The sequence below is a fragment of the Oncorhynchus keta genome, chromosome 29 (assembly GCF_023373465.1).
Source record: "Oncorhynchus keta strain PuntledgeMale-10-30-2019 chromosome 29, Oket_V2, whole genome shotgun sequence".
Taxonomy (NCBI): domain Eukaryota; kingdom Metazoa; phylum Chordata; class Actinopteri; order Salmoniformes; family Salmonidae; genus Oncorhynchus; species Oncorhynchus keta.
This window is the reverse complement of record NC_068449.1, coordinates 29,151,506-29,272,879: the sequence shown is the minus strand read 5'-3', so window position 1 is coordinate 29,272,879 and position 121,374 is coordinate 29,151,506. Positions and strand designations below refer to the sequence as shown.

Genomic DNA, 121,374 nt, shown 5'->3' with positions numbered 1-121,374 from the left:
AATTATCCTCATATCACTTCAAATTCATATTTCCCCTCATGGGTTCTTCTCCCTCCAATTAAACAGTACACGATCGGACTATCAAATCATTTCAAAACACAATCGATGAATAACAAGTCAACAACATTATACGTTACAAGCTCGACCCAGTGGATTAGTGGTGAGTTTTGTTTTCTAATCAGGATGCAAAGATCTCAAATTAGGTAGCTAGTTCCACTGGCCTGGGGTCATTTTCACCCCTGAGTCTTCTCTAATGAGGACCTGGGGTGGGTAGGAACGGGATGGAGGGAGGGAGGGAGGGAACAGGGGAGGTAGGGGGAGGTTAGATGGATGGATGGTTGGATGGATTGATGGAGGGTGAGGGAGGGAGGGAGGGATGGAGGACGGATGTATGAGCACAGGAAGGACAGGGAGAGTAGAGGGCAGTGGGCCATGCCATGTCTCAATGCCTGCAGGCCCCTTTACCTCTGCCCCATGGTGGGCAGAACCACTCACCCCCACCCCCACCTCCACCTCCTTCCATGAATCTTTTATGCGCCTATCTGCCTCTGAAGCAATTATGCGTGTTTGAGTGACCGAGCCTCAAACCTAGGGAGAGAGAGGCAGGTAGGGTGTGGAGGTCGGATGCATCCCTCAGTCCTCCCGCACTAACCCAACCGACCACACGCCTGGCCATGCACCCTGAATGGTGATATTCATAAAAACAGATGTGTATTTAGTTCATAGACCTTTATAACTGGAGCATCAGTATTAAGTCATATAGGTACAATAAGCAGAACATTGTTCACTCACTGCTGTTCTACACAGTAGGATATTTGTGTTGCTGATTGTGATTTTGTGTGTGTTCTGTCCTCCTCGTCTGGGTTTTTTGAGCAATATGTTTCCTGGGTTTTTTGAGCAATATGTTTCCTGGGTTTTTTGAGCAATATGTTTCCTGGGTTTTTTGAGCAAGATGTTTCCTGGGTTTTTTTTTTCTTCAGATCAAAGCGGAGATAGATATAGATATCATTCCCTTCTTTGATATGCTCGCGCTCTCACACATGTACAGCAATTACATGTACTGATAGGGGGATTGAATCTCTATGGAGCATCATGTTTTAAGTCACCAGGCTTGACTTTGATTGACTTCAATTTCAACAGCGGTTGGAGAGAGAGACTGGAACAGATTGGAACGGATTGGATTGCAACATGTGATTTCCTCCCCAACACCTATTCATATTTGTATTCCATTCATGGATGGGATGAGTTTTTGTATGATACTGTGAGATGGGTTTTACAACGTCACTATCGGAGATATTGACCATTGTGTCTTGGGTGGGGGATGAGAGATAGTCTGAGAGAGAGATAAGACGGTGAGCAGCACAGTTTAATGCCCTCACATCGTTATCCCTTTAATGATCTTGCTCTGCCTCCTTAACAAAGACTCCTGACATTGGAGATGTGTAGCTGGCTACCCTTCATAGAGAACCCCCGCAGCTCACTGGTTAGGACCTCAGCCTGATTTCCCTGCCACGTAGAATCACCTGAGGAACAACCGATGGTATTGTCTCGTCTAAAGCGTGGGGAACGTCAAATATTACTCGAACACAATTACAATGGTTGTTTAGATTGATTTACACGAAGATAGTCACCGACAGTGTGGCAGTTGCAGTAGTACAATACGTTGCCTGTTGGAGCTCGTCAGCTTTCTACCCGAGGGGAGGTCAGTCAGTGTGAGCTGTGTTGTCATTGCCATGTATTGCGTGTGTTTTGGGTATGGTCCTCTGTGTGTACTGGGTCTGGTCCTCTGTGTGTACTGGGTCTGGTCCTCTGTGTGTACTGGGTCTGGTCCTCTGTGTGTACTGGGTCTGGTTCTCTGTGTGTACTGGGTCTGGTCCTCTGTGTGTACTGGGTCTGGTCCTCTGTGTGTACTGGGTCTGGTCCTCTGTGTGTACTGGGTCTGGTCCTCTGTGTGTACTGGGTCTGGTCCTCTGTGTGTACTGGGTCTGGTCCTCTGTGTGTACTGGGTCTGGTCCTCTGTGTGTACTGGGTCTGGTCCTCTGTGTGTACTGGGTCTGGTCCTCTGTGTGTACTGGGTCTGGTCCTCTGTGTGTCCTGGGTCTGGTCCTCTGTGTGTACTGGGTCTGGTCCTCTGTGTACTGGGTCTAGTCCTCTGTGTGTCCTGGGTCTGGTCCTCTGTGTGTACTGGGTCTGGTCCTCTGTGTGTACTGGGTCTGGTGTGTACTGGGTCTGGTCCTCTGTGTTTACTGGGTCTAGTCCTCTGTGTGTCCTGGGTCTGTCTGTACTGGGTCTGGTCTTCTGGGTCTGTCCTCTGTCCTGGGTCTGGTCTTCTGTGTGTCCTGGGTCTGGTCTTCTGTGTGTCCTGGGTCTGGTCCTCTGTGTGTACTGGGTCTGGTCCTCTGTGTACTGGGTCTAGTCCTCTGTGTGTCCTGGGTCTGGTCCTCTGTGTGTACTGGGTCTGGTCCTCTGTGTGTACTGGGTCTCGTCCTCTGTGTGTACTGGGTCTGGTTCTCTGTGTGTACTGGGTCTGGTCCTCTGTGTGTACTGGGTCTGGTCCTCTGTGTGTACTGGGTCTAGTCCTCTGTGTGTCCTGGGTCTGGTCCTCTGTGTGTACTGGGTCTGGTCCTCTGTGTGTACTGGGTCTGGTCTTCTGTGTGTACTGGGTCTGGTCCTCTGTGTGTACTGGGTCTGGCCCTCTGTGTGTACTGGGTCTGGTCCTCTGTGTGTACTGGGTCTGGTCCTATGTGTGTACTGGGTCTAGTCCTCTGTGTGTACTGGGTCTGGTCCTCTGTCTGTACTGGGTCTGGTCCTCTGTGTGTACTGGGTCTGACCCTCTGTGTGTACTGGGTCTGACCCTCTGTGTGTACTGGGTCTGGTTCTCTGTGTGTACTGGGTCTGGTCCTCTGTGTGTACTGGGTCTGTCTTCTGTGTGTACTGGGTCTGGTTCTCTGTGTGTACTGGGTCTGGTCCTCTGTGTGTACTGGGTCTGGTCCTCTGTGTGTACTGGGTCTAGTCCTCTGTGTGTCCTGGGTCTGGTCCTCTGTGTGTACTGGGTCTGGTCCTCTGTGTGTACTGGGTCTGGTCTTCTGTGTGTACTGGGTCTGGCCCTCTGTGTGTACTGGGTCTGGCCCTCTGTGTGTACTGGGTCTGGTCCTCTGTGTGTACTGGGTCTGGTCCTATGTGTGTACTGGGTCTAGTCCTCTGTGTGTACTGGGTCTGGTCCTCTGTCTGTACTGGGTCTGGCCCTCTGTGTGTACTGGGTCTGACCCTCTGTGTGTACTGGGTCTGGTCCTCTGTACTGGGTCTGGACCTCTGTGTGTTCTGGGTCTGGTCCTCTGTTTATAGTGGGTCTGGTCCTCTGTGTGTACTGGGTCTGGCCCTCTGTGTGTACTGGGTCTGGTGCTCTGTCTGTACTGGCTCTGGCCCTCTGTGTGTACTGGGTCTGGCCCTCTGTCTGTACTGGGTCTGGCCCTCTGTCCGTACTGGGTCTGGCCCTCTGTCTGTACTGGGTCTGGCCCTCTGTGTGTACTGGGTCTGACCCTCTGTGTGTACTGGGTCTGGTCCTCTGTACTGGGTCTGGACCTCTGTGTGTTCTGGGTCTGGCCCTCTGTCTGTACTGGATCTGGCCCTCTGTCTGTACTGGATCTGGCCCTCTGTCTGTACTGGGTCTGGTCCTCTGTGTGTACTGGGTCTGGTCCTCTGTGTGTACTGGGTCTGGTCCTCTGTGTGTACTGGGTCTGGCCCTCTGTCTGTACTGGATCTGGCCCTCTGTCTGTACTGGGTCTGGTCCTCTGTGTGTACTGGGTCTGGTCCTCTGTGTGTACTGGGTATGGTCCTCTGTGTGTACTGGGTCTGGTTCTCTGTGTGTACTGGGTCTGGTCTTCTGTATGTACTGGGTCTGGTTCTCTGTGTGTACTGGGTCTGGTCCTCTGTCTGTACTGGGTCTGGTTCTCTGTGTGTACTGGGTCTGGTCTTCTGTATGTACTGGGTCTGGTCCTCTGTGTGTACTGGGTCTGGCCCTCTGTGTGTACTGGGTCTGGTTCTCTGTGTGTACTGGGTCTGGTCCTCTGTGTGTACTGGGTCTGGTCCTCTGTGTGTACTGGGTCTGGTCCTCTGTGTGTACTGGGTCTGGTCCTCTGTGTGTACTGGGTCTGGTCCTCTGTGTGTACTGGGTATGGTTCTCTGTGTGTACTGGGTCTGGTCCTCTGTGTGTACTGGGTCTCGTCCTCTGTGTGTACTGGGTCTGGTCCTCTGTGTGTACTGGGTCTGGTCCTCTGTGTGTACTGGGTCTGGTCCTCTGTGTGTACTGGGTCTGGCCCTCTGTGTACTGGTCTGGTCCTCTGTCTGTACTGGGTCTGGTCCTCTGTGTGTACTGGGTCTGGTCCTCTGTGTACTGGGTCTAGTCCTCTGTGTGTCCTGGGTCTGGTCCTCTGTGTGTACTGGGTATGGTCCTCTGTGTGTACTGGGTCTGGTCCTCTGTGTACTGGGTCTAGTCCTCTGTGTGTCCTGGGTCTGGTCCTCTGTGTGTACTGGGTCTGGTCCTCTGTGTGTACTGGGTCTGGACCTCTGTGTGTACTGGGTCTGGTCTTCTGTCTGTACTGGATCTGGTTCTCTGTCTGTACTGGATCTGGCCCTCTGTCTGTACTGGGTCTGGTCCTCTGTGTGTACTGGGTCTGGTCCTCTGTGTGTACTGGGTCTGGTCCTCTGTGTGTACTGGGTCTGGCCCTCTGTCTGTACTGGATCTGGCCCTCTGTCTGTACTGGGTCTGGTCCTCTGTGTGTACTGGGTCTGGTCCTCTGTGTGTACTGGGTCTGGTCCTCTGTGTGTACTGGGTCTGGTCCTCTGTGTGTACTGGGTCTGGTCTTCTGTGTACTGGGTCTGGTCTCTGTGTGTACTGGGTCTGGTCCTCTGTCTGTACTGGGTCTGGTTCTCTGTGTGTACTGGGTCTGGTCTTCTGTATGTACTGGGTCTGGTCCTCTGTGTGTACTGGGTCTGGTCCTCTGTGTGTACTGGGTCTGGTTCTTTGTGTGTACTGGGTCTGGTCCTCTGTGTGTACTGGGTCTGGTTCTCTGTGTGTACTGGGTCTGGTCCTCTGTGTGTACTGGGTCTGGTCCTCTGTGTGTACTGGGTCTGGTCCTCTGTGTGTACTGGGTATGGTCCTCTGTGTGTACTGGGTATGGTTCTCTGTGTGTACTGGGTCTGGTCCTCTGTGTGTACTGGGTCTGGTCCTCTGTGTGTACTGGGTCTGGTCCTCTGTGTGTACTGGGTCTGGTCCTCTGTGTACTGGGTCTGGTCCTCTGTGTGTCCTGGGTCTGGTCCTCTGTGTGTACTGGGTCTGGTCCTCTGTGTGTACTGGGTCTGGTCCTCTGTGTGTACTGGGTCTGGTCCTCTGTGTGTACTGGGTCTGGTCCTCTGTGTGTACTGGGTCTGGTTCTCTGTGTGTACTGGGTCTGGTCTTCTGTATGTACTTGGCCTCTGGGGACACCAGGTAAACAGAAGCCAGGTCCTGCCACTGTCACCCCTGCCCTTGTCCCTCCCAGGCAGTCCACACACGCACACAAACACACACACACACACACCCTGCCCTTGTCCCAGCGGCCCCAGGGCACACGGCCCTCTGCTCCCGGCAGCTTCATTTAGCTCCCCCACAGCCAGGCCAGTGCTTTATGCATTTTTATTTCCTAATTATTATTTGTTAGGAGAGCTGGTTTCCTCAAGGTGACACCCCCTCTCTGTCAGGGTGGTTATTGTGCCAGACACACAGTGTGTAATTAAGCAAATCAAGGCTGTCATATTGGAATGAAGCCCTCTGGAGTCCTCTGCCATGCTTAACGTTTAATGCTACATAACTCACCTACACACGGGGATAGAGAGCGGGGAGGGGGCGGGGGGGTTGCTTTGTGGTCATATGTGTACTGTTTTTTGTGTGGTCTATTTGTCAATGCATTCGTTTCATGCCTTGAATTGCCATGCCCCTGCTACTGTACCTACCAGGCTGCTTTCAGCCTGCCCACCAGTTGTTTGTTAACAGGGACACCTTGTTTTAGCCCTAAGTCGTAGCAAGTTAATGAAATCAGAGCGAGAGAGCTCATTCTTAATTCATAATAACTATAAGTCCTGAAATAAAAGCATGGAGGCGTTCATCAGAGACAAATAACCTTGAGGGGAAAGCAGATGGGGAAAAGAGCATTGTGTCATTTTGTTACTTTTATCTGATGGGACTTAATTAAATTTGCACCTCCAGAATAATTGGCACTGCACTGTTTTCAGACAGACCTCCTCTCCCTCCCTACCTGGCCATTTTGTGTTAACCAGGAATGAATTCATCACAAAGTGACCCCAACCTTTCAGCAACACATTTGTTTGCCTTTGTTTAATTAAATGTCCTGAATAGGCTTCTATTCATTTTGTTTTAATTTGGTTTCCAGTAGATTTAGCATTGTCTATACATTATTAGCATTGTCTATACATTATTAGCATTGTCTACACATTATTAGCATTGTCTATACATTATTAGCATTGTCTATACATTATTAGCAATGTCTAAACATTATTAGCATTGGCAGAATGTTTTCTTTCTACTGCTATGTTTATCTTGTGCATCATTACATTCATAGTCTCTTGTGACAAGACTAGACTGGCCAGCGGACACGTGATTTGCATTCCCGATAGTGTAGTCTACTTCAGAGAGAAGCCGCAGTTACTCACTGGTGTCTCCTCTGACCTTGACTGTCCTGTCCTCCCCCTAAATCCTCCTGGCCAACTCCTCTTCCTTCTGTCCTCCTCCCCACCGCCACATGTCATCCTTCCCACCTCTTCCTCCTCTTCCTCCTCCTGTCCTTCTCTTGTCCCTACTCCCCATCTTCCTTCTCCTGTCCGACTTCCCACCTCCTCATATCTTCCTCCCTCCCCTGTCCTCCTCTTCCTCCCCACTCCTTCTTTGACTTCCTGGTCTGGTCCCCTCTTCAACCCTGGTACAACCCTCCTCATATTTATCATCACAGAGCAGCACTAGTCCTGGTCTCCTCCCCATCAGAGAGGATCCACATACAGCAGATAGCAGCCAGCCAGGGTGACAGGCATCAGGGAGGAATTTTTCAAAGCTGTCATAACTAAACCGTGTGCTGGTGTCCATGACTGTGAAATATGGCCGGCCAACGCCCTCCGATATGATTAAGTGCTGTATAATCTTTTAATGGATTCAAACAAACTGAACTGGAATGCAGACACCTCAGTGTGAAGAGATATGCATTAGATGGAGGAGTGGAGGAGTCGGGGCACAGAGGGCAGTTGGTCGTGCCTTTGTATAGAATATTATTGTAGCTGTCAGGTTTTTTCAACTATTGTTCTCTGATATTTACCCACTTTAATGGAAGGTAGGTGTGGGTTTGTGGAGAAATTGCTTTTGACTCTGATGGCTCCTATTAGTCATAATGCCAGAACAAAGCTGTGTGTTTGTGTGTGTGTGTGTGTTACTCAGTTGACTTGCCTCCAAAGTGTTGTGTGTGATTTTTGTTGGTTCCTTCAGAGCCCACCTATATCACGATGGCGCCCCCTACCTGTCAGTCATTAGAGAACTGCTCCCTGTCAGAGAAGGACTGCTTATACGGATTCCGACAGAACCTGAACAGCTGTCGCACCTGCCACTGCAAGACACGTGAGTACTGGGCCATATTCATTAGGGTACACAGCGGAATACTTTTTAAAACATTTTCCAATGTAAAATGAAAATGTGCGTTTCTTATGACACAAATCCAGGGTGTGTCCTTGTTTCAGTCCATTTCCTTCCTTTTGGTTCACGACGTGGTTTGGTCTGACGTCTCGGTCAGTGAAGCCTGTTTTGCAATATGTCTATTATTTCCTCTCACCGGATTGGTTTACACAGAGGACAGAACTCGCCCTGGGCCAATGACATTGAGACATTGTTCTCTGGTGCTCTCTCTCTCCTTCCTGACTGTCTGACTGTTTCTATGACTATACCAGTCTGGGACATTATCAGACATGGACTAAAGGAACACTGAGGGTAGACTCAGACATCTTGAAAGGGCTTTTAAAAACAAAGATGCACAATGTTTTGTATCCCTGCCTGTCAGAAAAGAGCATTATCATAAGTCATGACTTCTGAGTTTCAGTAACAATTCCTCATTTTGAGTATCTCTCAATGAAGACATATTGACTTTTAGAACTATTAAATGACTGTTAGGTGTTTGGCTATAAACTGATGTCTGATGTGTTTCCGTCTGTGTTTTCCCTACAGGAGAAGAGCTGTGCAGTGCCCTGACCTCTGACTGTACCCTGAAGTGTCCATTCGGCCTGCAGACAGATGCCCACGGCTGTGACGTATGTCAGTGTCGCCCCAGACCCAAGAAGTGTAAGGCTGTGGTTTGTGACAAGGCCTGCCCCTTCGGATTCATGTAAGACAGCACTTCTCTCGCTCCCTCCTTCTCTCCCTTCCTTCCCTCCCTCCATTCATCCATCCCTACCCCTTCATCCCCCTCATTCCCTCCTTCTCTCCCTTCCTTCCCTCCCTCCATTCATCCATACCCCTTCATCCCCCTCACCCCTCCATCATCATCCCCTCATTCCCTCCTTCTCTCCCTTCCTTCCCTCCCTCCATTCATCCATCCCTACCCCCATTCATCCCCCTCATTCCCTCCTCATCATTCCCTCCCTTCCTTCCCCTCCCTCCATTCATCCATCCATCCCTCAGCCCCCTCATTCCCTCCTTCCTTCTCTCGCTCCCTCCTTCTCTCCCTTCCTTCCCTCCCTCCATTCATCCATCATCATCCCCCTCATTCCCTCCTTCTCTCCCTTCCTTCCCTCCCTCCATTCATCCATCCCTACCCTTCATCCCCTCATTCCCCCTTCCTTCTTCCCTCCTTCTCTCCCTTCCTTCCCTCCCTCCATTCATCCATCCCATTCATCCCCCCATTCCCTCCTTCTCTCCCTTCCTTCCCTCCCTCCATTCATCCATCCCTACCCCATCATCCCCCTCATTCCCTCCTTCTCTCCCTTCCTTCCCTCCCTCCATTCATCCATCCCTACCCCTTCATCCCCCTCATTCCCTCCTTCTCTCCCTTCCTTCCTTCCCTCCCTCCCTCTCTCTACCTCCGTCCTTCTTCCTCTCCCGCTGTCTTTACCGACACTCTACCCACTCAGACACACTTAATAACAAACATGCTGATTCCCCGCTCTCACACAATTATCATATAGTTTTCATTCCAGCACCCCCACGCTTTGAAATATGAAGCGGTTCAAAATTGGCGTCGTTTCAGAGTCAATTATGCCTACATTTGCCAGTCACTTTCAGCCGTTATAAAGCAGTAGATCTTCACAGAGCTAGACAGACTGACAGATGGTCAATTGCAATTGAAACCGCGGCTCCTTCACACGTATGTCACAAATGACCCTGGTTACATGCTTTGCCTGTTATGCTTAAGTGAGTTGTACTCCTAAACGGACAAAATGATAACTTTTTCCTTCTCCACAACTCATTTTGGCTGAACCGGCATCGCGTGTGGAGTTGACAGCTTCACCCAGGTTACTGATTGGGTTTTCTGTGTTGCTGTTGCACACCGTAAAGGATAGCCTCTGATAGTGAAACTGAAGGGCTAATCTTCGAACAGGATGTTCTTTTAGCTCCTCCAAATGCACCTGGCCCCTAGTACCGTGCATGTAGGCTCACCGCACCGAATACACAGATTTCCATTTACTCAGAAGTACATCAGCTCCACACACACACACACACACACACACACACACACACACACACACACACACACACACACACACACACGCTCATACCCCCTATGCTTGCTGTGCATAAAACTCACGTGTAGAGCTATAAAACAGAAGCTTTCATATACAGCACTGTGTAAAAATGGACAATTTACAGCCCATGCCCAACAGCCATACCACCTTCTGATTTAAATTAGTTTGGAAAATAACTCAAATATTACAATATGACTCAATCTCAGTCTCCATTTGATGAGCTTGTTAATAGATAATCCCCCCCCCTACATCAGCTCTACTGATTTATTACATTACCATAGTTAGAGAAGCAGATTATGTGTGTCAGCGGTTCAGAATGGTTCCGGATACATGTCTAACTCACTACTGGACAGCTACGGCTCCTTCACTCCTAGCCAAGTTAAAAGGTACAATCTGCAATAGTTACTGATGTTAAATGATCATTTTAATGAATGATGTATTGACTATTGAAGAATGTAACTTATAATTGCCTCACAGCTGTCTTACTCCATCAGAGGCCAAAATATAAAGTTGTTTCCCGGGAATAGATTTACAGCGGGGCTATAAATGACAGTTTGTGGTTTTAAAAGGACAATCTGCAGTTAATACGATCTAAATGATGTAAATGTATTTTTGGACAAAAGAATAATGATACATACCCATTTGATTCTTGAAGAATATAACTTGATGAGCTTAGATAACACTGTCATACCCCATCAAAACCCCCAGACATAAGATTTCTTTACTCCAATGTTTGGAAACAAAGTAAATTGTATGACCGGATGACTTCTTTTTTTCAACTGCAGATTGCTCGTTTAAAGACCGCTTCTCCCTTGTAGTAATAGTAGTACACCTTCTCTTTCATAACATATTGTCTAGTGGGCAGCTAGCAGCTTTTCTATAATGCCCCGGGGAGGCCGGTCCACCTGCACTATAATCCATCTGCCCTGTATCTTAACTGTGTTGTGGACCAACCAGCCAGCTGGCCTGCTAGGAATCATTATGACAGAATAGTTATGGATATGACAGAGAGTAAAACGCTTAGGTGGCAGGCAGTGTCCTGTCCACACATTTACCTTCCTATCATAAACTAAACTCTCCCTCAACAATGGTCTGTCACATACAGTAAAGGTGTTACTCGGCTGGTCTGTGCCTGCATTGAACCAATCGTTTCTCTCTCTCTCTCTCTCTCTCTCTCTCTCTCTCTCTCTCTCTCGCTCTCTCTCGCTCTCTCTCTCGCTCTCTCTCTCGCTCTCTCTCTCGCTCTCTCTCGCTCTCTCTCTCTCGTTCTGTCTCTCATCTCCCTTCCTCTCTTCCTCTCTCCCCCTCTCGCTCCCTTCTTCTCTCTCCCCTATCTTTCGCTCTCTCATTCCTTTCTCATGAATGAGTGTGCACGGCGTGAATGCTTGCATCTAAGATTCTAATTTTAGATATCTATTTATGCGCCGTCAAAGTTATAGCTTACACCCTATGTTCGAGCAGCAAAGTGTTTCGTTTGAATAATTCAACGGGCCGCCGTCTCCAATCCGTACAGACTCTATTGATATTCCCCACAACTGAAATGGCCCTTGATAGCTCCTTATCACCAAACCAAATGTGGATTGTACATGGCTGTTCCTCCTCAATCTTATTATTCATGAGATAAGAGAGTGGGCAGGAGAGGGAGAAGAGGGAGGATAGGAGGAGGGGCGGGAGGGAGGGATGAAGAGGGGGAGGATGGAGGGATAGAGGAGGGCCTGGATGGGACAGGGGGGATTTGAAACGTGAATTTTGATTTAGGAAAGGAAAGGTGCTCTGCTCTGTCTGGTCAGAGCAGCGAGCCACAGAGCGAAGCGTTTGTTTGATACGTCCCCATGGTCAGTCATTTGTGCCATCTGTTGACACGCGTGTCAACACACACAATGCCTCTTTCTCTCTCTCTCACACACACACACACACACACACACACACACACACACACACACACACACACACACACACACACACACACACACACACACACACACACACACACACACACACACACACACACACACACACACACACACACACACACACACTCTCTTATCTCTGTCCTTGTTTTAACTGATGACATTGGTGCTGCTTGTCATTGGCACCTAGCTGGAACGTACACACTGCCTGTCTCTGATATGCAAATATGTGTGTGACTGTTTGCTATGTGTTTACCTCTCCATGCAATGACAAAAACCATGTCACACTAATGACACAGATACCACGGCAAACCAACTTTTTCTGCTGTAAATTAAAGCATGTCACACAAACAAACACAATGGCAAACTAAAAGTTGCCGGGCGTCATCTGTAATCGGTGTTGTTGTTTTATTGAGGTGAGAGTTGAAACCATCACAGCTTAATATTATCACGTTCACTATAGACTACTGGAGCGTGCACAGTCTTATTTTAGCACAGTTTTCTGTCATTCATGTTTTTTTATGTCAATTTAATGGCACAGTATTTTGGCTATTTATTCAACTGGAATTGATGTGTGATTACAGTTCTACTATGTGATTTGGTATATTGTTTTTCCATAAGCTGAAATACAAGCAATGTTGTAAGCTGCTGCGTAAAAATACATGTCAAATATGATGAGGGTTTGCCAGTTAGTTTGGTTTTGGCACCAAACATTTTGTTTGCGGCTCAAATCAAATTGTATTTGTCACATGCATGGTAAACAACAGCTGCAGACTAACAGTGAAATTCTCCTTTTCCAACAATGCAAAGTTAAGATAAAAAATTTAAAAAATGCAATAGAAAAGAGAAATAGTGACACGAGGAATATATACACAGGGAATTTCTGGGGGGCCTTACTCTGCCTGGAGTAGAGGTCTTGGATGGCAGGGAGCTCGGCCCCAGTGATGTACTGGGCCGTACTCACTATCCTCTGTAGCATCTTGTGGTCGGGTGCCTTTGTAGTTGCCGTACCAGGCGGTGATGCAGCCAGTCAAGATGCTCTCAATGGTGCAGCTGTGTAACTTTTTTTCAGCCTCCTGAGGGGGAAGAGGCTCTGACGTATCCTCTTCAGAAGTGTGTGGGTGGGTGTGGACCGTGTTAATTCGTTAGTGATGTGGACACCGAGGAACTTGAAGATCTCGACCCTCGCCTCTACAGCCCCATCGATGTGGAAGGGGGCCCTCTGTTTCCTGTAGTCCACTTCCAGCTCATTTGCCTTGCTAGCATTGAGGGAGAGGTTGTTGCCCTGGTCTCTGACCTCCTCCCTATAGGCTGTCTCAATTGTCGTCGTTGATCAGTCCTACCACTGTTGTGTCGTCAGCAAACTTGATGATAGTGTTGGAGTCGTGCGTGGCCATGCAGTCCTGGAAAACAGGGAGCACAGGAGGGGACACCCTTTAAAAAATATATATATTTTACCTTTATTTAACGAGGCAAGTCAGTTAAGAACAAATTCTTATTGACAGCCTAGGAACAGTGGGTTAACTGCCTGTTCGGGGGCAGAATGACAGATTTGCACCTTGTCAGCTCGGGGATTCAAACTTGTAACCTTTTGGTTACCGGTCCAACGCTCTAACCACTAGGCTACCTGCCACCCCAGTTTCTACCCTTGAGGGGGTAGAAACTGTTCAGGGTCCTGTTGATGGTCGGCATGACGGATGTGTTGTTGCCTACTTGTTGCCTACTTGTTGCCTACTTGTTGCCTACGCCTGGGGGCAGCCCGTCAGGAAGGCCAGGATCAGGTTGCAGAGGGAGGTGTTTAGTCCCAGGCTCCTAAGCTTGGTGATGAGCTTGGAGGGGAAAACGGTGTTGAATACTGAGCTGCCGTTTGTTGACTAAAAGTATAACTACAAAGTGATCACTAATGATCCTTAACAATAAAGTTAAACTGAAGAAATGTAAATGCTTACTTTATTTGTCCTCGTAGGCTAATTGTACAGGGGACTTTCATGTTTCCTGGTCGGAGATTCCGACAGGCAAACAGAAGGGTGTTCAAGAGCTCAACTGTGTTGTGGTTCATGCAAACATGTTGATTTTCCCGGGGGAGGAGTGAAGTGTGAAATGGTAAAATATGTTCCATGATGAAATGCATTGTGGGTACAATGTATTCTTCAACCTTTCATATCCTGTGTTGGAGGGAGTCAGACTATACTGTAGGCCTACTTGCCGCAGCTCATGCAAATTGCTCTCAGGCATTATTGAGGCTTGGGTTAGGTCAGTGCAGTGACTTATGTTGCTCTTCTTCCTATTGTTGCTCTTTGTACATATGTTAAGCACTTTTGGCGCCTATTTATTGTCAACATTGCCTATAAAAGCCCAAACCTTTGGCAGAAAAACTGATGTCCTTTCTGCCTCCTCACTGCAACACCCACCGTGATGGCCATTTTGGCCACCCTCACGGTTGTGATCTATAACCAGTGATGCTTCGCATAGCCACGCTAGCTTCATCCAGAGTGGCTCGTCATGTGGTTGCTAGCAAGCCAACAGCATGCTAGGCAGTGCTAGGTATCAACAGCCAATCTAGCAGGGGCTAGAAGCCATAGCGAGCTTCGATCGGTGTATTGCGCCGAGTATTTGAGTATTTGCATAAAATTCCGCTTTTAGCCCTGTTCACGCTCCCTCGCCATTTTCGCATCGTCTAACGTCCCCCCAGACACTTCGCTTCTCATCGCTTTTCTTCCAGTGAAAATGAATGGCCTTTGTTGTTATATCTATCACCTGACACCATCCCTAGTGGATATGGGCCGTCCCACTCAGCAAAGGTGGATTTTATAGGCGCTCCGTTTCAGATACTGTAGAATATACTATTATAAATTAGGACCTATATTTTCCAACCTTGTGAATAAGTGATGTTAACCTCTCTCTCCTCTACTCCCATCAGAAAGAACAAGCATGGTTGTGACATCTGCCGCTGTAAGAAGTGTCCAGAGTTACCTTGTGACAAACCCTGTCCAATGGGCTTCCAGCAGGACGAGTTGGGCTGCCTGAAGTGCCAGTGCAGAGGTGAGTGCCATCTATTGATAACCTCTGATACTTTTGCGTTCATCATTTAGATGCTGCTAATAAAATACAAAAGTTCTCCAAACTCTCTCCTCTCTTTCCCCTGTCAGACTTGGAGAACCACTACCAGTACCGAAACTTTATAACTATTCTGCTGTCAGTGTTTTCTTCTTTCACATATTACGCCCATAGAGAGTTGTCTGGAGTAGTCTCCTGCTGCCAGTCAGGCCATCTGGTTATTATTTTTGTTTGCATCATAGACAGCACCTTCACCAACCAAACTTTTGTTGTGATGGATGTTGAGGATATAGAATATTACTAAGGATGTGTCATGAAAGGCACCCTATTCCCTTAATAGTATACTACTTTTGATGGCCTGTGGTCAAAAGTAATACACTCTATAGGGAATAGGGTGCCATTTGAGACATACAGTATTGTTACATCTTTGGTGTGACCAGATGGCAGGCTGGGGGTCATCTCCTCCACACAGATCTATTATTGATACTTCTCTTGTGTTCTGCTGTGATTTGCACTAAATAATGAACTCCCTGTCAAATATTAATGAATGAGGGTTCAAAACATATCTCTTTTAATGAGAAAAACATTTAGATCTGTCTTTTTTTTTGAGCCATCCGTCCCTGTATGGCTCAGAATCTCAGACAGGATTTTAATCAAGGTGTTTTTTTTCTCTCCCTGATAATGATTTGTTCCTGGTTGGCGACTGATCCTGTAAACCAGTCAGTGATTGGTCCGCCTAACACTGTACACTCTTAGAAAACAGGGAATCATAAAAGGTTCTTCAAAGGGTTCTCCCATGGGGACAGGTTCTAGATAGCACCTTTTTTCTAAGAATGTACTTTACAGTGTTAGGGTTAGGGTTGTGCTGGTAGTTGTATCTCTAAAACATGTCCTCTTCCAGACCAGAGCTCCTCATCAGTCGCCCCATCAGTGAAAAAGGGCTCATGTCTGTCCATGGATGGAAGACGGCACGAGAATGGGGAGAACTGGCACGATGGCTGCCGGGACTGTTACTGCCACAGTGGCAGGGAGATGTGTACCCTCATCTCGTGCCCCGTGCCAGCCTGCGACAGCCCTGCCATACGGACTGGACAGTGCTGCCCATCCTGCCCAGGTAAGGAAACCTAAAACAACCTAATGAAATAAGGAAACAACTGTGCACAAAAATATTGCCGATTTTTCCATCTTCTTCATTGTTTCATGGTGATACTGTTGATAATACAGTACATACTAATGAAAAAGCTGTTTCACCTTTGACCATGTGCTCACTCTTCCGTTCCCCTCCCTCAGATGAGCCTAGCTCCCACAAGCCAGACCTGGGGGACTCGTCAGTGTGCCTGGCCCCGGGGGGAGAGTACTTTGTGGAGGGGGAGACGTGGAACATCGACGCCTGCACCCAGTGCACCTGTCACAGTGGGCGTGTCCTGTGTGAGACAGAGGTGTGCCCGCCCTTGCTCTGCCAGAGCCCAATCAGAACGCAAGACTCCTGCTGCCCTCACTGCCCAGGTGAATTTTAGTAGCCGCTGGTTATTCAAGTTGGCTTCTAAATACTTTGGGTCTTTCTATATACAGTATCTGAGTCTGTGGGGCAACTATAATATTATGTTATAACGGCAGCCTTATCTTCATGCTTAAACACAGCCTAAGACCTAAGCCGTATATATATATATATATATATATATATATAAGGTAGAGATGAATGTGAAGGGGGATAGTGTCTCAAGATAGTCTTAACTGAGCTGAGGTCCTAAAGTAAATTATAGCTGCAAAGACCTGGCATTGAGAGAGATGCTATTGTAATGTTTACTATTTGCCTTGGCTCTATTTCCAATACAACAATATGGCTTGTTGAGGGGGACACAGGGGGGAGAGAGAGAGAGAGAGAGGGGAGAGATAGAGGGGGGAGAGAGAGAGGGGAGAGAGAGGAGAGAGGAGAGAGAGAGAGAGGAGAGAGAGAGAGAGAGAGAGAGAGAGAGAGAGAGAGAGAGAGAGAGAGAGAGAGAGAGAGAGAGAGAGAGAGAGAGAGAGAGAGAGAGAGAGAGAGAGAGAGAGAGAGAGAGAATAGTCCAGAATCAAACTGTAGAGAGAGCGAATGAAAAGAATGTGCATAATGCATAAGTTATGGAGCTCGAGACATGAATAGTGCATGAGAAAATGGAGACTTAGCAAACCAAACATGAAACAGACAGGGGTGCTTTGGGCCTTGTTAGAGTAAAACAGTGTAACAGCACAGAGATGCCTGGAAGGCCACCAACTCAACTCTCACATGGATATTTTTGTTTGTTTCCATCTCTTAAAGATGTACTATGCAGAAATCGCTCCGTATTTTCTGGTTGCTAAGATTCTAATACTTCACCTAATTTCAGTTTGCGACAAAACAAGCAAGTATAGTGTAGAGAATCATTGTACCATCTAAACTGCTGGGAATGATATTTTCCATAACCACAAATATTCTAGTATAGAAAAAGTGCACATAGAACAGATCTATAGAGACTGACAGATCTATAACTCACATTTCTATGTGAATTTGGTCGGGTCGCCCAAAAAGTTACATATTGCATCTTTAAGCTGTTTGTTTGAGATGTTTTAGCTGAATATACCAAAGACGCAAAGATTCTACCATTTGAATGTCATCAATATTTTAAGCCCTGGAATCCAACCCATGTATTCTTGTCAGATGAACCAGTTCTGTTGGCTTCCAAGAGCTACAGTCACATCTAAAGAACACATCTTTGAAAGTATACCTGACTGAGTGCAGTCAGTTGATCCTGACTGTGTGTTTTTCCTTCTCTCCTCTATAGACGAGCCCATCACTCCCCAATCTCCCAGTAATGACAGCATGCCCAGCTACTGCAGGAACGAGGAGGGAGACATCTTCCTGGCCGCAGAGTCCTGGAAGCCCAACACCTGCTCCAGCTGTGTGTGTCTGGACGGTCAAATCAGCTGCTTCTCAGAGTCCTGCCCACCTGTTGGCTGTGCCAGGCCCGTGCTACGCAAAGGACAGTGCTGCCCCTATTGCCTCGGTATGCTGCACACAGACATGCAGGGACACACACACAGATAATTGGTCCTACCTGTACTATAGACAATGTGGGGAGATAAGCAGAGTAAGCAGATTTTACTATCCTTGTGGGGACCAGAAGTCATCACAAGGAAAAGTCTGACAAGTGGGGCATTTCGCAGGTACCCACAAGGGAAAAGGCTATTTTAGTGGTTAGGTTTAGGGTTATGGTTACAATTAGAGTTAGGAGTTAGGCGTTAGGGTTAGGTTAAAGGTTAGGGTTTTAATAGGATTTTAAATGGGAACAAATTGTTTGGCCCCCACAAGGATGGTAAAATGAACGTGTGTGCTGGCGTGCATGTATGTGTGCATGTCTGTGTGTGTATGTGTGTCTGTGTTTGCGTGAATACTGAATGAGTATCTTCCATATGTTTACCTGTCCCCAAGGTTGATCCTATTTGATCTTCTCACGTGTCTCCTGACAGATGCCACACCGCGAGCCGTGTGCCACTTCAATGGGAAGACATATGCAGACGAGGAGCGCTGGGACATAGACAGCTGTACACACTGCTACTGCCTTCAGGGACAGACCCTCTGCTCTACTGTCAGCTGCCCCGCCCTGCCTTGCCACCAACCCACCATAGTGGAGGGCAGCTGCTGCCCCATGTGTTCAGGTGTGTGTGTGTGTGTGTGTGTGTGTGCACGCGCATGCATGCGTGCGTGTGTATTTGTTGCCATTCACTCTCATTGCCTCTAATGAATTCCTTCCCCCTCAAACATACAGTACACACACACACACACACACACACACACACACACACACACACACACACACACACACACACACACACACACACACACACACACACACACACACACACGTGTTCACACTCCCTTGCAAAATTATGAATTGTCTGGTCATCAGTATTACTTAAGCAATAAGGCACGGGAAGGTGTGGTATATTTGCCATATACCACAAACCCCCAAGGTGCCTTATTGTTATTATGAACTGGTTACCAACGTAATTAGAGCAGTAAAAATAAATGTTTCCTCATGCCTGTGGTATACGGTCTGATATACCACAGCTTTCAGACAATCAGCATTCAGGGCTCGAACCACACCGTTTATAATGCTATTAATATCATAGCATTGTTGAATACTCATTTCTGATTGGCTTGAAAGGCATTCTAGAGCATGCATTATTTCCCTACAACACACGGTATCAGCACAGCAGAATTCAAAGGCTATAGTTCATTCTTACATGTTCTATATTTGAGCTGCTTTTGAAAGCAAAAGTCTAAGTGAAAACATTATTGGCATTGTTAGATAATAGCAAGCTAGGACTGAAGATTCGGTGAGCTAAACGAGCAACGTCTGATTGGTTACCAAGGCACCCACTATCGCTATCTAGTAAACTTGCTAGCTACTTCAGTGGATGTTGAACACATTTCTACCTGCAAATGAAAACATTTCTAGCAGTAAATGTGTTAAATTATACCCATGGTATAAAAGGGATTATCAACTAGGGGCTCTGTGCTTTCTCTGGAAAATAATACAACTCTGTGGAAGGTTAGATCCACTCTGCTAGAAGGCATAGCACCTCGTTGATTTCCCCTTATGCATATTCCCTTCACTACTTTGAAAGAAGGACTATAAAAGAGTGCAGATGTCCTCCCATTGATGTTGCTATGTATTCACACCATGTTCCTCAAATATTTATTTGGTTGACTGTTAAGTAATGAGTTGAGTAATTGAGGAGGACAACCACAGCAAACACACCTTCACTGATATTAATAGTTGAATGGAGGGATTAGGGTTTTACTGGGCTGTGTGGTGAATTAACATGCATTGCCATGGCTAGAAAATAGCATTGATCATAGCTCCCTCTCTGTTCTCTATGTCACTGCTCGGCCCTGGATCGATGAGATGCAGCAGTAGTGTAATTATAAAACTCACAGCAGAGCTCTGAGGAGAACGCCACTGCCCGTAATTCACACCAGCTGGGTTCAAATGCTATTATAAATCATTTCAAATGATTTATCTAATCTTGATTGAGCTTGGCTGACTTAAATGGAACCAATAGAGTAGTGACACGTGGGGACATTAGATGTGATTGGGTGGAGATGAAATGCATAACATCCCCTCTTTTCTCAGAATCAGGCTCAATTAATAAAAAGCCAAAGGTCCCTCACTCACCGCAGCTCACTCACCACTCACTGTTCAATACCTCTTCTCGTTATTATTCCTCTCTCTCTCTCTCTTTCGCTCTCTCTCTCTCTCTCTCTCTCTCTCGTCTTTACCTAACCACGTGTTTCCATATTATGTTACCTCATAGAGATGTACGCACCAGCACCCACCAACGTGCCCATCGAGAAGACAGACCAGCATGGAGACAGGAACCAGCCTGCCTGGCCCACACGCAGTGAAAATGACATCATGCCCCAGTTCAGAGGTCAGAGTTCAAATCAAACACTTCCTGGTCTGTCATGCTGCTAAATAAAGCTCCCCTACTCCCCAACTCACACACCAAACAATTGATTCCCATTCAAAATTGTATTTTCCCTAACCCTTAACTTAACCCAAACATTAACCCTAACACCTAACCCTAAACCTAACCTGTGATCCTAAATCTAATTGTAACCCTAACTCTAAACCTAACTCCTAAGCCTAAAATAGCCCTTTTCCTTGTGGGGACCGGCGAAATGTCCCACCTCTCCCCCACCAAATATGAGGATTTTTGTTCCACACAAGGATAGTAAACCCAAACACACACACCCAAACACTTGACACATCCCCATCATTAGCAGGTGCAGTGGGGGAGAGGAATCTAGAGTGTCTGTCTCCTTGGTGCTGCTGTAGCTGCTAAATGTTTTTGCAGACGGCCATATGAAACTCTTCATTCAGGAGCAGAGTCTGCTCTTTCCTTTTAACTGCAATCTAGGGACTGATTCAATTCTCCATAACTCTGCTATGCCAAAGCATGTCTAGTGCTGTTGGTGTGTTGCTGGGAGGATGCCACACTATTGTTTAGTTTCTAGAACACTTACGTTGTGAATTGATACACATACCACTTGAGGTTACAGCAGCCGTTTTTTAAGACATAAAAAAGTATTTTCTGAAATCCTGCACCTACCAACGGTATGAGGATTATATATAAACATGCCAACATCTCATGATAAAGAAAGGTTTGAGTCCCCTAATGTTTGTGTGTTCCCTTTGTCACAGGGGACTTTGGTAGTCTCCAAATGCCCTATCTGGATGGGAAGACCCCAGTTCCCAGTGAGGACACCAAACTGCACTCTGTGGCTTGGGTGGCACTGCCCATCGTCATGATGCTCTTCACCATCACAGCTCTGCTCTACGTCAACCAGAAGAAGCAGTGGATCCCTGTGCTCTGCTATCGCACCCCCACTAAGGTAAGGGGAGACATTACCCATATTTACAGTACATTCGGAAAGTTTATTTTTTAACTTGCAGCCTTATTCTAAAATGGATTAAATATAAATGTATTTTTTCCCTCATCAATCTACACATAATACCCCATAATGACAAAGCAAAAACAGGTTTTTAGACATTTTAGCAAATAGAAAATTGAAATATCTTAATTCATATATCTTTACCCCTACAAATCAGCTGGGCAGACAATCTGGACCCTCTCTTTCTAAAATTATCCGCCGCAATTGTTGCAACCCCTATTACTAGCCTGTTCAACCTCTCTTTCTTATCATCTGAGATCCCTAAAGATTGGAAAAGCTCTAGACCCAAACTGTTACAGACCGATATCTATCCTACCCTGCCTTTCTAAAGTCTTCGAAAGCAAACTGAACAAACAGATCACCGACCATTTCGATTGGCACCGTACCTATGCAATCTAGTTTCCGAGCTGGTCATGGGTGCACCTCAGCCACGCTTAAGGTCCTAAACAATAGCGGAGAAGGTATTGATAAAAGACAATACCGCCATTGATAAAAGACAATACTGTGCAGCCATATTCATCAACCTGGCCAAGGCTTTCGACTCTGTCAATCACTGCATTCTTATCGGCAGACTCAACAGCCTTGGTTTCTCAAATGACTGCCTCGCCTGGTTCACCAACTACTTCTCAGATAGAGTTCAGTGTGTCAAATCGAAGGGCCTGTTGTCCGGACCTCTGGCAGTCTCTATGGGGGTGCCACAGGGTTCAATTCTCGGGCCAACGCTTTTCTCCTTATACATAAATGATGTCGCTTTTGCTGCTGGTGATGCTCTGATCCACCTCTATGCAGATGACACCATTCTGTATACTTCTGTCCCTTCTTTGGCACTGCATTAACAAACCTCCAGATGAGCTTCACTGCCATACAACACTCCTTCTGTGGCCTCCAACTGCTCTTAAATGCAAGCAAAACTAAATGCATGCTCTTCAACCGATCGCTGCCTGCACCCGTCCACCTGTCTAGCATCACTGCTCTGGACGGTTCTGACTTAGAATATGTGGAACTACAAATACCTAGGTATCTGGTTAGACTGTAAACTCTCCTTCCGGGCTCACATTAAGCATCTCCAATCCAAAATTAAATCTAGAATCGTCATCCTATTTCGCAACAAAGCATCCTTCACTCATGCTGCCAAATATTCCCTCGTAAAACTGACTATCCTACCGATCCATGACTTTGGCGATGTCATTTACAAAATAGCCTCCGACCCTCTACTCAGCAAATTGGATGTAGTCTATCACAGTGCCATTAATTTTGTCACCAAAGCCCCATATACTACCCACCACTGCAACCTGTATGCTCTCGTTGGCTTCATATTCGTTGCCAAACCAACTATCTCCAGGTCATCTATAAGTCTTTGCTAGGTAAAGTCCTGCCTTATCTCAGCTCACTGGTCACCATAGCAGCACCTACCCGTCGCACGTGCTCCAGCAGGTATATTTCACTGGTCACCCCCAAAGCCAACTACTTGTTTGGCCACCTTTCCTTCCAGTTCTCTGCTGCCAGTGACTGGAATGAATTGCAAAAATCACTGAAGCTGGAGACTTATCTCCCTCACTAACTTTAAGCATCAGCTGTCAGAGCAGCTTACCGATCATTGCACCTGTACATAGTCCATCTGTAAATACCCCACCCAACTACCTCATCCCCATATTGTTATTGTTTTGCTCCTTTGCACCCCAGTATTTCTACTTGAACATTCATCTTCTGCACATCTATCACTCCAGTGTTTAATTGCTAAATTGTAATTATTTCGCCACTACGGCCTATTTATTGCCTTACATCCCTAATCGTACTACATTTGCACATACTGTATATAGACCTTTCTATTGTGACTATTCTCCCAGTCCCTGCCGCTGAAAAACATCCCAACAGCATGCCACTAACATGCTTCACTGTAGGGATGGTGCCAGGTTTCTTCCAGATGTGACGCTTGGCAATCAGGCCAAAGAGTTCAATCTTGGTTTCATCAGACCAGAGAATCTTGTTTCTCATGGTCTGAGTGTCCTTTAGTTGCCTTTTGGAAAACTCCAAGTGGGATGTCATGTGCTTTTTACTGAGAAATGGCTTCCGTCTGGCCACTCTATCATAAAGGTCTGATTGTTGGAGTGCTGCAGAGATGGTTTGTCCTTCTGGAAAGTTCTCCCATCCACAGAGGAACTCTGGAGCTCTGTCAGAGTGGCCATTGGGTTCTTGGTCACCTCACTGAGCAAGGCCCTTCTCCCCCGATTGCTCAGTTTGACCGGGCAGCCAGCTCTAGGAAGAGTCTTGGTGGTTCCAAACTTCTTCCATTTAAGAATTATGTTCTGTGTTCTTGGGGACCTTCAATGCTGTAGAAATGTTTTGGTACCCTTCCCCAGATCTGTGCCTCAACACAATCCTGTCTCTGAGCTCTAATTCCTTCGACCTCATGGATTGTTTTTTTGCTCTGAGATGCACTGTCAGCTGTGGGACCTTATATAAACAGATGTGTGGCTTTCCAAATTATGTCCAATCAATTTAATTTACCACAGGTGGACTATAATCAAGTTGAAAAACATCTCAAGGATGATCAATGGAAACAGGATGCACCTGAGCACAATTTTGAGTCTCATAGCAAAGGGTCTTAATGCTTATGTAAATAAGGTGTTTCTGGTTTTTATTTTGAAAAAATGTGCCAACATTTCTAAAAACCTGTTTTCGCTTTGTCATTATGTGTGTGGATTGATGAGGATTTGTTTTATTTATGTCACGATCGTCGTATGAAGCGGACCAAAATGCAGCGTGGTATGTGTTCATGATGATTTTTTAATAACAGAAAGCACAGAAAGCACTGAACACTGAATACAAACTATACAAAACAATAAACGAATAACGACCGCGAATAACGAAGCTATGATGAGAACTGTGCTGACACAAGCAACTAACATAGACAATCACCCACCAACAAACAGTGAAACCTAAGTACGATTCTCAATCAGAGACAACTAATGACACCTGACTCTGATTGAGAACCATACTAGGCCGAAACATAGAAATCCCCAAATCATAGAAAAACAAACATAGACTGCCCACCCCAACTCGCGCCCTGACCATACTAAATAACGACAAAACAAAGGAAATAAAGGTCAGAACGTGACAATTTAATCAATTTCAGAGGCTGTAACACAACACAATGTTTTTTTTTAAAGTCAAGGGGTCTGAATACTTTCCGAATGCACTGTATGCCTGGTTGGTTTCTGTCCTGCTTTACTGCAGCCTGTGGGTTGTAATATAGTTGACGGTATAAAACGCCAGAGAATATCATATCAGCAGCTTATGGAGAAGGATACATGATCAATGTCTTTACTTTTGAATATAGAACTAATTGAATGTAAAAAAAATATGACTATTACCTAGAATGATTACATTGTCTAGCTATATAGTAATGACATAGTAAATACTCTATGTAATACAGCCTGAGCAGAGCCTTACTGAGAAATATAAAATAGTATGAAAATACAAATAAAATCCATATCTAAGGCTCTGAGCCTAACTAGATTGTTATCTGTGGAGGTAACTAAATGTGTGTGTGTCCTCTATAGCCCACCTGCCTCAACAACCAGCTGGTGTATGTGGACTGCCAGAAAGGTACCAAGGTGCAGGTGGACAGTTCGCAGCGCATGCTCCGGATCGCCGACCCTGATTCTAGGTACAGCGGTTACTACAGCATGCAGAAACAAAACAACTTCAACAACCTGCAGGCCGACAACTTCTACCAGACTCAGTGAGACAGACTGGCCTCGCCTCGCGTCCTGTACTCAGCAGTCAGCAAGCAGCCAAAACCAGAGAGAGAGAGAGAGAGAGAATGAGAGAGCACCTTACCTACAGTACCTTCAGAACAACTATGACTTACCACAGACAGACAAAGACATGTCACCAAACCTATAAGATGACAAGATCACTAGCAAACTAGCAAAGATCACTCCAAACAAAAAAAAAGAACAGACAGACAATTGACAATGTCCTCAAGATTAATAACAAACCAAACAAAATAGAATAGAATTAGGATTATGATGACACAATGGGAGAACCAGAATCTAGACTTTCCCTAGATTATTATTATAAAAAATGATTGTGTGTGTGTGTGTGTGTGTGTGTGTGTGTGTGTGTGTGTGTGTGTGTGTGTGTGTGTGTGTGTGTGTGTGTGTAAAGTTAGATATGAAGCTTTGGGATTAGGACAAACTGGGTATTTTTCAAGCTATGGTATTTTCCTGCATTCCTGCTTCCTTGAAAAAGGCCTTTGAAGAGATAAACCGAATAATCCAAGCTATTGTTTTCTGTTGAACACTGAACTTTTAGAACCAAAGCTCCTCTGACTGTCAAATAAAAATCACACCCTGTGAGAGCGAGGCTAGAGGAACGCTGTGGCCTGTCTGAGCTGAGCTAAGCCATGGCAGGACGGACTGACGACTGCCGGACTTCATGTGGCGACTCAGACGAAAGAGAGTGAACGAAGGAAAGAAAGAGAGGTCAGACACCGTAGACCCCATCACAGACAGACACCTCTCTCAGGTCTGTTCAAGCTGGACTATTCCTCCCTTCTTTCCTTCCTCTTTTCCTCCCCTCCTTTGAAAACGTCAAAATTGGCTAGTTGTCTTTTCTTTTCCTGTGGAACGTTACCTGTTGGAAAGGAAGTGGACAGAAAGAAAGAAGCGCCACTCGCTCCGTCACCAGGCGGTTGTTCTCCCTGGTCAGTCGTTTGGATTTCTAATATCTGTTTATTTTCCTTGGATGTTCTCATTTTCCTTGTCATTTTCAAATCTCCGTCATAATTTGGCTAAATGTATTTAACATCAAAGGAAAAGTTGACTTTCACTCACTCCAAACAATGGTGTCTTTTATTTTGGATAAAGAATAAAGGGGTTCCGGTTGATAAAGGCAGGATGAAGCGAGTGTATTTCTCGAGGACTTGCGCATATGCTTTATAAGTGCTGCTTTGCTTCTGTAAGTCTGTTTTCCACTGAGTCACACACACATAGAGATACTCTTTGGCTCCTTTAGGAAACACTGAGAATACAAGGAGACATAGTGTCATCGAATATGTTCAAATGTCTTTTCTCTTGGGGTCTCTGAAGACGAGCTACGGTAAAAGTAGCTCTTTGATATTTTTCCTCCTTCCTTTTGTTTTGTTTTACTGGCTGTGCGACTAACAAGTCTCCTCTTCTGGAGGCTGTTGCATCACCTCGTTTTACCCAAGCACCTTTGTTATTTTAGTCTTTGCAACAAACAAACAAAAAATGGTTTCAAACATTATAGGAACACTTATGTACATATTACTGCAACAGATGAAAATATTGTGTGACTATATATGTATGTATGTTGTGTATGCATGTATGTACGTGTGTCAACACACATTCATACATACAAGGTTTGTTTTCTTCACATATACATTTCTCCATTCATTTCCTATTGAATGTATTTATGATTGAGAAAAGAGATGTGATGTAATAATGGCACACCTGATGAGAACTAGCATTCCATTTGCCTTGCTTGTTTGAAAAAAAGTCAAAAAGAGGAGTGATAGAGACAGGACGGAAAAAAGACGAACATCAATCTTTTTTTCTCATTTATTTGATGTCAATTTTTTTTTTAACCCATTGTATGTCCATGAGGGCTTTGTTTGATTGGTCTGTGAGTTCCCTATCTATTTGTGTCAATATGCTTCCCTGAATGAAGCAATGTCCAAAATGCCAACCATATAATGACAAGTGAGTTCTGGGCTGAGCAGTACCAGGCTCTCTCAATCTTTTATTCTTCTCTTTCATTTGCTTCTGATGTCAAAACTACTGGAAAGTGGGTGGACATAAGCTCTGGGAGAGAGGGTGGGATGGAGGGATGGAGGAAGGGAGGGGTAGTAGTCGACTTGTGATAGTTTGTCTTGGGTGTATCTTAATCTGTCTGACAAAAATGTACGTAGAATCATACATCTTGGCACTTTTATATAGAAAATAACCTCTTGGTGTTTTTTTTATTTTATTTTTGTTTTTACAAATACTTTTCTTTGAAATAGGTGCCCTTAGTTTTTTTTCTGAGCCCTGTGGGATCCAGTGTTACAAATTAGGTTCCAGCTGCTTCTGAAAATTTGATCTGCAAAACCACAACTTAAAACTCTGCATAATAGTGTGTTTAATGTAGAACTGTAAAATTGGAATGTGTTACAAGACAAGGCAACTGTGTGCTTTAGGACCATGCGGATACCACCGAGCCGTCGGGTAGGCTGTTTGGAGTGTTTATCCGACTGGATAAAAAAATACAAAATAAATTATACCCCCCTCTTCTAAAACCAAAGTTGCGCCCCTGATTTCTAATGAGAGGGAGAAATATTTAACTTTCAAAACAGTTATTGCAACTGAAGCTTGCTCTTGTTCTAAGTTTTCTCCAAACATAGGACAAACATACTCAAATATACTGTATAACCAACAGCTACTGTATGTTTTCAAAGAACAGTTGATTGGTTCGATTCTCCAACCTATTATGCAGCTCTGTCATCTGGACACAAACCACGTTATTCAAACCCCACTTAAAATCCACATAAATTGAGATCGTTGAAGTGATGAATAATAGTGATTGATTTGATTATGTTCTATTGTACACACACGTCACCTTGACTGGCTGGGTTCTTTCTTATATGACTTGGCTGTAGGTTGCAGGACATGGCTCTACAACTCTTGGTTGAGTAAAGTGCTACTACAAGATAAGCATCTTATTCACAATGGGTCTTACAGGGTGAAATCTTTGTATTTTTCAGTGCATCCTCCAAGTATTGTTGTAAATACTTGAGCATCACTTGCCAAATCAAAAATAAACACACAAAAAACATGGTTGGAAAGAAAGAGAGAAAAAATACAATTTAATTTATTGTGTTAAATGACCGAAATAATTTATTAATGAGTAAGGTAATTGAACATGAACATAATAGGAGATGAAATGAAAATGCAGCTGAAATTGTGAAACTGTTTTGGTGTTGTGTTGGTCTCAAAGAGCGTTTAAATAAGTTTGTACTTTAGGCAGGTGGAGAAGTTGGAGGATCACAAGCTTCCTCATCTGTAATCAGGGTTTTTGGACACCTATGGACCTGCCTGATCCCAGGTCTGCTTTGTGCTGTCTTGCCAACTTCTATGGTCATTGTCATTGCACTTTGATTGTCACGCAGTGTGATAACGACCATATGAGTTGGCTAGCTAGACAACACGAACAGATCTGGGATCAGGCCAGATCTGTCTTGTCCACGCACAAAAGCCTGACGCCCTGATGAGCCTGTTCCTCTGTCCCAATAAAGATAGCCCTTTGAGATGGGAGGGATATCTCTTTGTCCCCATTCTTTCCCTTTTACTCTTTTAATTTACACAACTGCCAATCCCCTTTATAGGCTGTATAGTACCGTTGTTTTATGCTTATGTAAAAAATAACATGTTGATATTGATATTGATAATGATGATATTGCAAAAACAAGATCCATAAAGAGTGATAGATAAAAGACGTGGTTCTGAATTTCCCGTAGCAACAGCGGATTCTTTTGCAGGTTCCTGTATTGTTTTTGTTTCTTTCTTTGCAGCACAATAAATCATTTGAAAACAGACGTGTGGCTGTTCAGTACAATCATTATCAGTACTAAAAGTACTGGTGTTGTCATTCTTACCTCTTAGGGAATTTGACCTCCACCTGTCCACCTCCTCTCTGCCCACAGTGATTTCTGCCTCGAGCAGAAAATGTCGAAAAGCTGCGCCTTTCTCTTATTTTCTGCTTGAGGCGGAAATCTCCGTGGGTTCAGATGAAGACTAGAGGATAGATTCAATCAAATACATGTTTTCAAGGGGTACAAAAGCATGATTCCAAATGCAGCACTTTGAAAAGACACCTATAGGTCAAGCCATTTAGCGAGCACTGACTCAGTAAATGGGATGAATGCTACGGCACCAAAACCTTTTATCAGCCCCAGCCAGCCAGCTGAGGCAGATAAATAATGTGCGACCCACTTCCAGTTGTCTGCTAAGTGATACAGTACCTGGCTCGGTATGGCTCAGTAAGTAAGAGGAGTGCAAGGTTGAGGGTTCAACTCCCTCAGGGAAAAGTAAACTGCAGCTATAATAACCTTCGTACTCTATGTAGACTTTCCTCTTCATAGGAATTGTTTCTTAGCTGCTACAACTAAAAATAACACTGAGTGAATAAATTAGATTCCATCTCTCATTTTTAACAGTAACTGGTCATGTAGCTTCTCAGTAATGGACCAAAGTCAATGGCAGTATGTCTGGAGGTGGGTGAATAAGGGACTGGACAACAAGGTTCAATTACTGTCACGTTATCTGGTACTGTGCAGCACATGCGCAAATGACCAGTACAAGCCACTGGGAGGAGACAGAGATCTTTTAGAAAACTACAATGTCACGTCAAATTTAGCTGATAGCCACTTTCCAGTTCCTTCCATCTTCTGCACTACATTCACGTAATACATGTCTGCAGTTATCCCTATAGGATTAGTTTGACTTATATCATTCATTATCTTTTTACTAAATATATGTTCACGTATGCCATATTTGACTGATTAGGCTGTTGACAGTAAAACTAATTCATAACCTCAGTCACATCCAATCAGTGATGATGACGTGGTACAGGTAGATTAACATCCATTCAGTGTTGATGACGTGGTATAGGTAGATTAACATCCATTCAGTGATGATGACGTGGTATAGGTAGATTAACATCCATTCAGTGATGATGATGTGGTATAGGTAGATTAACATCCATTCAGTGATGATGATGTGGTATAGGTAGATTAACATCCATTCAGTGATGATGACGTGGTATAGGTAGATTAACATCCATTCAGTGATGATGATGTGGTATAGGTAGATTAACATCCATTCAGTGATGATGACGTGGTATAGGTAGATTAACATCCATTCAGTGATGATGACGTGGTATAGGTAGATTAACATCCATTCAGTGATGATGATGTGGTATAGGTAGATTAACATCCATTCAGTGATGATGAGGATTAACATCCGTGGTATAGGTAGATTAACATCCATTCAGTGATGATGATGTGGTATAGGTAGATTAACATCCATTCAGTGATGATGACGTGGTATAGGTAGATTAACATCCATTCAGTGATGATGATGTGGTATAGGTAGATTAACATCCATTCAGTGATGATGACGTGGTATAGGTAGATTAACATCCATTCAGTGATGATGACGTGGTATAGGTAGATTAACATCCATTCAGTGATGATGATGTGGTATAGGTAGATTAACATCCATTCAGTGATGATGACGTGGTATAGGTAGATTAACATCCATTCAGTGATGATGATGTGGTATAGGTAGATTAACATCCATTCAGTGATGATGACGTGGTATAGGTAGATTAACATCCATTCAGTGATGATGACGTGGTATAGGTAGATTAACATCCATTCAGTGATGATGACGTGGTATAGGTAGATTAACATCCATTCAGTGATGATGACGTGGTATAGGTAGATTAACATCCATTCAGTGATGATGCGTGGTATAGGTAGATTAACATCCATTCAGTGATGATGATGTGGTATAGGTAGATTAACATCCATTCAGTGAGGTGATGACGTGGTATAGGTAGATTAACATCCATTCAGTGATGATGACGTGGTATAGGTAGATTAACATCCATTCAGTGATGATGACGTGGTATAGGTAGATTAACATCCATTCAGTGATGATGACGTGGTATAGGTAGATTAACATCCATTCAGTGATGATGACGTGGTATAGGTAGATTAACATCCATTCAGTGATGATGACATGGTATAGGTAGATTAACATCCATTCAGTGATGATGACGTGGTATAGGTAGATTAACATCCATTCAGTGATGATGACGTGGTATAGGTAGATTAACATCCATTCAGTGATGATGATGTGGTATAGGTAGATTAACATCCATTCAGTGATGATGACGTGGTATAGGTAGATTAACATCCATTCAGTGATGATGATGTGGTATAGGTAGATTAACATCCATTCAGTGATGATGATGTGGTATAGGTAGATTAACATCCATTCAGTGATGATGATGTGGTATAGGTAGATTAACATCCATTCAGTGATGATGACGTGGTATAGGTAGATTAACATCCATTCAGTGATGATGACGTGATTAACATCCATTCAGTATGAGGTAGTATTAACATCCATTCAGTGATGATGATGTGGTATAGGTAGATTAACATCCATTCAGTGATGATGATTAACATCCATTCGTGGTATAGGTAGATTAACATCCATTCAGTGATGATGATGTGGTATAGGTAGATTAACATCCATTCAGTGATGATGATGTGGTATAGGTAGATTAACATCCATTCAGTGATGAGTGATGTGACGTATAGGTAGATTAACATCCATTCAGTGATGATGACGTGGTATAGGTAGATTAACATCCATTCAGTGATGATGACGTGGTATAGGTAGATTAACATCCATTCAGTGATGATGACGTGGTATAGGTAGATTAACATCCATTCAGTGATGACGTGGTATAGGTAGATTAACATCCATTCGTGGTATAGGTAGATTAACATCCATTCAGTGATGATGATGTGGTATAGGTAGATTAACATCCATTCAGTGATGATGATTCAGTGATGTGGTATAGGTAGATTAACATCCATTCAGTGATGATGATGGTATAGGTAGATTAACATCCATTCAGTGATGTGAGATTAACATCCATTCAGTGATGATGACGTGGTATAGGTAGATTAACATCCATTCAGTGATGATGACGTGGTATAGGTAGATTAACATCCATTCAGTGATGATGACGTGGTATAGGTAGATTAACATCCATTCAGTGATGATGACGTGGTATAGGTAGATTAACATCCATTCAGTGATGATGTGAGGTGATTAACATCCATTCATGACGTGGTATAGGTAGATTAACATCCATTCAGTGATGATGACGTGGTATAGGTAGATTAACATCCATTCAGTGATGATGACGTGGTATAGGTAGATTAACATCCATTCAGTGATGATGACGTGGTATAGGTAGATTAACATCCATTCAGTGATGATGATGTGGTATAGGTAGATTAACATCCATTCAGTGATGATGATGTGATGATTGTGATGTATGGTATAGGTAGATTAACATCCATTCAGTGATGATGATGTGGTATAGGTAGATTAACATCCATTCAGTGATGTGATGAGGTAGATTAACATCCATTCAGTGATGATGGTGGTATAGGTAGATTAACATCCATTCAGTGATGATGACGTGGTATAGGTAGATTAACATCCATTCAGTGATGATGACGTGGTATAGGTAGATTAACATCCATTCAGTGATGATGACGTGGTATAGGTAGATTAACATCCATTCAGTGATGATGATGTGGTATAGGTAGATTAACATCCATTCAGTGATGATGATGTGGTATAGGTAGATTAACATCCATTCAGTGATGATGATTCGTGGTATAGGTAGATTAACATCCATTCAGTGATGATGACGTGGTATAGGTAGATTAACATCCATTCAGTGATGATGATGTGAGGTAGATTAACATCCATTCGTGGTATAGGTAGATTAACATCCATTCAGTGATGATGATGATTAACATCCATTCGTGGTATAGGTAGATTAACATCCATTCAGTGATGATGATGTGGTATAGGTAGATTAACATCCATTCAGTGATGATGACGTGGTATAGGTAGATTAACATCCATTCATTGATGACGACGTGGTATAGGTAGATTAACATCCATTCAGTGATGATGACGTGGTATAGGTAGATTAACATCCATTCAGTGATGACGACGTGGTATAGGTAGATTAACATCCATTCAGTGATGATGACGTGGTATAGGTAGATTAACATCCATTCAGTGATGATGACGTGGTATAGGTAGATTAACATCCATTCAGTGATGACGACGTGGTATAGGTAGATTAACATCCATTCAGTGATGACGACGTGGTATAGGTAGATTAACATCCATTCAGTGATGATGACGTGGTATAGGTAGATTAACATCCATTCAGTGATGATGATGTGGTATAGGTAGATTAACATCCATTCGTGGTATAGGTAGATTAACATCCATTCAGTGATGATGACGTGGTATAGGTAGATTAACATCCATTCAGTGATGATGACGTGGTATAGGTAGATTAACATCCATTCATGATGAGGTAGATTAACATCCATTCGTGGTATAGGTAGATTAACATCCATTCAGTGATGATGATGTGGTATAGGTAGATTAACATCCATTCAGTGATGATGACGTGGTCCATTCAGTGATGTGAGATTAACATCCATTCAGTGATGATGACGTGGTATAGGTAGATTAACATCCATTCAGTGATGATGACGTGGTATAGGTAGATTAACATCCATTCAGTGATGATGACGTGGTATAGGTAGATTAACATCCATTCAGTGATGATGACGTGGTATAGGTAGATTAACATCCATTCAGTGATGATGACGTGGTATAGGTAGATTAACATCCATTCAGTGATGATGACGTGGTATAGGTAGATTAACATCCATTCAGTGATGATGACGTGGTATAGGTAGATTAACATCCATTCAGTGATGATGACGTGGTATAGGTAGATTAACATCCATTCAGTGATGATGATGATGTGGTATAGGTAGATTAACATCCATTCAGTGATGATGACGTGGTATAGGTAGATTAACATCCATTCAGTGATGATCCATTCGTGGTATAGGTAGATTAACATCCATTCAGTGATGATGATTAACATCCATTCGTGGTATAGGTAGATTAACATCCATTCAGTGATGATGACGTGGTATAGGTAGATTAACATCCATTCATTGATGATAGATTCAGTGATGTGGTATAGGTAGATTAACATCCATTCAGTGATGATAGGTAGATTAACATCCATTCGTGGTATAGGTAGATTAACATCCATTCAGTGGTATAGGTAGATTAACATCCATTCAGTGATGATGACGTGGTATAGGTAGATTAACATCCATTCAGTGATGATGACGTGGTATAGGTAGATTAACAGATGTTGCCACGTGGCATGTTTTTAGCTGATATATAATTCTATTATTATTCTTTTATTTGAATATTTTAGATAATCCACTACAAAAAAAAATAATACAATCTTCTCTGTAAATATGCCCAATATTTTCAGTGAGTATTCACTGTGTGTGCACATCTGTGTGTGTGCCTTTGTGTATATATATATACAGTATATATATATATCTGTCTGTCTGCGTATGTGTGAGTAAGGGAGATGTGTAGGGAGGGAGAGTGTAGAGGGGGCGGGGTGTCTGTGACTGTAACGGTTTCTGTATGTGAAGTAGAGGCAGACCAAAATGCGGCATGGTTATTGCGATCCATGTTTAATGAAACAAAGTAAACACGAATCAAATACAAAACAATAAACGTGCCACGAAAACCGAAACAGCCTAATACTGGTGCAAAGTAACACAGAGACAGTAACAAGGACAATCACCCACAAAACCCAACACCAAACAGGCTACCTAAATATGGTTCCCAATGAGAGACAATGACGAACACCTGCCTCTGATTGAGAACCAAACATAGAACTAGACAAACTAGACATGTAACATAGAATGCCCACCCAGCTCACACCCTGACCAACCAAAACATAGAAACATACAAAGCAAACTATGGTCAGGGTGTGACAGTGACAGCATGGCAGCGCTACCTTTTTTACTATTTTCATTTTTCTAATTGACCAGGCATGCCAGAAATGTCCATCAACTAATCCTCTTACTTTTGTCCCTAATGCTGACTCTGTCACAGAAGCCCCTATGTCAGGGATTATAAACTAGATTTTTCTTGAGCGGATGGTTGGTGGGGTCATAGAATCATTACAAATCATTTGTAGACAGTAAATTGACCACAAGAAGCCAAAACAGATATAAGGATTTACTAAAACATAATCATTTCAAACCTTGCTACATGTATATGTGATCTCGTGTCTCTCTGTTGTGCGTGGGAATACTTGGAAAAACATTTCTTCAATAAGAATCACTTGGAGTTGATTTCCTGGTGTTTTTACAGTCTTTTATATTCAACAACAAAAACTCTGCACAAAATTGGGCCACCAGTTGGGGAAACCTGCCCTATGTTAATGTTACAAGCAGCTCAGTCTGGCAGTGAGTTGTGTGTGTGTGTGTGTGTGTGTGTGTGTGTGTGTGTGTGTGTGTGTGTGTGTGTGTGTGTGTGTGTGTGTGTGTGTGTGTGTGTGTGTGTGTGTGTGTGTGTGTGTGTGCGCGCGCTCGTGTGTGTGTGGGTGTGTGCGCGTATGTGTGTGTGTGTGTGCGCGTGCCAGCAATGCTCTCCCTCCAGTATGCACTCGACAAGTGTTGTTCTGTCTGATGATAATACTGTATCTGTGACCTTTGCGGAGAGAGATTATTGGAAATTGCATCTTGTGATTTTCAGTGGCTGTGGTTAAGGATCAGTCCAAGCGGTCAATGGATTGCCTTTCCCAGCCTCGTGAGTTCAAGAGAAGCTTCTTTGAAATCACGTTAAGCAGTTTTACAATGCTAGTCATGGATTATCGGGAAGTGCTAGCTGTCGTCAATAGAAACCACCACACACATACAGTACCATACACACTTTACACACACAGATACACACACATGCACACACATACACACACATACACACACAAAATGTTAATTCATCTCCACAGCATCATACAGTGTTGATTCTGGTGAAGTCCTCAGCAAAAGCTCTGACTGGTGCCTCCTTCCCCCAAATCCTCATCAGCTGACATACCACGCTGTTACTCACACAGTAGTTACCCACTCCCCTCGCCCACTCTCATACACTCTCACATACATGGAGAACTCACGCTACTCACATGAGCTGCTGGGTCCACGTGAGGGATGAAAGGCATTCCATGGTGCACTGGGGCAAGCTGGAAAACACTCCTGTCTAGCGTCCGCTGTTTTGCTTCATAAGAGTCTTATAAAGATGTTATAGATAGCTAACAATATATAACTTTTTTCAAGGAATGGAAATTTGCATTGAATCTCAAAACTGCATTGAATGCCATCAGGTATGTTTGACAGGGGTTATGTAATTAAAATGTGTAATTTTCTCCCTTCTTGTCTTTATAATAACATTTGAACCCTAATCATTTATGAACCTGTCATGTGACCATGGCTGTGACATATGACGATGATGACACAGAATTAAGGTTGGGAGTCAGTCAGTACCCAAGGGTATTCAATCTGCCACTCACCCTCAGTCAGCTTGAAAACCACCAGCCACTGTGCTGCTAGCTACCGTCTAAAGAATAATACATCCCCTCCAACCACAAGACTCCATGCTGCGTCCTATGTGGACCCTATGGGCCCTGGTCAAAGGTAGTTAATTTAGGGGATAGGTTGCCATTTGGGACACGGTCTATGACTCTCTGACCTCTGACTCCCGACTCCTCTGACCTTGGCCCATTGACACATCCTATGACACATATAAGTAGGTATGACGAAGGCGACCAGGGAGGGCATAAATAACCTGCTGTACTTACCTTTTGACCGCAGCCATTCAGAGGTGGCAAATCCTAATTAGAAATGCTTCTCAACACATTCTACATGCATGGCAGTGTGACCAGCAGCGTTGGTTACCTGAAGTCCCCTTGAAAGCCACAATCCTGCATTCGTAGAATCCTTCTTCAGCAAGAAACCATCAAGCTGAGGGATGGGTATTGGAGAAAATGTACTCACTCTCAAATGCATAGATGGAACTATGGTTACAAGGACTGACAGTGAGGTCAACGTGATCACTTCAATTGAAATGACCAATGAGCCACAGTAAATATTGCAGATCGCACATTCGATGATGGTCCCTGGAAAGCATTGGACTGCCGGACTTTCTAGTCACGTAGGCATGGTGGTGCACAGAGAGTATCGAATACTGTATGATATGTGATCAGGATGCCTGTCAAGCCTAAAAGGTCGGATTCAGTCTAACCTGGCGTAGAAATGTTTAGGCAGTGTTTCTATTTACACAACGATACAGTAACTGCCCACTCCTGTGTCTGATTATGTAGTGCCTTGTCTTATTTTAAAAGTGTCTACTTTGAGAAGAGTAGCATGAATCAGATTATTTTACAGATCCTGAAATAACCATTCAGAAATGTATTTTTGACAATGGGAAAACATTTATAGATGATCATGTTTGATTGAAATACTACAATTAACCAAATCTGAAGTTTAATCAAACCATTTCAATGTGCTTGTTTGTACAGTCTGTAGCTAATCACGGAATTGTTCAGATAACCAACAATGGTAAATGTGTTTGATAGAGAGTATACTGCATCATGTCATTCTCCCAATCTTGTGGCAATGTCCTTCTAAGGTTGTATCCTGACCTTTTCTCAACTCTTATTTTTCTAGACATCTTGTCTTTAGATAAGAGGAATATATTAAACACATTCTCCTTGCCTCATAGATAGCTAAATGAGCTGGACAAGACAGAAGAGGTGGATGGTTATATTTGTTGCTCCCACTGCATTTCTCCCTACTGTCACGCCTTGGTCTTAGTATTTTGTGTTTTCTTTATTTGTTTGGTCAGGCCAGGGTGTGACATGGGTTATTGTGGTGTGTTTTTGTCTTAGGGGTTTGTGGGGTGTCTACATAGTCTATGGCTGCCTGAGGCGGGTTCTCAATCAGAGTCAGGTGATTTTCGTTGTCTCTGATTGGGAACCATATTTAGGCAGCCATATTCTGTGAGTGTTTCGTGGGTGATTGTTCCTGTCTTTGTGTTTGCACCAGATAGGGCTGTTTCGGTTTTCGTTATTTCATTTAGTTATTTTTGTAGTTTCTGTATGTATAGTTTTTCCTTCATTAAAATATCATGAATCATCATCACGCTGCATTTTGGTCCGTTCCTTGTTCTACCTCTTCGTCAGAGGAGGAGATAGAAGAGAGCCGTTACAGAATCACCCACCCCACCCGGACCAAGTGGCGTGGTAACAGGCAACAGCGGCAGCAGGAGCAACGCGACAAGAATTTCTGGACTTGGGAGGAAATCCTCGACGGGAGCGGACCCTGGGCTAAACCAGGGGAGTGTAGCCGCACCAAGGTGCAGCGAGAGAGGGACTGGACATGGGAGGACGAACTGGAAGGTGAAGGACCTTGGGCTCAGCCTGGAGAATATCGCCGCCCCAAGGAAGAACTGGAGGCGGAGAAAGCAGCGAGGCGCTGGTATGAGGAGGCAGCACGGCGACGCGGATGGAAGCCTGAGAGTCAGCCCCAAAAATGTATTTATGTGCTTACCGGGGGGCTAGAGAGACCGGGCAGGCACCGTGTTATGCTATGGAGCTATGGAGCGCACGGTGTTTCCAGTGCGGGTGCATAGCCCGGTGCGGTTCATACCAGCTCTTCGTATTGGCCGGGCTAGAGTGGGCATCGAGCCAGGTAAGGTTGGGCAGGCTTGGTGATCAAGAGCTCTAGTGCGCCTGCACGGTCCGGTCTATCCAGAGCCACCTCCACACACCAGTCCTCCAGTGGCAGCTCCCCGCACCAGGCTTCCTGTGCGTGTTCTCTATCCAGTTCCACCAGTGCCAGCACCACGCATCAGGCCTACAGTGCGCCTCGCCTCTCCAGCGCTGCCGGAGTCTCCCGCCTGTTCAGCGCTGTCGGAGCCTTTCTCCTCTCCTGCGCTGCCGGAGTCTCCCGCCTGTTTAGCGCAGCCAGAGCCTTCCTTCTCTCCAGCGCTGCCGGAGTCTCCTGCGTGTTCAGCGCAGCCTGAGCTGCCAAGTTGCATGGAGCAGCCTGAGCTGTCAGACTGCATGGAGCAGCCAGAGCTGCCAGTCTGCATGGAGCAGCCAGAGATGCCAGTCTGCATGGAGCAGCCAGAGCTGCCAGGTTGCATGGAGCAGCCAGAGCTGCCAGTCTGCATAGAGCTGCCAGTCTGCATGGAGCTGCCAGTCTGCATAGAGCAGCCAGAGCTGCCAGTCTGAATGGAGCAGCCAGAGCTGCCAGTCTGCATGGAGCAGCCAGAGCAGCTAGATCCGCCAGTCAGCCAGACTCTTCCAGATCTGCCAGTCAACCAGACTCTTCCAGATCTGCCAGTCAACCAGACTCTTCCAGATCCGCCAGCCAGCCAGAATCTGCCGGAGCCAACTACCTGCCTGAGCTTCCTCTCAGTGCTGAGCTTCCTCTCAGTGCTGAGCTTCCTCTCAGTGCTGGGCTTCCCCTCAGTGCTGGGCTTCCCCTCAGTCCCGAGCTGCCCCTCAGTCCCGAGCTGCCCCTCAGTCCCGAGCTGCCCCTCAGTCCCGAGCTTCCCCTCAGTCCCGAGCTACCCCTCAGTCCCGAGCTGCCTCAGTCCCGAGCTGCCCCTCAGTCACGAGCTGCCCCTCAGTCCAGTGGGGTTCTGGGTGAGGCCATGGTCGGCGGCGAGGGTGGATTATCCCAGGACGCGAAGGGGAGAAACTAAGACATTTATGGAGTGGGGTTCACGTCCCGAGCCGGAGCCGCCACCATGGACAGACGCCCACCCGGACCCTCCCTATGGTTTTGATGTGCGTCCGGGAGTCCGCACCTTAGGGGGGTTCTGTCACGCCTTGGTCTTAGTATTTTGTGTTTTCTTTATTTGTTTGGTCAGGCCAGGGTGTGACATGGGTTATTGTGGTGTGTTTTTGTCTTAGGGGTTTGTGGGGTGTCTACGTAGTCTATGGCTGCCTGAGCCATAGAGGAGGAGATAGAAGAGAGCCGTTACACCTACAGGGTAATCGAAACCAAGGGAATCTACTTTGAAAGAAAGGTATACACCTCACACACATGTTTTTTTTAAAAAGACACTTGTACCGTGTCAGATATACAGTTGAAATGTATTCCATTTTGAGTTTGCGTCCCAACATTACACTTACTAAAACTTTTTTTTTTTAAGTAAGCAAGAGGACAACTGAGCAAGAGGACAAGACTGGCCAATAAAAATAAATATATTAAGATGGGCAAAAGAACACAGACACTGGACAGAGGAACTCTGCCTAGAAAGCCAGCATCCCAGAGTCGCCTCTCCACTGTTGACGTTGAGACTGGTGTTTTGCGGAAACTATTTAATGAAGCTGCCAGTTGAGGACTTGTGAGGAGTCTTTTTCTCAAACTAGACACTCTAATGTACTTGTCCTCTTGCTCAGTTGTGCACCGGGGCCTCACACTCCTCTTTCTATTCTGGTTAATGCCAGTTTGCGCTGTACTGTGAAGGGAGTAGTACACAACATTGTATGAGATCTTCAGTTTCTTGGCAATTTGTCACATGGAATAGCCTTCATTTCTCAGAACCAGAATAGACTGAATAGTTTCAGAAGAAAGGTCTTTGTTTCTGGCCATTTTGACCCTGTAACCGAACCCACAAATTCTGATGCTCCAGATACACAACTAGTCTAAAGAAAGTTGTATTGCTTCTTTAATCAGAACAAGAGTTTTCAGCTATGCTAACATAATTGCAAAGGGTTTTCTAATGATCAATTAGCCTTTTAAAATGATAAACTTGGATTAGCTAACACAATGTGCCATTGGAAACCAGGAATGATGGTTGCTGATAATGGGCCTCTGTACGCCTATGTAGATATTCCATAAAGAATCAGCCGTTTCCAGTTACAATAGTCATTTACAACATTAACAATATCTACACTGTATTTCTGATCAATTTGTTTTTTTAATGGACAAAAAAATGTGCTTTTCTTTCAAAAACAAGGACATTTCTACGTGACCCCAAAGTTTTGAATGGTAGTGTATATATGATGTTTCCACAACCTGTAAACCAGTTAAGAACCTAAAAACAATGTTACTCTGCTGGTTAGGAGGACCTGAATGAACCACAGGGTTTGGAGGGTTATGCAGACATTCCCACAACACACTGACTGATTATATCTGCTTTATAATAAGCAGTACCAGTGGTGGCATTTTATTCAGTTGAAAGAATCAGTGGTGAATACAATCAGGAGACCAGTCATCCGAGTCCAGGTCAGGCATGGGCCAGACAAAGCCCTTGCTCTCTGACATCACATGATGTGCTACCCAGAGAGAGAGAGAGAGAGAGAGAGAGAGAGAGAGAGAGACTTGTTTGTGTTAGTATTTTATTTAACTTATTTGACAACCCAAAAACATACATCGACAACTTATTATTTACATACATTTGCTCAGACCCACATGTTCCATATCTTGTCCACACCCATCCTGCCTGTCTCACAATAACATTTTCTCTCATTTCTCATCCTTTAGATGTTTCCAGTGCTTGTAATACTTTATGCCATATGGCTTCAATTGGTACTATTTTGTTTCACTCTGTATCCCACATTTCTTCAATCTTTCGATAATAATGCGTTTGATAAATCCAATGTCTTAAATCCAATATCTCCTTTCCTCCTTGTACCTTCAGAATGTTGACTTTTGGCATTGAGTTTTCAATATTAGTCAGGTACAGTATATCAAGAGACCATTGCCAAATAAGTTTAGTTTATATTCATGTTTACCAATAATGATATCTGTTATGTTGGGGTCCTGTCTAATTATTTCTGTGAGCGGTTCAATTGCCAGCACAAACAGGAGAGGGGAGTGAGGATATCCCTGTCTTGTGAACCTTTCTAAAGCAATTTTATCAGATAATGTATTATTTGTGTATATTTTTTGCATAAGGATCTTTAAATGTATTATTTTACTATGAAATGTATTATTTTAGCTGGAAAGTTGAAGGCTTCCAAAGTTTTGAAAAGCCTTTTCAGCATCAACAGCCATTATTGATAAATCTACTCGTTTTTTGCATATTGTATTATACTGAACTATAAATAAAATAAATAATATATGCCATTTAGCAGACGCTTTTATCCAAAGCGACTTACAATCATGTGTGCATACATTCTACGTATGGGTGGTCCCGGGAATCGAACCCACTACCCTGGCGTTACAAGCGCCATGCTCTACCAACTGAGCTACAGAACCACTATGTTCTTGTATTTGTTTGTAAGTGTCTATTTTTAATAAACCCGGTTTAATTCATATGTATCAAGTCTGGTAAGACCTTTGCCATTCTGTTGCTTATGAGTTTCGTTATTATTTTATTGTCACAATTTACTAAACTTAATATAACTGAATAACTGTTTGATACATGGAAAGTGGAAGCACTGAATTGAGTGACGTGTGTTGTCATTTGAGTAAATAGGGGCACTATCTTTTCCAAGAATATCTAATGAAATTCGATGGGAAAGCCGTCCATATTTTTCTCCATGCGAATTGGGGGATTTCTATTTTTAGTGACTATACTTTGCCTGCTGATAGTTGCTTCAGGGTTATTGAGTCTAGGAAGTCTGTAGGATCAGTCCAGCTGTTATTTAATTCTGATTAAAATAGATTTTCATAGAAGCTTTTAAAATGGTTGTGTATTGGTTTTGTGAGGGCTCTGAGGTGTTTTCCAGGTTTATTTGTCATTAAATAGTATGCTTTATTTGAGTTTAACCTGCAAATGCTGCAGATGCTGGCTCTCTTTAAAAGTAAAAGACAATATTCCTATTCCTGGTTAAATTCAGAAAATATATTTTGTTCTTTACATTGTAAAGATTTTTTATGAGCTTTTTCTAAGATAGTGATTTATTTTTATTTCATTTAAATGTAACTTTCGTTGAGTATGAGATTATAATTCCCCTAATTCCCCTATGCCTTAAAAGCATTCCAAATTATGTCGGCGTCGGCTTTTCTCTGTCCTTCTCTGTCTACATTTGTAATGGTAAAGGTATTTATTTTTTGGTTTACGTATTTCATCAATTTTGGTTCTTGAAGATTCACTCTGTTCATTCTCCATATTCTGTAGCTACATTTAGTTTCTGTAGGTGTAATTAAGCATGATACAGAATAACTATTTTAGAACCCAGCGTATTGTTGAGGTCATTTTGGAAAATAACATTTTTGTCAATTCTTGAATAGATTGTCTTACTAAAAAAGCAGTAGTATGCTAAATATTTCTAGACATAACATTTTTCAGCCTCTCTGGAAACTTCATGAATGTGCCTTTTTTATTGCTATGTCTGTCTAACTTGTCTATGTTTAATCTAATATAGCTTGAATTGTATCTAAAACATCAGATTTGCCCCTGGGATATATACAATTAACTAAATGTGTATGTTTCACCATGTAATGTACAATTCAAAATTTGACAACTTCCTTCTTGGTCTGTGTGCTTGGATATAGGGGAAAAGGGTGTATTCTTATTTATCAGGATGCCTACACCTCTGCTGTTACTACAGTAGGTGGCAGCATAGGCCTCTCCAAGTGTAAGTGTAAAAGTGTAAAAAAAAACTATTGCAGGAAAACAAATCTGCTAACAATCTCTTTGTTCAAGAACCTTATTCTTTTTTTGTAATCATGATGTTTGTGCACATTCCATATAATAAGTTGGATTTTGTTAGCCGTTACTTGCGTAGAATCAAAGTTAACTTTGTCTATTCAGTCTTTCATTGAATAACCAGATAAAACATTGTTAGCCGACATGTCATATGAGGGTGGGGGACATTCCATGGATATGGATGTCCTCATATGAATACATAGCTACTGTAGACATTATATATATAACATTACATATATAGAACTTGTGAACATGTAGGCTGAGCAAACATTTAACAGAGAGCACAAAAACAACATAATGCAAGTTCTTCTTTGTAATTTGAGGCGCTGTGCCTTCTTAGGGCTTTTAAGCTCCAACTCCTCTCCTAATGTACCAAAGGTTGTCAATACATTGGAGAAGGACTGCTGCTAAAATACTGTGGTCAGTTTGTAATATATTGTGAATTAAATTGCAGTGGCGTGTGGGGCTCTACTTGGGGAGAGTGGGCCCACCGAAAGACCGAAGTGAGATGAGTGGAGCCACCACACACACTTCAGGGAAGTGTCTGATACCCTCCCGGCTTGTCCCAATCTCCTCTCTTTTCCCACACTCCCCTCTTCTTAGACTCATTTACACGCATCCATACATTGACTTGCTCGCCGATTTGCATTGATTCACATATGACAAATACCTTATGCATCCACACACCCATTGTCTCCCGCCCGCCCGCCCGCCCTCCTACCCGTATTCATATTCACCCTCCCTCACATATCCATTCATATACACACACATCCCATGCTGTCCGGACCTCTGGCAGTCTCTATGGGGGTGCCACAGGGTTCAATTCTTGGACCAACTCTCTTTTCTGTATACATCAATGAGGTCGCTCTTGCTGCTGGTGAGTCTCTGATCCACCTCTACGCAGACGACACCATTCTGTATACTTCTGGCCCTTCTTTGGACACTGTGTTAACAACCCTCCAGGCAAGCTTCAATGCCATACAACTCTCCTTCCGTGGCCTCCAATTGCTCTTAAATACAAGTAAAACTAAATGCATGCTCTTCAACCGATCGCTACCTGCACCTGCCCGCCTGTCCAACATCACTACTCTGGACGGCTCTGACTTAGAATACGTGGACAACTACAAATACTTAGGTGTCTGGTTTGACTGTAAACTCTCCTTCCAGACCCATATCAAACATCTCCAATCCAAAGTTAAATCTAGAATTGGCTTCCTATTTCGCAACAAAGCATCCTTCACTCATGCTGCCAAACATACCCTTGTAAAACTGACCATCCTACCAATCCTCGACTTTGGCAATGTCATTTACAAAATAGCCTCCAATACCCTACTCAACAAATTGGATGCAGTCTATCACAGTGCAATCCGTTTTGTCACCAAAGCCCAATATACTACCCACCATTGCGACCTGTATGCTCTCGTTGGCTGGCCCTCGATTCATACTCGTTGCCAAACCCACTGGCTCCATGTCATCTACAAGACCCTGCTAGGTAAAGTCCCCCCTTATCTCAGCTCGCTGGTCACCATAGCATCTCCCACCTGTAGCACACGCTCCAGCAGGTATATCTCTCTAGTCACCCCCAAAACCAATTCTTTCTTTGGCCGCCTCTCCTTCCAGTTCTCTGCTGCCAATGACTGGAACAAACTACAAAAATCTCTGAAACTGGAAACACTTATCTCCCTCACTAGCTTTAAGCACCAACTGTCAGAGCAGCTCACAGATTACTGCACCTGTGCATAGCCCACCTACAATTTAGCCCAAACAACTACCTCTTTCCCTACTGTATTTAATTAATTTATTTATTTTGCTCCTTTGCACCCCATTATTTTTATTTCTACTTTGCACATTCTTCCATTGCAAATCTACCATTCCAGTGTTTTACTTGCTATATTGTATTTACTTTGCCTCCATGGCCTTTTTTTTGCCTTTACCTCCCTTATCTCACCTCATTTGCTCACATCGTCTATAGACTTGTTTATACTGTATTATTGACTGTATGTTTGTTTTGTGTGTAACTCTGTGTCGTTGTATGTGTCGAACTGCTTTGCTTTATCTTGGCCAGGTCGCAATTGTAAATGAGAACTTGTTCTCAACTTGCCTACCTGGTTAAATAAAGGTGAAATAAATAAAAAAAATTAAAATCCCCACACCCACAACCACACATACACACTCTTACACACATACCAATCCGTAGAATCGTTATTGACATATGCTATATTTCCCCCTTTGAATTGGCTTGTCAGTGTCCATGTAGCCCATTGGCATCGGCTACTTCTATGGTTACTTCATAGAAAACAACAGTTACTTGGGGAAAGTAGAATATCGATTGTATTGGGGGGAGGGGAAATAATATTGTCACAACTTAGATAAGGTATGTAGGCATTCAGCATACAGTGCATTCATTGGTTTTTCCCATTCTGTCCCCTTCTCAGAGCAGGGGACTTCCCTCTGTCCGCGGAGGTCTCCATTATGCATAATGTTCGTAGGCCTTCGACTTGAAAGGTTTCTTGCAGCTTGATTAAGGCTTCATCGGCACTTGTGAATTCCATCCTTTGCATTCCCTTCCAGACCCACAACACTGCCGGGAAGCGGAGTTGAGATTTGATCCCATTTTCATCCAGTGAATGTCTGATTCCTTATGTTTCTTTCTCAGTTTAGCAGACGGGTCCTGGATGAATCAAATGGTCTGGCCTTGAATTTGTACCTTCTTTCCCCCTTCTACCTTCAGAATGTTGACTGTGGCCTAATCGTTCCATAATTTGAAGATTACTATGTGTGGGTATTTAGCGTTCTTCTGTTACACTCCGACCCTACGGCATCGTTCCAGATCCTCTGGTGATATACCCACGTCAAGTTCTTCTGATGTCAGTTTGACCACCATCTGGAAAGGTCTTCTTTATCCTCGTCTTCTGGTAAGGACAGGACCTTTCCTTTGTAGGGGCCATGGTCTTTTGGATTTGTGTCGCTGCAACTGTTTTAAAAACGGATTGGTTTTAATCACTCACACTCGCCCAGTTGCTTGGGGATGTGTTGATATGTTGAAGTTCAGAGGCTTGATTTAAACTTTGTTGTCTGGTTTCTGCATTCGACCACATTTCTGTCTGTACAAAACGGAGGTACTCCCCATGTATCCTATCGGTACGCACATGTGCCTCTCAGTGGTGACCACAATCAGGAGGCCAGTCATCCGAGTCTGGGCCAGACAAAGCCCTAGCTCTCTGACATCATGTGATGTGCTACCCAGAGAGAGAGAGAGGAAGAGAGAGAGAGAGAGAGAGAGAGAGAGAGAGAGAGAGAGAGAGAGAGAGAGAGAGAGAGAGAGAGAGAGAGAGAGAGAAAGAGAGAGAAAAAACACACTTACTCCTTTGTGTTTCTGTCGTCTGGCAGTAGCAACACTGGCTGGCAGTGTAGAACTGACCCACCCTACTGCACCAGTCTGTGTGGCTCAGTTGGTATAAGAGTAGCACCAAGGTTGTGGGTTTAATTCCTGTGGGGATCTCTTACATATACTTAAATTGACTTGCTCACTGTAATTTATGTGCCTGCTCGGTGGAATATTGGCCTATATTACCATTTTAGAGCACTCATTTGCCTCATTAGCAGCCCACTCCTTCATAAAACATGGAACACAGAACATAAATTACTTATAAAGGATGCATAGTAGAATGCTTGCTAGGGTGCATGGGGAGTTAAATAATTTAAATATCTTTGTAATATCTTTAAAACAAGGCTAGCCTTGGGTGTAGGTGAGATGTATTTAGGTAAGGCATCTGGCATGATAGTACTCTCGATAAGCAAGATTTAATGCCGCCATGTTTACATTTAGACCAGAGTTTTGTTATTACTGTGTAGCCTATTTCATTGTATTTATTATGTAGCCTACAGTGTATCAAGTATTTTATTTAGTACTCATTGTTAGGGTTTCTTCTGTCTATGGATATTGATAATGTCGATGGTTATTGATATTTGTTACAGGATTCTGTAAATGTTTATTGAGGATCACAAATAATGTAAAGTGTAAATCATTTCTGTAATCATAATACATAAATTACTGTATTATGATACAGTAAACCACTGAAGCTGGAGACATATCTCCCTCACTAACTTCAAGCATCAGCTGTCAGAGCAGCTTACGATCACTGTACCTGTACACAGCCCATTTGTAAATAGCACACCCAACTACCTCATCCCCTTATTGTTATTAATTATTTTGCTCTATTGCACCCCAGTGTCTCTACTTGCACATCATCATCTGCAAATATATCACTCCAGTGTTAATGCTAAATTGTAATTATTTCGCCACTATGGACTTTTTATTGCCGTACCTACCTAATCTTACTACTTTTGCACACACTGTACATATATTTTTCTATTGTGTTATTGACTGTATGTTTGTTTATTCCATGTTTAGCTCTGTGTTGTTGTTTTTGTCGCACTGCTTTGCTTTATCTTGACCAGGTCGCAGTTGTAAATGAGAACTGGTTCTCAACTGGCCTACCTGGTTAAATAAAGGTGTTCTCAACTGGCCTACCTGGTTAAATAAAGGTGTTCTCAACTGGCCTACCTGGTTAAATAAAGGTGTTCTCAACTGGCCTACCTGGTTAAATAAAGGTGTTCTCAACTGGCCTACCTGGTTAAATAAAGGTGTTCTCAACTGGCCTACCTGGTTAAATAAAGGTGTTCTCAACTGGCCTACCTGGTTAAATAAAGGTGTTCTCAACTGGCCTACCTGGTTAAATAAAGGTGAAATATTATTTTTAAACAATGTTGTTCAAATATTTTCAATTGTCACAAAAAATTGAAAAAGTTGCTTAACCCGTGTTACAATAGCCCAAAATAATGTGACTCAATTAATATATAACACTGGGAAACACAAACGTGATTAATTGAACATGAATTAATGTTGGCCTACGAACTTGCATGTCGGCCTACTAATTTGTCAGCCTACTAATTTACGCGCCTCTCGGCAATTATGTTCCGCACCAGGTAGGATGGATGGATAGAGTAGACTAGTAGATACGGTGCATTCGGAAACTACTTTTATTACGTTACAGCCATATTCTAAAACGTATTAAATATTTTTTTCCCACTCATCAATCTACACACAATACCTCATAATGACAAAGCAAAAACTGTTTTTTTAATCATTTTTGTCCATTAAAAATACTTCAATATCACATTTACAAAAGTATTCAGAACTTTTCCTCAGTACTCTTGAAGCACCTTTGGCAGCGATTACAGCTTTCCAGACATCTTGGGTATGACGCTACAAGCTTGGCACACCTGTATTTGGGGAGTTTCTCCCATTATTTTCTGCAGATCCTCTCAAGCTCTGTCAGGTTGGATGGGTAGTGTCGCCGCACAACTATTTTCAGGTCTCTCCAGAGATGTTGGATCGGGTTCAAGTCCGGGCTCTGGCTGGGCCACTCAAGGATATTCAAGGATATTCAGAGACTGTCCGTAAGCCACTCCATGTCTTGGCTGTGTGCTTAGGGTCGTTACCCTGTTGGAAGGTGAACCTCTGCGCAAGTCTGAGGTCCTGAGCGCTATGGAGCAGATTTTCATCAGGGATCTCTCTGTACTTTGCTCCGTTCCTCTTTCCCTCGATCCTGACTATTCTCCCAGTCCCTGACAAAACATCCCCACAGCATGATGCTGCCACCACCATGCTTCCCTGTAGGGATGGTGCCAGGTTTCCTCCAGACATGACGCTTGGCATTCAGGTCAAGAGTTACATTTTGGTTTCATCAGACCAGAGAATCTTGTTTCTTGTTCTTGTTTGCCTTTTGGGAAACTCCAAGCTGGCTGTCATGTGCCTTTTACTGAGGAGTGGCTTCCATCTGGCTACTCTACCATAAAGGCCTGATTGGTGAAGTGCTGCAGAGATGGTTGTCCTTCTGGAAGCTCTGTCAGAGTGATCATCAGGTTCCTGGTCACCCCTCTGACCAAGGCCCTTCTCCCCTGATTGCTCAGTTTGGCCGGGCGTCCAGCTCTATGAAGAGTCTTGGTGGTTTCAAACTTCTTCCATTTTAGAATGATGGAGGCCACCGTGTTCTTGGGGACCTTCAATGCTGCAGAAATGCTTTGGTACCCTTCCCCAGATCTGTGCCTCGACACGATCCTGTCTCGGAGCTCTACAGACAATTCCTTTGACCTCAAGGCTTGGTTTTTGCTCTGACATGCACTGTCAACTGTGGAACATTATATGGACAGGTGTGTGCCTTTCCAAATCATGTTCAATCAATTGAATTTCCTACAGGTGGACTCCAATCAAGTTGTAGAAACATCTCAAGGATGATCAATGGAAACAGGATGCACCTGAGCTCAATTTGGATTCTCATAGCAAAGGGTCTGAATGCTTATGTAAAACAGGTATTATTGTTATTTTTATAATACATTTACAAAAACCTGTTGTCGCTTTGTCATGGAGTATTGTGTGTAGACTCATGAAATAAAATACAAAATCGTTTTTAGAATAAGGCTGTAACGTAACAAAATGTGGAAATGGGGAAGGGGTCTGAATACTTTCCGAATGCACCGTACAGGCAGGCAGCCAGCATGGTGGTACCATGGGGGAGAGAGGTCGTTCGCTGCCGTGTGTCACGTGTCAAGCATCACTCACATGTAGAAGTTGCAGCTGCATGTGGGGGAGTGCGCTCTGTGGTGGGATGAAAGTGTGAGATTAGCTAATATTTTTGCAGAAAATGTTTTCGCCCCCGAGTATTTTTGGGAGTGGGAGACAATATCAAGCAAATGGAACCATATCGGAGAATGACCTATTTTCAACGCCACTAAATCTACCTTATTGTGACACACTGGACACATAAAGGTGCTTTCGGTGGCTTTTGAAGATGCCAACTGGCACAGAGCTTTAGGCTGCTTGACATATTGTGTTATTTTGATAATAAACAGATATGCTTTAGCCTCCTTAGGCCTACATTCTATAATAATGGAACATTTGCAGATTGTGTAGCCTCATTTATTTAAAAAAAAACTACAACAGCATTTTCGCCAGGACAATTCTCACAAGCGGCTTTCAGAGGCACATGCGAGCTGTTCGTTCTGCTGCCTCTGTCGAGGATCTGCCCTTCCGTCATTTCAAACAGGGACGGCATCCTGACCCTTCGGTGTGAAACGATACTCGGGCGATTCCTGCTGTCCGAACAATCTGCGGCACGGCGCTGAGTGGGTCACTATCTGCAGGGAGAGGGAGGAGGACGAGCACGTTGCCCGCTGTCCCCGCATACTGTACAGCCATGGAGCCGTTACCTGAGCAGAACTGCACCATGTCGAAAAAGAGCGTCATAGCTCAAATCTTCAAAGTTCGCAAGAGGAGACAGATGCTTTTCGTTCAAGTCTGTTTTATCTGCAGTATTTTATCTTTGACGTGGTGCATGTCCGCCCTGCTCACAAAAACAGGTGAGTAGGCTACGAGAAGAGACGGAGAGCCGGGGAGGAACGCGTATATAATTACAGGATTATGTGGAACTAAAAATGAATTCAATGTTGTGATTGTGCACATTTGACATGCACCTCGTTGGTGTACAACAAATATCTCGTAACTAATAAATATATGACTCTGCTGTTTAAAATGATGTATGTGAAGGTCTTCTTGCCCGCCTCTGATCAATCCACTAGAAACTCGGCATAGTGGGACGCTGTAATAATACACATGGTTCGGGATGGAGATTGGTATTTGTGGCGTGCGTGTTTTCTTACATTCTCAAAAAAAAAAAAAAAGATGTAGGCGGAACGAGATTACAGCGCTCAGGATTTCAACTGGCCAGGCAGTACACATGTCTATTCTGTTTGGATAATTTGTTTACTCCACCTGCATCTGGGAAACTCAGATGTAGGCAGACAAATAAGGGACGTATAGGCTATAGCCTATATATGGCCTGGCTGACTCACGTGGATAGGTAATCGCAGGGTATGTATGCGTGTATGCGTGTGTGTGTGTGAGTGTTTCGTATGTTCGTGCATGAAGTTTACGGTATGTGCCGCAGTATAGGCCTATGCAAAACGTAGGCAATATGTTCTGGAATATAATGTGAGTCACAGGTCATTCTCAATCACTCGTGATTTACACCAAATATCCACTTCTTTAAGACGCCCAAAACATGTTAGTTTTCGTTTTCTATTGATTTCCTTGACATGTTGCTGTCTCTGTCGCGGTGGCCTAGGGGAGTTGTTGGGGGGCGCTGGAGGTAGACAGTGTTGCGCGCCGGCTGCGTGGATTTGTGGACAACCACGTCGGTTTCAACCAGTACCGCAGCTTGGGTTTGTAGACAACCACTTCGATTTCAACCAGCACAGCCAAAAAAAATGACCTCGCTGTATTAGCGATTATTGATCTGTATTACATCTCTCTCTGAAGACTGAAGAGACAGATAACAACAGCATACGTCAATATCTCAAAACCTGTTCATTTTTTTTTGTACAGAACATGACTGTACGTTTACCAATTTGGTGCCATAAATTATGTGTAAGAGCTGAACAAAAATGACCCATTAAACCTAAATCTATACATTTATGCACCAGGACATATGAACTATGACCAGTCATTGAATTATTGTTTCAGGAGAGGTCACTCAGCTGTCAAAGTGTTACTCTGTTGGTCTTGATCAATGTTACAAAATGACGTAAACAATTGAAAGATAGGGGGAGAGGGGAACGGTCCAGACTGGGGTTTGAATCAGCAATTTATTACAGGACAAGCCAAATAAATCGTTTTCTACCTCCAATATGGAGGAATCACATGTAAACTGGCAATTAGCACCTGGCAACTCCGGACTGCACAAAACGTATGAGGGCTTGTATTTCTGAAACTGTTCATATTTGGTGCTGGCTTGCCTTTGATATGAATTATCCCTCACTACTCCAGACCAGATTAGTTCACAACTGGTATGTGGAGCTTTAATGAACCACACACATACAGTGGACTGAAATATATTAATCTCTGTAATTTTCTCTACACACACATACACTGGACTTCTGAGTCCTGGAATATGTTAATCTCTTTAACTTTCTCTACACACACACACACACACACACACACACACACACACACACACACACACACACACACACACACACACACACACACACACACACACACACACACACACACACACACACACACACACAATAAGTCCCAGGACTGTTTGGTAAATTCTCCCCTAGGCTACCATTTCAGTTTACCCACGTGCCTTTGTCCTCAGCTCTCTGTATCATAAGACCTGCTTATATATCATGCCATTAAAGATGCCTATGTAGCCTGTTGTCCCTGTTTGAACATACCACTCTTTTTTTTCAATCGCTTTGGTGCTATTTTCACAAGTATCTGGTGAATTCTCCAAACTCCAAACTGCTAACACTTGTAATGCAGCAAAAGGCTGACATTCAAAACCTTTTGTTGTGCATTCGTGTTGTTAGGAGACATCTTTCACCACGCAACCATCGATCACAAATATACGTTTACTGTGAAATACCATGAGAACATAGATTTTTTTTTTAACAGAATGATATTTGAACAACCAGTTAATCCAATAGCAACGCAAGATACATGTTTCAAAGTTGTCCTTTGAATGTAATATGTTACATTACTGTAAATTACAGCACATTACACTGTTTTCACATGAGGCAATAAATACCCTTACAATTCTCAGCAACATTTACAGAAAATGTCATTTCCATCACTTCTATCCCATGTGTGATCAAAGGTGTAATCATTGAAGTCATCTTTCACAATCATTGATGCAAAAACAGAAATGTATTAACTAGATATCATTACAACATAGGTGTACTGTAATCAAATGAAACATTCAATTAATTAAAGAAAAATGATGTTTAGCAGGCACAAGTTTGCATCAAGCCTGTCTTGAACATTTGACCATTGGTTCTCATTAACATCGCAGTAAATATCCTCACCTAGTGAAAAACATTTTGGAACGGTGAATTTCAAGCCTGACGTAAAGTAGGTTTGGATTAATGTCCTTACATGCCTCATTCATGGCCTGAAGGAAGGTGGCATGCTCATGGCGATGGTAATGGTACACCTACGACCTGTATTGTAGTCATGTATTGTATTCGACAGTATTGTATTGCCGTGGTCCTGTGTGGCTCAGGTAGTAAGAGCATGGCACAAGCAACACCAGAGTTGAGGGTTTGATTCGCACTGGGGTCACATACCAAGATGTATGGACACACTGTCCATACACACACGGCCACTTTGGATATATTACAGTACTGCATTGGCAAATGTAATTTTAGTAAAGCAGTGTGACCCTTCCCCATCAAAAAGGAACATCATTTTGGATACATGTTTACTGTGTAGGGGACACATGTTGCACACAGTACATCTCTGATCCAATTCTTTCAAAAATACTGTGAAGTAAAATCTAAATAGTTATCATCATAATAGTACATTACAGTATATGTCATACTTTATATGTTTATACTTTACAAACATACATTAGGGCCTAGTTCTCAAAATCTGTTGTAGACAAAAACCCGTTTCAAATCTACAGCTTTACCAAACGGTTAAGTGATTATCGAATAACAGCAGTCGGATTACGGAATAGTAAAATGTATTTTAACAAATGAGAAGACAATCGTATCAAAAGTCATGTGAGTATTGGATTGTGAAAAGCAATTACTTTATATGAACATGTATTGCAATGTGAAGCATGTCTTTTTAGATAAAACACTAATAAGTGTGGTGAAAAAGTGAATTGTGTGTTATACTTATAGTCAATTGAAAATGTACTTAAGACGTTTGAAACAACCGCCTTGTGAAAACTCACCATATACTTGTGAGAATGGCACCCAAGCTTTTGAAAAAAACTTTTAACAGGGCATTATCAATTTGAACATCATCTCTTTGGATAACACATGTCGCAGAGTTCCCTAATTGTATTAGAATAACAAGGAGCTTAAGGAGTTATAACAAACATGATATCACACGTAAACGGATGTAAAACTACGTCACCACAGACGAGCAACTGTTAGGGCTGGAGATAGCACTGTCTGGTCTGTTATAAATCAGGCTTTTTTTAAACTTACAAATGAGTCGCATTATATTCAGTCACATCCGTCTATATACATGTTGATAGGTCTGATACACCACAATAAAATAAATATTATAGACTGCCACCCATATAGCATTGGTTAGTCCTAACTACATTCCAGGCTTTTGACTTCCTGGTCAGACCTAGATTCATTTCCAAGGCTTCTCCCAGTGGAGAGTGGCTGCACCTGAGACGGTCGCTGTCCGCTCTCATGTGGTGCTGAACTTCCACATTTAGATTCCATCACTGTCTTGCTTCAATGGTGCTGAATATCCGGCCGCCGCTTTTACAGCTTGTTGGTTTAATCAACATTGGACCTTGTATTTCTGTGACAGAGTCACCACATGCAAAGACAAATGGCAGCTATATCCGATATGGCTCTGGCCAAAAGTAGTGCACTATCAGCCCTGGTCAAAAGTAGTGCACTATCAGCCCTGGTCAAAAGTAGTTCGCTATATAAGGATTTGAGATGCAAAGCCCAGTGTTTCAATGCATGTTCACTGCCTGTTTCTTTCCTGATGTACTGTTTTATCCAAGCAATATACATTTTGATGTGGAGTGAATGCCGGAGTGGCAGCAATACAGTCACAGCAACAGCCCTAGGAGTGGTCCCTCTTGCTATTGAGACGATACACAAATATTTCCCTAGATAAATGTGTATGTACATTTTGTAAAGATGGTTCCGTTGAAACTGAAGCTCAATGCAGTGCTTTACATGTGGGTTCAACTAAATTAGGGATGATCTTTTTTGTCAGCTGTCCAACCAAAATCAAAATGTTAATGGTCTGATGAAAATAATAAATGATGTGGAATTCTATCAGGTAACAAACATGTAAATGCCTCCGCCAAAGCCTGCCATCTTATCCTCCAACTGAGACGTTTCTATTTAAGTGTCTAATTGTCCTTTTATCCACTGTGCTTTTTTAACGTTTTTGTTTCTACGTACATGTGTACAGATGATGTCATGTGTTATACACTGAGCGTACAAAACATCAAGAACACCCGCTCTTTCCGTGACATAGGTTGACCAGGTGAAAGCTATGAACCCTTACTGAGGTCACTTGTTAAATCCACTTCAAATCAGTGAAGATGAAGCAGAGGAGACAGGTTCAAGAAGGATGTTTTTTTTAGCCTTGAGACAATTGAAACATGGATTGTGTATGCGTGCCATTCAGAGAGTAAATGGGCAAGACTACAGATGTAAGTGTCCCTGTGGAACGCTTTTGACACCTTGCGGAGTCCATGCCACGATGGGGGACGGGGGGGGCTACTCTGTGTTTGACCATTATTGTTTTTAGTGCCTTAAAACTCAATTTGGGTGGTCCACAATGTGGTTGAGAGAAAATCTGTATTTTGTATTATTGTATCATTGTGGAGTGACACTTAAATAAATGTTCCTAACTCTTTTCTAACTCGAACATAGGACATGGTCTGGTCATGGAGCAGGGGCTGGTTGACACAACAAACCGTCTGGGACGCAGGCTGATGGCCGTGGACGGAGACAATGACACACTGGATAAGAACTGCACAGAGCCAGGTAGGTAGTGAATCCTAAACATGTACCCTAAACCTGTACCCTAACCCCACCTTAAACCTACACATAGCTAGGTACTGTAGGTAGTGTACCCTATAGCCGGTACCTTAAACCTGTAACCTAACCCTCCACCCTAAACCTGCACAGAGCCAGGTAGGGTTGTATTGTACCCTAATCAGGCCTAGAGACATGTTGTACCCATTATACAGTACTTTTGCCTGAACCTGTCCAGCCAGCCAGCTCCTGCAGCTTGGGAAGACGTAACAGGAAAGCTGTTCACAGTTTGTTATACAATGGCACAGCCTACATGCTTCCTACAGCCTACACATGCTCTGAGTCAGTCAGAGACAGAACAGCTGGGGTGAGATGGGAAGGGATTGGTTGCCTTGGATGTTTCACTATATCTACTAGCTCTCTAGTTATTATTTTTGTTCTTTATAAGAGCAGCAGTTTTTCCTACTGTAATTTCTGCAGATGAGATTTGCAAATGAGGGCAACCTTGGTGTCCAGGTGGGTGGGTGCAGCCTCCAGCTGGATGACGAATGAGATGAGTTGGTGTTGGAGGCACAGGAACGAACTGTAAAGGTCCACTATGTGGGCGAGAGAGAGCGAGAGAGAGAGGGAGAGGGAGAGGGAGAGAGAGAGAGAGAGAGAGAGAGAGAGAGAGAGAGAGAGAGAGAGAGAGAGAGAGAGAGAGAGAGAGAGAGAGAGAGAGAGAGAGAGAGAGAGAGAGAGAGAGAGAGAGAGAGAGAGAGAGAGAGAGAGAGAGAGAGAGAGCAGAGAACTGAAACCTGACAGCATGCTAACCCAAAATTATGAGCATAACAAATAATAATATCATGGCAGCACTGACTGTGGCATCATGAAATCTTTCCTATTTTCAATGAAGGGTGAAGAGGGTTCTACTGATGGTTTCTTTGGGGGGGGGGTATTGATTTATCATAGTTTTTTGTTGTTGACACACTTATGTGTTGATATTGATTCTATACACAACCTTCAGCATCAGTACAGCCCCCAGAATGGTGCTGATAGTCAGCTTCCTGATAGGACCTTGGATGTGCTGTCTATTAATAGAAGTGGATGTGCTATTTTTACACCACGATACAGTGGTGAACTGATATACAGTATCGACTGGACCGACTGCTTCTCACAATAGCAGGGACAACCACACACCTTAGAGGACCCCGAAACCCACAGACAACACGTACATTGTATTTCTCTGTTTATTTGAAAGGCTGATGTTCAAATGGGATAACATGCAAGTTGTATTTTAGCTGCTCAAATCTGTTCCCACTGCTTAGCCTGTTGACATACACATTGTCATCCTTAGTGTTTTGAACAGCAGGGAACACATTTTTTTTTTAAACTTTACCTTTATTTAACTAGGCAAGTCACTAAATTAAGAACAAATTCTTATTTACAATGACAGCCTAGGAATAGTGGGTTATCTGCCTTGTTCAGGGGAAGAATGACAGATTTTTACCTGCTTGAGGATTTGATCTAGCAACCTTTTGGTTACTTGCCCAACGCTCTAACCACTAGGCTACCTGCCGCCCATATGGTTATGCAGCAGAGGAATTGCAAACATCAAGGCAGAGCACCTAAGCCCTGACTGCTGAGTGAACTCACTGGAAATAGTGGATGGTTTCAGAATAGAGTAAAACACATCTGGCCAGTTCAGTTGATGAAGCAGATACATTCAGAATGCCTTATACTGCAGTAGTTTGCACTGCTGTCACAGTGTGCCCTCCCTCCTAGCTTTCCCTCTTATGTCCATAGTTTTCCCCCATCCCATAGTTCAACCTTGCCTCACTCAGAGTTGGCCCCAACTCCTCTCGACTTTAGTGCTGACAAGCAGAGTCTTTGTGAGAGTAACGCATGCACACACGCACACGCGCACGCTCACACGCACACACACGCAGCTGTCAGACAGTCTGGATCAGCAGTGAACTGTGTGGCCTTGTCAGGACCCAGCAAAGAGCTTCTCCACTGATAGCTCTCAGCAAATCTGAGTGTGTGTGACACATGGACTGGTGTGTATGTCTATGGTATGTGCCAGTGTGGTGGTGAGATCTGTAGTGTACCGTACAGCATGAGGGCGGGGAGGCAAAGAGAGAGGAGAAAGAAAGAAAAAAGGGAGAGATGGAGAGAGAGAGAGAAAGTGGGAGATAGCGAGTGTGGAAGGGAGAAAGAGGAAGGGAGAGACAGATAGAGGGAGAAAGAGAGAGGGAGCTGAAGGCAGCTGACTGAGCTGAAGGTCAACTAGAGGTCATTGTCGCTATCACAGTGCTAGTTTGGAGACGGTTAGAAGTGTGTGAAATCCCTCTTGGGTTTTTGAGTGGTTTTGACTGATAGCGTCTCTGTCCAATACGTTATTCTTCTACTAACTGTAGTCTACTGTACATACTGTGATGACTCTAGTAGATATAAAAATATCTTCTTCAACCTTCTTAATGTAATTAAAATGCCACACTTAGTAAATATGTAATTACAATAACTAGGTGGTCATAATGTGCAGTATGAATCTTGAGGGAATTACTAAACATTAATTGTCCTAATTTCGAAATCAACATCAAAGAATTCCCTTGCTACAGTAAGAAGGAGGGGAAGCATCACTGACTATCATATACTGTAAACCCAAATAAGATAAATAGTTCTCTTCGGTCATCGGTTATCGTCAGGTTATCGTCATGTTATCGTCATGGCCGTGTATTTTCCCCCTCAAGCCGACGGCTCTCAAGGAACTACACTGGACTTTGTGCAAACTAGTAACAGCATATCCTGATGGAGCATTTATTGTAGCTTGGGACTTTAACGTTTTCACACATACCAACACATCGGTGTGATCATTCTACAGTGGTCCCTGTAGCGTACGATCACTATCACATGATAGTTTCCGGATGTGACCATATTAATGACCTTAGTCTCGTATTTCTGTGTGTTATTACATTATAATTAAGTCTATGATTTGATAGAGCAGTCTGACTGAGCAGTGGTAGGCAGCAGTAGGCTCGTAAGCATTCATTCAAACAGCACTTTCGTGCTTTTGCCAGCAGCTCTTCAATGTGCTTCAAGCATTGCGCTGTTATAACTTCAAGCCTATCAACTCCCGAGATTAGGTTGACAATACTAATGTACCTGTTAGAACATCCAATAGTCAAAAGGTATATGAAATACAAATGGTATAGAGAGAAATAGTCCTATAATAACTACAACCTAAAACTTCTTACCTGGGAATATTGAAGACTCATGTTACAAGGAACCACCAGCTTTCATATGTTCTAACTTAAACGTTAGCTTTTTTACATGGCACATATTGCACTTTTACTTTCTTCTCCAACACTTTGTTTTTGCATTATTTAAACCAAATTGAACATGTTTCATCATTTATTTGAGACTAAATAGATTTTATTGATGTATTATATATTAAGTTAAAATTTTAATTCAGTACTGTTGTAATTGTCATTATTACAAATATATATGTATAAATTGGCCGATTAATCGGAATCGCCTTTTTTTGGTCCTCCAATAATCGGTATTGGTATAGAAAAATCATAATCGGTCGACCTCTAGTTTATAGTATGCATGTTGAAGGGGGTGTGTCGTCTCACATCCCACCATTCACTTCCAGAAGTTCCTGAAAAATGGGTGAATCCTTACTCACCTCATTTTGATATAACATCTTTGGTCTGACAGACGATTACATGATACCCGGTATACATTGTATGTCAGCAAACATGACTCCACACATAGTTGAAATTAGCTTAGCGCATCATAATCAGTACACCTTCAAAAAAGTATTTTACACACATAATATGTGCCCATTAAAATCTATGCAAGAATCGGAATGCATGTTTTGTCACCAGTACTTAAAAACATGTGAATAAAGCAGTAAATATATAAATAATTACCACACAAAACATTTTCTAATAGGGATTTATTGATACAAGAGGCGCGTGCTGGCAGTGAATTACGTAACCTCTCACTCACACTCTGAGCCATTCAGTGTTGTTGTTTATGTATGTAGCTAGTGAGATAAGCTGTAGTATTAGCAATGTCTTTCAGAAGGAAACAACTCACAAATGCGGAAATTCTGGAGATTTCTTTTACATTCTGACTATGAGTCTGAGTAAGTCAGGAATAGGATTCTGACAGTGACAGTGAGTAGCTGCCCCCTAACCTTATAGCCATTGAGAACCCTGAATCTGAGGATCCCTTGTCCACTGGAGGTCCCTTTGAAGATGCTGTTGGTGAAGGAGGCAGACCGACAGTGGAAGGCTGCCACCCCTCCTGGCCCTGCTGTTTGCTTTGATGAGTCCCAGTCTGGAGTGCAAATCCCCTTGCCATTTCCATCTGAGGCAGAGTGCTTCAAGTTGTTTCTGACAGAGGAGCTGGTGGGAGACATAGTAGGAGATCAATCACTATGCCTTGGAGCTACAGGAGAAAGAGAGAGCCAGGAGTGGGGGGGGGGACCTCGCTAAATGGGTGATAACCACAATTAGTGAAATGTATACCTTCCTGGTGAATGTCCTTCTTATGGGAATAGTAAAGAAGACCTCCCAAAGAGAATACTGGAGCACAGATCCTATGTTTGCAACTCCCTTCTTTGCCAACCTCTTTTCCTAAGATCGCTTCCTAGTTCTGCTGTGATGCATTTTGTCAACAACGCAACTGCAACCTAAATGACCCGTTATACAAAATAAGAAATGTTCTTACCAGCCTTACATCAGCATTTGGTCGGGTCTTTGTGCCATACAAGGAATTATGCGTTGATGAGTCCCTGATGTTATGGAAAGGTTGGTTCTTTGTCATGTGCGACGTGAAGACAGGATTTGTCCAGGACATTATAGTTTACACAGGGTCCACCACTGACATGCAACATTATGAGGGGCTTGGGGTGTCCAGGTCTGGGTGATGACCATGCTGGCTCCTCATCTCGGCAAGGGACACGCCTTGTACGTGGACAATTCATACAGCAGTCCCACTCTCTTCCAGCATCTGCTCTCCAACAGCACAGGGGCCTGTGGCACAGTCAGGTCGAACAGGAAGGGGATGCTGGCATTCGGAGGCAGGAAGATGCAGAGGGGGGAGGTAGAGTTCCAGGAGAACAGGTAACGGTTGGCAGTAAAGTGGCATGACAAACGAGACGTCCATGTCCTGTCCACTGTCCATAGAGTAATCAGGTCGGCCACAGGGAAGGTGGACCACCTGACGGGAGAGAGAAAAATCTAACCAGACTGTGTGCTTGACTATAACCTCAAAATGGGGGCAGTGGATAAGTCGGTCATGATAAACAGCTTTGTAGAATGTACTCGGAAAACGACCAAGTGGTATAAGAAGATATCTTTACATCTGATCAACACTGTTGCCCTCGATGGCCACATAGTTCACCGCCAACTAACAGGTGAGATGATTACTGAACAAGGTATTTTTGTAACTGGACGTACAATTCACATACAAATCACATACAGTTCCATTATACAATTATAGTGACAATATCTCACCCATCTACCCACTGCCTCATCATCCTCTCCCTTCCCTCATCCTCCCAACTCCCTCATAGGTAAAGTAATGACCTACCAAAAGTACAGAGAGAACCTCATGAGAGAGCTGCTGGAGGAGCACCAAACCTCTCGGCACCCATCCACTGGGTGTCGTCCTGCTGCAGACAATCCCTTACGCCTCACTGCACGGCATTTTCTCTGCAAAGTCCCTCAAACTACTGCTCAAGGTAGTCACACACAGAGGCACTGTAAACTCTGCCTGTCTGGCACCAGGAGAAGTAAGCAGAGGAAGTTGACAAAATAGATGTGTTTAGCTTGTGATACACCTCTATGTATTTCACCATGCTTTGGGGAGTATCATATGCTTAAGCACTATTATTGTGTCGCCCTATGGGACTCCCAATCACAGCCAGTTGTGATACAGCCTGGATTGGAACCAAGGTGTCTGTAGTGACGCCTCTAGCACTGAGATGCATTGCCTTAGACCTCTGTGCCTAAGGCAATGCCTTAGATTGTCATAAGGCCAGAGTAGCTTCAAAAGACAACACAAGCTAATACTTCTCTGACGCGATTAGCATTGTTTTACAGAGCTACAGTGGTTCCTCCTTTAAAAGTTGCAAGCTTCACCGCTGGACTTAGAGGTACCCAGCGTCACGGCTTAATTTCTCCAGTCCACCACAAGGGGGAGCTAGAGCACTCATTATGCATTTTGGTCCCAAGGTTTTTATATGACCAATCATATCGAGTGGTTCCAATGATGAATTTGACGCGTGACTTCAGCAAAGATAGCTGACAAAACATTACGAGGAAGCATATGTATGTAGTTATAACGTCATAACGAGTCAAGCAAAAATTCTACAATTGAGAGGAATATGTTAGTTAATGTAGAGACAAAAGATTGTGCACATTTTTTGGTCATAAAGTTAATTTACAAAAATCGCTATTTAGCAAGTTTTTTTCCAGCCATATCCAATACCAGGTGTATCAAACTCATACATTATAGCAAGCAGGGAGCAGGTTTCGAACCCTCAACATTCTTGCCCAAAGTCCATCACGCTATTGACTGTGCCCAAATTGGGGTTGGGGCTGATTGTGGCTAAAAACACTTTATCAATTGGAATCTTGAACGTAGAAAGTGGGAAAAGTATTATTATTCGTTTTCACAAGCGTAGCAGGATGGGCTATTAGCTGAACAATATACTATTCAACCTTTACGAAATAATTGTCTAATTGCCACGCTAGGTGTGACTCCCCCTCCCCTACCCAACTTGAGCTAGGTGTGAACCCCCCCCCCCAACTTGCAACAAATCATTTTCAGGACTATCTAGTAAAAGCAGTGGAGATGCACAATAGGTTTCTAGGAAGAGGCTATTCTCCACAATGTGTGGATGAAGCTCTTAATTTGGCATTGGGGGAAACATGAGACGAACTGCTACAAAAAAAGACCCACTAAAGCTAAAGAACATTCTGTATATGTTCACCACATATACCTTGAACTCGCGGAAAGTGGGAGATGTGGTCAAGAAACACTGGCATGTTTTATTTACGCAATAAATATGTCCATGGCAACTGCCAGCCACAAAAGAAAATCAAGCCAGGCTCTTTTACGTCCTCTTCCAAATGGTAGCTATAAATGCAGAGGCTGCGCACAGTGCAACAATATGATGTGTTTGAATATTTCTGCCACCCACATGCAGGAAAACGGTTCCAAATAAATGACATTATTACGTGCTCCACCACCCATGTTATCTACATTATTACATGTCCATGTGGGCTGTGCTATGTGGGTAAAACCTCTCATTATCTCAAACAGAGAATCAGTGAACATAACGTTCAATTAGGAGAAAGGACAGGGATTATCCAGTCGCAGTACATTTTAATGATCTACAACATGACATTTCTACCTTTAGATTTTGTGGCATAGAGAAAGTTAAGACATCAGACAGGGGAGGTGATATTAATAATACTCTGAGTAAAAGAGAATGTTTTGGGATTTTCACCCTCCAGACATGATTTCCTAAAGGCCTTAATGATGAAATGCCTGTGTATGTTATGTTGTAAATGTGAACATGAATTATGCCCCTATTTCAGGTTACTCTGACGTTTTTCTTGCGCTGTACCCAATGATTTATGAACACTTGCTTGGTAGGTCGATGTCCTCATTGTGGTTTTACAGACGTGTTTAATATGTTTTATGTACCCACTATTTGAATATTTATGAAATCCATATTATTATATTTGGTAGCTGATGATTACGGGTCTCGTCCCATGTGATAATCATTGTGCGCGTGTGTTATTTATTCAAGGTACTCCTCGCTCTTTTGTTTGGGTTTCAACCCTGTGTTTTTGTTACGTGTTTGTTTGGTCTTTGTCCCCGTGCCTTTACACAGCATGCCGTAATTTGGGCTGAATTTTAAAAACTATTACACATTCCTGCGCCTGTCTCCCGAATCTCTTCATACCAACGTGACAGCAAGGGCCTTTTTGAATTTTGAATTTGACTTTACAAACAACAAGAAGGCTTAATTGGAGTCTATTTCTTCGAAGCCTTCACATAACTTAACTGGCTGAGGTAGGCTATAAGGCTTAACAACCTAATAGAAGTATGATTCTTTTTTTATTAGGCCTACTTACAGTTGCAACTGGTTAAACATGTAGCATCCTACATAAAACAATAATTTAAAGAAAAAAAGTCTGCACAGGTGAAAAGAATGCCCCCTACCCTAGTAAGGGTTAATAAAATAAAATAATGAGAAAAAAAAAAATGACATTCAAATGCACAAGTTTATATTTCACTTAATCTCCATTTGGGTAGTGGTTAGACAAGAATTCGAAAATTAGGGTGCAGAAATGTTATGCTCTTAGTGTAACCTTTATTTAACTAGGCAAGTCAGTTAAGAACAAATTCTTATTTACAAGGACAGCCTACTCCTTCCTCGTAAATAGCCCAGTACTGTACTGCCGACCGTCATGTTTCGTTCCAGCAAGTACTAGTCATTCCAGGATTTTTCTATATTTGTAAGAGTTTTCTACATTGTAGGATAATAGTGAAGACATCACAATTATGAAATAACACATGGAATCAGTTAAGAACAAATTCCTATTTACAAGGAGCAGATATGGCCTGCTCCTCCCTTATGTAAGGAATTAGGCACTTTCCCATGTTTACAGCAGTATGTATTGTAGACTGCACAGTAGCCCAATAAACAAATAAACACAATTAATAAACACATTTCGTTAAGGATGATAAAAAATTAAAAAAAATTAATTAAGCCAAATTTCTTAAAATCAATCCCATATACTATGTTATTACAAAAAAGGTTTTAAATTCTCTGGCAATGCCAATACGGAATACTATCAAATGCTTCTCAAAGATCCCCTCTGGTGGTCAAATTGAAGAATGTAGCTAGCTACATAAGCACGATTGAATATACCACCATAAAGGTTATGAAATTAGTAACTGTACCTCACGCTGCCTAGAAGGCCAGCATCCTGGAGCCGCCTTTCCACTGTTGACATTGAGACGGGTGTTTTGCAGGTACTATTTAATGAAGCTGCCAGTTGAGGACTTGAGGCGTCTGTTTCTCAAACTAGACACTAATGTACTTGTCCTCTTGCTCAGTTGTGCACCAGGGTCTCCCACTCCTCTTTCTATTCTGGTTAGAGCCAGAGCCTCTCCCTCAACAAACCGAAGGAGCTGATCGTGGACTTCAGGAAACAGCAGAGGTGAGCATGCCCCCTATCCATGTATACAGGACCAAAGTGGAGAAGGAAAAAGTTTTAAGTTCCTCGGCGTACACATCACTGACAATCTGAAAATGGTCCACTCACACAGACAGTGTGGTGAAGAAGGCGCCAACAGTGCTTCTTCAACCTCAGGAGGCTGAAGAAATTCCGCTTTGCCCCTAAGACCCGTACAAACTTTTACAGATGCACTAATGAGAGCATCCTGTCGGGCTGTATCACCGCCTGGTATGGTAACGGCACCACCCGCAACCGCAGGGCTCCCCAAGCATCACCGGGGGCACACTGCCTGCCCCCCAGGAAATCTTCAGCACCCAAATGTCACAGTAAGGCCTCAAATATTATCAAAGACATCAACCACCCAAGCCACGGTCTGTTCACCCCGTTATCAGGCAGAAAGCGAGGTCAGTACAAGTGCATCAAAGTTGGGACCAAGAGACTGAAAAACAGCTTCTATCTCAAGGCCATCAGACTGGTAAACAGCCATCACTAGGCAGCTACCACTCGGTGACTCAAACCTGCACCTTAGAGGCTGCTGCCCTATATACATAGACATGGAATCACTGGCCACTTTAGTAATGGAGCACTAGTCACTTTAATAATGTTTATATACTGCTTTACTCATCTTTACAGTGCCTTCTGAAAGTATTCAGATCCCTTGACGTTACAGCCTTATTCTAAAATGGATTAAATGTTGTTTTTTAAAAATCATACAATAATGACAAAGTGAAACCAGGTTTTCCAAATGTACATAAGTATTCAGACCCTTTGCTATGAGACTCGAAATTGAGCTCCATTCCATTGATCATCCTTGAGATATTTCTACAATTTCAAATCAAATCAAATCAAATTGTATTTGTCACATACACATGGTTAGCAGATGTTAATGCGAGTGTAGCGAAATGCTTGTGCTTCTAGTTCCGACAATGCAGTAATAACCAACAAGTAATCAAGCTAACAATTCCAAAACTACTACCTTATAGACACAAGTGTAAGGGGATAAATAATATGTACATAAAGATATATGAGTGAGTGATGGTACAGAGCGGCATAGGCAAGATACAGTAGATGGTATTGAGTCCAGTATATACATATGAGAGGAGTATGTAAACAAAGTGGCATAGTTAAAGTGGCTAATGATACATGTATTACATAAAGATGCAGTAGATGATATAGAATACAGTATATACATATACATATGAGATGAATAATGTAGGGTATGTGAACATTATATTAGGTAGCATTGTTTAAAGTGGCTAGTGATATATTTGACATTTTTTTCCCCCCATCAATTTCCATTATTAAAGTGAGCTGGAGTTGAGTCAGTATGTTGGCAGCAGCCACTCAATGTTAGTGGTGGCTGTTTAACAGTCTGATGGCCTTGAGATAGAAGCTGTTCTTCCGTCTCTCGGTCCCAGCTTTGATGCACCTGTACTGACCTCGCCTTCTGGATGATAGCGGGGTGAACAGGCAGTGGCTCGGGTGGTTGTTGTCCTTGATGATCTTTATGGCCTTCTTGTGACATTGGGTGGTGTAGGTGTCCTGGAGGGCAGGTAGTTTGCCCCCGGTGATGCGTTGTGCAGACATCACTACCCTCTGAGGAGCCTTACGGTTGTGGGCAGAGCAGTTGCCGTACCAGGCGGTGATACAGCCCGACAGGATGCTCTCGATTGTGCATCTGTAGAAGTTTGTGAGTGCTTTTGGTGACAAGCCAAATTTCTTCAGCCTCCTGAGGTTGAAGAGGCGCTGCTGCGCCTTCTTCACGATGCTGTCTGTGTGGGTGGACCAATTCAGTTTGTCTGTGATGTGTACGCCGAGGAACTTAAAACTTACTACCCTCTCCACTACTGTTCCATCGATGTGCATAGGGGGGTGTTCCCTCTGCTGTTTCTTGAAGTCCACAATCATCTCCTTAGTTTTGTTGACGTTGAGTGTGAGGTTATTTTCCTGACACCACACTCCGAGGGCCCTCACCTCCTCCCTGTAGGCCGTCTCGTCGTTGTTGGTAATCAAGCCTACCACTGTTGTGTCGTCCGCAAACTTGATGATTGAGTTGGAGGCGTGCGTGGCCACGCAGTCGTGGGTGAACAGGGAGTACAGGAGAGGGCTCAGAACGCACCCTTGTTGGGCCCCAGTGTTGAGGATCAGCGGGGTGGAAATGTTGTTGCCTACCCTCACCACCTGGGGGCGGCCCGTCAGGAAGTCCAGTACCCAGTTGCACAGGGCGGGGTCGAGACCCAGGGTCTCTATGGTGTTAAATGCCGAGCTGTAGTCGATGTACAGCATTCTCACATAGGTATTCCTCTTATCCAGATGGGTTAGGGCAGTGTGCAGTGTGGTTGAGATTGCATCGTCTGTGGACCTATTTGGACGGTACGCAAATTGGAGTGGGTCTAGGGTGTCAGGTAGGGTGGAGGTGATATGGTCCTTGACTAGTCTCTCAAAGCACTTCATGATGACGGAAGTGAGTGCTACGGGGCAGTGGACGTTTAGCTCAGTTACCTTAGCTTTCTTGGGAACAGGAACAATGGTGGCCCTCTTGAAGCATGTGGGAACAACAGACTGGGATAGGGATTGATTGAATATGTCCGTAAACACACCAGCCAGCTGGTCTGCGCATGCTCTGAGGGCGCGGCTGGGGATGCCATCTGGGCCTGCAGCCTTGCGAGGGTTTACACGTTTAAATGTGTTCCTCACGTCGGCTGCAGTGAAGGAGAGTCCGCATGTTTTAGTTGCGGGCCGTGTCAGTGGCACTGTATTGTCCTCAAAGCGGGCAAAAAAGTTATTTAGTCTGCCTGGGAGCAAGACATCCTTGTCCGTGACTGGGCTGGTTTTCTTTTTGTAATCCGTGATTGACTGTAGACCCTGCCACATACCTCTTGTGTCTGAGCCGTTGAATTGAGATTCTACTTTGTCTCTATACTGACGCTTAGCTTGTTTGATTGCCTTGCGGAGGGAATTTGATTGGAGTCCACCTGTGGTCATTTCAATTGATTGGACATGATTTGGAAAGGCACACACCTGACTATATAAGGTCCTACAGTTGACAGGTCATGTCAGAGCAAAGACCAAGTCATGAGGTCGAAGAAATTGTCCGTAGACCTCTGAGACAGTATTGCGTCGAGGCACAGATCTGGGGAAGGGTACCAAAAAATGTCTGTATCATTGAAGGTCCCCAAGAACACAGTGGCCTCCATCATTCTTAAATGGAAGAAGTTTGGAACCACCAAGACTCTTCCTTGAGATGGCCGCCCGGCCAAACTGAGCAATCGGGGGAGAATGGCCTTGGACAGAGAAGTGACTAAAAAACCAATAGTCACTAACGGAGCTCTAGAGTACCTCTCTAGATGGGAGAACCTTCCAGAAGGTCAACCATCTCAGCAGCAAGCACCACCAATTAGGTCTTAATGGTAGAGTGACCAGACGGAAGCCACTCCTCAGTAAAAGGCTCATGACAGCCCGCTTTGAGTTTGTCAAAAGGCACATAAAGACTCTCAGACCATGAGAAACAAGGTTCTCTGGGAGACTAGTTAGGATCAAGGCAAAGATGGACGGAGCAAAGTACAGAGCGATAGCAGCAGCATACAACTTACCTAAACGTTTGGAAATTCTAAGTTAACTTTCTCATCCGTAGCCTTAAAATGCATATCAACTGCAATTGCACTGTTTAGCTCATATCTGAAGGCTGGGTGGCATTTAGGACGTAATGCGGATCGCAAAAATATCCTAATGATTTACGATCACACTTCCTCAGTTCAAATATTATGGCGACACTATAGGAAATATTGTTTGGAATGGTTTAGAAACTTTGGAACCAAGCTTGAGTTATCAGTGTGGCCCTATCACGTGGACATGTTGAAATACTGTGTCTTCACACATAGAATAGAAAACTTCAGGCTTTTGTCATAACTGTCAATTTATTGGGAAAAAGGAGAGAATTACAGGGGGCCGTTTGAAAATCCCCTCCGAATAATGGCCATTCTGGAGTAATAATTACATAACCAACGTTCTGTAATAATACTAGTCCCGTGCAAATAGGTCTTTGGTCACGTTTATGCAATGCATACACGTGTCACGTAAAGAGAGCAAGGGTTGAGGGAATAGTGAATGTTGTCCCGAAACAAATGAGGGATTTCAGGCAGAAATCCAGGCAGAAATGATGTTTGATGTTCTGTGGTGTCGGTGCAGCAGGGAGGAGAGACAGACAACGGGTGCTAGTCACAGTCACTCGCTGTCTTTCTTTTGTTTAACATAGAGCGGCAAGTCTGAGCCCGGCCTAGAACAATCAAATCAATTATGGTAGGACTCCCTCTAGTCATTTGTGTGTCCTAATTATCTAGTCAAACCATGTCCTTAAAGCATCAGACAAGCTCAGTGAATATAGCTGATTTGATTAAAACGTGTCAATATATGTAAAAATACTCATTTAAAAATTTGGTGTAGACCTTACAGTGAAATGCTTACTTACAAGCCCTTAACCAACAATTCAGCTTTAAGAAAAATAAGTGTTTAGTAAAAAATCTAAAAGTAACAAATAATTAAATAGCAGCAGTAAAATAACAATAGCGAGGCTATGTACAGGGGATGCCGGTACAGAGTCAAGGTGCAGGGGCACCGGTTAGTCAAGGTCATTTTTTAAATGTTATTTATTTATTTCACCTTTATTTAACCAGGTAGGCAAGTTGAGAATAAGTTATCATTTACAATTGCGACCTGGCCAAGATAAAGCAAAGCAGTTCGACACATACATCAACACAGAGTTAACACATGGAGTAAAACAAACATACAGTCAATAATACAGTAGAAAAATAAGTCTATATACAATGTGAGCAAATGAGGTGAGATAAGGGAGGTAAAGGCAAAATAAAAGTCCATGGTGGCGAAGTAAATACAATATAGCAAGTAAAACACTGGAATGGTAGATTTGCAGTGGAAGAAAGTGCAAAGTAGAGATAGAAATAATGGGGTGTAAACGAGCAAAATAAATAAATACAGTAGGGGGAGAGGTAGTTGTTTGGGCTAAATTATAGATGGGCTATGTACATGTGCAGTAATCTCTGAGCTGCTCTGACAGCTGGTGCTTAAAGCTAGTGAGGGAGGTAGTATGAGGTACTTTGAGGTTTTTAATTGAGGTAGTATGTACATGTAGGTAGAGTTAAAGTGACTATACATATATAGTAAATACATCTGAAGTTTCTGCAGGAGTGCTTTGTAAATAAACAAAAGGGAATACTACACTCTTACGTATGGAGAGGCCAAACTCACCTTTTGATACAATGGTGAGTTCAAAAATGATCTAGAGGTTTAAGTGTGGAAGCTGCTGCATGCATGTAGATTATATCCCCATAATCTGAAAAATACCTAAAAGTAGCCTGGACAATTTATTTTCTATTGTCAAAAGATATGCTCTATTTCTGTAACTAATCACATTTTGATCTTCAATTTCTTAACCAGCTCAGTAACGTGTGTTTTAAATGCCAATTTATCATCTAGCCAGATACCAAGATATTTCTAAGAGGCAACTCATTCAATTTGTGTTCCGTTCAGGCTAGTAATTTCAAGGCCACTTAAATCTAAGTTATGGGACCTAAAAAAAAGCACGTGTTTTGTTTTGTTTGCATTAAGTACTAACTTATGATCCAAGAGGGACTTCAGTCATACTTGGAAATCAGACTGCAAATGTGAAAAGGCTTGGTTTACAGGTGGTGCAACAGAGTACAATACTGTATCATCCGCATACACATTTTCTGTATATTACAATTTCACATCTAACCCTGGGGTACCCCCTCTGTCACAATGTAATGAAGATGCAGGGAGTCAGGAAGCAGGTGCATATTGTTAGTTTAATAATAATGGACATGGGGCGCTAGAGAGCGTGCTATGGAGTAGACGTGCTTTGCCAGAGCTCCGCTCCATTTTGAAACAAATTAGTATTTATCTTAACCTCTCACAACCTATAACTTCAAACAAATATAACAAAGGGAAAAGGCACCAATAAAGGGTGCGCTAAACAAGATAATTTGAATGAGATAGACAACGAACCAATTTCAACGTCGCCGACCCACGAGCAGTTAGCTGAAGAGGCTAGCTTCCAAGAGTTCCCCACAGAGCCCACGCTAAGTGACATACTGGCTGCCATAAACTCACTAAGCAAGAAGGTGGACACAAGGTTGGCTGATATCTCAAGGAGTATTGGGACTTTGGCCGAAACTGTGAAGGCAACTCAAGAGAAGGGTGCATGAGGTTGAGCAGACGACAGTCGATCACGAGGCCAGGCTACAGGACATAGAGAAACAGTGCGCAACGTTCAAAAATGACAACGAAACCCTGAAAGCCCGACTGGAAATGCTCGAGTCGCATTCAAGACGCCAGAACATCCGAATATGTGGCATCCAGGAGGACACTGAGAAAGGGAAACCCACTGAATTTGGCTCGGAGCTGATACAGGCATTGCTGGGGAGTGAAAACTTCAAAACGGCCATCCTGATCGACCGCGCACACAGATCTCAGGCAACGAAGCCGGCCAAGGGCGGGCCACCAAGGCCATTCATTGTACGGCTGCACTATCCCCAGACCAGGGATCTCATCCTCAAGCTGGCTAGTCAAAAGTTCCCCGTTAACTTCAACGGAGCCAGGGTGGCTTTCTACCCAGATCTTACCTTGGAGGTGAGGAACCAACGGAAAGAGTATGATGAGGTACGCAACAAATGCAGGGCGGCCAACATCCGATATGGATTCCGCTTCCCAGCCCGGTTGAAGGTGACAGTCGAAGGATCAACACTTACGTTTGACAACCCAAAAGAGGCCGATCTGTTCTTGACAAGCAAGCTCCCTGGCTGAGGATACAGAACGGCTGTGTCAACCGGCTAAATGACCAAATACAGGCAGATCTGTTCTTGACAAGCAAGCTCCCTGGCTGAGGATACAGAACGGCTGTGTCAGCCAGCTAAATGACCAAATACAGGCCAGGAATGGGTTTGGATTTCCGGACTATGGCTTTTCGATTAGAAGATCAGAATTTGGGACTTATGATTGGTGAGATGTTGTGGCTAATATATCATTGTTTGGCACATCATGTTTTAGCGCCACTCACCCCTAACGTGAGAGTTAAGTGTTAAGTGTTAAGTGTTATTTAATATTAGCGTATATGCGGAGCATCTATAGACGACGCGTTAGTTCAAGCTGTATGTCTAGACACCCTAAGGTTTGTGTGTTAGCCAAGGAGTGCTTCGTTTGGGGAAGTCACTCAGTAAAGGGACGGGAGGGGGGATGGGGTATGTTTTTTATGTTCACGTTTATTATTAGTACAGGTGGCATGACAAGCTCCCGCACGGGGGACGTTTTTCCTCTGAGTTTTGTATGACAACAAAAATGTGCAAATGCCACATAGTGACAGAGCACAGAGTAGACCAGGTGGAATAAAGATAGTCAGCTGGAACTGTAATGGCTTAGGGCATGTGGTGAAACGAGCTAAGGTTTTTTGTCATCTTAAATCACTGGGTGCTGACATAGTGCTTCTTCAAGAAACTCATATTAAACGCTCCTTTCAGGCCAAGCTACGAGTCGGCTGGATCGGTCAGATATACCAGTCTAACTTTGATGTAAAAGCGAGAGGGGTAGCAATCCTAATAAGGAAAAACATTCAGTTTGTTTACTCATCCTCGATTTCAGATCCTAATGGGGTCGGTATATTGTTGTGGCTGGTACACTGAATTCGAAACCAGTAACCTTGGTCAATTTATATGGACCCAACTTCGATGATCCATTATTTTTTGAAAGGGTATTTAAGGACATACCAAATATCTCGGATACAAGTGTTATTGTTGGAGGGGTCTTTAACTGTACGTTAGATCCTCTTTTAGATAAACAGCTATCAAGGTCACTTCAACAATCAAATGCCAGTGTCTGTCTAAATACATTGATGACAAACCTTAACATTGTCGATATTTGGAGACTGACACACCCAACAGACAGGAATTGACTATTTTTTGTTGGACTCCAAACTAATTTCAGCAGATGAGTCGGTTACCTATCACCCTATTCTAATTACGGACCACTCTCCTGTGTCCATGGCGCTGAAACTTGACAATATGTCGACAGGTCGGCGACCGTGGCGCTTAGACGCATACCTGCTGAAAGATGAGGCTTTTTGTCAGTATTTGAAGGAGCAGATTGCCTTTTTCCTCGGAACTAACGTCACGGGGATGTTGACGACTCCACCCTTTGGGAATCTCTAAAGGCTGTGATTAGAGGTTACATTATTTCTTATACATCAGAGAGGAAGAAACGCGCCAATACTAGGCTGAGAGATATTGAAAGAGTTAGGGGAACAGGCGAACGTTTTTAGGACGAATTCCTCGCATACAGTCCTTGAGAAGATCACAAAGTTAAAATATGAATACAATACCATCCTTTCGAAATGGGTGGGCTCTTTACTTGCTAGAACGCAACAAAGTTATTTTGAACTGGGTGACAAACCACATAAATTATTAGCAAGACAGCTAAGGCATGTACAGGCATCTAGAGCTATTCACAAAATAAAAGAGAAGAAGGGTAAAATAGTAACAGATCCGCAGGATATTAATAAATGCTTTGCACAGTTTTACTCAGAGCTATACCAATCAAAATGCGATGCTACTGATCCACAAACTATGGAACGCTTTCTCGCTGAATGTGAACTTCCTAAACTAGACAGGGGGGCAGCTTCTGCACTCGATGCAGGGATAACTTTAGAGGAAATTAACACAGCGATAGCACAATCTCCAAACAGCAAGGCCCCTGGGCCGGATGGATATGTAAGAGAATTCTATAAGAAGTACTGTGCCAGTCTATCTCCACTTATGTTGCAAATGTTTAAACAATCCAAAGAAAATGCCAAACACCTGCAAACACTGTATGAGGCTACAATAGCACTGATGTTGAAAAAAGATAGAGATTCCATGGAGATGTCGTCTTATCCGCCCCGTGTCGTTACTCCCCATAGAAAACAAGGTGTTGGCAAAGATATTGGCAAACCGATTGAAAACATACATTTCCGACATCATACACCCTGACCAGACAGGTTTTATCCCGGGCCGACATATATATATATACTACAAATTGAGATGCCTTTTCAACGTAATGTATCACGATCATAAGGTTGAAGAAGTGCTAATAGCTCTTGATGCAGAGAAGGCGTTTGATCGGATTGAGTGGAAGTATATGATGTCGGTTCTGGAGCACTTCGGGTTCGGAAAGGAATGTATTAATTGGATAATAATTATTTATGCACACCCAATGGTGGTAACCAATCAAGAAATGTTGCAGTCATTCCGCTTGTTCAAGGGGTGCCGACAGGGGTGCCCTATTTCGCCTGCTCTCTTCGCTATAGCCATGGAACCCCTTGCTACTCGCATTCGGGCATGTGCCGATATAGCTTCTGTTAAAATAAAGGACACACAGCAGAACATTTCCCTATATGCAGACGATGTTCTTTTGTTTTTGTCCAAGCCTAAAACTTCTATTCCACCCTTACTTAACTTGATAAACACATTTGGCTCCTTCTCTGGCTACAAGATAAACTGGCAAAAAAGTGAGTTGATGCCAATATCACGGCCTGTGGATATGCAATTTCTGCAATCTACCCCGTTTGGAACAGTGATGGACAAGTTCACAAGCCTTGGCATTGTAGTGACAAGAGACCTTGATCAGCTATTGAAAGCAAATTGGGACATGAAAATATATCAGCTTAAACAAAATATAGATTTTTGGAAAACTCTGCCTATCTCCTTGGTTGGTCGTATAAACGCTATTAAAATGGTTGTCCTACCCAGGTTTCTTTACCTCTTCCAATGTCTACCCAATTTCATCCCATAAAGCTATTTTAAGAAACTGGATTCAATAGTAACTCCATTTTTATGGCAGCCAGAATTTCAAAGAAGAATTTATGCAAGGACAAAATAGACGGGGGCTTTGGCCTTCCTCACTTTAAACTGTATTATTGGGCTGCTAATCTGAACATTGTGTCTTTCTGGAGGGAAAGGATATGCCTGCATGGCTTTTGATTGAGCAGGCCTCCTGTCAACGTTCCTCACTCCCTGCACTTGTTAATAACCCATCATATGTGAAAAAATCCACTTATGACTCTAACCCAGTCATTTGTCATACTTTTAGGATCTGGAAACAGATTAGGGATTTTCTTAACATACCCGCTGAATACATTGACAGCCCGATTTGCCTGAATCATGCTTTTCACCCCGCATTGGATGATGTGGTGTTTTCACAGTGGAGGGAGAAGGGGCTCACAGCAATTGGTCATCTATACATATATGGTCCGTTAGCTGCATTTCAACAATTACAAGGGAAAGTTCAACATGCCAACAACACATTTTTTCAGATACCTCCAAATCAGGAATTTCGTAAGGACACATATCCCACAGTATGGCATGAAGCCAAATAATCCTACATTAGATAGCTTGATACTAGTCAAACCCCATTCAAAAGGGTCGGTCTCTAGACTGTATGATGTGCTACAGGCCCACATAGAGGTATCCACAGACACCATTAAAAGGGCTTGGGAACAAGAACTTGGGTCAGAAATCTCAGATGACGACTGGGTAGAAGCTCTCAGGAATATACAGTAAACCACAGTTCAGTGAATGCCGGCTGTCTCCAGCGATGGCGCTCAGCCACGGAGAGGTGCGTGGCCCCCACCTCCATGGGTTCAGGCTCTGCCTCAGGACAGCCAAAGGAGGGAGGCGAGTGGCGAGGTGGACACCGACTCTCCCGGATAAGGTTATCCAGATGGATGGCCATCGAGATGAGAGCGTCCAAGAATAGGTTGTCATCTCAACATGCCAACTTCGTCTAGACCGCCTTGCGCAGTCCACTGCGGAATAGAGTGCAGAGCACCAGCTCATTCCATCCGCTGGAGGCTGCCACAGCCCGAAAGGTGAGGGCGTACACTGCAGCGGTCTGGCCACCCTGCTGGAGTTGAAAAAGTCACTCACCCCCCTCTCTGTCCTCTGGAGGATGGTAGATGCCGGCGCTGAACAGAGCCATAAACCTCTCATAGGAACCCAACTCATTCTCTCCTCTCTCCCAGATGGCCGTAGCCCACTCCAACGCCCGTCCGGTCAGCAGGAAAATGACTGTGGCAACCTTGAAACCTCTCGGTGGAGGGGGTCTCCCTTCTGATAGGTGAAATAGAGGCAGCACTGGGGTAGAATGCCATGGCATTTCAATGGAGTCCTGTCATTCTTCTCCGGAAGGGAAAGTCGGGCATCGCTGACCTGGGCGGATGGCTGGGGGACTGGCTCAATGTGACTGGCTCACGACCCATGGGGGACTGGCTCATGGGGGACTGGCTGGGGGACTGGCTCCCGACCCATGGTAGGAGGCCCTCCGTTAGCTGGTTGTGGTGTTTTTGGAGTAGATGACCCTGTTCCTCAACCATCTGGAAGATGGTGTAATCATCTGCTGCTTCAATAATTTCTGAAGCAGTAGTCTGTAACTAAGAAGCAGGGTGTCAGGAAGCAGGTGTTGTGTTTAATAATTACAAACATGGTGCGTTACAAAACGAGAAGCGTCTGGAGATGAAAAGAGAACCAATACTGCCTGAAGAGTGATGCTAGGGAGTGCTAGATAAAGGGGAAGTAATCATGGTAGTGATGGGGAGCGGGAGTAGACGTGACACACATTGCGATAGTTCTGAAACCACATACTGGCGTCAGTGACCAGGCCTTTTGAGGACAACTTACTCAATAAAATAGAATGACCAACTTTGTCAAACGCCATTGTCTACAAGCAAGGCAGCACAATTTATTTTAGCATCAAAAGCATTCACAATATTATTTAGAAATAATGTTGTTGCAGTAATATTACTGTGCCCTGTTCTAAACACTGAATACGTTCAAAATACAATTCTCAGATAAAAAGGAACAAAGTTATACATTTACCAAAGATTCAAGAATCTTAGCTCGACAAGATAATTATCAAGAACACTAGTGTCCCCACCCTTATGGAGCACAGCACATAAGCAGCCTTCCATACTGTACTTTTGGAATATTGAGCCAGCGATGAGGTGCGTTGCGCATTTAAGCAGAGCCAGATCCAGCTTTCTGGCCCCTGTGGACTTCTAATGTCTATAGCTACAGTTGCAAGGCATCAAGGACTTATTTTTCTGTAAAATGCAGAAAAGAAAACTACAATTTTCCAAATCATTATGCAAATTTCCCCTATGCTCATTAATCCCAATCTCAGAGAGTAGGCATATTAATTATTTCAAAGATATAGCCATCTGAAATAAAATGGCAATTAAATGCACCAATGATAGACTCTGGCCTCATTACGGACAACAATGCTAAGTCAATTTGTGGGGGCAGAGAAGGGGAGGTACTACCAATCAGAGATTTGACAGTTTTCCAGAACATAGCTGGATTCCCCTTATAATTAGACAGTGTTTACATAGTACTCAGCCATGGCCTTTCTAATCAGTATTGCCTAAAAGACTGCCAATCTGGGCCTAAGTCTGTTTTTCTGGCCCCAAGCAACATCGCTCGTGTGTATAACTTCAGATAAATCAGGAGTGAACCAAGCGTTAGATCTATTTTTAACTCTGTTGTTTTGAAGGGGGGCATGTTTATCTGTGATAGTATTTGAAGACATTTGCAAAATAGCTGAAATGTAATTTGGTTTCTGGAATAGCTAAGATATGTTCATGGTCACTCAAATGAAGATCATTCCCTCTTAGTGATGACACAGGGATTAGATTTATGCAAGTTCACATCTCTTAATACAGAACATTGGGCAATGGTCACTAATATCCAGAGAGAAAACTACTTGCAGCATATTTCTCTGGTGTATTAATCAGAATAATATCAATTAGGGTTGATTTCACTGGATCTTTTGGATTTGGCCATGTGGGCTTGGTTATCAGCTGGGTCAAATTTAGCTCAGTACAAATATCTTTCAGCCTGTCTGACACTGGTGTCATCCAATTCAGATTCAAATTGGCCATTATTAATAGTTCAGATTTAGCATATTTAGATAGCAAGTCAAGAGCACATGGGGAAGGTGACACCCCTACCTCTGTCAACTCTATCAGATTTATAAACATTATACCCAGTCAGAGGCACATCAGTATCGTCACAGTCTTTTTTAACCAAGTTTCAGATATTGCTAGAATGTTAATAGGTTTGAGAACAATTTCAATAATATACATGTACATTTTCTAAATAAAAAATCTGGCATTAACATCAATCAGTCCAGTGCCGCAGCTGATGGATTTCAGATTAGACTGAGTCTCTAATACAAGCATACTGGAAATACCATAGGGATGGACTGAATTGATATAGATACAAGATTGTCTACAACTGTACCATTGGGCCAGTGCCTCGAGTGAGGAAGTGGGTTAAAACAAGAGTCAATGATGGTTACTTATTGTGGGGCTGCAGTATGATTATAATGCTGATAATGTATGGTTGGGTATTACCTGAGTGGGACATGGGGTTTTGATAAGTCAATGTCTCAGCTAGGGCTGGGCGATATGACGATATGTATCGTGTGACGATAGAAAACGTCTTATCGTTTCATATTATGCTCTATTGTTTATTTCGTTGTCGCAAATCACACTCTTTACGGCAATATTTTTTTGTCAATTGGACGACGCTTTGCGTTCCGTGTGGAAGGAAATTTGCAACACAAACAAACATGGAGTAGAGTGAACGTGACACAGAGCACGGAGACATGGAGCGTGTACCTAAAAGAGGGGCTACTTCGGTCGCATGGACGGTGTTTCGGTATGAAAAGTCTGACACGGACCAGAAAAACATCCTCTGCAAAATATGCCGCAGGCTGGTCCCGACAACAGGCTCTAACACCACTAACCTCTTTTACCACCTACGCAAGAATCATGTGAAACAGTACGGAGAGAGTCTACAGATGAGACCCAAGAAAGTACAGTCGAGTGCTCAAAACAAACCGGACTCAGACATGGCAAAGAGGCTTTTGCCCGTGGCACACCATATGGTGCAGAATCACGAAGATGGAGGGAGATAACAGCTGCCGTTACAATTTACATCTGCAAAGACATGGACCCAATTTACACGGTCCAGAAATTAGGGTTTCATGAGTTGGTACTAACACTCGACCCATGGTACCAAATGCAAATTGATGTGTGACACGTATTAATGCCAAAATAAAATGCAAAACAGGCAAGCCCTGAAAAAAAAAATATATATATACAGTGGGGGGGAAAGTATTTAGTCAGCCACCAATTGTGCAAGTTCTCGCACTTAAAAAGATGAGAGGCCTGCATTTTCATCATAGGTACACTTCAACTATGACAGAGTAAATGAGAGAGAAAAAATCCAGAAAATCACATTGTAGGTTTTCTAATGAATTTATTTGCAAATTATGGTGGAAAATAAGTATTTGGTCAATAACAAAAGTTTCTCAATACTTTGTTATATACCCTTTGTTGGCAATGACAGAGGTTAAACGTTTTCTGTAAGTCTTCACAAGGTTTTCACACACTGTTGCTGGTATTTTGGCACATTCCTCCATGCAGATCTCCTCTAGAGCAGTGATTTTTTTGGGGCTGTTGCTGGGCAACACGGACTTTCACCTCCCTGCAAAGATTTTCTATGGGGTTGAGATCTGGAGACTGGCTAGGCCACTCCAGGACCTTGAAATGCTTCTTACGAAGCCACTCCTTCGTTACCCGGGTGGTGTGTTTGGGATCATTGTCATGCTGAAAGACCCAGCCATGTTTCATCTTCAATGCCCTTGCTGATGGAAGGAGGTTTTCACTCAAAATCTCACGATACATGGCCCCATTCATTCTTTCTTTTACACGGATCAGTCGTCCTGGTCTCTTTGCAGAAAAACAGCCCCAAAGCATGATGTTTCCACCCCCATGCTTCACAGTAGGTATGGTGTTCATTGGATGCAACTCAGAATTCTTTGTCCTCCAAACACGACGAGTTGAGTTTTTACCAAAAAGTTATATTTTGGTTTAATCTGACCATATGACATTCTCCCAATCTTCTTCTGGATCATCCAAATGCTCTCTAGCAAAGGCCTGGACATGTACTGGCTTAAGCAGGGGGACACGTCTGGCACTGCAGGATTTGAGTCCCTGACGGCGTAGTGTGTTACTGATGGTAGGCTTTGTTACTTTGGTCCCAGCTCTCTGCAGGTCATTCACTAGGTCCCCCCGTGTGGTTCTGAGATTTTTGCTCACCGTTCTTGTGATCATTTTGACCCCACGGGGTGAGATCTTGCGTGGAGCCCCAGATCGAGATTATCAGTGGTCTTGTATGTCTTCCATTTCCTAATATTTGCTCCCACAGTTGATTTCTTCAAACCAAGCTGCTTACCTATTGCAGATTCAGTCTTCCCAGCCTGGTGCAGATCTGTAATTTTGTTTCTGGTGTCCTTTGACAGCTCTTTGGTCTTGGCCATAGTGGAGTTTGGAGTGTGACTGTTTGAGGTTGTGGACAGGTGTCTTGTATACTGATAACAAGTTCAAACAGGTGCCATTATTACAGGTAACGAGTGGAGGGCAGAGGAGCCTCTTGAAGAAGAAGTTACAGGTCTGTGAGAGCCAGGAATCTTGCTTGTTTGTAGGTGACCAAATACTTATTTTCCACCATAATTTGCAAATAAGTTCATTAAAAATCCTACAATGTGATTTTCTGGATTTTTTTTCTAATTTTGTCTGTCATAGTTGAAGTGTACATATGATGAAAATTATAGGCCTCTCTCATATTTTTAAGTGGGAGAACTTGCACAATTGGTGGCTGACTAAATACTTTTTTGCCACACTGTATATATATATTTTATGCCTATATTTATTTTGTTTGCAGCTCTAGTTGAAGTGTTTTATATTTACCTTTTTAGATTTATATATTAATATTTTGTTACATGTTCAATTGATAATTTGCACCAAGGTTCTAAATAAAAGGAGAAATAATCAAATATGAGTAAGTACCTTTTTATTTGTTTTGTATAATTCAAAATGTAATAAGAAATAGACCTTTATATGTGGTCATTTTATATAAACTATTTATTCATTGAATTTACAGAAATTGTGCTATATTGTGATATGTATCGTTATCGGGATATGAAATGACCTATATCGGGATATGAGATTTTGGTCATATCGCCCAGCCCTAGTCTCAGCGCAGCCTTGAAATATTAGGACAGGGTCCATGCACCAACATTATTTGGATGGACCCCATCCTCTCTCTACAGCATCTTCTGTTTCCAGAACGTGTCAAAGTTATCCACAAAAGTTACTCCAACAGAGCTACAGTAGACTCGTAGCCTGTCATGTAGTGCCAGCAACCTACTGAATCTTTCGCTGCCACAACTCGGTGATGGCACTGGGCACGAATACAGTATATGAGACCGACTGACTCGATTCGGTCTCATGTTGCAATTTTTTGTGTGTTTTTTACATAGAATAAAAGTAGAGACTCAGAGCTAGAAAATGGTGTATTATTCACTACAGTTGAGGAACAATGGGAAAGTAATTCTGCTTTGAAAGTTGACAAACTTGTAACCTCACTTTTGAGAAAATGGCCCTTTAATGTTTTGGTGCCTACTGGAGAGCTCTTCTTTGTCTACCTCCATTCAGCATTGTTTACACCCTTTTAAACTTTAGCCCCTCCCATCTCTTTAAGGATTCACGTGTGAGGATATGTACTAAACAACCAAAGATTTCAAGACTAAAGGCTGGTTTAAACTACGAATGTCACGCCTTGGTCTTAGTATTTTGTGTTTTCTTTAATTATTTGTTCAGGCCAGGGTGTGACATGGGTTTATTGTGTTGTCGTATTGTTTTTTTTTGTAGGCATTGGGATTGTGGCTGATTAGGGGTGTGTCTAGCATAGGCTTGGCTGCCTGAGGCGGTTCTCAATCAGAGTCAGGTGATTCTCGTTGTCTCTGATTGGGAACCATATTTAGGTAGCCTGGGTTTCACTGTGTATTTTGTGGGTGATTGTTCCTGTCTCTGTGTAGTGTTCACCAGATAGGCTGTAATAGGTTTTCGCGTTTCGTTTGTTGTATTTGTATATATTTAGTTATTTAATGTATCACTATTCTTCATTAAAGAACATGAGTAACCACCACGCTGCATTTTGGTCCGACTCTCCTTCAACAGACGAACGCCGTTACAACGAATTGAATCTGGAGTGCCAGAGTGTTCGTAAATTCAAAGCGTTTCGCTCTCGGAGAGTTCAGAGAGCACACTGGACGCTCTGGCCGAATAGTAGGGTTGATCCGAGCATTCTGACCTAAAAGCAGTCAAGCACCCAAGCCAACTGGCTAATGTTACCTAGCCTGCTAGCTACTTCCAGACACACATGAGAGAACAGCTCAATCTGACCATTTTACTCGCCCTAGCAGCGCTGGTTAGGCTGTTTTTATGTTATCCAGAGCGTTGGTGACTGCAACTATGCTGCTAGCAACAATTTAGTTACAATTTAGGGCCATATTCAATGGGTGTTGAGTGTTCGTAGATTCGTCAGATATTCTGCACTCTGGCACAGACGAGAGTGCTCTGAAATCAGAGTAGATAGCCAGAGTGAATTTACCAACTACGTCTATCAACAGTTGTCGCAGTGACATCATAAACATTCTATTGAAATAGTTGTTTAGACATGTAATGTTAGCTAGCTAACCAATGAACCATAATCCCAATTCATAATGTTACTACCCTGATTGTATCTGTAGGTAGCTAACCAAACTGGTTCAATAACAAGCAATCCAAATGGCTCTGAGATATGAATAATATTACCTCACAGATCATACATGTTATGTTAGCTAGCTAGCTAACAGTACACTTTAACTTGAAATGAAAACAACTTTCTGACAAAATTAGAGACGTCTAATATCTGAAAATGTAGCTAGCTAGACTCTCTTACCCGTATACATGGATGAACGCTTCTCCTTCTCTGTCACGGATGCCATGGTTGCCCTTAGTTTGAAGATGTAATCCGGAGACAGGTGTTTTATACAACAGCCTTCTGTGTGTTCTCTTCTCGACTCAGTCTGGATATTTTCAATCAAACACCAGAATTTTCTCCATCTCCTTAGCTATCAAACTCTAATTCCACTGATTTCAAAACTCGGTCCTCCAGAAAGTTGAGAGCAACACTTATGCAGTTCTACTATGTGATATCTTTCAAAAAAGCAGAGTTATAAAGGATTGCGCATACTGAACAGCTCATATCAGCCAATCATGGCTAGCGGGAAGATTCCTGTATTTTTCCATGCCTAAACCAACGTAATTTAACAATTTTACTCGTATTTACAGATGGATGGCATACAAGTTTGTTATTAAGGCACATGAAAGTTCATATGTTCCAAAAGGCATTTCTGCCCAAATATGCAAGTTCAAACGGTGCTCCTGTGAAGTAGTGACGCACGACATACGCCTAGTTTCCTGAAATGAGTCACCTATGGATCTGGGTTTTATCATGGCCAGTTTTGTTGTTTTGATTAGAGTGGCTTAAGATGACCCAGTGACTGCACATGAACTGTCAAATAAACCTCATAAAGTACAGTAGCTGTGCCATAATGTACCTACCGGCTGTTCTTGGGGTGTGAGTTCAAAGGTGAATGTAATGGACTTTGACCCCGTTCGAAATAACACTGGTAATTAATTATCACTGTGATGTCACTTCTGGAGTGGTGTTGAGAAGTGCCCAGTGGTACTGTGCAAAGCTGGTCTGTCTGGAGCAAAAGGCCAAAAGGAGATGTTGCATGGTTGTTGGTTAAAATGTTAAATGTGCTGTGTGTCTGTGATTGGTCTCATTCCCACCACCCTACTCTACACCCGATATCCACTCAATCTGTCTTGCCTTCGTTTAATTTCCTTTCAATAAACCCAAACAATATGAAAGAAGGGTGGAGAGCCTAACAAAGTACTAGTGTTCTTAGACTGTCAACAATGTACACTATCTCCACGTTAGTAGCTGTAGTGTAGGCTATCTTCAAGACAAAAGCATATCTGAGGTACAACGCAACTAATTATGAGCTTTGAGTTAATTATGAGCTTCTCATCTGAGATAATTAGATGTATTTTCATTAATGATTTACTATGCCATTAAAAAGATACAAAGCAGTTATATAATTACGATGCATTCTCAATACAAAAACAGCATCATCCTTTTCAGTAAAGCACCAACATCACTTTCATCCGTCAGCTTGAATTTCCAACCATCATTACGCACCAGGAGTCATATTTAGACAAATTTACATTTTTGGAAATAATAAACGTAATGTATTTCAACAGGCTTTGATATTCCAAACAAACGTTTATCTTGGTCTTCAAAATGAAATGATGTCGCAAAATATGGTTCTCTCATTAGACTTGTTTAGTTCAGAGAGACACTGTAGCTCACAGTGCAATCATAACAATCCACTTTCCTTTCTTCTCCTCTGTGTTTGTAGTGTTCCGACAGGGTAGAATACGCCTCTGAAATACCTCTAGCTTCCTTAAGGAAGAGAGCGCTCTGGATTTAGTCATTATTCCTCTGATTTAGAGTGAGAGTGAGGAAGGGGGGAGGGAGTGAGTGAGTGAGTGAGTGAGAGAATGCGAAAGAAAGAAAGATGGATGGAGGGGAGAGAGAGGGGAGGGAGGACGAGAAAAACAAGACACGTTGTTAGTAGTAGTTTCTTGCATAAGCATTGCAGTCAGGTGCCCTAGCAGAGTCAGCCAGGGAGTTATTTTTAGGATGTTGAGCTTATCTAGCTGAGATGAGGGAGTGCTAACTGAGAACACTACAAAACCAACAAACATGACAGTAGGGGGGGACAAGGAGGAAATGGTTGTAAGCCATTTGGTTGTTGTCCTAAATCTACCAATGTACTCTACCTACTAGGCCTATACACAAAGTAGTAGCAGTCCTTTAGAGAGCAATAGTAATGGAGTATTTTTGTAGGCACTAACCAAGCCTAACTCCACCATGGCTTGTTGGCCAAAGCCTATGGGGAAATTAATGGGGGTTGTGGAGTGGTATGTGGTAAACACAGGCTTAGGAGATCTGACACATTTTGTTCTATGACCTCATCTTAGTTAACATCACTTTTTGTTAATTTTGAAGCATTTATGTAATCAAAATAAGTAAAACGCTAACGGTGTTCTGACATGTAGAAAATAAAACTGCACCTCAGGTCACATGGCTTTGACATAACCAAAGCTACGGGAAATTGACAGTCATTGACTGGCTGAGATGATCTACCAGTGATTTAGTAAGTTATATCTTTGGCTTCCCCAAATTGTTTGGTTAGTTGTAAAGGGGACAAAGAGGAGGGAGATGCCATGCTAGCTAGCTAGCAAACCTAACTAACATAGCTCACCTTATCAGACGGACCTAAAGACTCCTCATGGACAACATAATTTGGGAACCAATAAAACAAGCACCTTCCCGCTGAAGAGATATAGTTGTAGCCTGGAGCAAAACAATATACCATCCCTCGAGCTGGGAAGCAGAAAGCTGACTAACTTGTTTAGCTAAAAACCACACCCTTAACCCTTTTCCTAACCCTAAACCTTACTCTAGCCCTAACCTAAACCCTTACCCTAACTCTAAACCTAACCCTAACCGTAACCTTAGCAAGCAGTTGCTTATCAACAGATAGTTTGCTGATTGTATAACCATCTGTAGAGGATCTACAGATGGACTATCGGACTATCCAAATAAGGTGTGACCAAAAAAATGCACGCTTGCTAACTATAACGTAAATCCTATTAGAAAAGACCATAACTTAATTACAAAAACCTATAATTGGAATATAACAAACAACCTGAACAATAAAGATAAATGCCAACAATACGATAGCAAATAGACTAAAATATGTACAACCAACAACGAGTAAAATGTAAATACAAAGATATTTGCGTGTGTGTGTGCATGCCTGCCTGTGTGCATGTGTGGCAGCCATGGCTGTCGCTCACTGGCTGTCGCTCACTGGGTGTCGCTCACTGGGTGTCGCTCACTGACTCATGATTTCACAGTCAGTGCGGCCATGATAATATCATGTGATATGCTCATAATTTTGGGTGTGCATGCTGAATTGGGACGGTAATTACGCTTGCTTTTGCTGTCAGGCTTCAGTCCTCTCTCTCTCCCTCTCTGCCTAGTTATTTGTTATAGAAATGAGAGGGACATTTAGCTACAATCAACTTTACCCTCAGGGTCATTTCCATGACTCCGCTGGTGGCTAGCGACAGCTGTTTGCTTAAATGAAAAAATGATTATGTCCAGGGCTATTGGGGGAAGTTGATTCAGTACACTCCTTATGGACAGAGATAATGTCTGATTACTCATCTTCCAAACACACAGACACATAGCACTCAGAGACACACACGTACAGTAACCTCCAAAATGATTGCCACCCATAAAGATGAGTAATAAAAAGAAATGTCACTAAGATAGGTGTCAAAATTATTGGCAAACTCAAAACAACGTTAAATTTACATTACAAAATCGACTTTCCCTCTCAGCATAAAGAACTGTATTGTGACTTTCCATGGCTTCCTGTTTCACTGGGGTATAAAAATGAGGCCAACATGTAAAATCCATTGTCATTCAGAATTCACAAACGAAAATAGATAAATGCCCTTTGACCTTCATAAATCAGCCAATGGGTGCAAAAACATACAGTAGCTACAGTAGCTGTAAATATATATACCACTTACCACTATTAAGGCAATAATATTTTTGGTACTAAACAGTCTCCTTATATACTTACATGATTTTTTTCAACTGGTACCAGGGAACCTTCAGACTGGTCTTGTGAGGCCTGTGGTCATAGAACAAAACAAAAAAGGTTTTAAACAAATCAAAATATATTTTAGATTTTAGATTCTTCAAAGTAAATCAATCCAAGATGGCAGCATGTCAAGTCGTTTGTCTGTGACAAGTACATTTTAACCTACTAATAACCTATTTATTTATGGTTGAGTAATTTCCTTGTTGTGTTTGTGCAAACTATTTTGTTTTTGCTGGTGTAAAGATCACGGGTCCTCCTCAACTCGGCACTTCATTACTTGAAGTTTACCAAAGTAACCCTGTCTCTCGCTGGCCTGAGTTCCTTCTTCGTCCGCGGAGCGACTCGTCCAAGCTGCTCCTTTTTGCTTTTCGCCTGGCTGTCAGTGGCAGCTCAACAATCCCCAACCCGTTCTCTCAATCGACGTCAACACCCAATCTACTGAATGGTTTTAATACAGACTCATACATACACACTGTCCCTTCTCTGGGAACCTTCCTTGGCCTCTAATTTCTTACATTTCTCAGAGAAAATGACGGTTTTCATGGTATTGCTTTGTGCACTGACTTTACTGAACTCTGGAGAAAACGAACACTGTCGCTGGGTGAGTACATCTGACAATGTGCTCTCCCGTCCATTAGACATTTTGTCTGCAGGAACTCGCTCTTTCTCACTCTGTCCACTCGGCCAAGTGCCGTTGCATTTGTGGAATGATGTGAACGGTACGAATTTCTGTCACTACCAAAGTATAATGGTTTTAAATGACTGTTTTGTATTGTCTGGGAAACTCACTTGTATAATTTTCTTGCAGTAGGTCTCTTAAAAAAGAGAAGCCGGGAAAGGTTATTAAACAGAGGTGCCTAGTTATTCTTCTTTTGTTGATATCAGGTAACGTGCAACCTAACTCTGGCCCCGATATTCAATGTCTCCAAACCCCCTCTGATTTTACATCTATTTTAAATCTATCTATCTGGTTTTGGTATTTTTCATTTAAATGTACGCAGCCTATTGTCAAAAATGGATGGGGTTAGGATTTGGGCAAAGTTAACTGATGCTGATGTGATTGTGTTTTCTGAAACCTGGCTGTTTTCTGAAACCAGCAAGTCTGTTTTTGATAAAGATATTTGTATAAGTGGTTACAATGTTTATCGAACTGATCGAGTTAAGAAAGGTGGGGGTGTGGCTATATATGTAAAAACTAAATTCCCTGTAAGTGTGGCAAAGTCTGAAACTATTTGTAAACAGTTGGCATTTCTTGCTTTGAATATTGAGGTTTCAAAGGGCCTCTCTATAACTGCGATTGGCTGTTATAGACACCCCTCTGCTCTCTATAACTGTGATTGGCTGTTACAGACCCCCTCTGCTCTCTATAACTGTAATTGGCTGTTATAGACACCCCTCTGCTCTCGGTGATGCATTTTCTTCTCCGACGCACCTTATGTCTAAACTTCTTTACAGTGAAATGATCTTGATTGGTGATATCAACTGGTGTTGGTTAAAGCCGGTGTCTGATGATTTAAAAATGTTTTGTAATTCTATGAATCTTACCCAGTTGATTAACTCACCCACTCGCCCAAATCTCAAATGTCCAGATAAATCTACCCTGATTGATTTGATATTGACAAATGTTCCACATCAATATTCTGCGGTTGGTGTTTTTTGTAACGATTTAAGTGACCATTGTTCTGTTGTGCTGTTAGAAATATTAAGGTTCCTAAGACAAACCCACGTTTTATTCGTAAGAGAAATTTACAAAGTTTTAATGAGCAGGCTTTCTTTCTTTCATGATTTGTTTTATTTTGACTGGAGCAAGATTGATCTTATCCCTGATGTGGAAATTGCCTGGAAATTCTTTCATGTTTTTTTCCAAATATTAAACAAACATGCCCCATTCCTCAGGTTCAGGGTTAAAGGGCAGGATAATCCATGATTTTCTTCTGAGCTGTCTTGTATTATTCAAGAACGTAATCTAGCCTGGGCTAAAGCAAGGAAATCATGTTCTGATGCTGATTGGCTTCTTTTTAGGCAGTGTTCTTTTCTTCTCAGGAAGGCCAAGTCTGAATATTTTATGTCTGTTACCACTGATAACCTGAATGACCCTAGAAAGTTGTGGAAGGCTATTAAGTCTATGTCTGGTAACAGTAGTGTTAATGAATTACCGTCATGTGTATTGAAGGACTTTGTTGCTGTATATGACAAAACTGAAATGCTGAATTGTTTCTATGAGCACTTTGTATCATCTGGTAGGCTGTTTGATTCAGTGTCCTCTGTCTCTGTACAACCCTGTGTGGTTGAACCAGTGAGAGCTGGTCAAACTGTTAGCTTTTTGCCATTCTCAGTGCAGGTGGTACATAAAGCCCTGAAATCCTTAGATCAGGTTCTGATCTTCTGGATCCCTGCTTTTTAAATCTGGCAGCTGATTTGATAGCTGAACCACCCTTTGCCTTGATGACAACTTTGCACACTCTTGGCATCCTCTCATCCAGCTTCACCTAGAATGCTTTTCCAACAATCTTGAAAGAGTTTCCAAATATGCTGAGCACTGGTTGTTTGCTTTTCCTTCCCTCATCCCAAACCATCTCAATTGGGTTGAGGTCATGTGATTGTGGAGACAGGTCATCTGATGCAGCACTCCATCACTCTCCCTCTTGGTCAAATAGCTCTTACACAGCCTGGAGGTGTTGGGTCATTGTCCTGTTGAAAAACAAATGATAGCCGCTCTAAACTCAAACCAGATTGGATGGCGTATTGCTGCAGAATGCTGTGGTAGCCATCCTGGTTAAGTGTGCCTTGAATTTCACCAGCACAGCACCTTTACACCATCACACCTGCTCCATGCTTCATGGTGGGAACCACACATGCGGAGATCATCCGTTCACCTACTCTGCATCTCACAAAGAAAGCAGTTGTAACCAAAAATCTCACATTTGGACTCACCAGACCAAAGGGCAGATTTCCACTGGTCCACCGCTCGTGTTTCTTGGCCCAAGCAAGTCTCTTCTTATTATTGGTGTCCTTTTTAGTAGTGGTTTCTTTGCAGCAATTCAACCGTGAAGGCCTGAAGGCCTGGCCTCTGAACAGTTGATGTTGAGAAGTGTCTGTTACTTTAACTCTGTGAAGCATTTATTTGGGCTGCAATCTGAGGTGCAGTTAACTCGAATGAACTTATCCTTTGCAGCAGAGGTAACTCTGGGGCTTCCATTCTTGTGGCAGTCCTCATGAGAGCCAGTTTCATCATAGCGCTTCATGTTTTTTTGTGACTGCAGTTGAAGAAACTTTGAAAGTTCTTGAAATTTTCCAGATTGACTGACTTTCATGTCTTAAAGTAATGATTGACTGTCATTTCGCTTCGCTTATTTGTGCTGCTCTTGCCATAAAATGGACTTGGACGTTTACCAAATAGGGCTATCTTCTGTATACCACCCCTACCTTGTTACAACATAATTGATTGGCTCCAACACATAAGGGGAAGAAATTCCGCAAATTAACTTTTAACAAGGCACACCTGTTAATTGAAATGCATTTCAGGTGACTACCTCGTGAAGCTGGTTGAGAGAATGACGAGAATGTGCAAAGCTGTCATAAAGGCAAAGGGTGGCTATTTTGAAGAATCTCAATGATAAAATATATTTTGATTTGTTGAACACCTTTTTGGTTACTACATAATTGCATATGTGTTATTTAATAGTTTTTTATGTCTTCACTATTATTCTACATTGTAGAAAATATTCAAATGAAGATAAAACTCTTGAACGTGTAGGTGTGTCCAAACTTTTGACTGGTTCTGTACATGTTCGCGAGAGGCTCACTTTATATTAGTGTGTAGCCCAAACTGTTCGGACGCTACAGACAGAAGTTGGCAGATTGGCTGTACAGACTTCAGGCAAGTCTCAAGATGCTTGTTGGGGTTGTAGATCAAAACGGAGAACACCACTGTTTGTGAGAGGCTCATCCTTCAATAGAGGGATCATAATAAACTGTTCGGATGCTACAGATGATTTTGTGAGAAGAGCGATTTAGGGATGTGTTATGGTCTGACAAACACCGCTCCAGCTCTGTCACCTAAAGGGGTTAAACCCACTGGAACAGTGACAAACTTGCCTGGTAAAGGATGCAAATGTATTTTGTCAACACCTACAGTCAGAAAGGTGGTTTGAAAGGCCAAGAAAAGTCCAAGGGCCACAGTTGGAGAATTACAGAACTTGGTCGTATATTGGGGTCACCAAGGGTCCTTATCTACAATTAGACACCACCTCCATGCCAATAGGTTGTTTGTAAATGTTACTATAAAAGAGCCTTGATTGAGAGTAACCAACAAATGTAAATGCCTGGAGTTTGCTTAAAGGCATTGATACTTGGATTGGAACCGGGTGCTATGGTCTTATTTATTTTAAGAAGTATTTTTTGCTAACCTTTATCAAGGGTGCCAATACTTTTGGATGTCAAATCAAATCAAATCAAATCAAATTTATTTATATAGCCCTTCGTACATCAGCTGATATCTCAAAGTGCTGTACAGAAATGTGACTGTATCTGTGACTGTATCTGCACATGTGCTCTCACACACACACACACACACACACACACACACACACACACACACACACACACACACACACACACACACACACACACACACACACACACACACACACACACACACACACACACACACGACTGTGTCCTAACCTAACTTCTTGATTGTATGTTTGTCTTTTTACATTTGTTGTTGTAAGACACTAACTAGCTGAATGTGCTGGCTGGCTGTTGTGTACAACAGAGAGAGTAATGGTGTTGTTTTCAATTATTGATCACCGCTGGTTGGGTTTCTTTTAATGGAGCACCTGTCAGATGGAGGCAGGAGCATCCTGGAGGATCCTGGTAATGGGAGTGCTAAAGAGAGGCAGAAGAGCCTCTAGCCTTTTGGGGCTTTAAGCAAGATTTGGTTTGGGGGCACCCCCACCTCACAGACAAAATATGTTAGTGCACCCCTTCTTGCCAGTGGGGTGAAGAGACAAATGTGCAGTTTTAAAGCTAATTTCCTACCGTTCTACACATGTTGCTATGACTTATGTCATGTTCATATGATATCTGAATTAGAGTGACTAACAAAATCAATGGGGTCACCCTGGAGGTCAGGGCCAGTGACGTGCAGTGAGGTTGGTGGCTGGGTAGGCACTGGCAATTATCGAAGCCAGATTTACTCACAAATAAACCTTGATGAAGTTCACCATACAACAGCTTCAACAACGAGAGTGGCATAGGCTATTAACTGAAATTGAAAACTAATTTTCACCAAATGTAAATACCAATGTAGCCAAGATACACAAGCGATAGGCTACAATGGTGGCATATTTCATATCATCTGACAAAATGACACACGACTCAATTCAGCTCACCTTAGACCGATGTAGCATCCACAGTAACAACCAATAGGTGGCACTAAAAGACCAATAAGGGCACATTTGATCCATTTGCAAAGAAAACTCCATAGTCTTTCACAATGGATTGAGAATTCTTCCAACGTGGCACACGCAAACACACACATAATAATATTATTATGTGACATTATTACACACACATACAGTATATGATAAAAAAGCTTCTAACAAAATGTTGATATCAACAATTGAAATGACTGAAAAATGCAGTTCAAAATGTAAAAAAAAAATGTATTCCAGCTTGAAAAATCAAATGCATCAAAGGGATGTTGTCTATTCCCATGTTCATTCAACAGAAGCCTAACCTGCAAATAGGCCTACCTTAGTCCATTCGTCTGTCCTTCAGGGTGAACTGCTTGGTGACAGCGTTGTTAAAGTCACAGAACCCCGAGTCCTTATTTTCGTTCTGTACACACACAGCAGGCCAATGGACGTGTTCGAGATGCATCCCCAAGGCCTCCTTCGGAACAGTCACACACACAGAAACAGTAGCTGATAGCATAGTTGTCCCACAAAGCACACAGGTAGGCACCTCCATAATTAGGGCAGTGGTTTTCAATTTTTTTCAGCTGGGAGGTGACTACCTCATGAAGCTGGTTGAGGGAATGAAAAGAGTGTGCAGAGCTGTCATCAAGGCAAAGGGTGGCTACTTTGAAGAATCTAAAGTATAAAATATATTTTGATATGTTTAACACTTTTTTGGTTACTACATGATTCCATATGTGTTATTTCATAGTTTTGATGTCTTCACTATTATTCTACAATGTAGAAAATAGTAAGAATAAAGAAAAACCCTTGAATGAGTAGGTGTGTTTGTCACATTGCATAAGGATGGGAGACCGGTGCAGGAATACGTAAGAGGTTTTTAAAATTTGGTGGTTTGGTAGTTTGGTGGTGATGATCCAGTTCAGTGACACCTAGAAGGCTGGTGATGTAGACCTCAGGAGCTGGTGAACAGAATGAGCAGCAGTACCGCGGGGATCCGTGACATTGTCCAAACTTTTGACTGCTACTGTATGTTTAGGTTAAAAAACCAATGCAGGGGCCCCCCGGGTAGCGCAGTGGTCTAGCTGTGCCACCAGAGACTCTGGGTTCGCGCCCAGGCTCTGTCGCAGCCGGTCGCGACCGGGTGGTCCATGGTGCGACGCACAATTGGCCTAGCGTCGTCCGGGTTAGGGAGGTTTTGGCCAGTGGGGATATCCTTGTCTCATGGCGCACTAGCGACACCTGTGGCGGGCCGGGCGCAGTGCACGCCAACCAGGTTGCCAGGTGCACAGTGTTTCCTCCGACACATTGGTGCAGCTGGCTTCCGGGTTGGATGCGCGCTGTGCTTGGTTGGGTTGTGTTTCGGAGGGACGCATGTCTTTCGACCTTCGTCTCTCCCGAGCCCGTACGGGAGTTGTAGCGATGAGACAAAATATTAACAATTTGTAAGTCGCTCTGGATAAGAGCGTCTGCTAAATGACTTAAATGTAAATGTAAATGTAACTACTAACAATTGGATACTACGAAATTGGTGAGAAAAGTTTATTTTTATTTTTTTATTTTTTTACTTTTAAAAAACAAGGCAGATCGCAAAGCATTAGGCTATTATACAAACACTTAATTTACTAACTACTCTCAATACATTAATCAACCTGAATCTGTTTATTTATACGCTGTAGTCGATATGGGAAATCCAAACGGCTAAACTCTCTCTAGCTTGTATAACAATTCTGAACACACATTATCAAAAAGAAGACTCCAAATGGCATAGGTTGTCAGGTTGAATCACAGTGAGGCTAGCAGACAGTGCTAGTGGTGTGACAGTAAAATGCTGTGTGAGCGCTCTGTGGACTGGAGCAGTGTGCTGCTGATGACGCTACGCTGTACGATAGCTAGCTTCTAGCTCACAGAGATGCTCTCCTTCCCTTCCTCTCTTCCCTTCCTCTCTTCCCTTCTCTTCCCTTCCTCTCTGTGACCTTGAGGCCTGTCCTCTGTTATGGTGGAGGGTGGGGGAAGGTATCGGCTGCTGAGGGACTGCTGGAAATGTGATCAAGGCTACAGTGTCCCCACCATTTGATATATGCCTCTGGGAGGGAGGCTGCTACTGCTGCCGCTATGGCTGCAATGGAATCTGATGCTAGTGTATACTACTGTACTGTTGATAATAATGTACATTAGTCAAGAATGAACAATTAATATACTGTAATACATATACTGTAGTGTATTCTCAGTCAGTACAGTATAATATTTTGAATTATACCATTCGATTTGAAGTGTTATCTATGACTTGCTAATTACAGATATATTAATTTGCTACTATTTTGATCAGCCTAGATTATTTTGAGGACGAGGTCTGTCCATTAGCTGTGTATTTGTACATTGTGTGTGTGGTTTGATTGGAGTTAGGAGTACACACATACTGTATGTATCCCTTCTGTATCCCTGGTGGGCATCTTGTGTCTAGTGGGCTTCTGTCCAACCCACCAGAAAGAGATGCCAGTTATGGATGATATGGAGAGGGAGAGAGAGATGAAGAGAGAGAGATGCCAGTTATGGATGATGTGGAGAGAGAGAGAGAGAGAGAGAGAGAGAGAGAGAGAGAGAGAGAGAGAGAGAGAGAGAGAGAGAGAGAGAGAGAGAGAGAGAGAGAGAGAGAGAGAGAGAGAGAAGTGAGAGAGAGAGAGAGAGAGAGAGAGAGAGAGAGAGAGAGAGAGAGAGAGAGAGAGAGAGAGAGAGAGAGAGAGAGAGAGAATGGTGACAAAGGTAATGACGTCATTGGTTGGAGAGGTTGCAGAGACACACATGGACCTCGCTGGGCCTCTGTGTCTCAGGAGACTGGGGGCCGAAGAGGCCACTGATCCGATCAAGGAACAGATGGGCCGTTTGGGCAACAGAGCCTAACCTAGTACAGCTCACCGCTCCTGAGGGAGATCACCCTGTGGTGTAGCATGGCTCTCACCCACACAGATCTACAGGCAGGAGTCAGACTCATCCACACAGATTTACAGGCAGGAGTCAGACTCACCCACACAGCTCTAGAGGCAGGAGCCTGACTCGCCCACACAGCTCTAGAGGCAGGAGTCAGAGTCACCCACACAGCTCGAGAGGCAGGACTGAGACTCACCCACACAGCTCTAGAGGCAGGAGTCAGTCTCACCCACACAGCTGTAAAGGCAGGAGTCAGACTCACCCACACAGCTCGAGAGGCAGGAGTCGGACTCACCCACAAAGCTCGAGCTATTCCAGCCTTCTCTGGGGGCTGGAATACTGAGACTCCCCTAAACTCTTTGATGCAGGTTAAGACTCAAATTCACCCTGTCAAATCAAATACAATCAAGCTTTACATGCATAAAAAACAATACAAATAAAAACTGAAATATTTACTACACAACAAACATTAGAGGATAAAAAACAAAAGAATAACAATAAAAACTTAAATATTAAGAAGCACGCTAAGGAATAGCAGAGCAAAAAAGGTGTGTTTTAAGATCCCTTTTAAATATGTCCACAGTTTCGGCCCCCCTTCATGGTGAATGTACACTAGATGCAGGAAATTTCCACGTGCCAGTTAGGCTGCCCATTGTGACTTGCTTGTTGGTGTGCGCGTGCTGGCAGCATATGGCAGCCTGTTCGATTGTTCGTCAAGAATTCAGCATAGCAAGTTTGTATGAAGGTCTGGTTATTAAATGGGTACATAGTTCAATAGTAATATCCTCTAAAACGTTCTGGTGACAAACACACTTTGCTGCCCTGTTTCCAGTTGTCCTCATGGCTGGGTGAACCTATTCAAGTAAGTAGATACATTTTGAAAATGTAAAAAAACCTATGTATTATTAGCTAACTCAAATGAGCTGCTAAATGAGCTAGCTAGTTGGCCAGCCAGCTATCTAGCCAACTTCACATACTGTATAGATAGCTAGCTAAGTGAATGAAATATCACCATCTACCTAACTTCATATTAGCTAGCTATCTTGGTGTATTTATCACTGTAAAAAACGAACTCCAAATGCATTTGTAGGTAGCTAGCTAACAGCCATGGAGGAGGGTGAAAGGATAGCAGCCCCAACTGTCAGTGAGAGAGTAGGCTATTCTGGATAGGGCAGGTACTTTTGTGTAGTTCCTGTCCCTAGAAGTGAGGATGGAGGTAATAGTAACATAATATTCAGTGCGGTGTAATTTGACTACAATGAAGCCTGTTCCTTGAGGTTTTCTGTCCTCAGATAAAGTGAGCTCTGAAAGCCTGTCTACATATGAAGAGATCCCAATGAAGAGCAGTGGTTCTCAGTCCTGGTCCTGGGGACTTAAAGAGGTGCACATTTTTGTTTTTGCCTTTACATTACACAGCTGATTCAAATGATCAACTCATTATCAAGCTTCAAGCGTTGTTTATGTGTTCATTATTTATGCTATCCTTGATATGATCCTGCTGTTGATATGATCCTACACATGCACGTGTGTGCCCATGCATCTATCAATCCAATTGTATCTTCCATATTCCTACAGATACCTTGTAACTGGAGATTCCTTCAAAGCGATTGCCTACAATTAACATGTAGAGCACTGCAAGGTTGGGTGACCAGGGCCATCTGGGACTGCCTCCTGGAAGAATTCAGGTGTGTGTGTGAAGGCTACCTGTGTCCTGCACAACTTCATGAGGATGGACACGAGGACCAGGAGTGGATCTGCAGCTCGCCGCCACAAGGAGAAGTCTGCTGCTCTGCAAGATGTTTCAAGGATGGGGTCCAACAACGCAGCAAGAGAGGCAATACGTGTGCTGGAGATCTTCACCTCCTACTACTTCGAAGAGGGCGCTGTTCCCTGGCAACACCATAGACTACACTATGCACAACCAAAGGCTATTTTAAGAGCCATTCACATTGCAATAAGAGTATTGTTCCATTTACTTAGCTATGTCAACTGCAGTTATTCAATTCCCAGTTTCTCTCCCTTTTATTTCTGCTTCTCGGGTAAGGGTGTGATGTCTGTAAAAAACGGGCTATTTTAAATCACCCATATTGAAAAAATGTGGAACAATTAGACACCCTATAACCCACACCTACACACTCATGTATCAATCTTGATTGATTGATTGTGTTGTGCAGTAAGCAGGCTCAGGTGTATAACTGGCTCCTTCCACCTTAGGCACGAGGGCCAACCATGGAGAATAGTAAGACACTTCATTATTTCTATAACTACGCTATATTGTTTGTCCTTGTGTGTCCGTTGATGTTTTTCAGCATAAAGTGCTCTGCAGCCACTTAGTGTGGCATGGACACCAGATGAGGCCACACACACTAATTCCTGTTGAACACTGTCCCTTTAACTACCTTATTTTCTCAACAAGTCTCTCTCCTTCACTTCATCCCTCTCTCCTCTTCTCTCTAAATCCTCTAGGTTATATCAGCAGTGTCGGTGAACCCCTCCCGCATCTGAACTGGCTACATAGAGGCCACAGGATGATCAGAGGTGAGAGGTCACTTGGTCAGGTCAACACAAAGTATTATTGAAGAGATGCTTTACATTGAAATACAGATAGATATGCAGTAGTCCCAGAGTTTTAATGATCCAAGGTCAGTTTTGCATTTCACCTGATTATTATGCTGACTAACAATGTTAGAATAAAAAATTCAAACACAAGGCATAAACATGCTATATCTCTCTCCATCTGTCTCTCGTCTGCGGATATGTTTTGATGTGGATGCCAACCCCCAGTTCCATCATTGCCACCTCACCCACTTTTAAGATAACCTTCGGGCCGACTAGAGACACTATTATGTAATTGTGATGAACTGAGAGAATATTTGGGTTGCACTGTGATTCATTAATCATATGGTGCCTTCCCTGCTCCTATATTCTTACCTCTTTCCCTTTGTCTTTTACACCTCTCTCGCCACCTCCTCTTTCTTCCACTGTTTTTACAATGCACAACATATGTGCATTGAAGTACAGATTGAACTTGTATTTATAATGTTACAATTATAGTATTTATAATGCTTGTATTTTATAACACTTGGATAATGAACTGCTTTCAATAAAGTGTTTCACATACTCTACTGGATGAAATGAAGTCTCTCATTTGATAAAATACTACACCTATCCTGCTTATCAGATCAATGCAGATGAAGGGCATTAGATATCAAATTTGATTTGTCACATACACATGGTTAACAGATGGTAATGCGAGTGTAGCGAAATGCTTGTGCTTCTAGTTCCGACAATAACCAACGAGTAATCTAACCTAACAATTCCACAACTACTACCTTATACAGACAAGTGTAAAGGGATAAAGAATATGTACATAAAGATATATGAATGAGTGATGGTACAGAACGGCATAGGCAAGATGCAGTAGATGGTATCGAGTACAGTATATACATATGAGATGAGTAATGTAGGGTATGTAAACATAAGTGGGCATAGTTTAAGTGGCTGGTGATACATATATTACATAATGATGGCAAGATGCAGTAGATGATATAGAGTACAGTATATTCATATAAGATGAGTAATGTAGGGTATGTAAACATTATATTAAGTGACATTGTTTAAAGTGATAAATTTTTCCCCATCAATTTCCATTATTAAAGTGAGCTGGAGTTGAGTCAGTATGTTGGCAGCAGCCACTCAATGTTAGTGGTGGCTGTTTAACAGTCTGATGTCCTTGAGATAGAAGATGTTTTTCAGTCTCTCGGTACCTGCTTTGATGCACCTGTACTGACCTCGCCTTCTGGATGATAGCGTGGGTGAACAGGCAGTGGCTCGGGTGGTTGTTGTCCTTGATGATCTTTATGGCCTTCCTGTGACATCGGGTGGTGTAGGTGTCCTGGAGGGCAGGTAGTTTGCCCCCGGTGATGCGTTGTGCAGACCTCACTACCTTACGGAGCCTTACAGTTGTGGGCGGAGCAGTTGCCATACCAGGCGGTGGTACAGCTCGACAGGATGCTCTCGATTGTGCATCTGTAGAAGTTTGTGAGTGCTTTTGGTGACAAGCCGAATTTCTTCAGCCTCCTGAGGTTGAAGAGGCGCTGCTGCGCCTTCTTCACAATGCTGTATGTGTGGGTGGACCAATTCAGTTTGTCCGTGATGTGTACGCCGAGGAACTTAACTTACTACCCTCTTCACTACTGTCCCGTCGATGTGGATAGGGGGGTGCTCCCTCTACTGTTTCCTGAAGTCCACGATCATCTCCTTTGTTTTGTTGACGTTGAGTGTGAAGTTATTTTCCTGACACCACACTCCGAGGGGCCTCACTACCACTGTAGTGTCGTCCGCAAACTTGATGATTGAGTTGGAGGCGTGCATGGCCACGCAGTAGTGGGTGAACAGGGAGTACTGGAGAGGGCTCAGAACGCACCCTTGTGGGTCCCCAGTGTTGAGGATCAGCAGGGTGGAGATGTTGGCCTTCTTGAAGCATGTGGGAACAGCAGACTGGGATAAGGATTGATTGAATATGTCCATAAACACACCAGCCAGCTGGTCTGCGCATGCTCTTGAGGGCGCGGCTGGGGATGCCGTCTGGGCCTGCAGCCTAGCGAGGGTTAACACGTTTAAATGTTTTACTCACGTTGGCTGCAGTGAAGGAGAGTCCGCAGGTTTTAGTAGCGGGCCATGTCAGTGGCAATGTATTGTCCTCAAAGCGAGCAAAGACATTATTTAGTCTGTCTGGGAAGAAGACATGCTGGTCTGTGATTGACTGTAGACCCTGCCACATACCTCGTGTGTCTGAGCAGTTGAATTGCAACTCTACTTTGTCTCTATACTGACGCTTAGCTTGTTGGATTGCCTTGCGGAGGGAATAGCTACACTGTTTGTATTCGGTCATGTTTCCGGTCACCTTGCCCTGGTTAAAAGCAGTGGTTCGCGCTTTCAGTTTCGCGCGAATGTTGCCATCAATCCACGGTTTCTGGTTTGGGAATGTTTTAATAGTTGCTGTGGGTACGACATCGCCGATGCACTTTCTAATGAACTCACTCACCGAATCAGCATATTCGTCAATGTTGTTGTTGGACGCAATGCGGAATCCACGTGATCGAAGCAGTCTGGAGATTAACCGATGTTAGAGTTTTTACATGATGCTGTAACGAATCTCCTCTTCGTCTGAGGAAGAGTAAGAAGGATCGGACCAATATGCAGCGTGGTAAGTGTTCATCATATTTTAATTGAAAAGCTGAATACTACACAAAATAACAACGAAAACTAAAAGGTTCTGCCAGGTGAACAGACACTAAACAGAAATTAACCACCCACAAACAAGAGTGGGAAAACAGGCTACCTAAGTATGGTTCTCAATCAGAGACAACGATTGACAGCTGCCTCTGTTTGGGAACCACACCAGGCCAAACACATAGAAATACCAAACATAGAACAAAAACATAGAATTCCCACCCCAACTCACGCCCTGACCAACCTAAAATAGAAACATACAAAAGGAACTATGGTCAGGACGTGACAGATGCGTAGGAAATGTTGTGTACTGTTTTTTAAAATTATATTTCTGTATATATGAATTACAAATCAGCCTTTAACTAGTTAAATCCTGTTTCTAGTCTATTAGTTACAATGTTTAACCATTGATGTCCCAGGACCAAGATTGGTAAACACTGTTGAAGTGTATAATTGTAATACATAAACTCAGCAAAAAAAGAAACGTCCCTTTTTCGGGACCTTGTCTTTCAAAGATAATTCGTAAAAATTCAAATAACTTCACAGATCTTCATTGTAAAGGGTTTAAACACTGTTTCCCATGCTTGTTCAATGAACCATAAACAATTAATGAACATTCACCTGTCGAACGGTCGTTAAGACACTAACAGCTTACAGACAGTAGGCAATTAAGGTCACAGTTATGAAAAGTTAGGGCACTAAAGAGGCCTTTCTACTGACTCTGTAAAACACCAAAAGACATGCCCAGGGTCCCTGCTCATCTGCGTGAACGTGCCTTAGGCATGCTGCAAGGAGGCATGAGGACTGCAGATGTGGCCAGGGCAATAAATTGCAATGTCTGTACTGTGAGACGCCTAATACAGCACTAAGGGAGTCAGGACGGACAGCTGATCATCCTCGCAGTGGCAGACCATGTGTAACAACACCTGCACAGGTTCCGTACATCCGACCATCACACCTCGCGGACAAGTTCAGGATGGCAACAACAACTGCCCGAGTTACACCAGGAATGCCCAATCCCTCCATCAGTGCTCAGACTGTCCGCAATAGGCTGAGAGAGGCTGGACTGAGGGCTTGTAGGCCATGTTGTAAAGGCAGGTCCTCACCAGACATCACCAGCAACAACGTTGCCTATCGGCACAAACCCACCATCACTGGACCAGACAGGACTGGCAAAAAGTGCTCTTCACTGACGAGTTGGGATTTTGTCTCACCAGGGGTGATGGTCGGATTCACGTTTATCGTCGAAGCAATGAGCGTTACACCGAGGCCTGTACTCTGAAGCGGGATCGATTTGGAGGTGGAGGGTCCGTCATGGTCTGGGGTGGTGTGTCACAGCATCATCAGACTGAGCTTGTTGTCATTGCAGGCAATCTCAACGCTGTGCATTACAGGGAAGACATCCTCTTCCTTCATGTGGTACCCTTTCTGCAGGCTCATCCTGACATGACCGTCCAGCATGACAATTAGAGGTCGACCGATTATGATTTTTCAACGCCGATACAGATACCGATTATTGGAGGACCAAAAAAATCCGGTACCGATTAAACGGCCGTTTAATAATAAAAAATAAAAAAGTGTAACAATGACAATTACAACAATACTGAATGAACACTTATTTTAACTTAATAGATTACTACATCAATAAAATCAATTTAGCCTCAAATAAAATGAAACATGTTCAATTTGGTGTAAATAATGCAAAAACAAAGTGTTGGAGAAGAAAGTAAAAGTGCAATATGTGCCATGTAAAAAAGCTAACGTTTCAGTTCCTTGCTCAGAACATGAGAACATATGAACGCTGGTGGTTCCTTTTAACATGAGTCTTCAATATTCCCAGGTAAGAAGTTTTAGGTTGAAGTTATTATAGGAATTATAGGACAATTTCTCTCTAAACGATTTGTATTTCATATACCTTTGACTATTGGATGTTCTTATAGGCACTTTAGTATTTCCAGTGTAACAGTATAGCTTCCGTCCCTCTCCTCGCCCCTACCAGGGCTCGAACCAGGATCACATCGACAACAGCCACCCTCGAAGCAGCATTTACCCATCTCTCCACAACAGCCGCGGCCCTTGCAGAGCAAGGGGAACAACTACTCCAAGTCTCAGAGCGAGTGACGTTTGAAACGCTATTAGCGCGCACCCCGCTAACTAGCTAGCCATTTCACATCGGTTACACCAGCCTAATCTCGGGAGTTGATAGGCTTGAAGTCATAAACAGCTCAACGCTTGAAGCACAGGGACGAGCTGCTGGCAAAACACACGAAAGTGCTGTTTGAATGAATGCTCACCATCGCTCAGTCATACTGCTCTATCAAATCATAGACTTAATTATAACATAATAACACACAGAAATACGAGCCGTAGGTCATTAATATGGTCGAATCCAGAAACTATCATCTCGAAAACAAGACGTTTATTCTTTCAGTGAAATACGGAACCGCTCCGTATTTTAAATATTCCTGTTACATTGCACAACCTTCAATGTTATGTCATAATTACGTAAAATTAGGCATCCCAAACTGTTGCATATACACTGACTCTGCGTGCAATAAACGCAAGAGAAGTCACAATTTCATCTGGTTAATATTTCCTGCTAACCTGGATTTCTTTTAGCAAAATATGCAGGTTTAATATATATATACTTCTGTGTATTGATTTTAAGAAAGACATTGATGTTGTCACGACTTCTGACGAAGTCGTTGCCTCTCCTTGTTCGGGCGGTGCTCGGCGTTCAACGTCACCGATCTTCTAGCCATCATTGATCCTTTTTTAATTTTCTATTGGTTTTGTCTTGTCTTCCCACACACCTGTTTTCTATCCCATTCATTACCTGTTGTGTATTTAACCCTCTGTTTCCCCTCATGTCTTTGTCAGAGATTGATTTGTTGTCAGTGTAGTGTGAGTGTTTGTATAGGTGCGCGTCGGGTCCTCGTACCCATGTTTTGTTTGTTTGTACATTTATTGTTATGGAGCATACTCTTGGAACTTTATTAAAAGACTCCATATTTACACTCCATTTGACTCTCCTGCGCCTGACTTCCCTGCCACCTATTACACCTATGCATGACAGATGTTTATGGTTGGGTACAGTCGTCCAACGATTGTGCTTTTTTCGCAAATGTGCTTTTGTTAAATCATTGCCCGTTTGGCGAAGTTGGCTGTCTTTGTTAGGAAGAAATAGTCTTAACAGAGTTCGCAACGAGCCAGGTTAGCAGGCAATATTAACTAAATATGCAGGTTTAAAAATATATACATGTGTATTGATTTTAAGAAAAGCATTGATGTTTATGGTTAGGTACACATTGGAGCAACGATACGCACCGCATTGATTATATGCAACGCAGGACACGCTAGATAAACTAGTAATATCATCAACCACGTGTAGTTAACTAGTGATTATGATTGATTGTTTTTTATAAGATAAGTTTAATGCTAGTTAGCAACTTACCTTGGCTTAACTGTAAGGTTGCAAGATTGAATCCCCGAGCTGACAAGGTAAAAATCTGTCGTTCTGCCCTTGAACAAGGCAGTTAACCCACCGTTCCTAGGCCGTCATTGAAAATAAGAATGTGTTCTTAAGTGACTTGCCTAGTTAAATAAAGGAAAAATAAAGGTGTAAAAAAAACCTGCCAAATCTGTGGTCAAAAATACCGATTTCCGATTGTTATGAAAACTTGAAATCGGCCCTAATTAATCGGCCATTCCGATTAATCGGTCGACCTCTAATGACAATGCCACCAGCCATACTGCTCATTCTGTGCGTGATTTCATGCAGGACAGGAATGTAGGCGTTCTGGCATGACCAGCACAGAGCCCAGATCTCAAACCCATTGAGCACGTCTGGGACCTGTTGGATCGGAGGGTGAGGGTTAGAGAACTTGCCGGTGCCTTGGTGGAAGAGAGGGGTAACATCTCACAGCAAGAACTGGCAAATCTGGTGCAGTCCATGAGGAGGAGATGCACTGCAAAACTTAATGGAGCTGGTGGCCACACCGGATACTGACTGTTACTTTTGATTTTTCCCTTTGTTCAGGGACACATGTCTGTGGAACTTGTTCAGTTTATGTCTCAGTTGTTGAATGTGGTTATGTTCATACAAATATTTACACATGTTAAGTTTGCTGAAAATAAACGCAGTTGACAGTGAGAGGACGTTTCTTTTTTTGCTGAGTTCACATGCAGACACAGCATCACACAAAGACTGGAATGTGATACTCCTGGTACTGGATATGACTGAAAAATAATCTCCAAGACATTCATACCTGAACTGCACCTTTATTTGCCAAGGTAGAGTACATGATCAGTGCATATATTAAATGTACATGCTACAATGTGGGGATCTCATGCATGGTGATAACTACATGTATATACGACTTGCATCCTTGGCACAAAGTTATATTATATTCTACTCAATCCATGGCCATTAATGTCATTCAGACTGTTTTGAAGTTGATACAACTGGCTATGATAGCTGAGGTTCATAGCTATGTTGTGAACTAATATGTATACTAAACGTTTGGGTCCATACACAGATCTGCTAGACAGCGAGCTACACATCCATAGGCATACAGGGATTTTAATCATCCACTGCACAATAAGCAAGAGCATAGCTAGGTACGTTATTTCATCTATCACCATTGCATGGCAAATATCAGCAAGGCAAGCTTACAAAATTGTACATTCAATTTGCAGTAAATGTTTTAGCTAGATTCTTTACATCCACTGTTTCACAAGACGACAGCCTGGTTTGCTGGTTGTTTCAGGAGTCCCTAAAACATTAAACAACCAGAATTACAATTTCAGACTCATGCCGCAACACCCATAAAGCATAAAGTTAGCTTGCTAAATCGCAATTTTCATAAAACGGCATCATGTGCTAGCGTATCATGCCCGTTGGGTTCTCTGGCAGGCTATTCCAGAGGATGGGGGCATAGTAACTAAAGGCTGTCTCTCTCTCCTTGGTCCTAAACATTGGGATAGTTAAAAGGCCTGTGCCAGAGGACCTGAGGGACCTACTGGTTACGTAACTAAAAAGCATGTCTGACATGTATTGGGGTGCATAAACATGGATTGATTTAAAAACCAATAAAATAATCTTAAAATGTATTCTAACACTCACAGGCAAGCCACTGCAGACACTTAAAACCGGTGTAATGTGTTCCCTCCGTCTGGTCTTGGTCAATACCCGTGCTGCAGCATTCTGTATGTTTGACCAATGGCTTCCTTGGGTGGATCAGACAGGAGAGAATTACAGTAGTCAAGCCTGCTTGTAATAAAAGCATTGATGCGTCTCTCTGTATCAGCCTGAGAGAGAAATGGCCGCACCTTGGCAATGTTCCTCAGGTGGTAAAAAGCTATTTTGGTCACATTCTTAATGTGTGATTCAAAGAGGCAGGACCTTCAGACTCTTCTCGCTCTTTGACAGGACATTGAGTGTGATCAAAGCACAAATGTTGTTGGATAACTCTATAAAGTCTCAAAATGCCCGATTCAGAACTGTTGGAGACAAAATAGCCCTAAAAAATTGTACATTAAGTTGATTGCTTGTTGTTGTTGTTTTTCAGATCCATTTTATGCCCAGGTTATTTATTCAGTATTTATTTATTGTTTCGCTATTTGTGGTGTTGTAAGACCAACCCATGACTTTGGAGATGTCTTTGTTTTCTTTCAGCCATCAATGAGTTCCCTGAGGATGTCTTCACCACCTACCAGCGCACCAGAGGAGCTGTCCTGCTGCACATATTTGCGGTAGGAGATTGATGTGTGTGTGTGTGTGTTTAACACCATGTGGTTCAGTAAATCAGGCGTGTGTTCTTGACTGTGTGTGTGTATGTGCATATATGCGTGCATGTTTCTAGCTTACATATGTGTCCATCCGTGCGCACATATCTTTACAAAAAGAGGACCCTGCTGGGATGTACTGGTCCGAAGGCACTACTAGGCAGTATGTTATCTTCAGTCCTGTCGTCTTCATCTGGGATAGAAGTGGTGCGGCTCTGTGATGGACCTTTTTTTTAATGGTCTGTGTCATTGTTTGTGACCTGTTATCTTCCTGTCCGGTGATGTCCTGGGAAGTGCTGTGAACAACATGGGTTGGTTTGTACCCAGCCCCAGCGCCCTCTGGGCAGAGCCTGTTGTCGCTTCCTTACACAACAAAAGGCACATCACACATGCAGCCTCAGCTGACTCTTCTTTTTCTTTGGGAGGGGAAAGACAACTTTCTGAGGGCAGGATAGAGAATAGCAGGATGTGTGTACAGTTGCTGATTTAATTGTGTCTATTCTAACTCAGTGATGTTGTATAGTAGTGTTCACTGTGCACAGCACAATTTCCTCTTTACCCCTCTCCACTCTTCTCTCATCTCAATTTTTTTCTTGTTCTACCTCTCTGTCTATCTCTCTCCCTTTTCTACCCCCTATCTCTCTCTCTCTCTCTCTCTCTCTCTCTCTCTCTCTCTCTCTCTCTCTCTCTCTCTCTCTCTCTCTCTCTCTCTCTCAGGCCCTCTACATGTTTCTGGCCTTGGCCATCGTCTGTGATGACTATTTTGTGACGTCATTGGAGAAGATCTGTGAGGTGGGTGAATTGAGCTCCCAATAGCAATCTCCTCTAGGCCATCAACCTCCTTCCTCTCCCTACATTATTGACGTGTCGATGTGATGTGTTTGTGTGTCGATATTTGATGCATGAGGCTTCAGTGTGAGATTGTGCTTCCTCTCTCGGTGTGTCTGTCAGAAACTGGACCTAAGTGAAGATGTGGCAGGAGCTACTTTCATGGCTGCTGGCAGCTCAGCACCAGAGCTGTTCGCTTCAATTATAGGTGAGATGGGCTCATACTCTCTCACACTCGCACACTTAGAGTATATACTGTACAAGTCCAAACATGCCCACCTACAAGTAGGTGAAATACATTCAGTAGTATGTAGACTGTATGTTCAATGCACTACGTTGGTATATAGGTTTCAGATCAATGTTGTTAAGAGGTGATCGCATTTGGGAGATAACTGCCTCTCTCTTTACCACTCTCTCTCCTCTCCTTCTCTGTCTTTCCCTCTCTCTCTCTCTCTCTCTCTCTCTCTCTCTCTCTCTCTCTCTCTCTCTCTCTCTCTCTCTCTCTCTCCTTCTCTGTCTTTCTCTGTCTTCTCTCTCTCTCTCTCTCTCTCTCTCTCTCTCTCTCTCTCTCTCTCTCTCTCTCTCTCCTCTCCTCTCTGTCTTTCTCTCTCTCTCTCTCCTCTCCTTCTCTGTCTTTCCCTCTCTCTCTCTCTCTCTCTCTCTCTGTCTTTCTCTCTCTCTCTCTCTCTCTCTCTCTCTCTCTCTCTCTCTCTCTCTCTCTCTCTCTCTCTCTCTCTCTCTCTCTCTCTCTCCTCTCCTTCTCTGTCTTTCCCTGTCCCTCTCTCTCTCTCTCTCTCCTCTCCTTCTCTGTCTTTCTCTCTCTCTCTCTCTCTCTCTCCTCTCCTTCTCTGTCTTTCCCTCTCTCTCTCTCTCTCTGTCTCCTTCTCTGTCTTTCTCTCTCTCTCTCTCTCTCTCTCTCTCTCTCTCCTCTCCTTCTCTGTCTTTCCCTGTCACTCTCTCTCTCCTCTCCTTCTGTCTTTCCCTCTCTCGCTCTCTCTCCTCCCCTTCTCTGTCTTTCCCTGTCACTCTCTCTCCTCTCCTTCTCTGTCTTTCCCTGTCACTCTCTCTCTCTACTCTCCTTCTCTGTCTTTCCCTGTCATTCTCTCTCTCTCCTCCCCTTCTATGTCTTTCCCTCTCTCTCTCTCCTCTCCTTCTCTGTCTTTCCCTCTCTCTCTCCTCTCCTTCTCTGTCTTTCCCTCTCTCTCTCTCTCTCTCTCCTCTCCTTCTCTGTCTTTCCCTCTCTCTCTCTCTCTCTCTCTCTCTCTCTCTCCTCTCCTTCTCTGTCTTTCCCTCTCTCTCTCTCCTCTCCTTCTCTGTCTTTCCCTCTCTCTCTCTCTCTCTCTCTCTCTCTCTCTACTCTCCTTCTCTGTCTTTCCCTGTCACTCTCTCTCTCTCCTCCCCTTCTATGTCTTTCCCTCTCTCTCTCTCTCCTCTCCTTCTCTGTCTTTCCCTCTCTCTCTCCTCTCCTTCTCTGTCTTTCCCTCTCTCTCTCTCTCCTTCTGTCTTTCCCTCTCTCTCTCTCTCTCCTCTCCTTCTATGTCTTTCCCTCTCTCTCTCTCTCCTCTCCTTCTCTGTCTTTCCCTCTCTCTCTCTCTCCTCCCCTTCTCTGTCTTTCCCTCTCTCTCTCTCTCCTCCCCTTCTCTGTCTTTCCCCCTCTCTCTCTCTCTCTCTCTCTCTCTCTCTCTCTCCTCTCCTTCTCTGTCTTTCCCTGTCACTCTCTCTCTCCTCTCCTTCTGTCTTTCCCTCTCTCGCTCTCTCTCCTCCCCTTCTCTGTCTTTCCCTGTCACTCTCTCTCCTCTCCTTCTCTGTCTTTCCCTGTCACTCTCTCTCTCTACTCTCCTTCTCTGTCTTTCCCTGTCATTCTCTCTCTCTCCTCCCCTTCTATGTCTTTCCCTCTCTCTCTCTCTCTCCTCTCCTTCTCTGTCTTTCCCTCTCTCTCTCCTCTCCTTCTCTGTCTTTCCCTCTCTCTCTCTCTCCTTCTGTCTTTCCCTCTCTCTCTCTCTGTCCTCTCCTTCTCTGTCTTTCCCTCTCTCTCTCTCTCTCTCCTCTCCTTCTCTGTCTTTCCCTCTCTCTCTCTCTCCTCCCCTTCTCTGTCTTTCCCTCTCTCTCTCTCTCCTCCCCTTCTCTGTCTTTCCCTGTCACTCTCTCTCCTCTCCTTCTCTGTCTTTCCCTGTCACTCTCTCTCTCTCCTCTCCTTCTGTCTTTCCCTCTCTCTCTCTCTCCTCTCCTTCTCTGTCTTTCCCTCTCTCTCTCTCTCTCTCTCTCTCTCCTCTCCTTCTGTCTTTCCCTCTCTCGCTCTCTCTCCTCTCCTTCTCTGTCTTTCCCTCTCTCTCTCCTCCCCTTCTCTGTCTTTCCCTCTCTCTCTCTCCTCTCCTTCTCTGTCTTTCCCTCTCTCGCTCTCTCTCCTCCCCTTCTCTGTCTTTCCCTCTCTCTCTCTCCTCCCCTTCTCTCTTTCTCCTTCTTTCCTGAAGGTGTCTTCATCACTCATGGAGACGTGGGTGTTGGAACCATAGTGGGCTCAGCGGTGTTCAACATTCTATGCATCATCGGTGTGTGCGGAATCTTCGCTGGACAGGTGTGTGCGTGTGCGTGCGTGACCCCCATGTGCCTCAGTCTATTGTTGCACACTGCCAGAATGGGACCATTGTGTCAATGGGGCTATTTTATGCCCCAAATAACTCATTCAGTATTAGATGTATTATACAGGCCTGGGTTGTTCCACCAATTTGGTGCATTTTGAAAAGTGTCACTTGGTCAAATTTGTTTGGGATTTCACCTAATTGTAACACTCTGTCATAAAGAGCACATGTTCAACTTCATTAAAAAAAAATGTTTTCACATCTCAAGAGGTTAAATAACAAACTGACGATAGTTATTGCCTGTCAAGTGCCAAACAAGGTAACAACAAGGTTGACAGTAACAGGGTTGACAATTTCTTCTTAAATCAGCAATGAATCCGCTTGTGATAAGTAGAATGGAAGCTTGTTGTTTACAAAAGGGACGAGCAATTGAACACTTTGCTTCACAATTATTTGATTGTTTAAACATTTCTAGCCTTTGTATCTATGGGTAACAGTGTTGATGTGTGTTACTCGACCCACTCAGTTTTTTTTGCCACAAAACACCAGAAAGTGGCCAAAAGGAGTAGAACCAATATATCTGCTTTTACACTATGATTTTACTATTGGATGTTGAATGTTTCTATAAAAAAAATATATAGTGAAACAAGTGAAACCATAGTGAAACAAGAGTTCCGTTCAGATGTAAATGAATCACTAATCACATCAAATCAACAACATAACTAAGGCTTTACAATGATAGTGATATTTGGGGATTAAGTGGGTTAAAATCTTCTGGAAGTGACACAGGGCTTGACGGAGGGACATGTCAAAATGTTGGCACAATAGCCAGCCTTTATTCATATATATTTTTATTTTTAAAATGAAAGATGAAAGATTTATTGAGTAATCCATGTGGTCTATATTAAAGGGCACTTCATTTAATATCTCAGGCTGCAATATTGGTGCACATTTTCCACTTAGAATATCAAAGGGATGCAAAAGGCCCTCTTTTAGTGGAATGACCCGCCTACTGTATTACACACATTTAGTTTTGCTTCCTTTTGTGTACCAGCAGATGCCCACATGATCTTTTTTTGTTGTTGCCAAAAACAACATCAACTGCCAGGGTTATGTCATCATGTTTTTAAGCTGTGTTTTGTCTGATAACTGCTGTGCAGCAAAAAGCCTTTACAGGTCTGGTTGCATTTAAAGTGCTGCCTGTAGCCTAAAAGACTCTCAACTGCTTTTGACAGGACAAGCGAGCACAACCCTGTCACTAGTTGTCACTACTTGTCACTAGTTTCCACAACCACAAATTCAAAATTAGCTATATTACAAAAATGTATTTTTTTTAAACATTGCTTTTTGGCCTCAATTCAAAGTCCAGGTAGCCGATAATGGACCCTAACATATATTTATGTAGTTTGGTGAGGTATATTAACTAATATACATGGGTTCTAACTAGGGCTGGGCGATATGGCCTAAAAGTAATATCTACATACAGAGGTTTGGACGATTCACGATATATATCTTGATTTTTCTATTTTTTCTCTTATTAAGGAAATTAAAAGTTGGCCAAGGCATAATTGTTAATTGCATTTTCTTTATTAAAATAAAAAAATATACAAGGCCTCAAGGCCTATTTGTGCCAAGCAAATTAACAACACTGCTTGCCAGGCTGTCATCATTGTATGCAAATCAATTTTTAAAAAAAAATGGAATGAAAAAATGTGTCCCTAAGAACAATTTGCACAATAATTAATCAAATTATAAAATTCTGTCAAACAAAATATCTTCTTTTACTTTGTTCTTCACACGTTTCTGGCGAGGAACACAACCCTGTGTCACGTTGGCATGAGGGATTGAGAGACAGGCACAGGAATACGTAATAGGGGTTTCTATTAAACCCAAATTACGGCGTGGTGTGTAAAGGCACGGGGACAATGATCAAACAAACATGTAACAAAACAGGGTAGGAAGCCAAAACAAAATAGTGAGGAGTACCTTGATTAAATAACACACTCGCACAATGATTATCACACGGGATGAGACCCGTAATCATCTGCGCAATCCACAATGGCACGAAAGCCAAAACACACAGCACAGGTACTCACATGCACCAACGGATAATGTAACGATAATCAAAAGCCCAATGGAAACCAAAGGGCACACTTATACAAATACTAATCAGTGGGAATAGGGGACAGGTGTGTGTAATGAAAGTTCCAGAGGGATCCGTGACACTCTTCCCTCTCTCTCGCTCTTTCTTTCTCTCTCTCCTCTCTTCTCCATCTCTCTTCCTTTTGTCTCATTCTGTCTTTCCTCTCCTCTCTTTCGCTCTCACTCTCTTTCCTTCTCTGTTCCCTTCGTCTCGTTCTCTCTCTCCTCCAGGTAGTATACCTGACTAAGTTTGCAGTGTTCCGTGACTCGCTCTACTACACCCTGTCTGTGTTGGCATTGATTGCAGTGAGTAACTGATCATCTCATCCCCAGTCTACTTTACATAATGAGGCCATTCAGACTGTCTACGCCACTGAGCTCATGGAGGGTTGTGGGGAGGAGATTGTTCTGGCAGCTTCTTGTGTGTGTGTGTGTGTGTGTGTGTGTGTGTGTGTGTGTGTGTGTGTGTGTGTGTGTGTGTGTGTGTGTGTGTGTGTGTGTGTGTGTGTGTGTGTGTGTGTGTGTGTGTGTGTGTGTGTGTGTGTGTGTGTGTGTGTGTGTGTGTGTGTGTGTGTGTGTCTGGGGTTCTCTGTAATAATGGGAACTGGGGAGCATCTCAGTTTGGAGTGCTGATCAAGGATCAGGTCCCATATGCCCATGTAATCCAATTCATTGTGATCTAATTGGCATAACTGATCCTACGTCAGAGCTCCTACTCTGAGAAACTTCATAAATACGACCTCTGTATTGAATACACGGCATACCCTTTCACACTATCATACTTTACATAATGAGGCCATTCAGAGAGCCTCTGGTGGCCTTTTAACCTTCATTTACTGCCTAGCCCACTGGGCTCACTGAGAGACAGAGACCCAGCGGGCCGATAGACAAAACATTCCCCTGCTCTGAGAGAGAGAGAGAGAGAGAGAGAGAGAGAGAGAGAGAGAGAGAGAGAGAGAGAGAGAGAGAGAGAGAGAGAGAGAGAGAGAGAGAGAGAGAGAGAGAGAGAGAGAGAGAGAGAGAGAGAGAGAGAGAGAGAGAGAGAGAGAGAGAGAGAGAGAGAGAGAGAGAGAGAGAGAGAGAGAGAGAGAGAGAGAGAGAGAGAGAGAGAGAGAGAGAGAGAGAGAGAGAGAGAGAGAGAGAGAGAGAGAGAGAGAGAGAGAGACTCTTTAGAAACTCTAGACAGCACTTCATACTGTCATTGCTTTTAATGTAAACAGTATAGGAACTGTTCTTTGTGCTACTACCTCATAGCCATCTGTCTGTGACAGTAACTGCACCCTTGATGCATTTCAATGACAAGTTTCTTTAGAAGAAAAGTAAAGTTGATGCTCTTTCCCCTTGAAAGTATGGACGTTAGTGTAAGAATTTTTTCCCTGTTTCATTTTGTTAGGTCATTTACGATGAGAAGATAGTGTGGTGAGTACCCTGATGTGTGTTTCCTTGTGTCTCAGCAGAAGGTTTGTGTGGGTGGGTAGGTGGGTGTGTGTGTGTGTGTGTGCGCCTGCAGACATTCTGACTCTTCTCTGTCTGTTTCTGCAGGTGGGAGAGCTTAGTGCTAGTACTGATGTACTTTGGGTACATTCTGATCATGAAGTGAGTTCCACTGGGACCTGTTCCTTCCCGCCTCTCACACACACACGCACACGCACACACACACACACACACACACACACACACACACACACACACACACACACACACACACACACACACACACACACACACACACACACACACACACACACACACACACACACACACACACACACACACACACACACACACACTACAAATAGAACAATCCACATACATAGTATATAACATAAGTTGAGTATAATGTACTGTGTATAAACTCTCAACTCTCAACTGACGATGTAAACCTTTTCTCGCATCAGATTTAACACCAGCATCCAGAACTATTTCACAGGGAAGGAAGACAAGAGCTTGGCCAATGGTAACACAGTGATCAGCAGCGAGCTGGAGGATGGTAATGCTTGTTATGACAGTTACATGTGGGATGATCCGTCCAAGCCGTTACTCTCTCCAGGTAAAGGTAACCAGGCAGGCTTTATGGTCACCTCTCAGCCAACCCTCTGCCACTCTGACTGGCCTTCTAGCAGAACAACTACTCTACTGTATCTGGCTGCCCTGGCAAACCTAGAAACTACTCTGAGCTTCTACTCCTGGCTCTTCCAATCTGGTTTAACATTGTCAACAGTCCTCTCCACTATCTCCTCCACTATCTTCATTCCTCTTTGTAAACTCACAGCTCTGATATCTTCTCTTTTACTCCAGTTTAGACTTTGTGTCTTTCTCCGCGTGGCTGATCTTCTCTCAGTGATAGAGGCTGTGCTATATTTCAGAGTTCTCCTCTCCTGTCTAGTAGACTCAAGCTGAAGTGGTGCTGCCGTGTGGCAACCCTGTCGCTACTGTAGCAAAGCCTGTCTGTTTAGCCTTACTAAACCTACCTGCCTGCTGTGACCTGGTCTGTGAGCTGGTGACATATGCTGCTGTGCTGTGTAGTGACGTGGTGTGCTCTGCAGTTCTGTGTCTCGCCCTCTGCTACTGTGTCAAGTACAGTCCATTATTCCAGTCACAACATGTACATTAGTGGAGGCTGGTGGGAGGAGCTATAGGAGGACGGGCTCATTGTAATGGCTGGAATGGAATCAATGGAAATGAGTCAAACATGTGGTTTCCATACCTGTCATGTGTTTGATACCGTTCCATTCATTCCATTCCAGCCATGACAATGAGCCCGTCCTCCTATAGCTCTTCCCACCAGCCTACACTGACGTACGTATATGTGTAAGGGTGTGCGAGTTGGTGTTGGTGCGTAGCTGCGCAGGCATTTGTATGTCTGCGTGCCTGTGTGTATGATGTGTGTGTGTCCCTGTGTGCGCTTGCGTCTGTGTGAGTGTGCTTCTCTACTATATAAGTGTGTGTGTATATTGAAAGAAAAACTGTGTCCTGGCAGTTGGCTCACTCCCCTGCACCTTGGGGGTGGTGATTTGTGAGGTTTTATTGTTTGTCACACACACACACACACACACACACACACACACACACACACACACACACACACACACACACACACACACACACACACACACACACACACACACACACACACACACACACACACACACACACACACACACACACACACACACACACACACACACACTGAAGGTGTGATCCCATCTGACAACGTCTTCAATGGGCCTTGAACTGGGCCCATTGGGGCTCACTCTGCTGCTGTCACGCCACCACTTTATTTGTACCTCCTGACATACGGTATCCTTCGGGCTGGAATGTGTGTGTGTGTGTGTGTGTACGTGCGTCCGTGCATTTGTGTGTTTTCATGTGTGGGTGTGAATGAGAGAGGGATTTTGCTGGTCTGGCATGTGGGTGTATTAGGCATGTGTGCCAATGTGGGTACCTACCTTGTGGTTGTGTAATGCTTCTTCTGCTGCTGCCTCTGCTGCAGCAGCTGCCTCTTCTTCTTCTTCTACAGCTTCTTCTTTTTCTTCATTTTCTTCTCCTGCAGCTTCTTCTTTTTCTTCTTCTTCTGCAGCATCTTCTTCTTATTATTTTTCTTCTTCTGCAGCGTCTTCTTCTGCACCTACTTCTTCTTCTGCTGCTGCTTCTTCTTCTTTTTCTTCATTTTCTTCTCCTGCAGCTTCTTCTTTTTCTTCTTCTTCTGCAGCATCTTCTTCTTATTATTTTTCTTCTTCTGCAGCGTCTTCTTCTGCACCTTCTTCTTCTTCTGCACCTTCTTCTTCTGCTGCTGCTTCTTCTTCTTTTTCTTCTTCTGCACCTTCTTCTTCTGCTGCTGCTTCTTCTTCTTTTTCTTCTTCTGCACCTTCTTCTTCTGCTGCTGCTTCTTCTTCTTTTTCTTCTTCTGCACCTTCTTCTGCTGCTGCTTCTTCTTCTTTTTCTTCTTCTGCAGCTTCTTCTTTTTCTTCTTCTGCACCTTCTTCTGCTGCTGCTTCTTCTTCTTTTTCTTCTTCTGCAGCTTCTTCTTTTTCTTCTTCTGCAGCTTCTTCTTTTTCTTTTTTTTTTTTCTTCTGCTGCAGCTTCTTCTTCTGGTGCTTGGTGTGTAGAGTTAGTCCAAAGTTACTTTATGCATCCGTCTATGCTGTCTCACCATCTCTGTGTCTCCAGTGAAGCCCACTAAGATGTACAGTCGTGGCTCTGTGGTGATGGTGGATGAGATGATCAACTCCAGCCCTCCTAACTACAGTTTCCCAGACGCCGGCCTGCGCATCATGATCACCAACCATTTTGGCCCCAAGACACGCCTCCGCATGGCCAGCCGCCTCATCATCAATGAGGTGGGAGAGGTCACTGGGGTCAAGGGTTAGTGGTCAGAGGGTACAGGGTCAGTCAGGTGGGTCAGGCTGAGGAGCTGTGACACAGAACCCAAACATGTAGTTGTTACAGAAGGGGTTAAAGTTATTTTAAGTGACTTTTTACATTGTATAGAAGCCAGGCCAATTGGAGAGGAGCTCAGTTAATGATTTACTTAGAAGTGTAGAATGTTTGGCCAATCGGAGATTAGAGAGAAATTACAGTGTAAGACATTATGCTTTTGTGGAAAGGCTAGGCCTACTAGAGAGAAGTACAGTTTAGAACGATTTACTGTTGTAGAAAGCTAGGCCTACTAGAGAGAAGTACAGTTTAGAACAATTTACTGTTGTAGAAAGCTAGGAGAGAAGTACAGTTTAGAGTGATAACTAGCCCACTTATGTTTTGATAGGTGGCCTGCATGCTTCAGTCATACTTGCCACATCATATGATCACTGTATGTGTCTCTATTAGTCTAAATATCCTGGGGGATATTCATCAAACGTTACAAGAGATAGCCCATTAAATAGCATGTGGGCCACTAAATCACTAAATCAGGTATGTGATGTTGCTACTACCACTGAGTGTGTGTGTGTGTGTGTGTGTGTGTGTGTGTGTGTGTGTGTGTGTGTGTGTGTGTGTGTGTGTGTGTGTGTGTGTGTGTGTGTGTGTGTGTGTGTGTGTGTGTGTGTGTGTGTGTGTGTGTGTGTGTGTGTGTGTGTGCGTGTGTTTGCGTGCGTGCGTGAGCAGCAACAGAGGCTGGTGCAGGCGTCTAACGGTGTGGACAACGAAACCATGGTGATCACTGATGGTAAACCTGAGACCTTGGAGAACGGCACCGTACCAGAGGACAAGACTGCAGAGGAAGAGGAGGGAGAAGCCCTGAACTCACCCTTCACCATCCCTGGTGGGTGTATGCGTGCCTGCATGCATGTATGGGTGTAAATGGCTTCCATTACATTGGCTGCTACACCAATAAACTACTTTCACACCCTACTCAAACTGAACGCTGAGCCCCTTAAGCGTACTTCAATGGTTGTAAGGAACATGAGCTGCTATTTCTTGTTCCCTCCACCAGGGGGCTGCATGGAGAAGGTGAAGTGGCTGATCTCCTGGCCCATCCTGTTGCTGCTCTACTTCACTGTGCCAAACTGTGCCAAGCCTCGCTGGGAACGCTTCTTCATGCTCTCCTTCTTCCTCTCCACCGTGTGGATCGCCGTCTTCTCCTACTTCATGGTCTGGATGGTGAGACGCGTTGGAGATTCTTTAGAGCTTACGTGTCACTGTCGTTTTGTGGGAGATGCAAAGAAACACTGAGCAATTTGATTGTTTTCGCAACCGGAGTTGAAAAGTCCCAACTTTATAGAAATGGTCAGTGACGAGACTCCACGATAACCAATCGGGTAGGGAAGCTCTCTCCTCTAGTCTCCTCTAGTAGGAAGCTGTGCTGGATATACTACGAACTATGCTACCATGCGTTTTGCATGCTATTTGGAAGATTTCTGTATAATCTGTTAAATGTGTGACTGTGTGCGCAGGTCACCATAATTGGCTACACTCTGGGCATCCCTGATGTGATTATGGGCATCACCTTCCTGGCAGCTGGCACCAGTGTCCCCGACTGTATCGCCAGCCTTATTGTTGCTCGTCAAGGTACAGCACCACTCTCCCCTCTCTCTCTCTCTCATCTTCACATTGTTGAGTACAGTACCAGTGTACAGTAGACTTTATAGTCTGTACAGGATTTTCCATATCTTAATCTCGATCTCTCTCTAGGTCTTGGGGATATGGCGGTTTCCAACACCATTGGTAGTAATGTCTTTGATATCTTGGTGGGACTGGGGCTCCCCTGGGCGATACAGACCATGGCTGTGGACTATGGCTCTGAGGTAAAGGAAGCACATCCAGGAACTGTTTGCCCTCATGCCTCTTGATCCCGATCTAGACCTCAGATTATTTATCTCTATTTATCTCTCTCTCTCTCTCCATCTCTCTCTCCCTCTCTCTCTCTCTCTCTATATATATGTATATATATATATATAGGTGATGATCAACAGCAGAGGGCTGCTCTACTCTGTGGTGCTGCTTCTTGGCTCTGTGTTTCTGACAGTGAGTTAAATGAGATGTTTCTCCGTTTTGAACTTTGCACTCTCTCCCACTCTCTCTCTCTCTGTCCCTTCTTCTCCCTCTCCCATGATCTCTGTCTCTGACACGGTTTCCTCTCTCCCTCTGTGCCCTGCAGGTTCTGGGGATCCATGTGAATCATTGGAAGTTGGACCTGAAGCTGGGTGTGTATGTGCTGGTGATGTACGTCATCTTCCTGTGTTTCTCCATCATGATCGAGTACAACGTCTTCACCTTCGTCAATCTGCCCATGTGTCTGGAGCAGCTGTAGGACGGCCACTGGACCAGAACGGGAGTCCCTGCTGAGTTATAGACTCAAACAGCCCTCTGGATCTAAACTTAATCGCTAACTAACACAATCATTTCTATAATTTTACATTTCCACATACACTTGTTTTACACACTCCTTCCCCATTCCAGACGTATTTGTCTGCCCTTACTATACCCCTAGTTCCCTAGATCTTTACATTCATCCACAATATCCTCTGTCCCCCAAACAACACTACCTACACATGCTTTTGTGCTGTCAATTAGAGGAGGAGATACGAACAGAACCGTATGGATTCTCCTTACTAACTCAGAGGAACAGGTGGCTATTCTGTCTTTCCCTGCAGAGCGCATATCACCATCAGAAGGAAAGAAACACAGCTCACCTCTAAACAGAACCCACCTGCTTGAAACCCTCCTCGTCTCTACAATATAACCCTGGACCACCATGACACCACCTTCCTTGTCTGTTTGTATCTCATCCGGTCTGGGAGGACCCAACCAGCCCTCTCTGTATATTTATGAATTCTTCATTTATTGCCATTTTGATTTATTCTATTATCGTCTTTCTTTGGAAGGAAAGCAAACATACATTTCATGAACATATTGCACTTTAGATGTTTCGTGTGAAAATAATTAGAGTATATATATATGGCATATAATATATTATATTTTTACGGTTCAACGTTCTAGTTCCTCCTTTGTGTGGTGCAGTAAGGAGAGAAAGGGAGAAGGCAGCATCCTCTTTCTCTCTGGCAGGGAGTAGAGAGTCCAGGGGAGAACCTGTGCTTCTTCTGTTTCTGGACACTCTCCAACTGCAAGAAACTGCTGACCAAGACAAGACTGACACGCCATGTTCCGTATTTGAGTGTGAGTGGAAGTAGGTGAGAGATTGCAAGAATGGGAGGGGGAGTGTCTATTAGTATTCAGCTCCACTGTGGAGAGGAGAAAACCTCTTGGGAGACTGTGTCCCCATTGGTGCTTGGTGGATGAGGATTTTACAGATGGCTTGAGTGTACAGGGAACAGGACTTGGGCCCTTTGGCTGAGGAAAAGCATGGATTTATTTTGGCATACTGTTGGAGGATCCAGAGCCAGGCTCGTACGCCTGAGTCGTGTTGATTTGTTTAAAAAGAAAAAAATGCATTGTGTATTTGATATCTTCAGCTCCTAACAGGGCCAAGTCTTGTACTCTGTTCAGTTCCCTCTCCTCCCTGTGCACCAGTCTGTCTGTCTCAGAGGGCTGAAGAGCTGCTGCTGCCCCCCAGTGGTCTAAACAGAGTGGATCCCTATGCCACTGGCTGTGGTTGCTATGGGAGTGAGTATTATTGTGACACAAACCAGGAAGGATACGACCGGGACCATGGATGGGGATCTGTGCTGCACAATGGCAAATGTATTTATGTTGTGTGTGTGTGTGTGTTTATGTATATATGACCCGACATGCACAAGCTGAGGTCCTCTCGTTGTGATCCCTGTGCTTCTTTTCTTCTGCCAGTCGGGCAAGGTGGGATGCAGTTCCTGCGTAGATATTTTAAACTGCTTCCTTCTCTCCCCCTTACCCTGCCCCAAATCATCCTTCTCCTCCTTCGCCTCCTCCTGGCTCTCTCTTTCTCTGTGATTATGTCTTCTCTAAATGCATGATGGGACGGCGAGGCAGTGTTTATTTATTGCTCCCCAGAGCAGAAGCTTAGTGGGATGGGATAGGATCATCACCCTGTTCGTCCACCCGTCGACCTCCAAATATTGGCAGCTACGAGTCGAGTCGCCCTCTGCCCATTTGACTGACTTCTTGACCTCGTTATGGGTCGTGTTCATCAGGGCACACAAAGGAAAACATTTTGAACCTTAAGTAGTTGCTCCCTGTTTCAGTCCGTTTTCTTCTGTTTGGTGCCTAACGAACACGACCCAGTTCAGAGGTTGCTGTGGGAACAGAGGGTGGAGTCTGTATCGGTGTCAGTCGTGAGTGTGTAGGGTGTTGGTGGTGTATCGGTGTTGAAAAGTGTTGTCACTGTTTTCTGTGTTGAAAAGCAGACATTGGATGCAGTGTGTGGTATATATAATATAAACACATGTATGCAATCTCAATAAAAAGAGGACCAGGCAAGGATGATACAGCATATTATGCATTAAAAAATGTTTTATTGAAGATGCTGAAGGCATTCATACGATACAAGTACAAGCAAACACTTATGCACACACAAACACACATGCACTTGTCAAATGTTTACTCCATACTCACACATGCTTACGCACGCACACACACACACACAGACACACACACTCTCTCTGTGGTAGTTTCTGGTGCAATAACAAATGAACTCAACCCTGTTGTGTTATGTAATATATAATGAAATATGCTATTTAGCAGATGCTTTTATTATAAAGCGACTTAGTCATGCATGTATACACTTTACATATGGGTGGTCCCGGGAATCGGACCCACTATCCTGGCGTTGCAAACGCCATGCCGGGAT

General features: G+C 43.4%; 2 protein-coding genes and 1 long non-coding RNA gene across 5 annotated transcripts in view; all 3 read left to right on the top strand.

Moving 5' to 3' along the window:
- Positions 1-28,816, top strand: part of LOC118362683 (cysteine-rich motor neuron 1 protein) — a 127,924-nt gene extending 99,108 nt beyond the window's left edge. The window contains exons 8-18 of one of the 2 annotated variants that reach the window (XM_035743223.2): positions 7,529-7,657; positions 8,258-8,414; positions 14,602-14,723; positions 15,640-15,852; positions 16,029-16,244; positions 17,540-17,761; positions 18,225-18,413; positions 20,076-20,192; positions 20,966-21,156; positions 24,780-24,886; positions 25,537-28,816. In XM_035743223.2, the coding sequence (XP_035599116.1) occupies positions 7,529-7,657; positions 8,258-8,414; positions 14,602-14,723; positions 15,640-15,852; positions 16,029-16,244; positions 17,540-17,761; positions 18,225-18,413; positions 20,076-20,192; positions 20,966-21,156; positions 24,780-24,886; positions 25,537-25,564 (1,691 nt within the window). In that variant the 3' untranslated portion in view covers positions 25,565-28,816. Of the gene's footprint in view, positions 1-7,528; positions 7,658-8,257; positions 8,415-14,601; positions 14,724-15,639; positions 15,853-16,028; positions 16,245-17,539; positions 17,762-18,224; positions 18,414-20,075; positions 20,193-20,965; positions 21,157-24,779 lie in introns of both variants that reach the window. The other variant, XM_035743222.2, reaches the window with a different exon arrangement.
- Positions 28,817-50,263: 21,447 nt separating this feature from the next.
- Positions 50,264-121,017, top strand: LOC118362185 (sodium/potassium/calcium exchanger 4-like). 2 transcript variants are annotated; one of them, XM_052486408.1, is made up of 17 exons: positions 50,264-51,035; positions 56,109-56,222; positions 106,496-106,572; positions 107,323-107,397; positions 107,557-107,641; positions 109,905-110,008; positions 112,386-112,460; positions 113,548-113,573; positions 113,697-113,750; positions 114,053-114,144; positions 116,325-116,494; positions 117,258-117,414; positions 117,586-117,752; positions 118,046-118,160; positions 118,284-118,396; positions 118,551-118,616; positions 118,750-121,017. In XM_052486408.1, exons 1-17 carry the CDS (start codon positions 50,873-50,875, stop codon positions 118,900-118,902), a joined length of 1,806 nt encoding a protein of 601 aa, XP_052342368.1. In that variant the 5' UTR covers positions 50,264-50,872; the 3' UTR covers positions 118,903-121,017. The 2 variants fall into 2 exon arrangements, with proteins under 2 accessions (XP_052342368.1, XP_052342367.1); XM_052486407.1 differs by having other exon boundaries at positions 114,053-114,204.
- LOC127913634 (uncharacterized) lies at positions 95,376-98,700 on the top strand. The gene is made up of 4 exons (XR_008086281.1): positions 95,376-96,964; positions 97,159-97,822; positions 98,050-98,121; positions 98,368-98,700. It is a non-coding gene; the product is annotated as an uncharacterized LOC127913634 (long non-coding RNA).
- Positions 121,018-121,374: the final 357 nt, after the last annotated feature.

Bases quoted from the DNA above. Each gene is read 5' to 3' on its own strand.
- LOC118362185 (XM_052486407.1), top strand. From the start codon at position 50,873: ATGGAGCCGTTACCTGAGCAGAACTGCACCATGTCGAAAAAGAGCGTC. The intron at 51,036-56,108 runs GTGAGTAGGCTA...ACTCGAACATAG, and splicing joins CGCCCTGCTCACAAAAACAG to GACATGGTCTGGTCATGGAG. The intron at 117,753-118,045 runs GTGAGACGCGTT...CTGTGTGCGCAG, and splicing joins CCTACTTCATGGTCTGGATG to GTCACCATAATTGGCTACAC.